At 37.9% G+C, this 113,523-nt stretch overlaps 1 protein-coding gene across 2 annotated transcripts; it reads left to right on the top strand.

Moving 5' to 3' along the window:
- The first annotated feature begins 25,139 nt into the window (after positions 1 to 25,139).
- On the top strand, positions 25,140 to 109,565 carry TEX15 (testis expressed 15, meiosis and synapsis associated). Of its 2 annotated transcripts, XM_063726602.1 has the most exons (12): positions 25,140 to 25,269; positions 39,112 to 39,187; positions 50,613 to 50,757; positions 65,959 to 66,124; positions 73,551 to 73,788; positions 81,218 to 81,364; positions 82,451 to 82,613; positions 91,910 to 96,145; positions 96,302 to 99,216; positions 101,255 to 101,313; positions 103,100 to 104,367; positions 107,792 to 109,565. In XM_063726602.1, the coding sequence occupies exons 3-12, from the start codon at positions 50,622 to 50,624 to the stop codon at positions 107,833 to 107,835; spliced, it is 9,372 nt and encodes a 3,123-aa protein (XP_063582672.1). In that variant the 5' UTR covers positions 25,140 to 25,269; positions 39,112 to 39,187; positions 50,613 to 50,621; the 3' UTR covers positions 107,836 to 109,565. The 2 variants fall into 2 exon arrangements, with proteins under 2 accessions (XP_063582672.1, XP_024107014.2); XM_024251246.3 differs by having other exon boundaries at positions 91,910 to 99,216.
- The last annotated feature ends 3,958 nt before the right edge of the window (positions 109,566 to 113,523 follow it).

The raw sequence follows: 113,523 nt of genomic DNA, 5'->3' as shown, positions 1-113,523 counted from the left end.
GATACTTGTGGCAAGAATCAGAATTCAAGTAACTGAGCAAAGGAAAAGGCAGACACCAATGAAGGGGAGCTTAAGGGACACCCCATCAAAATTGGCCAAGCAAAAGGAAGTAATCTGAGCCAGGCATGATGACTCATGCCTATAATCCCAGCATTTTGGGAGGCCAAGGCTGGAGGATCACTTGAGTTCAAGACCAGCCTGGGCAACAGGGCAAATCCCTGCCTCTACAAAAAACACAAAAATTAGCTGGGCTTACTTAGCAGCATGCATCTATAATCTCAGCTACTCAAGAGGCTGAGGTGGGATGATCACTTAAGCCTGGGAGCTTGAGGCTACAGTGAGCTGTGTTCTCGTCACTGCACTCTGTCTCAACAATGACAACAACAACAAACAGGAAGTAATCTGAGTGAATTACATTTGTAGTAGAAGCCAATTTTCTGAAGTTGGTTTTTACCCACTCCTGGCACATGCTATGTGGGTTAGTTTGATTCATTAAAAGGAGCCAGAATGGGATAAAAAGAAAAACACAGTTGACCTGACTTTCTCTGACTTTTTTTCTAGTTCAGTTTCCCACTCAACATAGGAATTCCTTCAATAGCAACCTTCATAGATCTTCAAACAACTAATTCAATACTGAAGTAATGAAGTATTCATTTTGGGAAACCTCTGATTAGCAGAACCCTATTCTCCATAATGAGCCAAGTCGGCCTCCTATGACTGCCATTTAGTCCTCATTCCAGTCTCTGAAATGGTTGCAGAGAAGTCCATTCTCTCTTCCACTTGCCAAGTGGCAGTCATTGCTTACTCAGCTCCTCTGCTGGCTCAGCCTTGCCCATTTCTGAAACCCATGAAAATGCAGTCTGGCAAGAAATGGGATGCTCTCCCCATTCATGAGTGGACTTTGGAAATGATAAACCAGAAGTGAAGAGAGCCCTGGATGTCTATGTGAGCACTGAGCAGCAGGCTGCCCATGTCCCTTGCCCCCAGCAAACAGACAGCAGACACACTCACACACTGACTGCTCCCTGGATAGCCAGTCTATCTGATTGGTCTACCGAGGTTCTCTGTCTCCATGCAGCTTCCCCACTGGAAATGATGCTTGGTCCTGTTTCCAGCTTGGTAGACTACAATCCAAATTCCCTTCACCAAGTCTATTCCACCCTCTTCCCTTTAAGACTCTTTATATTCCTTGCAATGGCTCTATTTGACAGTCCTCCTTGACTTACAATCCTGGAAACCTACCTGAGCTGAGAGTCATTGCTGCCCAGACATCCTGCCATGATGCCGCGCCCATTGCTCTCAGAATCAAATTTTCCCCTTAAGGTGTACTGCGGACGTAGATTCACCTGGAGTTGCCACATCCCCGTGGACTTGCTGCTGTGTTTGCACACCTTTTCCCCAGGGGGAGTTAATGCACTTGCTGGGTCCTCCACGGCACTGCGCTCTCAGGCCCTGGTTCGTGGATCCCACTAGTTGAAATGTTCCAGCGTGCCATGCAGCTCCAACTGTGAGTTATGACCCAGGAGTGAGAGGAGGTTAGAACTTGAAGGAATCTTAAAGATCATCTTATCCAGTGGTCTTCAACTTATTCTCTGAACCACATACCTCAAGGAAAAATACAAACAATAGTGGGGCATACTGAAACCAGTGAGTTAAAGAAACTATTGACAAACAAATTCTTGAGTTTACAGGACGGTGGAAATTCTTGAGTTTAGAGGATGGCAAAAACAAAACCATTTACTAAAACGCCAAAATTCCCTCTGCTTGTGAGATTTAAGAAACTGGCTGAAATTGGTTGGAACCAATATGGCCAACTAGAGTCTGCACAGAATGAGCTTGCTGATGTCACAGCCCAAATTTCCATCACATGTTTCATGCTAACTCCTCCCAAATTTGCATATGTGATCCATGAAGTAGCATGAAGAGATAACTGTGCATGCCTGAGGACTTTCCTGACTCTACCCTTTCCTTCCACCAATCACCTATGAATCTCCAAATGTACCCCTAAACCTTTTCCTTTCTTTTTTTTTTTTTTTTTTTTTTTGAGAGGGAGTCTCACTCTGTTACCAGGCTGGAATGCAGTGGCACGATCTTGGCTCACTGCAACCTCTGCCTCCTGGGTTAAAGTGATTATCCTGCCCCAGCCTCCTAAGTAGCTGGGATTACAGCCACGCACCACCACACCCAGCTAATTTTTGTATTTCTAGTAGAGACAGGGTTTCACCATGTTGGCCAGGGTGGTCTCAATCTCCTGACCTCGTGATCTACCCACCTTGGCCTCCCAAAGTGCTGGGATTGCAGGTATGAGCCACTGCGCCCGGCCCAAACCTTTTCTAATAAAATTACTACCTTAAAGTTATCACAGGGAGATAGATCCAAGCTACACTCCTGTTTCTTTGTTGCTCACCCTGCAATGAAAAACTTTTGTTTTCTCAAAAAACTGGCGTCATAGTACTGGCTTCTAGCACATCTGGCAGCAAGCGCTTTTGCTCAGTAGCAATATCTTCTTTTTATAGACAAGGAAACAAACCCAGAGGCTAAGTGCCCTGCCAAAAGTCTTACAGCAAGTTTTGATTTAAAACTAATTACATGACACACAGTAGCATTTTGGGTATCATTACTAGTGACATTCATTTGTATCTTTTTTCTATCAACTTATACAAGGAAAACAATGCAAATGTATACAGAAACTAAGGCATTTTGGCAATTTGGTTTTAAACCAGTGTTATAAGCTGGGGGTTTTTTTGTTTGTTTTTTCTTTTGTTTTGTTTTGTTTTTTGAGATGGAGCCTTGCTCTGTCACCTAGGCTGGAGTGTAGTGGCACAATCTTGGCTCACTGCAACCCCTGCCTCCTGGGTTCAAGCGATTTCTCCTGCCTCAGACTCCCTAGTAGCTGGGGTTACAGCACACATCACCACACCTGGCTAATTTTTTGTATTTTTAGTAGAGACAGGGTTTCACCATGTTAGCCAGGCTGGTCTCGAACTCCTGACCTCAGGTGATCCACCTGCTTCGGCCTCCCAAAGTGTTAAGATTACAGGCATGAGACACTGCGCCAGGCCTGAGCTGTATTTTTCTTAAACAGTCTTTTTCAAAGAACAAAATCACATTGTACTACATTTTCCTCATTTTCTTATCTAAAGAGCATAAGATTCTGTTTTAATTAAAGCTAGAGATACAGAATGACCACAAATGATTGAGAGAGAGCAGGACTGAGATTGAAAGATAGAGATGAGACTGGAAAGTTGAGCAGAATTCCTTGAAAGAAGATAGCAGGAGATCTTGGCTGAATGAAAGAAGGGTCTTAAGGAAAATGCAAGAGCACTGATTAGCCTGCTAAGGCTGCCATAACAAAATACCACAGATTGGGCAGCTTCAACAACAGAAATTTGTTTTCTCACAATTCTGGAGTCTGGAAGCCCAGGACCAAGGTGCCTGCAGGGCTGGTTTCCACTGAGGCCTCTTCCCGGCTCCCAGATGACCACCTTCTTCCTGTGTCCTCACATGCCCTTTTCTCTGTGTTTGCGAGGAGAGAGCTCTAGCGTGTAGCGTGCAGTGGCATGATCGTGGCTCATTGCAGCCTCAAATTCCTGGGCTCAAGCGATCCTGCTGCCTCAGCCTCCTGAGTGGCCGGGACTACAGGAGCACGCCACCACGTCCAGCTACTTTTTTTGTTTTTTGTAGAGATAAGGTATCACTGTGTTACTTATGCTGGTCTTGAACTCCTGGACTCAAGCAATCCTCCAGCCTCAGCCTCCCAAAGTGCTGGGATTACAGGTGTGAGCCACTATGCCTGGTATTTTCCTCTTCTTATAAGGACACCAGTCCTATCAGATTAGGGTCCCACTCTTATGATCTTATTTAACCTTCTTTATCTCCTTGAAGGCCTTATCTCCAAATACAGTGGCATTTGGGGTTAGAGTTTCAACACATGAATTAGTGGGGGCGATTCAGTCCATAGAAGGCACTCTTTCTGCTTTTGTCAATGTTATGCACTAGCCTCACTTCTTTTCTTGAAAGTTGTCTTCTGTGCTTATAGGAGAGAGGCAAAAAAGAATTCGTGTTTGCCAGGGCAACAGCTGTGCCACTGTGATACAGCATGCATTGTACGACTACTGGGCTTAGCAGCCTCCAGGGAGCATGCAGTACCTGAATTCACCTCCTATTTCATTTAAAATTTAATATAGAGGCCTTGGCCACTCTTCATCTTCTTGTGACAACTCACTCTGCATTTGACCAAATCAATTATTAACAAACTCCCAACCTTACTCATAATTTTGTTCAGGCCTTGCTGTCACTGGATAAATTGGTTTTATTTTCTTTTTTTGGCATACTGCAATTTTCCTATGTAGGGTTACAGTGACAGACCAATGGATTGTTGATATCTGATACAAAAGAAAAATGATAATATTATGAAGGCCACTTGTAAATGCTGGATTAAATTTCTCCTTTGGACACTAAAGTTTATAGCAATAATTATGTTAGTTAATTTTATCAAGCTCTTTATATAGAATTTTCTTCGTTTTTATTAAAAAGTTTAGTTATGAAGGGTGGCAGAATACGCCACTCCAAAATATGCCACTTTGGGCCAGGCGCGGTGGCTCACGCCTGTAATCCCAGCACTTTGGGAGGCCGAGGCAGGTGGATCGCCTGAGGTTAGGAGTTCAAGGCCAGCCTGGCCAACAGGGTGAAACCCTGTCTCTACTAAAAATACAAAAATTAGCCAGTCATGGTGATGCGAGCCTGTAGACCCAGGTACTCAGGAGGCTGGGGCAGGAGATTCATTCGAACCCAGGAGGCAGAGGTTACAGTGAGCCAAGATCGCGCCACTGTACTCCAGCCTGGGCAACAAAGTGAGACCCTGTCTTAAAAAAAAAAAAAAAAAAAGTCACTTTGGCATAAGAATTATTTTGAGCTGAAGGCACATGAAAAGTAGCAGATATAAAAGGGCCACTCTGAGGTCACTCTTTTTTTTCTGTACAGGATACAAAAAAATTCTTATCACCAGAGGCAGGGAGTCAAGGCTGACAAAAATCTGTATAAACAGATCTTGTTAAAATAACTCTTGTCTTATTTTGCCTTCCCATACATTTTAGTTACTTACTCACAATTGCCACTCTTTGTCCAACCTACGATATAAGCATTTGGGATGTGCCTCTTCTTTGGGTCCTCATTTTCTTGTGGGAACTTCCATGTACATGTAAAATAAAATCTGTATGCTTTTCTTTTGTTAATGTGTCTTGTGACAACTGAATTTTCAGGCCTAACCTGAGACTCTAAGAGGGCAGAAGTAAAGTTTTGCCTCCCTGCAGTTGGAAAGATAATACGTGATGTTGAAAAAAACATTCTGGGTGACATCAGCAACATGGCAGAATAGGAAGCTCCTGACACCATCCACAGACACACCAAATAAACATGTATTCATGGGTTAACTCCTTCTGGGAGAAAGTCGGAGACCAGTTGAGAGACTCCTACCCACCGGGCAACTGAGAAAGTATCTGCATTGTACAGGTAGGAAGAGCTGAGGCACACTTGTGGATGGGCCCCACCACGGGCACTGCACCATCAAATTGGGAAGGGAATACTCAGCTCTTCCCTGTGGAGAGGAGGGTTTGCACCTCACATACAGCATCCTAACTCTGAGGTTCCCCATGGTTTGATTCTTAATTCATCATTTCTGGGAGCAAAGGGGATTAGATGCATGCGAGTTTCTCTAGACTGCAGGGAAAAAGCAGCAGTTTTACATGGTTTCTCAAGAACTTCCAAGGGCTTCCTACCCTGGGAGCAATGCAGAGAAGGGACTTTAAAAAACAACCTTTGTTTCTCCCTGGAAGGGGTTCATAACACACTCTCTCAGTGGCTACTTGGCAGCCTGGCTTCTAACTAACTTGCATCAGGGAGTTAAAGGGACACACAAGTATTAAAGCATCCCTGCCTACCTGAGAAGCAGGTTGGTACTTCCTGAGCTTTCTCGCCCAGCTTACCCAGAAATAACTCCATGTCTATTAATCCCTCTTGGAAGGAGTTGGTCCACACATCGAGCATCCCAACTTTTATAGCTTCCACCCAAAAAACGGCATCCTAAACTTTCCAGTTCTCGGGGGCAGAGGGGACTGGCATATACATGTCTCTAGATCACAGAAAAAAGTGACAGTTTTATACAGGCATGTAAGAACTTCCAGGGGCTTTATCCCCCAGGAGCAGTGCAGAAAAGGGGCTTTAAAATGCAGCTCCTGGCCAGGCATGGTGGCTCACACCTATAATCCCAGCACTTTGGGAGGCTGAGGTGGGCTTATCACCAGAGGTCAGGAGTTCGAGACAAGCCTAGCCAACATGGTAAAACCACATCTCTACTAAAAATTAAAAAATATATATATATTAGCCGGGAGCGATGGCAGTCCCCTGTAACCCCAGCTACTCTAGAGCCTGAGGCAAGAGAATTATTTCAACCTGGGAAATGGAGGTTGAAGTGAGCCGAGATGGCGCTATTGCATTCCAGCCCGGGCGACAGAGTGGGACTCCATCTCAATAAAAAACAACAACAAAACAAACAAAACAAAACAAAAAGCAGTTCTTTGTTTCTCCTAGGAAGGGGTTTATGCCATGCATCAAGTATCCAAACTATTACAGCTACCTCCCAGAGGACTCCATTCTGACTGAGCCTTTTAGCTCTGGGAGCAGAAGGGATTAGGCATATATGGGTCTCCCTAGATCATGAAACAAAGAGGGGGTTTTAAACAGGTGTGCAAACACTTCCAGGGGCTGCACCCGGTTGGAGTAGTGCAGAAGAGAGGTGGAAATATGCAGCTCCCATTTTCTCTTTGGAAGGGGCTTACAGTATACACCTCCAGTGGCTACTTGATGGCCAGGCTTCTAATGAACTTGCATCAGGAAACTAATAGGACAAACAATAGCCCTTATCAGCCACAGCCAGATCTTGGCACTTCCTAAGCCTTCCTTCTGGCCCACCCTAGTGATAATTCAGGCCTATCAATTCTTCCTGGAAGGAGTTTGGCCACACACCGAGTGCCACAACTTCTATAGCTTCTCCTTATTTTAATTAATTAATTAATTGATTTTATTTTTTGAGATGGAGTCTCACTGTGTTGCCCAGGCTGGAGTGCAGTGGTGCAATCTCAGCTCACTCCAACCTCCGCCTCCTGGGTTCAGGTGATTCTCCTGCCTCAGCCTCCCAAGGAACCGAGACTACAGGTGCACACCACCATACCTGGCTAATTTTTGTATTTTTAGTAGGGACAGGGTTTCACCATGTTGCTGAACTCCTGACCTCAGGTGATCCACCTGCCTCGGCCTCCCAAAGTGCTAGGATTATAGGCATGAGCCACCATGCTCAACCTATAGCTTCTCTTTAATGACCTCGATCTGGGAGTCAATGGGCTTTGCATTTCTGAGTGATGCTAGACCACACAGAACATAGAGGTCAATATACAATGGACCCGCTTCCAGCAGCTACGTTCCCAGGATCAGAGGGTACAACCTGAACATGAATACAGGCATTTGACACAAATTCTCTCCCCATCTTAGTGCAGAGAGAGTAAGAGAAAATGCCCACACTCAGTTTCACGATGAAGACAAAAGGGAATGGAACACACATTCAACACCCCAATTTTCCCAGCTACCTCTAGAGAGTCTAGCTCTTACCTTCTTACCTCACCAGTCTTGAGGTACTGACAGAAAGTAACACATCCTAAGTTCCAGGGGGGACCACCAAAAACAGAGATAGCAGTCTGGACAAACACAAAGATTTGACAGACACTGAGACCTGATCTCTACAAAAGAATAAAAAATTAGCCAGGAGTGGTGGTACATGCTTGTAATCCCAGTTATTTGAAAGGCTGAGGTGGGAGGATCTCTTGAGCCCAGGAGGTCAAGGCTGCTGCCATGAGCTAGGATTGTGCCACTACACTCCAACCTGGGCAACAGAGTGAGACCCTGTCACAATAAATAAATAAATAAATAAATAAATAAATAAATAAATAAATTAAAATATCTGTCACCTTAAAATCTCCTGCATGAAGCAAGTCTGACAAGACTGGGAGAGGTAATTGTCTTATCTAATATGCAGTAACCAACACAGAGAGTAAAGGAAAATGAAGAAATAGGGCAATATATTTCAAATAAATGAAGAAGATAAATCTCCAGAAACTGACCAGAGTGAAGACGAGATGTGTGATTTATCTGACAAGGAATTAAAAATAATGGTTGTAAAGATGCTCACCAATGTCAGGAAGGCAACGCAAGAACAAACTTGTGAGAATTTCCTTTGTTTTTTGTCTTGTTTTTTATTTGAGATAGGATCTGGCTCTGTCACCCAGGCTGGAGGGAAATGGTACAATATTGGCTCAATGCAACCTCCACCTCCCAGCCTCCAACTGTCTACCCATCTCAGCCTCCCCAGTAGCTGGTACTACAGGAGCATGCCAACATGCCTAGCTAATTTTTGTATTTTTGGTAGAGATGGGGTTTTGCCATGTTGCCCAGCTTTGTCTTGAACTTCTGGGCTCAAGCAATCCTCCTGCCTCAGCCTCCCAAAGTGCTAGGATTACAGATGTGAGACACTGTGCCCAGCCCAAACTGAGAATTTTAACAAAGAAACAGAAAATATAAAAAAGTACCAAACAAATCATACAGCCAAAGAATACTATAACTGAACTAAAAAATTTCAAGAGGCATTCGACAGCAGACAAGAGCAAGCAAAACAAGAATTGATAAACTTGAAGACAAGTCATTGGAAATTGTATAATCAGAGGACCAAAAAGAAAAAAAGAATTTTAAAAAGTGAGGAAGTGAGGACAGTTTAAGAGACTTATGGGGCACCATCAAGCATAACAACATATGCATTATCAATGTACCAGAAAGAAAAGAGAGAGAGAATGAGACAGAAAACATATCCAAAGAAACAATGATAGAAAACTTCCCACATTTGGGGAGGAAATAGAAACCCAGATCCAGGAAGAACAAAGGACACAAAATAAGATAATTCCAAAAAGACCCACACTGAGACACATCATAATCAAATTATCAAATTAAACACAAGGAGAGTTTTGAAAGCAGCAAGGGAATAGCAAATTGTTACGTACAAGGGAACCGCCATAAGATTATCAGTGGATTTTTCAGCAGAAGCCTTATAGGCCAGAGGGAGTGTGGGGTGATATACTGAAAATCCTGAAAGAAAAAAAAAAAGTCAACCAATAATATTATACCTGGCAACCCTGTATTTCAAAACTGAAGACGTGATAAAGACTTTCTCAGACAACCAAAAACTGAGAGTTTATCACCGCTAGCCCTGACTTACAAGAAATGCTAAAGGGAGTTTTCAAACGAAAGAAAGAGGATGCTAACTAGCAACATGAAAACATTTGAAATTAAAGTAAGTACATTGTCAAATTCATAACATTCTAATACTGTAATGGCACTGGGTAAATCAATTATACCTCTAATATAAAGAATAAAAGGCAAAACTGTTAAAAAAAACAACTAAAGCTGCAAAACTTTGTTAAGGATATCAACTATTACAACTGCAAATTGTAACATCAAAAACACAAAATATGGGTCAGGCTGGGCACAGTGGCTCATGCCTGTAATCTCAGCAATTTGGGAGGCCAAGACAGGAGGATCGTTTGAGCCCAGGAATTCAAGACCATCCTGGGCAACACAGTGAGACTTTGTCTCTACAAAAAAAATCAAAAAATTAGCCAGGTATAGTGGTGCATGCCTGTAGTCCCAGATACTCAGGAGGCTGAGGAGGGAGGATTGCTTGAGCCCAGGAGGTTGAGGCTACAGCAAGCCATGACTGCACCACTGCACTCCAGCCTGGGCAACAGAGCAAGAACCTGACTCAAAGAGAGAGACAGAGAGAGAGAGAGAGACAGAGAGAGAGTCAGGAACAGTGGCTCATGTCTGTAATCCCCACACTTTGCAAAGCTGAAGAAGGAAAGTCACTTGAGGCCAGGAGTTCTAGATCAACCTAGTCAACATAGCAAGACCTTGTCTCTACAAAAAACTTAAATATTAACTGGGTGTGGTGGTGTTCACCTGTAGTCCCAGCTTCTCAGGAGGCCGAGGCAGGAGGCTTGCTTGAGCCCAGGAGTTCAATACTGCAGTGAGCTACAATCATGCAATTGCATTCCAGCCTAGTGACCAAACAAGACTCCATCTCAAAGCACAAAGAAACAAAAACATAAAATGTGGGGCAAAGGGAGAGAAAAGTGTAGAGTTTGTGTATGTGATCCAAGTTAAATTGTTATCAGCTTAACATACTAGCTATAAAGTGTTGTGTGTAAGTTTCAGGGTAACTACAAAACAAAAGCCTATAATTTAAAAAATCCAACAACCCAGGAATATAAAGTAAAAAATTAAATCTTTTTTATAAACTTTTAAGTTCAGGGGTGCATGTGCAGCTTTGTTAAAAAAATTAAATCTTACCTACATTCCCTACCCTTAGCTACCTCACTCTCATGCACTACGGAAAATTACTGTTAAAAGAATGATGTATTTTCTTCTAGATTTCCTACTAAGGGCACACACACGCACACACACACAGAGTTTGTAACTTTTTAAACAAAAATTGGATGGCACTATGTTTATGTGTATGTGTTTTACACCTCAAATCTATCATGAACAAAAGAGGGAGATAAAATGAGAATTCCAGAATGTTGATAATTGTTGAAGCTGGATAATGGATACATTGAGGCCCATTATTCTGTTTATTTATGGATTTAAAAATATTATAAACATCCTTCAGTGTGCGTGAATACAAAAATATCTATCATTTTTGTCATGATTATATAGCATTACATAGTATGAATGTGTTATTTATTTATTTATTTATTTATTTATTTTTGAGACAGAGTCTTGCACTGTTGCCTAGGCTGGAGTGCAATGGCATGACCTCGGCTCACTGCAACCTCCACCTCTCAGGTTCAACAGATTCTCCTGCCTCAGCCTCCTGAGTAGCTGGGATTACAGGCGCCCGCCACCACACCCAGCTAATTTTTTTTTGCATTTTTAGTAGAGACGGGGTTTCACTGTGTTGGCCAGGTTGGTCTCGAACTCCTGATCTCGTGATCCTCCTGCCTTAGCTTCCCAAAGTGCTGAGATTACAGGTGTGAGCCATTGCGCCCAGCCTGTGTTCGAATTTTTAGTCTCTTTCTAATGAGTGTTAACTTTTTCTCTCCCCTCCTTTTTTTGTTTTTATAAGTTATACCATGATTGTTATTCATTTATTCCTTCATTAATTCAAAAATATTTATAGAGGGCTTACAGTCTGTTAGGCTCAGATTTTCATCATATTTTTCTATATATACATAAAAATATTCTAGTCTTTACTCAGCAAAGTAGGAACTATATTACTATTTATATTTTGGTATAATAGATAAATTTATTAGTTCTATTATCAATGTATTTCAATGTATGAATTGAACATTTAATTATTTTTAATAGAAATAATGTACCACTGTATAGCACCATTTACTAAGGGAGGCTTACAATAGGATAATTGGGTTTTCCACGTATTATGTCAGATTATGCCTGGTATCCCTCCTTCCTGCTACCAACCTTCTACCCTAAATCAGAAGACACTGCATCACTAGGGTCAATTCTAATTTAGGAAGAAGATATTCAAGGGATTCTAAGCCAAGAATATTGTATTTGATATCATTATATCTACTATTTTGTACCTCTAATATTTTACCTAAGTTGTAATGACTAGCGTTCTTCTCTCTTCTTCCACATTCCTGATTCTTATCTTGGTCACCTTTCCAGGCTGGCAATCTTTTTTAGGATTGGAGACCTGAATTGTTCTCCATTGTTGGCTCTAGTGGTTGACATACCTACTCGAATCTGTCTTCCATTGCCTCCAGAATTCACCTGTATTTATTCCACAAGCCTCTTAAAGCACAGGTTACTCTGCATTTGGACTATCCTGAGATCAATCCTGTTGGATTTTCCAGCTGTCTTAAAAACTTTGTTCTGCCTACTGGTCTGGCCTTCTTCCCATCCTCCCAGCCATGCTGTTGTATCTGTTATTGCAGTGTAGTGGGATTGATAAGGAATTAGAGAGACTGATGGGGTTGAGAAGGATATTTATTATTTACGTGCACTGGCCCAGTCGGATTAACATCCAAAGGACTGAGCCCTGGACAAAGAGTTAAGTTACCTTTTAAGCATTTTGTGGGGCAGTACAATATTGGCTCAATGTGACCTCCACCTCCCAGGGTCCAACTATCTTCCCACCTCAGCCTCCCCAGTAGCTGGTACTACGGGGGCATGCCACCATGCCTACCTAATTTTTGTATTTTTGGTAGAGATGGGGTTTTGCCATGTTCCCATCCTGGTCTTGAACTTCTAGGGGGAGATCTGTGCAGGGGGAAGCATATTACAGAAGCAAGAAACAAAGACAGTTATTCAATTAATTGAGACATGCATTACATCATTTCTTACTTTTCAAGGAAAAACATATTTTATGACTTGAGTTTATCTGTCTAGTGACCTTGCAGCTGCACAGCTAGAGAAACAGGGTCTGCACAATACCTGGGAAAGGAGGAGAGATAAGGCTCACTAGCCACAGAAAAACAGGCAGTTAATTTTTAAAGGACTCCAGCTTTTTCTTTTTCTCAGGGGGAATTGGGTTTTTTTACATACAACTGAGTTTTTGCTTACACATTCTTTAATTTCTTTTAATTAAAGACTGCTTACACATTCTTTAAATTCTTTTAATTCCTGTTCCAGCAGGGCCTATACTGGATCTACAAAAAGACTCTAAAAGGCTCAAAAGACCATTCTCTACATTTATCAAAAGATTTCATACATGTTTCTAGAAATGGAAAGCAAGTATAAAGGAAAAGTTGTTCTGAAGAAAGAGAAGTCAGTAAATATCAAATTACAGTAGTTCAGGTGAGGTTGGGAAAGACGATCTGTAAACAGAGATAATGACAGGCATGAGTGATCTCATGAGGAAGGTTAATGATGAGTTTTCCAGAATAATTACAATTGCATCATGTTGTTAGTAAATAATAAATTCTACAAAGTAGAAATCCTTGACCAAAATAAAATGTAAAATAGAAGCTATCAACAAAAAGATAGCTTTTTAAAAAAGTCATTGCCTGGAGATATTAAATGACATCTCTAACTCCTGGATAAAAGATAAATTAAAACTGAATTTACAGATTATTTAGAAAAGCAACAACGATAACTCTCCTTATCAAAACTTTTGGGATACAGCTAAAGCCATATTCAGAGAAAAATTCAAAGCTGTAAAAAACAGGAAAAAGTGAAAATTGATCAATTATCTCAAGAAACAAAAAAAAATTCTAACAAAAGTAGAGCCAATGAATGTTCTAAGTATTACACTAAACTCGGAAACCATAAAGGAAAATATTGACAGGTTTGACTACAAAACTTATTTTTAAACTCTAGAGCAAAACATGCCATACATAAAAACAAAATACAAATGACAAACTGGGAAAAAACATGCAACATATGCCAAAAACACAACAATACACTGAATATGTACAAATATATTTTAAATCAATAAAAATGAACACACACTTCAATAGAAAATAAATGGGTATTAAACAGAAAATTTCCAAGAACAGAAGCTAAGAAGCAATCACACAGAAGAAAAGATACTTAACTTCACTAGCAATCAAAGAAATACAAATATAAATCATACTTTTTTAATTTATGAGGCTAAAAAAAATTCAGAGGAGGGATCCCACCGAGAACTGGCATGAGAATGAGAAAACTGGCACTCTCCTCTGCTGTTGATAGAAGTGTAAAATGATGCAAATTTTATTTTGGAAGATTGATTTTGACAATATGCCTTAAAATTTAAAACTTGCATATTAACTCATTCAAGATAGTGGTCTAAGCAAATGTGTTTATCTCATACCTGTCAAAATCTCATTCAAGTGATAGAAAATACATAAAAGGAAGTTCCTTGCCCAATGTAGAAACTATAACTAGAAACCTGCAGCCCAAAATAAAGGCCCGATGCACAGCTGAGCACCACTCCCCACAAGGGTTTCCAGGAGAAACTCCAAGTTCACAGTGAGTTGGAGTTGGAGTTGGAGTTGGAGTCATGAAACAAGATAATTAATTGTACTGTTTGCATACAGAATACCTGGTTGAGGCATTTGCTTCCAAGTTAGGTATGATGAGAATAAATTTCACAATGAATTGAAAGACCAATGGCGACAATGAGGCTTTGCAACACCACAACAGACACAAAGGAAAAAAGGAAATGAAGCAATGTGCTGGGTGAAATATACTATACACTCTGTCTCCATGTTAATGTCTTACTACAGCAAATGAAGGGCCTGAGCTTAGCTGGTCTTTATACACCTGTGCAATGTGCACCCACTCTGAAAGGAATCCTGTCTGTCCACACATTCCTGCCCACTCTCTTCTAGAACCCTGTCTCCCCTCCTCATCATGAGAAAAGCTATCATGGAACAGACCTCCAGAATTGGAGGCGCTCTAGGCCAGCTTGTGTATTGCACAATCTCATCTGTCACTGAAATGTATGCACGAACAAACTAGAGTCCCCAGACATTCAAAACAAAACAAGAGCATAAATAAAACATTTATGATAAACAAGCAAAGGAACCCCCTCTAGAAGAAAGAAATATTTCAGGAAGAGAAGAGACCTAAAAACTTCTAATTATTGCCCTCAGGGAAATTTGAAAACTCAAAGAACCTGCAAGAGATACAAGCTGCTTTAAAAAAAAAAAAAAAAGATAAAAAGATGGGGCATACACATTTGTACCCATTTAATAATAACTGGGTGTAAATAAAATCAGAACACATAGCTGGGCGCGGTGGCTCACGCCTGTAATCCTAGCACTTTGGGAGGCCAAGGCAGGTGGATCATGAGGTCAGGAGATCGAGACCATCCTGGCTAACACGGTGAAACCCCATCTCTACTAAAAATACAAAAGAATTAGCCGGGCATGGTGGCAGGCGCCTGTAGTCCCAGCTACTCGGGAGGCTGAGGCAGGAGAATGGCGTGAACCCGGGAGGCGGAGCTTGCAGTGAGCCGAGATCATGCCACTGCACTCCAGCCTGGGCAACAGAGCAAGATTCTGTCTCAATAAGAATAATAATAATAAAATAAATAAACTAAAATCAGAACACGTTATTCCAAATTTAAAGGAACGGATCTGAACTCTGAGTGAGAGAAAGTGTAGCTGGGGCAAACAGAATTGCTTTTCAGGAAGGGAACAAAAATAACTCCCAAGGAAACATACCTATGGCATTTATTTTTATTTTATTTTATTTTTTGAGACAGGGTCTTGCTCTGTCACCCAGGCTAGAGTGCAGTGACACTGTCACAGTTCATTGCAGCCTCGACCTCTCAGGCTCAAGTGATCTTCCCACCTCAGCCTCCTGAGTAGCTGGGACTACAGGCACATGCCACCACTCCAGGCTAATTTTTGTATCCTATGGCATTTTTAAGAAACTTGTTTTCTGAAGGGTTTCAGTGTGAAATCTACCCCCAGAGTTTTACCTTTCACTTGAAGAATTTGTAGCAGAGTAGAACTAGAGATAATGTTTGCTGAAGAACCAGAGGATACACCAAATTTGTCCATTGCCTTCTTCTTAGATTTACATCTATTTCTCAAATCTCTTGCTTCTTAGGCATAAGGTCAGTAAATTATGGGTTGGACTAGGATTGGAGAATCAATCCCTAAATCAAAATATTTATTCAGTGCCATGTATATGCTTAGACCTCTGTATAACAAAAAAATTATTCAGCTAGCAGCATTAATACAAGCATTAATACATCTCTTTCCAAACAGGCGCAAAAAAACCCTATGAACCCTATGGAAAAAGAAATCTTGTGCTAAAACTTCCGTAAGTCTTTTTTAAAAAGTATTTCAGAAACCTCTTCTTTTACGTGGTTGTTTTCAGTGTGTCTTTTGTATTATTTTCTTATGATTTTGTGGGTAAAAGGATAACATGCCTCTAAGGCTAAGAAATTTAATCCTTTAAACCCATTTTTAGATAAAATTTACACACCATGAAATTCAGCCTTTGAAATTGTATATTTCAGTGGCTTTCAGTATATTCACTATGTTGTGCAACTAACAACACTAATTCCAGCACATTTTTATCATCTCAAAGAGAAACATATACATTAGCAGTCATTAACCATCCTCTCCTCACCACAACCAATAATCTACTTTCTGTCTCCCTAGATTTGCCTATTCTGGACATTTCATACGAATAGAATCATACAACATATGATTTTTTTGTGTCTGGCTCCTATCACTTCGTGTAATGTTTCCCAGGTTCATTCATACCGCAGCAATGTATCAGAACTTCATTCCTTTTTATGCCTGAATAATATCCCATTGTGCAGATACGCCACATTTCGTTTATCCATTTATCGATTGATGGACATTTGGGTTGTTTCCACTTTTTGGCTATTATAAATAATGCTGTTATGAAAATTCATGTACAAGTTTTGTGTGGATATATGATTCCAATTTTCTCAGATGTACAGTGGGTATATATTGTGGGATCTTATGGTAATTTTATGTTTAGCTTTTTGAGGAACTGCCAGACTGTTTCCAAAAACACCTGCACCATGTATTTCTTTCTTTCTTCTTTTTTTTTTTTTTGTAGAAATCAACATATTTATTCACATAATTTTAAACTAAAGTTGAAGCTAATAAATCTTCCGTGGTAATGATTTAAGTGCAAGTGATGCTTGGCTTTCTTTCACATTCATTTCTTTTCTTCTGAGTGAAGGCATATCAGTTATTCTTGAACAAGTCAATACAGCTCTGCAAAAGGGAGACATTGTTCCTGGCATGTTTTATTTCCAGTTCAGACATTTCAATTAGATTCTTTCTAAATGCTGCCACTCTCTTCCGTTTGAAATTTATCAGCTCTTCTTTTGCAGATTTGGAAAGTTGTTCAAATTTCTGGCAGCACTCCTGCTGGTGTGCCTCAGCCAACTTGACATCTTTGTTCTTTAACCGGGCCTTATCCAGAGCTTCGTTTGAGTTCTCATAGTCAATGAGGGCTTTGGCACCTGCACCGTATATTTCTAACCAGCAGTATATGAGAGTTCAAATTTCTCCACACCCTCACCAATACCTGGAGGTTTTTTTGTTTTGTTTTTAAATCTTTATTTTAGGTTCAGGGTTACATGTGCAGGTTTGTTATATAGGTAAACTCATGTCACAGGGGTTTTCTGTACAGATTATTTCATCACCCAGGTACTAAGCCTAGTACCCAATAGTTATTTTTTTCTGATTCTCTCCCTCATCCCACCCTCCACCCTCAAGTAGACCCCAGTGTCTGTTGTTCCCCTCTTTGTATTCATGTGTTCTTGTTATTTAGCTCCCACTTATAAGTAAGAACATGCTGTATTTGGTTTTCTCTTCCTGCATTAGTTTGCTAAGGATAATGGCCTCCAGCTCCATCCATGTTCCTGCAAAGGACATGACTTTCTTTTTTATGGCTGCATAGTATTCCATGGTGTATATGTACCACATTTTCTTTATCCAACCTGCCACTGATGGGCATTTAGGTTGATTCCATGTCTTTGCTATTGTGTACAGTGGTGCAATGAACATATGCATGCATGTGTCTTTATGATATAATAATTTATATTCCTGTCTCACCAATACTTGTTACTTAATATTTTTATTAAGGAATTTACATTTGTGTATAAATTTAAGTTGAAATTTGAAACTGTGATCTTGCAAATGCTCTGCAGGTACAAACTACATTCCTCATAAAGACAGGATTTAGAAATAAGGAACCCAAACCTCTTAAAGGAGATAGTCAAACTGATCATTAAACTGACTTTGGAATTACAGATCTGAGTTTGACCTCTGCAAGCTGTGTGACTTGAGGTAACTGCCTGAACCTCCATTTTGCTTCCCTAATATGATGACAATAATCATTCCTATTTCCAGAATTGGAGCCAGGATTTGGGGTCCTGAATCTCATACAATTTGAGGACCCATATTTAAGGAAAACAATAGAAAAGCATGAATACAAAATTAGGTATACATAATGTCTTAGTCAGCTCAGGCTGCTATCACAATATATCATAAACTGGGTGGCTTGAACAACAGACATTTATTTTCTCATAGTTCTGGAGTTTGGAAGCACAAGATCAGGTTGTCAGCATGGTCAGGTTCTGGTGAGGGCCCTCCTCCTGGCTTACAGACAGCTGCCTTCTCACTGTGTCCTCACATGGCAGAGAAAGACAGCACTTTAGGGTCTCTTCCTCTTCTTATAAGGGCACTAATTACAAAAATTAGCCAGGTATGGTGGTGTGTGCCTGTAGTCCCAGCTACTTGGGAGGCTGAGGTGGGAGAATCAACTGAGCCCAGGAAGTTGAGGCTGCAGCGAGCCATGATCGCACCATTGCACTCCAGCCTGGACGATGGAATGGGACTCTGTCTCAAAACAAAACAAAACAAAACAAAAAAAGAAAACCACAAAAAGTATAACACCCATAAAGGAGTAATCATGCTTTTTTCCCTTTCATACAATATATATCAACATGATTACTTCTTTTTTTAGCTTTATTTATCTCTGATAGGCAGCTTAATATCTGATATGAACCAAAAAGTCACATGGAAATAATTTTTTAAAGATTATATTAATGGAATATATTAAAGGGTAATGGCAACGCCTAGAATATTTAGAATTCTACATAGATTTATCAACCTACAATTGTTATTCAAAAAAGAAGAGATCACCTGGTTGGATCTGTTTTTTCTAGTATTTTCAGATAAGACAGTTTCTGCATTTCTAAAGAGAAGAAAGGATGGGTTGAGATTAGATTAAGCTTTTCAACAGAACAATAAGAATCTTTGGCACGGGCATGGGATTAGGGACCACAGTGCTGTTAAGCAGTGAGCTGCAGGTAATAGATTTTTTCGAGTTCAAAAGGCTGCTTCACTCAGCACTGATGTGGTGCTTGCTCTCTGCAGTACTGGGTACACAGCTGCCCTCTACTGGATGAAATGACAACTTACCCAAGTTCATCGAAACTGGAATTAATTTACTCAAGCATTCATTTAGCTTTCAACAAATATTTATGACTATCTCAGGCACTGTGTTGAGCTTCGGAGATACACAGGTGGGGAAAACACATTGCCTGCCCTCAAATATCTCACAGGGAATTGAAGAAGACTCATAAGAAAATCAGTGATTGCAATGGAGAGTGTTAAATGCTTTAATAAAGAGTGGTAGGCACAGACACTACTGGATTACGAAGAAAATACGATTTATTGTCTACTTTGACTTATTAACTGGTGTGACCCCTATCTGAGACCTCATCTGACAAAAAGATTGAAATATTCAGTAATTTTACCTTGGAGATGAGGTTGACAGATCAAAAACAAGGCATCCAGTTAAATTTGAATTTCAGCGAAATACTGCATGAAATATACTTAAAGTTAAAAACCGCAGTAGTTTTATTTACTTATTTATGGATCTGGTGGTCCTACATGAAGCCTGTCTCCTCAACCCTGAATTGTTTAAGAACCCCAGGTGGGTCTAATAAGTACCAAGGGACCAACTTTGCTTTCCAAAGGCTATGTGAAGTAAAAACAGGAGTGATCAATCTACTACCATACTGTCATTTTCTGTAGCTGGTATACTTGTTACTGCCATTCTCACTCCTGCCACTTCATTTTACCATTGAAACACAGTCCCTGCATTATCTCTGCACTCTTGCTTATGTTTATGGCAGAGCTATTGATCATCCAGCTTCCTGCAGAGGCCATAGAGATTCTTCTAGGGAGAAGAGTCTCTTTCCCCAAGCCTGTGTTTGTAAGGTTACAGCGCCATTGATTACCCATGCTGGAATGGCTGGTTTAGGAAGAGCTTCTGGATGCAGCCTGGGCTGAGTACCGATGCTGGCCACCATTGCCACACTCTCCCTGACTTCACAGTGTGCTCATTCATGGGGTTCCTTCGGGGAGACATACTGCCAGCTTTTCCCAGTGGGGACCATCTCAGTTCATCAGAGAAGTTTTAATTATGTTGACCCTAAAGTAGGTCAGTGCTTCCCTCTCTTTGCTCTCAGAAGCTCATTGGTTTGGCAGTAAATTTGCATATTTTCTCCCCAGTCTCAAGATTTCCACACCAACAGAGTATTGGGAGATGAAGCCATTTTCAAGTTGCAGAAAAGTTACCACTACAACCTTTCCCTAGGAAATAGGGTGCATATGTGCCTTTCAATTACGTAACTATTCAAGTGATTCTTTCTACATCACTTACTATACAGAGATGATGCTGGAAATGATTAAATGGTAGCTTTCTCATCAAAAAATTAATAATTAACCTCTCAATTGAAGATATCTTTTATTTGGATTTAAGTCAAGAGTATTTGCTGAGCAGCACTTTTTATGTGCCCAGCACTGCCTGGAACTACAGCAATTCGCTCAAAAAAATGTTGAAGACGTGATCTTGTGAAGGTTATAACATCACTAGGAGCTTAAAATTTGACAAATAAATTATCTGTGCTCTTAGAGTTTGATAAGAAAGTTGTTTATTCTTTTCACTTAGCATAGTACAGTGGGAAAAAAGTGAGGTTTAGAGTCAAAGCCCTTGGATTTGAGTTCTCATTCTACCATTTATTAGCTGTATGTACTTCAGAAATGATTTATCTGTGCTTCAGATTGTTCAACTGCAATATGAGATTAATGGCATTGTTCAGAATTGTTCTGAGGATTAAATGAGATATTAATTTCTTAATGTTTGGGTCTAACAGTCCAGATGACATCAACAATTGATATGAAAATTATGCTAATTTCTTTAATCAATTGAGGAGCCAATAGGTACTCTTTTCATTTGTATTGATAATTAGAGAGTACTGGTTTTAGTATTATTTGGTTAACAAAAGTATCCATACCTGCCAAAACACTAGAGGAAAGCAAAAGTAAATATAGCCCACATGACAAGAGATATAAAAGAAAAGAAACAGCAAAGATGCATTAAAAATAGCTAAACCAAGATGACTAATGTCAATGTCAGATATACCTATAAAAGCTTTTGCACTCCTGCTAAAAAAGAAATTAAGCCAGGCACGGTGGCTCATGCCCATTATCCCAGCACTTTGGGAGGCTGAGGTGTGAGGATCGCTTGAGCCTAGGACTTCGAGACCAGCCTGGGCAACACAGGGAGACCTCATCTCTATTTAAAAAAAAATTAGCTGAGTGTGGTGGTGCGTGCCTGTATTCCCAGCTACTGTGAGGCTGAGGCAGGAGGATGGCTTCAGCCCAGGAGTTCTAGGCTGCAGTGAGATATGATCACACCACTGCACTCCAGCCTGGGTGACAGAGCAAGACTCTGTCTCAAAAAAAAAAAAAAAGAAAGAAAAGAGATTAAAATGGAATAAATTTAATTGTACACTGTTCATTAGAAATACATGGAAACCAAATGGCACAGAAAAGTTAAAAGCAAAAGATTGGACAAAGAAACAAGAAGCAAATGCAAAGACAGAAGGGGGTAACAATAATAATTCGTTAAAGTAGAATTCAACAGAGGGAAAAGAACATTTAAAATCTGATAAAGGGATTCACTTTATTTTAATACAAATCCAATATGCACAATACATAGTATTCATAAAGCTTTATGTACTAAATAATATAGCTATACATATATGAAAAAGGTGACTACAAATTTGAGGAGAAATGGACATTTGTCTAAGACTTAGAAAGATAAAAAGACAAAAATACGAAGTATGCCAAAAAAAAGTAAGATTTGAATGGTCTGAATAATTCAATCAATAAGATAGATATAATGTGTGTATGTTAAACTTTACATGCTACAGAAGGCAGCAAAAGAAAAAATTAAAAATGCAAATACAAATTATTTTTAAAAAACAATCGTGAAAATACTATTTATGAAAACTCATAGAATGAAGCCAATGTATGACCTCAGAGGTAGAGCTATAGTCTTAAAAATGTTTTGTTTTTTAAGAAATGAAAAAGAAAATAAAACATAAACTGGCCAATCAATTCAAGAAAATAATGCAATGAAACCCCGTCTCTACTAAAAAAAAAAAATACAAAAATTAGTTGGGTGTGGTGGCACATGCTTGTAATCCCAGCTACTTGGGAGGCTGAGGCAGAGAATCGCTTGAACCAGGAGGCAGAGGTTGCAGTGAGCCGAGATTCCACCATTGCACTCCAACCCGGGCAACAGGGCGAAACTCCGTCTCAAAAAGAAAAAAGTAAAGAATGCAAAAGAAGATGAACATAAGCCAATCAATTCAAGACAGTAATATAAGAATAAAGTAAATCTAAGAAAATGATAAGGGATAAAAAGTAATGTTTTAGAAAATAAATTGCAGATTATTATAGTTTTTGTTTCTTTTGGAATTTTAAAAAGAAAAGGATGGAGATAAAGGAAATAGTAAACTGAAGTTGTAGATTTGGTATAGTTTTATAGTGTTGTTCACAAGATACCTCTTTTTTTCAATTTTCTTGTGGCACTCGACCTTGATCCTTTTTTATTTATTTTTGAGAGTAACATCTAGTTTTCCCCTGCTGGTTATAAAGAAACACATGTTCATTGTAGATAATTTGGAAATTACAGAAAAGCATAAAGAAAAAATAAAAATTACCTAAAATCCTATAACACACTGATGACAATTTTCTCTAAAAGATAACCACTATCCTGATTTTCATGAAAATCACTTCCTTGCTTTTCTCTATCCTTTAGACACATAAGCATGCATACTTACATACCAGTTTGGTTTTGTCTATTTTTAAACTATACAATTGGCAACTTACAATGTATATTCTCTTCTGTCTGACTTCTTTCCCTCAATATTGCTTAGGCAATCCATGCATGTTGTTGCATGTAACTGTAGTTTATTCTTTTTCATTGCTGTTAAATATTCCAATGAATGAATATGCCGCAATTTTTATTCAGGATATTCCAGTTGTTCCTAGTATTCTGCTATTATGAACAGTATTGCTATGAAATTTTTATACATGTCCCTTGGGTGTAAACTCCTAGGAGTACAATTGCTGAGTACCCTAATTCTTAAGTTGAAAAAGACAGATAATGGTCATGAAGAAGAAAATGAAAAATATGTAAATTTTGAACTTTCAATTTATTGTCAAAAATAGATTTTTTTAATTTTTTATTTTTAGACGAAGTCTCAGGCTGGAGTGCAGTGGTTTCACTGCAACCTCCGCCTCCCAGATTCAAGTGATTCTCCTGCCTCAGCCTCCCGAGTAGCTGGGATTACAGACACATGCCACCACACTCAGCTAATTTTTGTATTTTTAGTAGAGACGGGGTTTCGCCTTGTTGGCCAGGCTGGTTTCAAACTCCTGACCTCAAGTGATCCACCTGCTTCGGCCTCCCAAAGTGTTGGGATTACAGGGCGTGAGCCACCTTGCCCGACCAAAATAGGTTATTAAGAGGAATAATAAAATTTTATTTCACACACAGTAGAATTGGAACTTCAAATAAGTTTTTAAAATACCATTGGTTTATAGGAGCATAAACAGAAAACAGAAATTCCGACTGTGTTTTGGTGGGGTAGTGTCATTGATATTAGAATTTGATGATAGTTAAAGAACGTCTTCCCACTAAATTGAACTTACAATGAAAGAAACATTTTAGGCGGAGCGCAGTGGCTCACGCCTGTAATCCCAGCACTTTGGCAGGCCAAGGCAAGCGGATCACGAGATCAGGAGACCGAGACTCATCCTGGCCAACATGGTGAAACCCCGTCTCTACTAAAAATACAAAAATTAGCTGGGCATGGCGGCGCGTGGCTGTAATCCTAGCTACTCGGGAGGCTAAGGCAGGAAAATCGCTTGAAGCTGGGAGGCGGAGGTTGCAGTGAGCCGAGATCGTGCCACTGCACTCCAGCCTGGCAACAGAGCCAGATTCCGTGTAAAAAAAAAAAAAAAAAAAAAAAAAAAAGGAAAGAAACATTTTAATTCTCAGATTTACGGTATTCACAGATCCCTGAAGCTCCTCTATCAATCCAGTTGTAAAATACACTTAAAACTTGCCTTATAGAAACTGATTATTGGAAAATGGAATAGTGCATCTTTGTGTGTGTGTGTGTGTGTGTGTGTGTGTGTGTGAGAGAGAGAGAGAGAGAGAGAGAGAGAGAGAGACAGAGACAGACAGACAGACAGACTCTCACTCCGTTGCCCAGGCTGGCGTGCAGTGTCATGAGCTTGGCTCACTGCAACCTCCGCCTCCTGGATTCAAGCAATTCTCTCGCCTCACCCTCCCGAGTAGCTGGGACTACATGCACACGCCACCACACCTGGCTAATTTTTGCATTTTTTAGTAGAGACTGGGATTCGCCATGTTGGCCAGGCTGGTCTGGAACTCCTGACCTCAGGGTGATCTGCCCGTCTCGGCCTTTCAGAGTGCTGGGATTACAGGCATGAGCCACCGTGCCCGGCCAAATACTGCGTCTTTTAAGCTGCCTGTCTCCATCGTTTTCACCCCTAAAGGATTCACCCACTGAAGGATGAAGTGACTCTCAGGCCTGCAATTGTAAAACTAAATCTGAGTGACTGGACTGGAAGACTTCGATTCTGTAATCTATATAGCCTCTGAATCAGGTTTTCATAAGCCGTGCTATGAAGTAGAATTAATTTTCTGAGTGCAAAGATTTTTTTTTTTTTTTTTTTTTTGGCAGAGGAGGTCTCACTATGTTGCCCAGGCTGGTCTCAAACTCCTGAACACACCTTGGCCTCCCAAAGTGCTGAGATCACCGACCACCGCACCCGACCGAGTGAGTCTGGTAAAAATCTTCATGCTTTAGATCCCTGAAACTTGGATGTACTTGTTAGCGCCAAGCTGAAGCCTTAGCTAAGGGATTTGGCCATTAGCCGAGCAACACATAAAGTCCTCCCAGATCTTCTAAATCCTTTTGAATTAAATTAGAAAGCCATGACAAAATGATCGTTTTGTTGAAGGCCTACTCCGTGTACACGGAGTAGGCGCTGAACACACAGTTTGCTTCAGGACATGGAAAGGCTCTCAGGAGTCCGTTCCTGCGCGGGCCCCACCTACGGGCTTCGAGCTTCCACGTGCAGGGCCTCTGGCTCCGCCCCCGGCGCAGTGCGCAAGCGCCACTGCTTTCTGGGCTGCCTGCTCACTGCGCGCACCTCGCTGGGGGGTGCTGCTGTGTTCCTGAGGCTTCCAGGGAAGGCAGTGGGCGAAGTTCTGTACCGTGCTAAGATTGAGTCTGAGGAACTGACTGAGCAAAGAAGACAGCTCAAGGTTTGTGGGGAATGTGGTGGATGAGGAGAGGAGGGTTAGCAGCTAGTTAGGTGTGAGGGAAATTAAAATTAAGGAGTGAAGAATGTTAATTATGGGGAGTCTCAGACGCTACTCTTCTGGCTCGGGGCTTCCCGATTAAATTTTTTTTAAATAATAAATTTTTTTAAAATGTTAATTATCATTAATTCAGGGACTCTGGGGCCAAAGGTGGGCCTCCGAGGGCCAGGGCAGCCGACTCTACAGGTGAAATGTTGAGCTTTCCTCAGATGCGCGGGTTCCCGCGCTTTCGCTCTCCCTCTGCCCCCGCTGAGTCCCACGGAGCTGGCCCTGCGTCCTTGTTTGCAGCTGAGGAGAAATTCGCTGCTCTGAGGCAGCGAGAGGAGAGAGACCCACAACTTCGTGGTGGCCTCGGCCTCGCCCCGGCTCCCTGGAGGCGCAGTTTGTAGTCAGCAGAAGGCAGCGCGGAGCAGCCGCGTTGCGCAGGGCGCATGGGGATCTCCGTGGAGCGTGGGGATCTCCGTGGAGCGTGGGGATCTCCGTGGTGCGTGGGGATCTCCGCGGGGGCGGGGCTTCATGGAGGCCCCGCCCGCCCCGGGACCGCAACTCGGGACTCCTGTGGGACTCGCGACCCTGGAGCGCTAAGGCGGGGAACGCCGCCCGGGTGACTGGCAGTCCGCGCGCCTCGTCCTCCCCTGCAGAGCCCGCGCTCGGACCATGCCCGCCTGCGCCTGCTGTCTCGCTGCAGGAGCCGGTGGACGTGGGGGAGCCTCGGTAGGTGAGGGCGGCGCGGGGGTCGCTGGGCTCCGACGCGGGCGCCTGAGGGGAGCGTCCCCCGACTGCAGGACGACTGGAGCGCCCGGGATGCGGTGCCGCGTGTCCCGGCGCTCTGTCCGTTGTAAGGCTGAGTGGAGGTTTTGCAGGGCTGCTTCGCCCTGGTGGCTCTTGGCTTCCTGGCTCGGCTCAGTGAAGGGAGTGAAACCCCTCGGGTCCCGGCGTGGTGCGCGTGCAGGAAGAGACTCCTGCCTCAGTTTCGTGCGAGCCGCGTCCCAAGCCCAGCCCTGCACAGATCCTTTCAGGCAGTTTCCATCCACTCCGCGCTCGGGGTTGAGTTTCCGCGTTTGGAATGCTCGGTTTGAGGCGCATGGCCACCGCGCTGGCTGTGTCGGGAGACAGTGCCCCGGGATGATGTTCGAGAAAGTGGAGAGGCTGAGGTCGCTGGCAACTCGGAGGCTTTTAAGATACCACGGTTCCCTTCAAGTTTAAAAATGGTGAGCTCCAAGTGCAGTGTGAAGCACCCCAACGCCCTAAGTGCACTGATTGATTGCTTTTTGGGGGTGATGGGTGAATATGGGACTGTTTCAAAGCATGAAGTAGAAGTGGTACCATTATTCGTTTGTTTTTGTTTTTGAATTTCCTTTTTGACGACTATGTGTGTTGGTGGAGAAGGAGTAGAAGTGATACAAGCTTTGGCGAGTGCGGTGGCTCAACGCCTGTAGTCCTAGCATTTTGGGAGGCCGAGGCGGGCGGATCACATGAGCCCAGGAGTTCGAAACCAGCCTGGGCAACATGGGGAAACCCCGTCCCTACAAAATAATAATAATAATAATAATAATACAAAAAAATACAAAAATTAGCCAGCGTGTTGCCACGCGCCTGTAATCTCAACTACTGGGGAGGCTGAGGCAGGAGAATCGCTTGAGTCTGGGAGTTTGAGGCTGCAGTGAACTGAGACTGCACCACTGCACTCCAGCCTGGGCGACAGAGCGAGACTCTGTCTTAAAAAAACAAAAATAAAGTGATACAAGCTTTAATTAAAATGTCGTTGAGTTCACATTGAGAAAATAGTTAAATTTATTGTATATTTTTGAAAGGTTTTAGGGTTCATCCAAAATATATCATCGCTGCTTGAAAGGGAAAGTTCGTTTTAACAGTTGAAGTTAAGGGAACTGGAGGAGTGAAATCAGTATTTAGAGATACTTTTAATGCTTTGTTATTGCTCACATTCTTAAAAGCCTTTAATTAAAAAACAAAACATAAATCTTTCTTTACCTTATTGCAAAGGTATTTTAAAATCTGAACCCTACCTAATCATAAAGATGTCAAAATTCGAGGGAGAGTGCTTAAGCATCAAACCTCATGTATGTTTTCTTTTTTAAATAAATTATTTGGATGAATGCCAAATAATGCCATGTACTCCTAGGACTTTGGGAGGCCAAGGTGGGAGATTGCTTGAAGCCAGGAGTTCAAGACCAGCCTGGGCAACATAGTCCCCGTCTCTACCAAAAAAAAAAAAAAAAAAAAAGCCAGGCGTGGTGATGCAAGCCTTTGGTCCCCAGCTATTTGGGAGGCTGAAATGGGAAGATTGCTTGAGCACGGGTGGTCAAGGCTGCAGGAAACCGTTATCACATCACTGCACTCCTGGGCAACAGAGTCAGACTCTATGAATTCTATAAAAGAATTCATGGAACTACGCAAACATAAGAAATTACCTGTAGGAGTCTTATTGGCCAGTAGGAAGAAAGCATAAGAACTTCCACGGACACTTTTTGAAATTTTAATCCTAGCAGCTAGTGATAATTTCCGCTTTAGTATATGGCTTTAGTATGTTAAAAAAATGTTTTACAGAATCAGTGAAGTACAATTATAGTGCTTTTACTCAGTTTCAGGAGATGCGAAGGTCACTTTTTCTCCCAGCACACCTACTAGTGTACTTGAGCACTTTAAAGTTTTTTTTTTTTTTTAATTGTACTGAAGGATGATATACTGTACTGGATTACAAAATTTCTTTAAGTTAGAGAAAACAATCATGATTTTCACAATACCCAAAAATTTTGGAAAATTGGCAGTTATAATTTTTGGTAAATGTACTGCTTTGGTCTGCTTTTGCTATGTTCCTATTTCTCATTTATTTCAGAATAGCTTGGCTTCATGAAGGATGATAGAGGGGATTTGAAGTGCCTACATGTTATCCTGTTAGGTCTAATGGAATCTCATTAAATCTCCAACCCCTAAATGTGTTGCACAATTGGGATTAGTTTTTCTCTGAATCTATTAAATGTGATATCAAAAGTGAAAAATAACCTCGTCTTCTTTCCGTTTATATTTTGTTACTTATCTTTATCAAAGAGGAACTAATTTTTTTGTTCAATTAAGCATGTTTAAAATTGATGTTCTGTGGTGATTTACTCTTGCTTTGTAATAATACTTCCAAGCTTTATAAAGTTAGTCAAGTAGTAGGGCAAGATGATCAGAAATTAACTTTTCAGAAATAGCTCTATTTCACAAAGGGAGGTAAACTCACATGACAAACTAAGCAAAGTTCAGAAAATTTAAAACTTGTACGTAAATTTGATGATTGCTTTAATGAACAACTTTGCTTATTAGGATAGTCCCCGAAGTCTGGTAGCAATCCTATATCCTTGGAATGTGTAATCCACATAATGCAAAGCCTTTGTAATTACTGCCCTTTGAAAATAATGATAGCTAGCTGCTCCTGAGGGGGGAGTGTGGGGTGGGGGGTCTGTCTTTAATTACAGCAGCTGAGACTTTGGCACAGATGCAGTTACTGCTTTCACCAATGTGACTGAATACATGTGGACAATTAAATCCTTATCCAAACCGAGTTTTGCATAGCTCTGTTCGTGCCTATTAGATCCTAGGTATACAAAACATATTTTGATTTTTAAGGTTTATCTGAGGTTTAATTAAGCTACTGTAACTAAATTTGAAGATTTTGTAGGATAATGATTAATAACTGATTTGAGTATCTAGCTTGTCCTGATATAAATCTAAAACTACACACAATCACTCTTAATATGCCTCAAGGGGGAAACTGCCAATAAAGATAAAACTTCATTTCTTTTGTGTGTTTAAAAGTGTAAGCTTGTGAGCTCTGGTACATTTACAGGTTGCACAGCAAGACTTTAAGGGTGTGTGTGAGAGAGAATATGAATGCAGAAATGGCATTTTTATATTAAAACAGCAGGAACCATTGTAATCCAGTATTCTAGAGGGTTCTTAGGATACATGGACTTGTGTGATTACTTGAAGCCCCTAACTGTATGCAAAAATGTGTGGATTGTGTTAATTTTTGTTGAAGAAAAGATGTATGACTTCATCAGATTCTTTAAAGCATGTGAGACACCCCTCTTATCAAAAACAAAGTTAGCAGTAATATCGAGAGATGAACACACTTCAGTTTTATGAACTGAAGTAGCTAAATAGTGAAAGAGCTAGGATTCAAACATAGGTTTTTAACTGCCAATCCTTTGCTTCTTCTGTTAGTCCGCATTTATTGTACCTTGTAACCTCTTTTCTGGATGGGGCAGTGTTCTCCACTCTGTGGCTTACAGTAAAGCTTTGTTTAGAGAGAGACTTCAAGCTCATAGAAGCATTTAATGTAGGATCTTAGCAAGAACTATGAGCAAAAAAAATGAATTGTATGTAAAGGAGATATATAGGCAAATATTTTCTCGATATACATAGATGAAAACATTACTATAAATTTTGTGCCATTAATATAATAGAGCAAGTCAAAAGGGAGAAAGCATGCCAGCACAGTGGCTCACACCTGTAATGCTAGTAATTTGGGCTGCCGAGGCAGGAGGATCGCTTGAGTCCAGAAGTCGGAGACCACCCTTTGCAATATAGCAATGCCCTGCCTCTACAAAAAATTAAAAAATAGGATCAGGCACAGTGGCTCATGCCTGCAATTCCAGCACCTTAGAAGGCTGAGGTGGGAGGATCACTGGGACTCAGGAATTCAAGACCAGCCTGGGCAACGTAGTGAGACCCCCATCTCTACAAAAAATTTAAGTATTAATGTGATGCGGTGGCACATGCATGTAGTCCCAGCTCCTGGGTAGAGAGGGTAGGTTGCTGAGATGGGAGGATCACTTGAGCCTGAGAGGTCAAGGCTGCAGTGAGCCATCACTGTGCCTTTGTACATCAGCCTGGGCGATGAATTCTTTTATAGAATTCATAGAGTCTGACTCTGTTGCCCAGGAGTGCAGTGATGTGATCACGGTTTCCTGCAGCCTTGACGACCTGGGCTCAAGCAGTCTTCCCATTTTAGCCTCCCAAATAGCTGGGGACCAAAGGCTTGTGCCACCACGCTTGGCTTTTTTTTTTTTTTTGGTGTAATTATATATAATTTATATATAAAGCTTATATATAATTTATATATACATTTTATATATAAATTAGCCAGGCATCCTGGCATGCGCCTATAGTCCTAGGTACTCAAGAGGCTGAGGTGGAAAGATCGCTTGAGCCCAGGAGTTCAAGCCTGCAGAAAACTGTACGCAAATTTTGAATATTATCCAGTCACCAGGAGAAATAAACTGGAGTACTGATCACAGCATTCTAGGCAGAGAAATGAACTTGAATCTTGTGATGCTGTCAGGCACACAATGAGCCATGATTGCACCACTGCACTCCACCCTCCAGCCTTGGCGACACAGCAAGATCTTGTCTTTAAATAAGGAAAAAGCTTTTATTAAATCAACAACAAATTCTTCGGTGGTATAATTACATAGGGTAATGGTGATTAGGAAAGTCTATAAACTCTTTGAGTTTAGAATGGTATTCTTACGAAGATTTATACAACCTTTACATCTGTGTGGTATGTTTTATGTAAAGTCACATTTGGCCAAGGAGTAAGAATCAGCTTAAGTGAACAGCAAAAGAAAAAAAATTGTTTTAAGTTCCTCAAATCCATTTTTCTCTCTAGAAAATGCAATTTTTTGTGTCTTTCAAGCACATGCTAATCAATAAAACCTAGTGTCTTTCTGTGCCTTGGTTTTTTCATATGTAAAATGGAAAATTTTCATAAGTAAAATGGGAAAATCTGCTTATAAATTATTTTGGTTGACTGTCTTCTGCAGTATTGTCTTTTTCATGGGTCTTTCAAGGCTGTTCCCCGCAGTTAAACCTAGTGTTTTAGTTTTTCCTAATGTATTACATTCTTGCTTATCCAAGGTACAAATATAAGCACTTTAATATATGCTTGTTCTCTCTCTTTTTTTTTTTTTCTTTTGAGATGGAGTCTCGATCTGTCACGGAGGCTGGAGTGCAGTGGCGCAATCTCGGCTCACCACAAGCTCCACCTCCTGGCTTCACATCACTCTCCTGCCTCAGCCTCCTGACTAGCTGGGATTACAAGTGCCTGCCACCACACCAGGCTAATTTTTTTGTGTTTTTGGTAGAGACGGGGTTTCACCATGTTAGCCAAGATGGTCTTGATCTCCTGACCTCATGATCCTCCCACCTCAGCCTTCCAAAGTGCTGGGATTACAGGCGTGAGCCACTGCGCCCAGCTGCTTGTTCTCTTTTAAGGCTAAAACAGAAACAAAGACTTCCCAGGTCAATAAATAATATAACTATTTGAAGAAGAATGGAGGAATGTTAGATGATTAACATTAAACTGTGAGGATTAAAATATTACACCTCTTTATTTGATTAAATGTACATTAATAATAATAGCCAACACTTACATAGCACTTTACCATAAATGAGTCACTGTTCTGTGTGTTGTAGTAATCAATATAGCAGAAGAGTGTTGATTAACTGAATTAATCTACTAAATACTGTTATTTGTTTCCCATTTTACATATGAAGAAACTGAGGCACAAAAGTATAGGTAATGGGTCTAACATTGCAGTCAGTAAGGGGCAGATAGAATTTGGGTTTTGGGGGTTTTCTTGTTTGTTTTGTTTTTTGAGACAGGGTGTCACTCTCACCCAGTCTGGAGTGCAGTGGCATGATCACAAGGCTCATTGCAACAGCCACCTTCTGAGCTCAAGCAATCCTCCCACCTCAGCATCCCGAGCAGCTGGGAGTACAGGTGTGCCACCATGCCCAGCCTTTTTTTTTTTTTTTTTTTGTATTTTTTGTAAAGACAGGTTTTCGCCATGTTGCCCAGGCTTGTCTTGAACTCCTGAGCTCAAGTGATCCACTGGCCTCAGCCTCCCAAAATGCTGGGATTATAGGCGTGAGCCACAGACCAGGTGGTCTGGCTTCACCAAACTGCCACCAAAAATATTATCTCTTATCCATGGCATGAATAAGTCAAATAATTTTCTCTTAAAAATAATCTATCTGAATTATGCTAAATTTTTTAGAGGAAAATTATTTGGTACAAATTTGCAGTCTGAAAATTACTCTGTTTTGGTGATATTGTATTTAATATGACAATTCAAAAGTAGGACTAAAATTTTTAGTCTGACAAAGGAATAGCAGCATCCCAAGAGTTCATTCTCTGCCTAGAATGCTATGACCAGTACTACAGTTTATTTCTCCTGGGGACTCAATAATATTCAACTTTTGCCTACAGTTTGTTTGTTTTTTTTTTTTTTTTTTTGAAGTCTTTTTAAGTCTCCAGTTGGTCTATTTGGTATAATCCCCACCAGGTTTGTTGCAGTACTCTGACATTGCACAATCAAACAGTTTCTGAAGAATTTTTGAGCAGCCTGTGTGTTACTAAAGTCAGGTAGAATCTTAAAATGAATGTTAGAAGTAGACAAGTTATTTTAAAATTCATTCTTGATAGGGACATTAGTAAGAAGGCACATGAATTGCTAGTTGTTACCTTTGTTACCCCCACATTTAATATAAGTATCTAAAGAAAATGTTTAAGTGAACTCTTTCATGAGAAAGATGTATGATTAGATACGTTTAGAAATTTATAATTGTGTATTAGTGTTTTTCTGGGCATAACTCCATTACAGTATTAGGTAACTTGTTTTAACTTTATCTAGCAACACATTTTTTTAATTTTAGGTTCAGCAGATCATAAAAGGTGAATAATGGTCAGCAGCTATGTTTTTCATACTAAAATGTGGAAAATAAAGCTGTTGACTTCTTTGAATTAACACAGAAAGATAGTTTAATGTTTTAAAATGGGAGGAATATTTTATATGGCAAGATGACTTCATGCACACCTCATTGACATTAAAAGAGAAGCTGAGGAATACTTGTGGTTTTTAACCGGAAAACAACTCACAGGGGGAGGAAAAGTTGATTCAGTATTGGTCAATCCTAGTTAGAAATTTATGAATTTCTAGTTAAAAATGTATTACCTAATAGCTATTTTCCTACATTAATCAAGATGAATTGTGTGAATATTTAGTTATGACCAATTTCAGGGTTTAAATAAGGTCCTTTTTTTTTTTTTTTTTTGAGACAGAGTCTCACTCTGTCACCAAGGCTGGAGTGAAGTGGCACCATGTTGGCTCACTGCAACCTCCATCTCCCGGGTTCAAGCAATTCTCCTGCCTCAGCTTCCTGAGTAGCTGGGATTACAGGCGCCCACCACCACACCTGGCTAGTTTTTATATTTTTAGTAGAGATGGGGTTTCCCCGTGTTGGCCAGGCTGGTCTCGAACTCCTGACCTCAGTTGATCCACCCACCGGAGCCTCCCAAAGTGGTGGGATTACAGGCGTGAGCCACTGCGTCCAGCCTAAATAAGTTCGTTTTATTATTCTTTCCTTTCGAAGACTTGTATGTTATTAATTCCCTTGAAAATTGTGTCATTATCTTTAAGCATCTGATTATTTCTTTGTATTTCCCTAATGTCTTTTAAAAAGCCTCATAACCATAATAGATTAGTAACTAATCCCTGTGCTTTTATGACAATTCCCAACTTCTTTTGCATATAATTTCCATCTGTTTGAGCAGAGAATGCACTCAGTTTGGGGTTGTACATGATTGATCTATCCTCATCTTTCACAACCTATTAGCACAGTCATCTTCCATATTTCATACCCTTCTAACACCGTATCTGATTTCAGGGACCTTGGCAAGGTAATTATCTCTCTGTTTATATCTGCATAGGGAAGACAAGTGGCTTTAAGCAGGCAAAGTGGTGACTTTTTTGCCATTCTCAGTTGTTTTTCGCTATCAGTAACACAGAGGATGGCATTTGTTATATTTAATGCTTGGGCTGAAAAAAGAATGCTGATTTGTGGAAGGATAGGTAATCCAGGTAATCTTCCTTGTGGAATAAGATGCAAGTTATCCTGTGCTAGCTCACTTTCTGGTAGATTGGATCTATTTCAGTCAAGCTAGTCAGAATGTGTCATTTTTGAGAAAGCCGAAGGAAGGACTAGGACTGAAGGATTGATTCAGTGAAAAGTTGAGCTGTTTCTCACCTTTCTCTGCAGCCAGGATGACCTTGGCCTTTTTGTGGAACTCAATCTATTTGTACTGCAGCTCCTAGACTCCAAAGGGAAAGAAACCAAGGGAGTCCTAACCCCTGGGGGCCCCTTAACTTTGATTTTTCCCCATGATGAAAAGCAGCTGGACTGGAAGTACTCCTCCCCATAGCCTGGGCTCTTGGGACAGTCTTTTAAACATGTAAATTATTTTTAAGTCTGCTCTCATTTGACTATATAATTAGATAGATACAGGATCCTCCTTGGGCCTAGAGGAGAGCCTGCCACAAATTTTTAGAGAAATACATCCATACAGCATAGGTCATTAAAACAAGAGTATAATTTGAGTCATCACAAAATCATGGAAATCTTTGAGTGCCAGTTTTGGCTTCTAGTTTGGGAAACCCTTCACATTGGAGGTTGGTTGATTCAGCATAGACTATGTAATATGCATTATCAAAATAAAATAGTTTAACCACATAGTTTAAAAGCATAATCCCTCTCTTGCCTTTTCACTGAGGGGCAACAGACAAAGTCTGTGCAATAAATATGAACACCTTGAGAAATGTACTGGTAATCTTCAGACAATTCCTTCCTGGAATACTTAAATTCTACTGTGCTTCGTCACCTAGATTGGTGGTTCTCAAACTGTGGTCTCTCTTCACTTTCAATGTCACCTAGGAATTTATGAGAAATAAAAATTCTTGGGCCTTAAACATACAGAATTAGAAACTCTGGAGGTGGGACCCAGTAATCTGTATTTTAATAAGCCCTCTAGGTGATTCTGATACACACTGAAGTTGGAGAATCACCAATCCCTTTGATCATCAAGGATGAACCATAGTTTTTTGCTTTGCTGGTCTGTTACTTCACTATAAATATTTTATTGCCCATGTGGATATTACTGCATGTGTATACCAGGAATTGGCAACCTGTGTTGTTAGTACTACATTGAATGATACCCAAGTTAAAATTGTTAGTGACCTTCCGGTTCTTTTCTACTTCCTTGTCTTCCTTCTTGCAGAGTGCCTGAAACAAGGTAGCCACTGGATAATTTGTTAATTGAATGCCTACCTTCCCCCCTTCCTGCCCTCCCCCTGCAAAAAGCAAAATAACGTTTTCGTTTATCTTTTGGTTTCTTCCTCTGCAGGAGCTTTAAGCCTGAAAGTGAAGTTCCCAGTTGCAAGTATTTCTTTTTCCTAATAGTGACTCTGGCTAAAAGAGATTCCTGATACATGAAGGAAAAAAAAAAAAAAAGAAGGAAAAAGAAAAAATAGTTCTTATATACCTGATTAGATGCCTTCCTCAGAATTATCTTAGACCAGCGAATCTCAAACTTATCTTACATCAGAATCACCTGGAGAACTTGTCAAACCACAGATTTCTGGGCCCAGCCTCTAGATTCATTCAGTAGGTCTGGGATGAAGCCAGAGGATTTGCATTGCCAACAAGTTCCCAGGTTGTGCTGATGCTGCTGATCTAGGGACCACAGTTTGAGAACCACTTCCCCTAGTTCACTAGACCAGAAATACAGGTAATTTCATGATGTGCTTGTTAGGGGTCCCCCAGCTTGTGTAGCCAGTGATCTATAATTAGGAAGTATAGGACATGCCCAGATGACAAACTTTGTTAAGTAGTAGTTTTTTCTAGCTCTGTGCCTTTCCATATTCCAGAAGTTAAGATCTTCTCTTTCAACATAAGACTTTTTTCAGACTTTGAAAACTTACTCAGACTTACTTGTCTAAATAATTGAGGTTGAGTGGAATAGATTTTTACCCAACTCTTACCACACTGATTACTTCATTTCTCTGCTTCTGTTTCTTTTTATTTCAAGCTTAATTTTTCCAATATTATTATATACTCAAACATACGTTGCTTAAGTTGATATTGTTTATCTGTTATCTGTACTCCCATACAATTTCCTGAAGAATGGGAAATGGGCATTTCTTCTGGATTTTTTCTCACAGCTAAACACAGTTGTTACAGACTTGACTCCTTGTCACTTGAATTCTTATTATAAAACACATCCTTAGAATCTCCTGAAACAGAGTTAGAAAACAGATGAAACTGAGGCCTTTTTTCCAAACTCTTTTGTAAGCCTTTTTTTCTTGCTAAACAAGTGGTTTTAAGGAGGAAAAATTGAAATATTAATCAATACAGAATTCTTGTATTTAATAGGAACTTTAGTTAAATATTTTCAACCATACCTATGCAAACACTATATTCCTGTGCAGATTAATATTCTGCAGATTAAATTTATAGGTACTCTACTAGATAGCTTCTGGTAGAGAAAAAAGCTATTGAAGACCATTTTGGTTTTTCTTTTTCTTTTTTTGTTTGTTTGTTTATTTTGAGACAGGCTCTTATTCTGTCAACCAGGCTGGAGTGCAATGGCGCAAACACAACTCATTGCAGCCTTGACTTCCTGGGCTCAAGTTATCCTCGCACCTCAGCCTCCTGAGTAGCTGGGACTACAGGCATGCCTGGCTAATTTTTTAATTTTTTGGTCCCACTATGTTGCCCAAGCTGGTCTCAAACTCCTGACCTCAAGCAAGCCTCCTGCCTTGGCCTCCCAAAGTGCTGGGATTACAGGTGTGAGCCACCATGCCCAGCCCTAGTTTTTCTTTTTCATGGAATATCACCCATGAATTGTAGAAAGGTTTACCAAATCAGTACCTTCTTTGTTAAAACCTGTGATTGGTGTGGTTCTGTAATTTCAGTGTCCTGTAGCCAACTTTTCTTTTTCCTATTGCAGAGATTTTGTATGCCACTCTTTTGCCATTCCAGAAAGTCTGGAACAGCTATGTGCAAGTGTCTTTGTGTTGACATCCTCCCTTGAGAACTTTCATGATCAAATTAAGACAGTTGGTAACATCTTCATGCATATTTCCTTTCTTATACGTGACAGTTGTGTTAACTTACAAGTTTGGTTCAGATTCTTATTAATGTACTAACCTAAAAACTATCTTTCAACTTACTATAATTACAGTAGACAGAAATGTCATCAGTCATCAGTTTTCACATACACATATTACTCATATAATTGTTGCTAAATATTTCATGTTACTACTGATATCCTTATGTGAATGCTGGTGAGAGAGATGGATCATCACTATCACAGTACTCAGAATTTCTGGTTCCCAAATTATTTGACATTTTATTTTTATATGCAAGTCTCTCATTTTAATTACCCTGATATTGCATGGCTATATTTGTCCCTGATTATTTCTTTTTATTCTCTACGTTTACTTCTTTGGGTCTCTTAGACAATGACACTTAATTAAAGCACTTGAGTAAAATATACACAAACCAGTAAGTCAGTAAAGGATAAAATGTTCTTTTATTTATATGATGAGTTCTAAAATATTTTCAAAGACCAATCTACAGTGTCAGCTTTAAATACCTTTTGACCTTTTTTTGGATGCTTAACTTGGAGAAAAGAAAAAAGATCTAGAATTTGGAGTAAATCTCAAATTTTGCTAAATGTTTCACCAATAAAAGTTATCTTTTCTTGAAAATGCATAGCATTTTAAATATATTAGTACCATATAGAGATATACCTTATAATCAGTAGTATTATCTTGAAATCAAGAAATAAGTTAAAAGTTGTCTAGCTTCACAGGAACATGAAAGCTCATTATAATAGGCCATTAGGATTTGGGCTAATTATAGTTTTGTTGTCTCCATGGTGCATACGGTCAGAGTTAGGGTTTAAATGCCTCTAGAAGGAAATATAAGAACGGAGTTGGGGCCAGGTGCGGTGGCTTACGCTTGTAATCCCAGCACTTTGGGAGGCTGAGGCGGACAGATCACTGGATGTCAGGTGTTCAAGACATGGTGAAACGCCATCTCTACTAGAAATACAAGAATTAGCCAGGCATAGTGGCACATGCCTGTAATCCCAGCTACTCGGGAGGCTGAAGCAGGAGAATCGCTTGAACCCAGGAGGCGGAGGTTGCAGTGAGCCGTGAGCCAAAATCATACCACTGCACTCCAACCTGGGCGATAGAGTGAGTGAGACTGTCTCACACACACACACACACACACACACACACACACAAAAAGAACGGAATTTGAATAGTGTAGTGGTTTAGGTCCATACTTAAGCGTCAAGCCTGGACTTGAAAACCAACTTACCAGTTTGGTTACCTCAGATAAGTTTCTTAAACTTTCTGAGTCTGTTGTTCTCATCTGAAAATGAGAGCAATACCATCAGTCTGTGAAGATAAAATGAGATATTATATGTAAGCTACCTATACTGTGCGTAGCATGTATCATAACTGCAGTGATTGACTAAAAATCAATGTTTTGTGCTGTATGTAAAAACACTAGAGTAAGCTCATGTGCTGCGTTACAGGTGGTTTTCCCAACTAGAGCTGCGTGAGATTGGTGAGCTGACATTGGGACTCTGGATAGCAGATGAGAATGTACTGAAGGGAAGAAAAAGAGAAAAGCTTATTGAGAAAAGAGGAGGGAAAGAAAAGGGAGGAATGGAAAGGCTTGAGAGAAGGAACTGAGATATGCAGAAAACAGACAGCTCCCTCCGCCAGAATGAAACAGGAGTGAAAGGGAGACAGAAATCAGGAGGAAAAAAATTAATAGAGAAGACAATGAAGAGATAATTATTGGGCTGGGGGAGCTTCTGATCATAATTCTCTACATGTTTCTGTTTTTATTTTTATTTTGTAGATGTTCCCTTATCAGTTATCATGTATGGACTGAGTACTGATTGTAACTGTGTGATGCTGGATGCCATTGAAGAGTGGTAAGTATTTCAAATAATGGCTTTGTTACTGCTTTATTTATAACTTGTTGATTTATTTTAACTACTTTACAATTGATTTATAAATAATTTGGCAATAAGATAGATGAAGAGTGTCTTTTATCACACATTGGAATACTTTAAAGTATGTAAATAATTATTCTTGATGATAATAGTTATTGGGTACTGTCTTAATCTACTCGGGCCACTACAACGTAATATAAACTGGGTAACTCATAAACAACATAAATTTATTTTTCACAGTTCTGGAAGCAGAGAAGTCCAAGATCAAGGTGCTGGCAGATTCAGTGTCTGGGATGACGGGTGCTTTCTCATAGGTGGTGCATTTTCATTGTGTTATTGCGTGGTGGAAGGAGGTAGCTAGCTCCCTTGAGGGTCTTTAATAAGTATGCTAATCCCATTCATGAGGGATCTGTTCTCAAGACTTAATCATCTCCAAAGGCCTCACCTCTTAATACCATCACTCTGATGTTTAGGTTTCAACATGTGAGTTTCGGGGGCATGAGCATTCAGACCATAGCAGGTATTTATTTTATAAGGAAGTATACTTTGTGCTGGAGATAGAAACATGGGTAAATTGTAGTCCAGTGGAGAATATTGTCCCGTACATAATTGACCTTAATTTAGGGTAAGTATTGACACTTTCAATAACTAATTTGAAGGTCAGGCCAATATGCAAATATTGCTTAGAACATTTGTGGTATTCAAGGTTTGGAATTACTTTTTGAACCAATACATAAGCAGGGCAAGAAAATGAGGCCCAGCTTAGTGGCTCATGCCAGTAATCCCAGCACTTGAGAGGCAGAGGCAGGAGGATTGCTTGAAGTGAGGAGTTTGAGACTAGCCTGGGCAACATAGCAAGACCTTGTCTCTCAAAAAATAAAATAAAAAATTAGTCTGGTGAGGTGGCATGTGCTTGCAATCCTAGCTACTTAGGAGGCTGAGGCAGAAGGATCGCTTGAGCCCAGGAATTCAAGGTTACAATGAACTGTAATTGTACCTCTGCACTCCAGCCTGGGTGTCAGAGTGAGATCTTGACTCTTAAAAGAGAATTAGTTGCTTTTTAGACAGATTCTTAAAATTTTTATATTTTTAGTCAAAAGTGGTTTTGTCACATTTGGTTACCCACATATTAATCATATGGGTTTTAAATGATTTTAGGTTGATTCTAAAGTGAAATTCACTCTCAGCAGATGGGAATTGGACCCACTATTGACATTTAAAAAGCAAAAATACCATAGTCATGGAAGGAAATACTCTAGGCAAATAAATGTTCTAAGTAATTGGAAAGGTAGAGGAGGAATTTGGACTGTTTAATGTAATGAGGCTATCCAACTTTTAAGGCATTGGCTTGCATACAGTGTACAATTTCTTGCATATGCCTATATGTGGAACCGCAGAGAAAATATAGATAAATAGAGCCTGAAAGTGGTAGGAAGAGGGATAGGTGTTAGGAGGAGGCAAAACATTTTACAGTTTACAATACAACTTTAAGCCTTACCAAAACACAAATGAGGAAAGTAAAGCTTAGGAGCAGACATCTAGTGAGTGGCAGAATCAGGACAAGATACCTACGTCTGCCGACTTCTTGTACAGAATACTTTGTTATTTCATAAATCCTTTCAAAAAAATTTTTTTCAACCCGATTTTGTAAAGACAGTTTGGAAGGGAAGTGAAAGGTTGGTTTGTTAAATCACAAGGGTGTGAATTTCCTAGCCAGGTTATCTTTAGCTACTTGTCACTGGTTGGCCCTGAGAATTTAGATACTCTCTCACCACCCCCCATATTTTAAATGGTCACTATGATCAGTTCTAGACTTTTTTGCATTGGGAGGAAAAATTGCTTTCAGTCTTAGAGTCTTCAAAACAAATCTGGAAGAGGCTTTATTTGTTAGCACTTCATAATATATTTATTACTTTTATCCAGATACTAAGATTTTATTCTTCCCAAATAATTTAAATTACTATAGTTTTACTATAAATTTTTAAGGGTTTAGAGATGTGTAGTGCATTCTAATGTATGAGGCTTTCTTTTGATACTGCATATCTTTCTGAGGAAGTGGTCAATATGGGCACTGATTCTGAGAAGCACACAGGTTCTGCTTATCTAAATCTTTTAAACCTAAGTAAAACAAATATCAACAGAATGGGGGCATTCTTTTGGGGAGTTATGTTGACTTTTTTTTTTTAATCGTGTGTTTCTGGTAGTGAGCTGAGGTAACTACTGGAATTATTATGTAGTTGCTATAAGCCTTTGTCTCTGGATCACACTAATACCCTCTAAGGAAGTGGACTGAATAGATGGTTCATCTTCTCCAACAGAATTTGGTAATCTCTTTCTAAAAGACTCTGAGATTTGGCAGTGGCAAAGTAAACAAGATGAGTGAAAATAAATGAAAAATGGCCTAAGTCCTAATAACCATTTTAAATAAAATTAAAAGTGTGATAAAACTACTGCCATGCATTCTTTGCTCTTTTGCTTCTAGTTTTCTATTCATTTAATATAAAGAGGATGGAGATAACCCAGAAACACTTTTTAAAATAATTTCTACCTCATATGTATAAGATTGAGGGGAAGTTTAAAAAAACTTTATGGGTCGTCATTGTCCTGCATTTAGGCATTCCAGATGTTCCACTCTTTTCCTAAGTTCCAAGGTACCAATAGTCAAACTTCACATTAAAGGATTTGAGAAAAAAAGAAAGATAGAACTTCACAAGTCACTGTGATGATATTGAACTTTATTTAAATGTATGTGTTTGGCCAGGCACGGTAGCTCACACCTATAATCTCAGCACTTTGGGAGGCCAAGGTGGGTGGATCACAAGGTCAGGAGATCGAGATCATCCTGGCCAACATGGTGAAACCCCGTCTCTACTAAAATACAAAAAATTAGCCAGGTGTGGTGGCAGACGCCTGTAGTCCCAGCCACTTGGGAGGCTGAGGCAGGGGAATTGCTTGAACCTGAGAGGCAGAGGTTACAGTGAGCTGAGATCGCACCACTGCACTTCAGCCTGGGGACACAGTGAGACTCTGTCTCAAAAAAAAAAAAGTGTTTAAAAAGTGTTGACATGTAAACCCTTGAATAACCTATACATTTACCTAATGGAATGTCACATGATGGCTTCATAGGTGTTTGAGTCTGAGCTCCGTTTAAAAATATATATATATATATCTAATGCTTAACCAGATACTCATGCCTTAATTGGCTGAGAAAGGTCAGCAACGTTCTTTTAAGTCCAATAAGAGGATTGTTAATAGATGGATTTTACTGATAGCCTCTTAGGGGCATCCTCTGACCCTTCAACAAAGCTTGGTTTCAAACTTCTAGTCCATGAAAAGCAATGTATTATTTAACTTTACCCCTTCAGTACCTCTATCACCAATTCAACAGACATTTGTTAATAGTCTTTTTTTTTTTTTTGAGACGGAGTCTCGCTTTGTCACCCAGGCTAGAGTGCAGTGGTGCAATCTCGGCTCACTGTTGACAGTCATTTTGTACAAGGTTGACATCTAAGTCATTATACTACACATTTTTTTTTGGTATAGGTCTTTTCCATCTTACCATACAGATCATGCTCTTTTGATTACACTCTTGCTGACTAAAGATAAGTTCAAACTAACCTATAGGAGATCTTCTAAAAATCCTCTGTCTTGGTGCATTCAGGCTGCTGTAACAAAATACCATAAACTGGGTAACTTACAGACAACAGAAATTTCTTTGTCACAGTTCTGGAGGCTGGGGAATCCAAGATCAAGGTGCTGGCAGATTTGGTAGCTGGTGAGAGACTGCTTCCTGGTCCACAGACAGCTGTCTTTTCGCTGCATCTTCACATGGTGGAAGTTACGAGGGAGGTCTCTACAGTCTGTTTTGTAAGGGTACCTTCATGAAGGCACCACCTTTAATACCTAATCAACTTCTAAAAGCCCCACCTCCCAATACCTTCACATTAGGCTTTTTCTTTTTTTTTTTTTTCCTAAGAGTTTGATAGTTTTAACTCTTATCTTTAATCTTTGACCCATTTGCAGTTAATTTTTGTACATGGTTTAAAGTAAGAATCCAACTTCATTCTTTTGCACATGGATATCCAGTTTTCCTGGCACTATTTGTTGCAGACCGTCCTTTCTCCCACTGAATGGTCTTGGCACCCTTGTGGAACATCATTTCACCATATATGTGAAGGTTTATCTTGGAACTCTTTTTCCTATTTTATTGGTCTTAGATGTCTGTCTTTATGCCTGTTCCAAGCTTTAAGGAATATGAGTTACGGAAATAGTGAATGAATTGATAATATATATCATACAGGAAGCAGGGTATTATAAACAAACGGTAACACACACACACACACACACACACAAAAATAGGAGAATCAGAGTTGAGACTTAAGATGTTGGAATTATCAAATATAGGTTTTTTTTAGAGACAGAATTTTTTTTCTTGCTACATTGCTATGTTGCCCAGGCTGGAATCCAGTCATAGCTCACTACAGCTTTGAACTCATAGGCTCAAGCAATTCTCCCACCACAGCCTGCCACGTAGCAGGGAGTACAGGTGTAACCATCACACCCAGTTTAAATACAATATATTTTTAAAGAAATGAGAAAGGCTTTAAAATGTGAGAAGCAGATTTTTTTAAAGAACCAAATATAACCCTTATTAATGAAAATAGTAATAATTATAGTTAACTCAATGGACTAGAAGCAGATTAGACCTAGCTGAAGAGAGTCAGTGAACCAGATGTTAGATATGAAGAAACATGATATGAATTTTAGATATGAAGAAGGGTTAAGAAACATGAAGAATAAAGATAGAAATTTGAACATAGGTAAATAGAAGTTCTATACTAAGGAAATAGAATGATGTCACAACAATATTTAAAGGTAAAGTTTCTGAGAATTTCACATAATTGTTGAAAGATACCAAACGTTAGATATAACAAGTTCATCAGATACTTAGCCTAGAACATCATGATGAAAATGCAGGACATAAGAGACAAAGAAGATACTAAAAGCTGCCAGAGGAAAAGATTGCCCATAAATGAATGACAATTCAATTGGAGGTGATAACATCTTCAGAGTGCTGCGAGAAAGTAGCAGTCATTCTAGAATTTTGTACCCAGGAAAATTAAGCCTGATGGCAGCATGTCTACTAGAGAATAGAATTTATCATATTAAATTGTAAAAGATTTAAAACATTCCCTTTAAAATCAAGGGCAAGATCAAGATACCTGCCATTATCAGTTATATTCAACATTGTACTAGGTACAAGAAATAAATAGCATAAGAATCAGATGGGAAGAAACAAAACCGTAAGTCATTATACTGTCCATTATTCATAGAGGATATGGTGGTTGATGAAGCTAAATTTTTACAATTAATAAGAGCTTAACAAGGTTACTGGGTAGCCAATATATAGAAATTGGTTTCAGGGAGTCATTTACCTAGTGATTGAGTGCATTCACTCTGGTGCCACACTGCCTAGCTTTGAATTCCAGGTTTTGCCCTTCCTAGCTTTGTGTCCTTGGACATATTATTTAACTTCCCTGCACTTTTGTTTTCTAATTTAAAATAAGGGTATTTCATAGGGATATTGTGAAGATTAAATGGATCAGTATATATCTAAAGCATTTAGAAAAGTGTCTGGTACCTGGTAAGTGTTATATACGTGTTAGCCATTTTTATTATCAGTATCAACATTTTTTTTTTTTTTTTTTGAGGTAGAGTCTTGCTCTGTCGCCCAGGCTGGAGTGCAGTGGCACAATCTCGGCTCACTGCAAGCTCCACCTCCCGGGTTCACGCTATTCTCCTGCCTCAGCCTCCCAAGTAGCTGGGACTACAGGCGCCTGCAACCACGCCCAGCTTATTTTTTGTATTTTTAGTAGAGACGGGGTTTTACCGTGTTAACCAGGATGGTCTCGATCTCCTGACCTCGTGATCCGCCTGCCTCGGCCTCCCAGAGTGCTGGGATTACAGGCGTGAGCCACCGCACCCGGCTACAACATCATTCTAAACATAGTAGTGAATAAAATAAGTTTTAAAGATACCATATATAGTAACATAAAAATTATAAAGTACCTTAGAATAAATACTTTAAAAGAAGTGTAAAAACCCTCAGGGAAAAAAATTATAAAACTACTGAAAGACATTAATGAACTGAATACCATGTTCACAGATAGGAAAACTAATATAACAATAAAGCTTATCTTAAGATCGATCACTGGATTCAGTGAAGTTCCAGTTAAAACCTAAACAAGATTTATTATTAGATAGGCCTAATTTAAAATGTGTATAAAAGTGCAAAGAGGCTGTGGAAGAACAAGATTTGTTTTTTTTTTTTTTTTTTGGTTTTGCTCAAGCATGTATCAAGATTTGTTACAATATGGTGTTGATGCATGAATACAGAAAGACACCAATGAAACAGAGCCCAGAATTCGTACATATGTGGAAAATGGGTTTATGTCAGAGATGGCATTACAGATAAAGAGGAATAAGAAAGGTTGTTTTAAAAAATGCCAACAGTTTGATATTCACATGGAAAACTTGAAACTTTATTTTTTACCATAGACAAAAAATGAATTTGAGGTGAAGTAAAGACTTAAAGGTAAAAGGCAAAACTATGAAAGTTTTAGAAGAAAATATATGGGATATCTTTATGATCTTGGGGAGAAGTATTTCTTAAAGTTTATCAAAAGCAAAAATGAAAGCACAAAATATAAAGAAAAATATTCATAGTTGGGACTAAAATTAAACATACCTATTTTAGAAAATGAAAATACAACTTTTAAAAGTGGGAATTACTTGCAATAAATATAATTAGCAAAAAAGATAGTATCTCATATAAAGATTTCTTGCAAATACATAGAATAAACAAACTGATAGAAAATCGGGTAAAAAACTTGGATGGGTATTTCACAGATGTGGAAACATGACCAATAAATATACTCAGTACATGATCATTCTCAAAAATTGGGGGCTGGATTCAGTGGCTTATGCCTACAGGCACTTTGGGAGGCTGAGGCGGGCAGATCACTTGAGGTCAGGAAGCTGAGACCAGCCTGGCCAACATGGTGAAACCTCCCTCGTGTCTACAAAAATTAGCCAGGCATGGTGGCACATGCCTGTAGTCCCAGCTACTTAGGAGGCTGAGCCAGAAGAATCGCTTGAACCCAGGAGGCAGAGGTTGCAGCGCACTGAGATCACGCCACTTCACTCCAGCCCAGGCAACAGAGCAAGACACTGTCAAAAAAAAGGGAGGTGCAGGGAGAAAATGCAAACTAACCACAATCAGTTATCATTTGCTCCTGTCAGGTTGGCAGAAAGTGAACTATCAACATCAAGTGTTTGTGAGAATATAGAGAAACTGGAACTCTCATATACTCTTGGTGATGATGTGTAATAAAAGATTCAGAAATAGCCAAGCACGGTTGGCGTGATGATGTGTAATAAAAGATTCAGAAATAGCCAAGCACGGTTGGCATGTGCCTGTAATCCTAGCTACTTAGCCATTGGGGAGGCTGAGGCATCAGGATCAAAAATCTGTGTGCAGTTAGCCAGCATCTTCCCATGACGGCGCCCTCACTCACCCCACACAATGCAATGAGGACAAACCAGAATTCTCCAAGGCATTTATTGATCACTTGAGCTCAGGAGTTTGAGACCAGCCTGGGCAACACTAGTGAGACCTAGTCTCAAAGGAAAAAAAAAGATTCAGAAATGAGACTATACAGAAATTAGTTTTTCTGTGTGAGGAATCTTCCTCATGTAGAAACAAAATTAAAAGACAAAAATATTAAAATACATATGACAGACAAAACTAATTTATTTGTATATGGAGTCCTTATAAATCGTTAACTAGAATACGGTCTTCTCTGTGGAAAAAAATGGACAAAAAGATAAGAACAAGTGATTCACAGAAAAAATAGCTCAATGTCACTGATAATGAATTAAATGCAAACTAAAACCACAGTTCTATTTTTATTTACCAAGTTTTCAAAGGTTAAGTTTGATGAAATATTAAAAAATAAAAATATAAAGAATATTTTAAGCAAAAATTAGTAGATAATAAAGGCTAGATACAGACAGATGAGTTACTAAGAGACCAAGAAAATCAGGATTATGAAGTCGTAGAAGTCTGGCAAGCTGTTATTTGAAGAACAGAGTGGTCAAGAGTATTAAACAGAGAGAGGCCAAGTAAGTCATGAACCGCAAATGACTGATGTGGATAATCATTGATGACTTTGAAGATTGCTGTTTAGGTAGAGTAATGGAGGTAGAAATCAAAGCAGATTGAGGAGGGAATGGAAGATGAGCTAGACAATGGCAAATATTTGCATTTCTGAGATGAACTCAGCTGATTTGTGATGTATTATTTTTACTTTTGATTGAATTTCTACTGATTTAATTTCCTCCTAATAATAACAGGATTATTCATTGTTTTTATTTCTTCTTGAATCAATTTTGGTAGCTTTTTTCCTAAGAATTATTTTGTCTAATATTTAAATGTATTGGCTTAAAGTTGTTCATAACATACATTCTCTTAAAACCTATATAGATAGATGTTTAAATTGTTAGCAAACTCTTGTTTTTGGTTCCTTTGTTCTTTAGTTATTATTTTGAATATCTGTTAAAGTATATGGTATATACCTTATGTACCATATGTACTATGAAGTACATGGTATATGCATTGCCGTGTACATTAACTATTCCTGAATGTTTTAGAATTGATTTCTTTCTCTATCTATAATAGCCCAGGACTCCAGAAGACAGCCTCAGCATGAATCCTCAGAATTCAAACTTCCTGATTTTACTTATATATATTTATGTATATAAATAATACATAAACATATATAATCATTGTAGGACTATTTCATATGACATAATTTGTAATATGTAACATATAAATATAAAGGTTATAGGTCTGTGATACATGAGCATAAAGAAATATATATCAAAGGTCTAATATCCCACCCCAAAAAAACCCGAACAAAAAAAATATGAAGTTATCACTTTAACATAGTTGAAGTTTGGGCTGAAGTTAAAGAGACTTATTCCTACTTAAAAGGTAATAACTGAAAAATTGCTGAGCGCAACTTATTTAATGAAGGATATTGAATACCATTGTGTCCTGATTATTCATCTTTCATTAGCAGTAAACTTAGCTTTTTGTGGCAAAGTATTATCCTAAGTAAGCACTGAGGAACAGAAGTGAACTTCATAAATCTTTCCTTTATTAGCAAATTATGCTAGAGAACCCCTATAGCTGAAATCATCAAGCTTTCTTGAATATGTAATTTTTTTTTCTTTGAGCCGGAGTGTCACACTGTCGCCCAGGCTGGAGTGCAATGGTGCGATCTCTGCTCCCTGCAACCTCCGCCTCCCGGGTTCAAGTGCTTCTTCTGCCTCAGCCTCCTGATGAGCTGGGATTACAGGCACACACCACCATACCCGGCGAATTTTTTGTATTTTTAGTAGAGAGGGAGTTTCACTATATTGGTCAAACTGGTCTCGAACTCCTGACCTCGTGATCCACCCACCTCAGCCTCCCAAACTGAATATGTAATTTAACTGTAGTTAAACACAGTATTGAGGATTGTGCTTTGAGGATTGTCCCAGCACTTGGCTGTTCAAGTAAAGTATATTCAACTGATTATTCTTTACCTTTATGTGCTGTTGTTACAGATCATGACTAATCGAAGATATTTTTATTGCATAAGGCATTCTAAACTATTTTCCATTCTCCCCCTTACTAAACTGCGAGGTGAACATGGCAGCCTTGACAAGTATCTCTAGAGCTGGTGCATCTTAGGAGTATTCTTGTTAGAAAGCAGTACCCCACTATTTTCTGTCATTGTGGCTGAATGGAAGAAGGGCTGGCTTTCTTCTCTTTTTCTTCTAGAGGTCTTTTTCATTCCCTGATCCATGTTTGGGTGACTGCAAGATCACCTTTCAAAAAGAACAGGAGGGGATTAAGAGGGACATCCTTGTGAACTTTCTTAGAACCTTATCCTTTGTGATCCTTCTATAAAATTTTGGCATCTTTTAATTTGGATTGTGATCTAATGTTGGAACTAAGCAGTTGATAGGTGTCAGGAGGGCCATCAACCATGTTACGAAATGGTACGAAAAATACCTGCTTATATATATTTCCCTGTGTGTATACTCCATAGCTTTCTTTTGAAATCCAGCTTGAGTCCTACTTAAAGAGGTTAAGAATCAATATTTGGCAGGGGATGGAGGTTGCAGGGGAGTTTGGGGAGAGAGAGAAACGAGAGGGAAAAAGGAGGGGGAGGAATATTTTTGATACTTCTGGTATAGCAATATTTGATGTTGTCTTAAGCATTTATAGAATGATACTATAGAACAGTAGTCAATAAGCGATTGGCTGTTGTTGGCCATCAGCTGTAGGAATAGTCAGCAATAGTTGGTTTACAACTTTTTGAAGTTTCTTCGAAAGCCAGAGATCTTGATTTAAAGAGAGTATCGTTTTAGTCACAGAAATGTATAGGAAAAAAATGCTTTTTAAAAATGGAGTATTTGGGCTGGGCATGGTGGCTCATGCCTGTAATCCCAGCACTTTGGGAGTCTGAGGCAGGAGGATCACTTGAGCCCAGGAGTTCAAAACCAGCCTGGGCAACACAGACAGACCCTGTCTCAAAAGAAAGAAAGAAAAAAAAATGGAGTGTTTGGTAAGAATTTTACCAAATGTGCATAAAAATTGTTATGGCTGTAAGTTTTTGAGCTTTTCAGGAGCAGGGAGACTTTTGGTTACCTAATGACAGTTACATGAATTACGAGGAAAAAATGCGTTAGAAACAAAAATTCATATATATATATATATATATATATATGAAATATATGTGTGAAATATATATGTGAAATGTATATATAAGTGATATATATATGTATGTGAAGTATATATATTGAGATAGAGTCTTGCTGTATCGCCCAGGCTGGAGTGCAGTGGAGTGATCTCAGCTCACTGCAACTTCCACCTCCCGGGTTCAAGCTGTTATCGTGCCTCAGCCTCCCAAGTGGCTGGAATTACAGGTATGTGCCATCACACCCAGCTAATCTTTTTGTATTTTTAGTAGAGATGGAGTTTCACCATGTTGGCCAGGCTGGTCTCAAACTCCTAGCCTCAAGTGATCTGCCCACCTCAGCCTCTCAAAGTGCTGGGATTACAGGCGTGAGTCACTGTGCCCAGCTGATATTTTTCAAATTATATAAAAACCAAAGTTGTAAACTCCTTTTCTTTTTTGGGTAACTGTCAAATTGAGATGGAAACTTTATGACAGTTGACTAAGAACATTTTACTATTTACTTTTGTTGAAGAACTTTTAAATGATCGTACTGCCATTGCCTTTTATGTATTTATTGACCTTTTTGCTTAATAACCTTGGGTTGATTTTAGGCCAACAAAATGGAAATGAAAGAAACTGCTAAACAGAATACACTGTGTCAAATGAGCTCAACTAGCAAACCCATGTTGAATACTCGTGAAGTCAATCCTTTGAAGAAATTCACCATTCCTAAGATCAGGAGGACAGCTGAGAAAGGTAATATTTCTGTAGTTGGGAATATTTTAGTAACTATTACTGTATTTCTCTCATTCTTAGTTTATGTTCATCTTTTATTTTGACTCTATATAAAATTAGGTTAATTCAGGTCTCTAATTCCTTAAACATACATGTACTTATGTTTCCACACAAAATAGAATAGACGCATGTTCTGCATCCTTCCCTCTAAGTACACCTAAAAACCCTGGACATTTTTATAAAATAAATATGAGAAGACTTTTGAAACTGGAGAGAAGACAGACCAACTAGGGAATTTGAGACTCAGAGAATGACATAGCAGTAAGTTCCCTCGATTTTCTTTTTGTTTCCTCCCTATCTCAGACTAGATGCCCCCAACACAGAAATGCCAGCTGACACAGACCTCCCCCAAAAGCCCCAAGAAAAACCTCTTCTTTCTTGCCAGTGGACTAAGAAAAGAAAAGGGCAGCCGAGAAAGTTGGAAACCTGTTTGACATTAAATATACCCCTCCCGTTTCCCACTGGGGTGATGGCAAAGGAGGTTGAGTGGGGATCCTGGACTCTGACCCCCTACCCAGCAGGAACAAGGTACCCCTTTCCTTCCCCATGGCGCCAGTGGTTATCCAAGTAGGATCACACAGCAATAATTCATTCCCTTCCCTGCCATCATCCTGCTCCTGCAATGTCAGTTGATACCTACCCCTGCTTTGTGGTGATGAGTTGTCCTTTCCACTAGGGTTAGAGTCAGTGAACAAAGTGGAGAGCCTGGACCTCCACCACATCCAGCAGTAACAAGGCCTCCTTCTACAGTGTTGGTGGAGGATGAGCGGGGACCATGGCCTTCCAGCCCTTTGCAGTGGTAACAGGATACTCCCCAGGGTATAAATGGAGGCCCTGTGGAAAGCCAGAACTTCACCTCTGCATAGTAGTAAAGAGTCAGTGCTCCCCTTTCCCTGCCAGCCATTGTTCCTGCCGGCACAGTTTTAGTAAAGTCTTGCTGAAGTGAGAGATTAAATATAATCTAGAGTCTCATAAAAATGCCCCAGTTGACCAGGATATAATAAAAATCGCTCATCTTAACACACCAAGAAAATCTCAACTTGAATGAGAAAAGATACTCAATAGATGCCAACATCAAGATTGACACAGGTGTTGGAACTATAATTACCTGAGAGACTTTTAAAGCAGCTACCATGAAGATACTCGGACAAGCAGTTACAGACACTTTTGAAACAAATGAAAAGCTAGAAAATTTCATCAAATAAATGAAATATGTAATAACCGAATAGAAGACTTAGAACTGAAAATTTAATTAAAATAAAAACTCAGGCAAAAACTAATAGAACTACAAGGAGAAATAGAGAAGTCCACTATTATAGTTGGAAATACCCCATTATCAGAAATGGGCATATCCAACAGACAGAAAATCACTAAGGACATAGTTGAACTCAGCAACACCATCAATCAACTTGGTATAATAGACACCTGTAGACTATTCCATTCAACAGTAGCACGTTAGACATTCTTCTCAAGCATACATAAGACTCACCAAGATAGACCATACCTTGGCCATAATACACATGTTAAGAGACTTGAAATAGTAGAAATCATACAGTCACTTCTCAGACCATGTATTAATCCGTTTTCATGCTGCTGATGAAGACATACTCGAGACTGGGCAATTTACAAAAGAAAGAGGTTTATAATGGACTTACAGTTCCACGTGGCTGGGGAAGCCTCACAATCATGGCAGAAGGCAAGGAGAAACAAGTCACATCTTACATGGATGGCAGCAGGCAAAGAGAGCTTGTGCAGAGAAACTCCTGTGTTTAAAACCATCAGATCTCATGAGACCCATTCACTATCACAAGAATAGCACGGGAAAGACCTGCTCCCATAAGTCAGTCATCTCCCACCGGATCCCTCCCACAACACATGAGAATTATGGGAGCTACAGGATGAGATTTGGTTGGGGACACAGAGCCAAACCATATCAGACCACAGTGGAATTTATTAAGATGATCAAGTAGGAGGCCCACACTAGATATAAGTAACCCAAAGATAGCTGGAAAATACCGAAATTCTTTGAGATTAAACAGCACACTTCTAAATAATAAAAGCATCAAAGAAGAAATCTCAGGAGAAATGTTAAAATACCTTGAACTAAATGAAAAGGAAAACAAAATTTGTAGGATAAAGCAAAAGCAGTACTTAGGAAGAAATTTATGGCATTGAATGCATGTATTAGAAAACAAGAAATATCTAAAATCAGTAATTTAAGTTTATACCTTAGGAAACTAGAAAAGAGAGGACAAATTAAATCCAAAATAAGCAGAAGAAAAGAAATAATAAAAATTAGAGCAGAAATGAATGAAATGAAAAAAAGGAAATTAATAGATAAAAATCAACAAAATGAAAATCTGGATCTTTGAAAAGATCAGTAAAGTTGATAAGCCTCTAGCCAGGATAACCACGAAAAAAAAAGGGAGCACAAATTACTGATACCAGAAATCAAAAGAGAGGACATCACTACAGATCCTATGGGCATTAAAAGGATAAAGGATACTATGAACAACTCTGGGCCTGTAAATTTGGTGACCTAGATGAAATGTACCAATTCCTTGAAAGACATTATCTGCAAAAAAGTCACACAAGAAGAAATATGTGATCTGAATAGGCCTAAATCTATCTATTAAACAAATTGAATCAATAACTAATAACCTTCCAATACAGCACCAGGACCAGATAGGTTCACTGGTGAGTGCTAGTAGCATTTAAGGAAGAAGTTATACCAATTCTCTACAATCTCTTTCAGAAGATACAAGTAGAAGGAATACTTTCTGACTCATGCTTTTAGAGGAGCATTATTTTAATACCAAAACAAGTTAAAGAACTTAGAAGAAAACTACAGGGCCAAGAAAAGCTCAACATCACTGATCATTAGAGAAATGCAAATCAAAACCACAGTGAGATACCATCTCACGCCAGTCATAATGGAAGTTATTGAAAAGTCAAGAAACAATAGATGCTGGTGAGGCTGTGGATAAATAGGAATGTTTTTACACCATTGGGCACTGTGGCTCATGCCTTGAGGCTAGAAGTTTGAGACCAGCCTGTGCAACATAGCAAGGCCCTGTCTCTAGAAAAAAATTTAAAAATCAGCCTGTGTGGTACACGCCTGTAGTCCTAGCTGCTTGGGAAGCTGAGGTGGGAGGAACGCTTGATCCCAAGAATCAAGCAAGAATGTAAATGTAGGAGGGGAGGAGCCAAGATAACTGAATAGGAACAGCTCCGGTCTGCAGCTCCCAGTATGAGCGACGCAGAAGACGGGTGATTTCTGCATTTCCATCTGAGGTACCGGGTTCATCTCACTAGGGAGTGCCAGACAGTGGGCGCAGGTCAGTGGGTGCGTGCACCGTGTGTGAGCCGAAGAAGGGCGAGGCATTGCCTCACTCGGGAAGTGCAAGGGGTCAGGGAGTTCCCTTTCCTAGTCAAAGAAAGGGGTGACAGACAGCACCTGGAAAATCAGGTAACTCCCACCCGAATACTGTGCTTTTCCGACAGGCTTAAAAAATGGCGCACCAGGAGATTATATCCCGCACCTGGCTCAGAGGGTCCTACGCCCACGGAGTCTCGCTGATTGCTAGCACAGCAGTCTGAGATCAAACTGCAAGGCGGCAGCGAGGCTGGGGGAAGGACGCCCACCATTGCCCAGGATTGCTTAGGTAAACAAAGCAGCCAGGAAGCTCAAACTGGGTGGAGCGCACCACAGCTCAAGGAGGCCTGCCTGCCTCTGCAGGCTCCACCTCTGGGGGCAGGGCACGGACAAACAAAAAGACAGCAGTAACCTCTGCAGACTTAAATGTCCCTGTCTGACAGCTTTGAAGAGAGCAGTGGTTCTCCCAGTACGCAGCTGGAGATCTGAGAACGGGCAGACTGCCTCCTCAAGTGGGTCCCTGATGCCTGACCCCTGAGCAGCCTAATTGGGAGGCACCCCCCAGCAGGGGCAGACTTGACACATCACGCGGCCGGGTACTCCAACAGACCTGCAGCTGAGGGTCCTGTCTGTTAGAAGGAAAACTAACAAACAGAAAGGACATCCACACCAAAAACCCATCTGTACGTCACCATCATCAAAGACCAAAAGTAGATAAAACCACAAAGATAGGTAAAAAAGAGAGCAGAAAAACTGGAAACTCTAAAAAGCAGAGCGCCTCTCCTCCTCCAAAGGAACGTAGTTCCTCACCAGCAACGGAATCCAGGAGCTGGTTTTTTGAAAGGATCAACAAAATCGATAGACCACTAGCAAGACTAATAAAGAAAAAAAGAGAGAAGAATCAAATAGACGCAATAAAAAATGATAAAGGGGATGTCACCACCGATCCCACAGAAATACAAACTACCATCAGAGAATACTACAAACACCTCTACGCAAATAAACTAGAAAATCTAGAAGAAATGGATAAATTCCTCGACACATAACCAGGGAGAAGTTGAATCTCTGACTAAACCAGGGAGAAGTCGAATCTCTGAATAGACCAATAACAGGCTCTGAAATTGTGGCAATAATCAATAGCTTACCAACCAAAAAAAGTCCAGGACCAGATGGATTCACAGCTGAATTCTACCAGAGGTACAAGGAGGAGCTGGTACCATTCCTTCTGAAACTATTCCTGTCAATAGAAAAAGAGAGAATCCTCCCTAACTCATTTTATGAGGCCAGCATCATCCTGATACCAAAGCCAGGCAGAGACACAACCAAAAAACAGAATTTTAGACCAATATCCTTGATGAACATTGATGCAAAAATCCTCAATAAAATACTGGCAAACCGAATCCAGCAGCACATCAAAAAGCTTATCCACCATGATCAAGTGGGCTTCATCCCTGGGATGCAAGGCTGGTTCAATATACACAAATCAATAAATGTAATCCAGCATATAAACAGAACCAAAGACAAAAACCACATGATTATCCCAATAGATGCAGAAAAGGCCTTTGACAAAATTCAACAACCCTTCATGCTAAAAACTCTCAATAAATTAGGTATTGATGGGACGTATCTCAAAATAATAAGAGCTATCTATGACAAACCCACAGCCAATATCATAGCGAATGGGCAAAAACTGGAAGCATTCGCTTTGAAAACTGGCACAAGACAGGGATGCCCTCTCACCATTCGTATTCAACATAATGTTGGAAGTTCTGGCCAGGGCAATTAGGCAGGAGAAGGAAATAAAGGGTATTCAGTTAGGAAAATAGGAACTCAAATTGTCCCTGTTTGCAGACGACATGATTGTGTATCTAGAAAACCCCATTGTCTCAGCCCAAAATCTCCTTAAGCTGATAAGCAACTTCAGCAAAGTCTCAGGATACAAAATCAATGTACAAAAATCACAAGCATTCTTATCCACCAATAACAGACAAACAGAGAGCCAAATCCTGAGTGAACTGCCATTCACAATTGCTTCAAAGAGAATAAAATACCTAGGAACCCAACTTACAAGGGATGTGAAGGACCTCTTCAAGGAGAACTACAAACCCCACTGCTCAATGAAATAAAAGAGGATACAAACAAATGGAAGAATATTCCATGCTTATGGGTAGGAAGAATCAATATTGTGAAAATGGCCATAGTGCCCAAAGTAATTTATAGACTCAATGCCATCCCCATCAAGCTACCAATGACTTTCTTCACAGAATTGGAAAAAACTACTTTAAATTTCATATGGAACCAAAAAAGAGCTTACATTGCCAAGTCAATCCTCAGCCAAAAGAACAAAGCCAGAGGCATCACGCTACCTGACTTCAAACTATACTACAAGGCTCAGTAACCAAAACAGCATGGTACTGGTACCAAAACAGAGATATAGATCAATGGAACAGAACAGAGCCCTCAGAAATAATGCTGCATATCTACAATCATCTGATCTTTGATAAACCTGAGAAAAACAAGCAATGGGGAAAGGATTCCCTATTTAATAAATGGTGCTGGGAAAACTGGCTAGCCATATGTAGAAAGCTGAAACTGGATCCCTTCCTTACACTTATACAAAAATCAATTCAAGATGGATTAAAGACTTAAACGTTAGACCTAAAACCATAAAAACCCTAGAAGAAAACCTAGGCAATACCACTCAGGACATAGGCATGGGCAGGGACTTCATGTCTAAAACACCAAAAGCAATGGCAACAAAAGCCAAAATTGACAAATGGGATCTAATTAAACTAAAGAGCTTCTGCACAGCAAAAGAAACTACCATCAGAGTGAACAGGCAATCTACAAAATGGGAGAAAATTTTCGCAACCTACTCATCTGACAAAGGGCTAATATCCGGAATCTACAAGGAACTCAAATTTACAAGAAAAAGACGAACAACCCCATCAAAAAGCGGGCGAAGGATATGAACAGACACTTCTCAAAAGAAGACATTTATGCAGCCAAAAAACACATGAAGAAATGCTCATCATCACTGGCCATCAGAGAAATGCAAATCAAAACCACAATGAGATACCATCTTACACCAATTAGAATGGCAATCATTAAAAACTCAGGAAACAACAGGTGCTGGAGAGGATGTGGAGAAATAGGAACACTTTTACACTGTTGGTGGGACTGTAAACTAGTTCAACCATTGTGGAAGTCAGTGTGGCGATTCCTCAGGGATCTAGAACTAGAAATACCATTTGACCAAGCCATCCCATTACTGGGTATATACCCAAAGGATTATAAATCATGCTGCTATAAAGACACATGCACATGTATGTTTATTGCGGCACTATTCACAATATCAAAGACTTGGAACCAACCCAAATGTCCAACAACGATAGACTGGATTAAGAAAATGTGGCACATATACACCATGGTATACTATGCAGCCATAAAAAATGAAGAGTTCATGTCCTTTGTAGGGACGTGGATGAAACTGGAAACCATCATTCTCAGCAAACTATCACAAGGACAAAAAACCAGACACCGCATGTTCTCACTCATAGGTGGGAATTGAACAATGAGAACGCATGGACACAGGAAGGGGAACATCACACTCCGGAGACTGTTGTGGGGTGGGGGGAGGTGGGAGGGATAGCATTAGGAGATATGCCTAATGCTAAATGACGAGTTAATGGGTGCAGCACACCAACATGGCACATGTATACATATGTAACAAACCTGCACATTGTGCACATGTACCCTAAAACTTAAAGTATAATAATAATAATATTTAAAAAAACCCAACTACTGTTGGCAAACTCATTTCAAATGTAGTGATAAGTTGGTGGAATGTAGACATATGAAAAAAGATAGGCCATACAAATAATAAAGTAAGAGTGACTATATTAATGGTGGATAAGTAGACTTCAGAGAAAAGAAAATTTCCAAGAACAAAGAGGGATGTTACTTAATGATGAAAAGGTCAGTCCACCAAGTAGATGCAGCAGTCTAAAATATGTATATATCAGACATCAGACCTTCAGAATGTATGAAGCGAAACTGATAAAACTGAAAGGAGAAATGGACAAATTTAGAATTATAGTTGGAGACTTTGTACTCTCAGTTGCTAAAACTAAGCAGAAAGTCCGGAAGAATATTGAAGAATCTAACACTGTCAATCAACAGGATCTAATTGACGTTTATAGATTATTGTACTTAACAGTAGCAGAATAGACCTTTCAAGCACCTGTGGAACATGCATCAAAATAGACAACATCTTGGGCAATGAGATACATATCAACATATTTAAAGGAATTGAGGCCAGGTGCGGTGGCTCATGTCTGTAATCCCAGCGCTTTGGAAGGCTGAGGTGGGCAGATCACGAGGTCAGGAGATTGAGACCATCCTGGCTAAGACGGTGAAACCCTGTCTCTACTAAAAATATGAAAAATTAGCCGGGCATGGTGGTGGGCGCCTGTAGTCCCAGCTACTTGGGAGGCTGAGGCAGGAGAATGGTGTGAGCCCAGGAGGCAGAGCTTGCAGTGAGCCGAGATTGCGCCACTGCACTCCAGCCTGGGCAACAGAGCGAGACTCTGTCTCATAAATAAATAAATTGAAATCATACAGAATATGTTCTCTGACAACATGCAAACAGAAAAGTAAATCTCCAAAGACACTTGGAAAGTGAGTAGGAGGCACGGGGCTTGCTTGAGGCTAGGAATTTGAGACCAGCCTGGGAAACATAGTGAGACCTTATCTCTGCAAAAAGTAAGGTAAATAACACATTTTGAAATAGTCATGGGATTTTAAAGGAAATAAATATATAACTAAAATGAAAATGCAACATACCAAAATTTGAGGGACATGGTTAAAGCACTGCTAACAAGGAAGTTCATAGCACTAAATGTTTACGTTAGAAAAGAGGGAGTGTTTCAGATCAATAATCTTAATCTTCCAACCTTTAAGAAACCAGAAAAAGAAAGCCTGGGTGCGGTGGCTTACGCCTGTAATCCTAGCACTTTGGGAGGCCGAGGCAGGTGGATTGCCTGAGTTCAGGAGTTCGAGACCAGCCTGGGGAACACAGTGAAACCCCCATCTCTACTAAAATACAAAAAATTAGCCAGGTGTGGCGGCATGCGCCTGTAATCCCAGCTACTCGGGAGGCTGAGACTGGAGAATCGCTTGAACCCAGGAGGTGGAGGTTGCAGTGAGCCAAGATCATGCCATTGCACTCCAGCCTGGGTGACAGAGCAAGACTCTGTCTCAAAAAAAAAAAAAAAAAAAAAAAAACCTGTCAAGATGAAAGGATAATTAATGAAACTACAACAAAAAGATGGTTGTTTGGAAAGATCAACTAAATTGACAAACCTTTATCAAGTCTGACAAAAGAAAAAGAAGCCATAAATTACCACTATCAAGAATGAAATGAGTTATCACTACTGGCCCACAGGTTGTATCAAAAGTACAAACGTTAAACACATGTAGTTCTAAATAGATCATTTAAATAGCCTTACAACAATTAAATGTAATTCATGGTTAGAAAGGAAATTTTAAGGCCCAGATGGTTTCACTGGAGAATTCTAAAGATTTAAAGAACAGAAACTCTATACAATCTCTTCCAGAAAATAGAAATTGAGAGAATAATAATATGAGATTAATATTACCATAGTTCTAAGACAAGACCAATATAATATGGAAAACACCCCACAGACCAGTGTCCGTGATAATTGATGCATATATCCTAAACAAAATATTAGCAAATGGAGTTCAATATTTAAAATGAATTATTGCACACAACTGAGAGGTGAATGTTCTCTTCCACCACTCTTATTCAACATAATACCGGAAGTTATACCCAGCACAAAAAGCCAAGGAGAGGAATTAGCAGGTATTCAGAGTGGAAAAGAAGAAATAAAGTTATCCCTATTTGAAGAGAACATGATGGTCTGCATGGAAAATCCTAAGGAATCTTAAAAAAAAAAGAAAGGAAAACTTGGAACTAGTAAGTTCAGCAAGGTCACTGGATACAATGAAAACAGAAAAAAACAATTGTTCATTTGACTCATAAACAACCCAGGGATTAGGGGCACTGATCCCGCCCCCACCCCCTCCCCAAAACACACAGCTGAAAAATCTGCATATAACTCACTCCCCCAGCACTTAACTTTTAATACAAATAGCCTACTGTTGACCTGAAGTCTTACTGATAACATGAACAGTTGATTAACACATAATTTTATATATGTATTATATGCTACTATACTTTTACAGTAAGTAAGGTAGAGAAAATGTTACTAAGAAAATCATAAGGAAGAGAAAATATGTTTACTATTCCTTAAATGGAAGTGGATCACTGTAAAGGTCTTCATCTTCATCATCTTCACATTGAATAGGCTAAGGAAGAGGAGGGTTGGTCATGCAGCCTTAAGGAGTAGCAGAGGTGGAAGAAAATCCAAGTATAAGTTTTCCCACTGTTCAAACCCATATTGTTCATGAGTCAACTATGCTTTTAAATACTAGCAAAGAACACATGGAAATAAACAATTTTTAAAATACCATTTAAAATAACTTTGGGCAGCCGGGCATGGTGGCTCGCACCTGTAATCCCAGCACTTTGGGAGGCTGAGGCAGGTGAATCACCTGAGACAGGAGTTGGAGACCAGCCTGGCCAACATGGCGAAACCCCATCTCTACTAAAAACAGAAAAAAATTAGCTAGGCATGGTGGTGGGTGCCTATAATCCCAGCTACTTGGGAGGCTGAGGCATGAGAATCCCTTGAACCCAGGAGGGGGAGGTTGCGATGAGCTGAGCTCACGCCACTGCATTCCAGCCTGGGTGACAGAGCAAGATTCCATCTCAAAGTAAAATAAAAGATAATAACTTTAAAATGAAATACTTAGGTACAAATATAACAAAATGTGTAAAGTTTCTATGCTATAAACTATAAAATACTGATTTTTTTTAAAAAAAAAGGAAATCTAAATAAATGGTGAGATGTAGTGTGTTCATAGATTAAAAGACTCAACATAATGACATCAGTTCACCACAAATTTATATGAGGGTTTATTGCAGTTCCTATCAAAATCCCAGCAAGATGTTCATAGACAAGCTTATTCTGACACTTACCTGGGAAGGCAAAGAAACTAGAATAGCTAAAACAATTTTGAAATAGAAGAAAGTATATGGAAATACTCTATCCACTGTTAAGCCTTAGCATATAGCTGTGGTAAGAAAGACAGTGTGACCACAGGAATAGACACACAGATCTGTGGAACAGAATAAAGATTCCAAAAATAGATCCATGCAAATATGCTCAATTGATTTTCTTTCCATTGATTTTTAACAAAGGTGCATTAAGTGGAGGAAAAATAGTCTTCATGAAATGTTGCTAGAGCAATTGGACATCCAGAGACCAAAAAAATGAAGTTCACCCTAACCTCATGCAAAAAATAATTCCGAATGAACCTTGGGCTTAAATGTAAAACGTGAAGCTATAAAACATCTAGAAGAAAACATGAGAGGACATCTTCAGGATCTCAGCTTGGATAAGGAGTTCTTAGACATGATACAAAAAACAATCTATAAAAGAAAGAAGAAATTCACTTTCATGAAAATCAGAAACTTTTGCTCTGCGAAAGACTGTTAGGAAGGTGAAAAGATAAGCTAGGAATGGGGAAAAAAGCTTTTGCAGATCGTTTATCTGAGCAAGGACTTACACCTAGAACATATAAAGCACTTTCAAAGTTCAATAGGTGGAAAAAAAAAAAAAAGGCAATCCAGTTAGAAAACAAGAAAAAGACATGAATAGACTTTTCACCAGAGAGAATACACTGATGGCAAATGGGCTTATCAAAAGATGTTCAACATCATAGCCATTAAGGAAATGCATATGAAAACCACAATGAGATGTAACTATACACTTCTTAGAATAGCTGAAAAAGAAAACAATAACAGTACCAAATGCCGGTGAGGATGGGAGACACCAACTCACTCGTGTATTGCCATTAGGGAATGTAAGATAGCACAGCCACTCCAGAAAACAATTTGGCATCATCTTTAAAAACTAAATATGCAGCCATGCCCAGTGGCATGTGCTCGTAGTTCCAGCTACTCAGGAAGCCAGAGCAGGAGGATTGCTTGAGCCCAGGAGTTCAAGGCCATCCTGAGCAACATAGCAAGATGCAATCTTTAAAAAAATAAGTAAGCATGCAGGCCAGGCACAATGGCTCATGCCTGTATTCCCAGCACTTTGGGAGGCCGAGGCAGGTGGATCACCTGAGGTCGGGAGTTCAAGACCAGCCTGACCAACGTGGAGAAACTGCATCTTGACTAAAAAAATACAGAAATTAGCCCAGCGTGGTGGCGCATGCCTGTAATGCTAGCTACTCGTGAGGCTGAGGCAGGAGAATCACTTGAACCCGGAAGGCGGAGGTTTTGGTGAGCCGAGATCGCGCCATTGTGCTCCAGCCTGGGCAACAAGAGTAAAACTCTGTCTCAAAAATCAATAAATAAGCATGCAACTGCCATATGATCCAGCCATCCTTCCCTTGGGCATTTTTCCCTGGCAAACAAAAAATGATGTTCACGCAAAAACCTATACGTGAATGTACACAGCAGCTTAATTTGTAATAACCAGAAACTGACAACCACCCAAATTTCTAATGAGTAAATGGTTAAACAAACTATGGCACATTCATACCATGGTATACTACTTAGCAATAAGAAGAAACAGTCTACTCATACAACAACTTGGTTGAATCTCAGAGGCAGTATGCTAAGCAAAAAAAAAAAAGCAGTCTTTACAGGTCTCATACTACAAAATTTCGCTTACAAACATTCTAGAAATGGCAAAAGTATGCATATGGAGAAGAGAGTAATAATTTTCAGGATTTGGGGACAGGGTAGGAGAATGGGGGTGTGGGAGAGTTTCCGTATGAAAAAATACATAAAGGAGTGGCAGAAGTGATGTCTCTGGTGATAGAGCAGTTCTGTATCTTAGGGTGATTGTTACACAAATCTACATGTGATAAAATTGCATAGAACTACACACACAAGTGGATGTAAAACTGGTTGGTAAAGTCTTAATAAGGTCTGTGGCTGGTACCAACGTCATTTTCCTAGTTTTGATATTGGATTATAGTTACATGCTTCCACTGGAGGAAACTGGGTTAAGCGTACACAATGTACCCTTAACTGTGTACTGTTTTTGCAACTTCCTGTGAATCTAGATTCATTTCAAAATAAAAAGTTATACATCCACAAAATCATCATATGTTATAAAACTATCAAAATTTCTACATCATATGTTATGAAACTATCAAAATTTGTAATAATTATTACAAATACTAAAATGAAAATCATTTTGGGGGTCAATAATAGAATTAAAAATGGGAATGAGGAATGAGTTGTTACAGAAATCAGCTGGTTATAGTATTTTATATTGTTTCTGTCATTATGTTAACTTCTGTTGATAAGCTAAATTTAAGGGGTGAATTGTTAATTAGGTTCATTTATATGGAAATTGCCTTAAACCTTCTATATAGTCAATCTTCGTTATTTGAGGATTCCATGTTTGTGAATTTCCTACCTGCTAAATTCACAATCAACAGTCAGCAGTGCTTTTTTGTCCGAACTTGTTACTCAGCAATGCTTTCACAGACATGCACGTAGGGGTCTAGAATTTGAGTCACCCAATGCATGCATTCTCATTTAAGGTCAAATGAGGCCATGCTCTGCCTTGTTGTTTCAGCTCTCATACTGCAATAAGTGTTCTTTTCCTAGTGATGGTGCTATTGTTGTATTAGTCCTATTTTTTTTAATAAAAGAGAGATTTAATTGACTCACAGTTCCCCATGGCTGAGGAGGCCTTAGGAAACTTACAATCATGGCAGAAGGGGAAGCAAACATGTCCTTCACATGGAGTCAGGAGAAAGAAGAGCTGAGCAAAGAGGGAAAGGCCGCTTATAAAACCAACAGATCTCCTCTAAGAACTCACTATTTCAAGAATAGCATGGGGGTAACTGCCCCCATGATTCAATTACCTCCCACTGGGTCCCTCCCATGACACATCAGATGATGGGAACTACAAGATGAGATCTGGGTAGGGACACAGCCAAACCATATCAATTGTTAGCATTTTTGTTGGTGATTTCACTACTTTAAATGGTCTCCAAGTGTAATGCTGAAGTGTGGTCTAGTGTTCCTAAGGTCAAGAAGGTTATGATATGCCTTACAGAAAAAACATTTTAGGTAAGCTTCACTCAGGCCTGAGTTCAATGTTAATGTATTTCCAGGGAGAGGAGGAAGAAACTTGCCAATCTGTACATCAGGCCTCACCAAAAAGTGCTAAGGTAACATCTGTAGTGCCTGATGAAACTCTGGGAAAGATAGAAAAGCAGCTAAATTTATAGATTCATGAGATTTCGTTATGGCTGATAAAAAAAACATGGTGGGCAGCATTATTGTGAAGCTAAAAGCCAGAGGAACCTAGGTCACATTACCCAGAGTCAGGAAAGTGTTAAACCCTTCTTGGCTAGTGCTATTTGCCTCAAACATTTCAAAAGGTGATAGATGCAATATGAAAAATATTGAACTTGCAGGCAGATGCGTTCTGCAGATCAGGATGTTAAGGAAGAATTTTTTTAAATAACCAGCTAAATGTCACATAGGAAAACGGAAGAACAAGTTTTCAAAACTGATGAGATTGGTTTGTTTTATAAAGATGTTGGCAGAAGAATCTACATAATGCGGATGGCATTTTGGTGGTCAAAAATTTGACGAGGATCAGCACAGTGGCTCTTGTCTGTAATCCCAGCACTTTGGGAGGCCAAGGTTGGAGAGGATCGCTTGAGCCCAGGAATTTGAGACCAGCTTGGACAACATAGCAACCCTATCTCTACAAAAAATAAAAGAAAAACTAGCTGGGCATGTTGGGCCTGTGCCTGTAGTCCCAGCTACACAGGAAGCCAAGGCAGGAGGATCGCTGGAGCCCAGGAGTTAGAGGTTATAGTGAGAAATGATCATACCACTACACTCCAGCCTGGGCTACAGAGCGAGATCGTGTCTGTAAGGAAAAAAAAGAAAAAATTGACCAGATGCCCACAGTAACTTAACCCTTTCCTTTCCCCCAAGAACAGTAGTTTGTGACACAGTGTTTGTGACTCGATGTTGATGGGAACTTTGTACAATATAACTACCACAAATAACAAGAGTCAATTGTATTTGTTCCTTGCTTTCCTCTGAGTTCACTTCCATAGGATTTTATCCTTTTATGTATCTATTTACTACAACAATGCTGGAGATGCTCACTGTCCTAAAAAAGTCTGTTTCCTCTTTCACATGCCACTGTATCAGGCAACATCTTACACACATGTTCTTGTACTTTTGCAAATCAAAATAACCCAATCGTTTTCTAATGTGTAGATTGCCTCATCTTTACTTGGCAAATACTCATGCACGAACAGTAGCTGCCAGGTTTGTGTAATGATGTGCATTGTACAATCAGAGTTGCAACATCTTAAGTTGAAAATTCTGGGACTGTCATATCTGTATGTGTCAACTTTTAAGAACTCTTAATAGGTATGTGGAGAAAATCATAGTTCATATTTTCATTTATATCAAGTATGGGAGGTCTATATTACTGTTGTAGAACCTTAAATATAAGTGGTTGCCTTATGTTGTTAATGAAAATTCCAGTACTTATTTTGTGTCTTAGAGATACAGTTGTCATTGTACAGATGTCCAATAATGTAATTTTAAATACAACTGCTTTCTCTTTTTCTACCTTTAGTTTACTTGTCACCTTGTTACACCAATAGTAGAGAGTATAGTTTTATACATGATACTCTTAACCAGTGCAGGCTTGACGTAAGCTGTGATCTGCAGTCGTTATGGCAGTTTGGGGATACAAAACTGGTTCACAATGAGGAACTGGAAAAAAATTTTACTGCCAAGAGGTAAGTTACTATGATCTAAACGTGTTTGAGATTTTGTTGTGTTTCTTACTATGGAGTTTTATGCTAATTCATTTCTACCGTTTGAGATTTAGTAAGTTATTACTAAGAAAACACAGATTATTTTTTGTTACATTCTCATAGTCTTTTGTAACATTGAAAGCCAAGTGTGAGATTTGATTAGTTTTATGTATTAATGTAGTGAGATTTCAGACACCTCCTTCCAATTTTTTAACCTTGATAAATTTTTCAGAAACATGCATCAGCACCTTTATTAAGCAGCCAATTTGTAGATCCCTCACACCTCCTAGATAATGTAAAACTGCAGTCGAAGTAATCAAAAAGTAACTTCTTTTTACTCTTAAAAACCCAGCCCTTAAGAGACTGGGTTGATGTTTTTATTTAGGAGGATTGTAGCCAGCTGTTTCCAGCTATTCCACTAGAACTATTCTTTCTATATTGATGCCATTTCTGACACATAATTTTTTAAAGTACTTCTCCAGCTTTTTTGGAAGGCATATTATTGTCATTTTGATAAGAATAAGAGCGTATGCAAAGTTTTCATTGTAAGCATTTTTAATTATAGGTATAGATTTTGTGTAAGCACAATTTAGCATTCTTATATTTTCTTCTAACTTATCTCCTTTGCCATTTCTCACTGTTTAACTTAAAACCTAACTAGAGCTTGATAGACCCACATGCGAAACTCATTTTGGAATGTTTTGGCTTGTTTATTTTAGAATTGATTCCTCTTGATTCAAACATGCTGCCACACTTGGTGTCTGTTTGGAGATTTGGGATTAATGGGAAAGACAGAATTTGTTGTGGTATATTGCCTTTCCTCTAAAAAACACAGTTTTGTAGGTAAAAAGGACTGGGTATATCCAGTGACTTCCAAGTTGAAAAACACTTTGATCAAAAATGAATTCCTGACACCGTTCTTTGGTTTTGCTTATTTTGGACATTAAAATTTTTGTCCTTTGAAACAAGTTATTTCTCCCTGTTAGTGTTACGGAAAAGTTAGAACAAGTACCCAGTGATAAGGCATGTTAAAACATTGTAAATGACCAACATGTATAGGATTTATTGTTTTCTTAGCTATTTGCCCAATTAGACAAAAACTCGTTTGTTTCCCATAGTTATTTATACTCATTTTATGGTGCTTACTACAATATATTGATTTGTGTCTCATTCTCCTAGTATATTTTGAGTTTTATCTTGTTTTTGTGTTCAAAGTGCAAAACTGAGTCTGGCAACACAAGCCAGTTTGAATGAGTTTCTGTACTTGAAGTCAATGATAACCCAACTGGAACTGAATTTGGTACTGGGAAAGGGGTACTTGTAGCTAAGAGATTCTAAAATATGGATTTACTTCAAAGGAAGAGGGCAGTGAGGAACCCCCGTCCCTCCAGTATTCCAAAATGGGAAGTTGGTAATAATCTGTACCTTGGGGCACAGATCCTGTGTTTCATGAGGCTGTAGTTTTTGAGAAAATTTCTACCAAAAACTCAGCATATTAGAGTGCCTTGACGATTTCCCGTTTAGACCCAAGAAACATTATTTTCTCAATCATAGAAAATTCAGATTCAATAAAAAAGAATCACTCTGTTTGTGGCCTAGTTTCACAGTTCAGCTTTGCAAGATTAGCTTGAAATAGGTAATTAATCCTTTCCAAAGTTAGGGTGAATATGGGTTTAAAAGGAATGAAATTTAACAGGGGATAAAGATGTGGTAAAGCGCAAATCTGTTGCCTTAAATCTTTCCCAAATAACTCCTTTTAAATATTTTCTGCCTAGTAAGTGAAACTACTCAAGTTTATACAGTAAAGATACATGTTGCTTAATGACAGGAATATGTTGTGAGAAATGCATCATTGGGCAATTTCGTCATTGTGTAAACATCATAGAGTGGACTTACACAAACCTAGATGGTGTAGCCTACTTATACACCTCAGCTATATGGTATACCTGTCACTCCTGTAGACATTATAAACACTGTACACTTAGGCTACACTAAATGTATTTTTTAATTTTCTCAATAATAAACCTTATTTTACTGTAATATTTTTACTTTATACACTTCAAAGTCTAACTTTTTGACCCTTTTGTAATAACATTTAGCTTAAAACACAAATACGTTGTGCAACTGAACAAAATATTTTTATCCTTATTCTATGCACTTTTTTCTGTTTTTTGATTTTTTTAACTTTTAGAACTCTTTATTAAAAAACTTAAGACACAAACACACACATGATCCTAAACCTACACAGGGTCAGGATGATCAATATCATTGACTTCCACCTCCACATCTGTTCCACTGGAAGGTCTTCAGGTGCAGTAACATGCATGGAGCTGTCATCTTCTATGATAACAATGCCTTCTTCAGGAGTACTTCCGGAAGGACTAGCCTGAGGCTGTCTTACAATTAATTTATTTTAATAAGGAGAGATAATATACTCTAAAATAATAATAAAAAGTATAGTATACTAAATATATAAACCAACAACATAGTCATTTATTATTAACAAGTATTGTGTACTGTACATAATCATACATGCTATACTTTTATGACTGGCAGTGCACCACCATCACCACAGACATGAAAGTAATGCATTACGCTATGACATCGTGAGACCTAAGATATCACTAGGCAATAGGAATTTTTCAGCTCCATTATAATCTTAAGGGACCACCATTGTATTTTTGGTTTGTCCTTAACAAAAATGTCTACTATGGCACATGACTTTATTTTAAATGCAGTCTGGTAGAAATTGATAGTTTCAAGTTGAAATTCACTAAATGAAGTTCATTATAGATTGAGGGCCTTGGATGATGGGAAGGTCCCAGAGGCTTGTTGCCAAGAGACAGACATTCTTACTCTCACCCATTGTCTGAACAAGATCTCCTGCTATGGTTACTAGCTTTTGGAATTTTGAGAGCAAGGAATCCCAGCTACTTCTTTACAGAAGGATATACTTGTGCTAAGGACAAGTTAATATTGACAATTGTTAGCATTCTTTACTTTTTAGAATTTAATTGTATTTTTTCCTCCACCATTGTATTTTGGGTTTAGATAATTTAAACCTAGCCGTAAGTCACCTAAATGAATGTTGGTTATTTAGATCTATATCCAGATCTGTTGGAAATGAAGGCATTTCATCCATGTGATCATCATGGATCTGGAGTTGGATGTAGTAATTCAGTGAGACTTTGGGTTGTTCCCTCCTTGTGAGGTGGATTGAAAGTGCTTTGTGTGAATGAGCATTTTTGAAAGTATATGTGTTAGAAGAAGGGTATGTATGAAAAAGTGTAGCCAAATGAGTAGACTGCAGTTTTCCTAACAATTCTAGATCATCTTTTATAATTAGCCTAACCATTTTTGGTCCAATTCCCCTTGCTTTATGAGTTTATTGATGTACAAGCCTAGTCGTTATTTTTAAATAAACATAGCATAAGACTTGCTTGGAAATCCTGGAGAAGTGAAGCCTGTTTCTCTTCTGGTGGCTGTGAACAAGGAAGCCTCGTTGCTACCAGCTATCTTCTTGCTACCGTGATGGGAGCTGGATGTGGATAAAGATAAAGCTGTGCACAGCAGAGGGAGACTTGTGGGGAAAAACAAGTTTCTCATATCATTGAGGGGCCAAGTTCAGAATCTGCGTGTGGTAAGCAGCATAATGCTCCCCCAAAGATGTCCACATCCTACTCCCCAGAACCTGTGAATATATCACCTTACATGGCAGAAAGGACTTTGCAGGTGTGATTGAGGTTACAGACCTGGAGATGAGTGATTATCTAAGGTGATCTTAGTGGGCCCAGTTTAATCACAGGAGCTTTTGAGGGAGGGAGAAGAATGGATCAGAGAGCAGAGATGAAAGAAAAAAGAGATATGAGGGGGACTCAGCTTGCCTTTTCTGGCTTTGAAGATGAAAAAAGGAGATTATGAGCCAAGGATTGTGGGTAACTTCTAGAAGCTGGGAAATGTCCTTGCTGGTAATTCAATTCTGCCAGCTTGGAAAGAGATCCTCCCCTAGAACCTCAGAAAGGAACACAATCCAGACAGATGACACCTTGATTTTAGCCCAGTGAGAGTCATGTCTGACTTATCTACGTAACTAAAATAATAAATTTATGCTTTTTAATCCATTAAGTTTGTGAGAATTTGTTATAAGAGCAAAGGAAACAAAGTCTTGTATCTGGAGTTGGGTTGCATTAGCATTCTTAAATATTGTGGAATCCCAATTTCTTTTAGCTGTCAGCGTTTTGGTTCTTGCACTTTGGGCCAGCTGGATACTGAGTTCTTATCACTAGCAATATGATGGGTCTGAAAATTAAGTTCTCTTTAAAGATCTCCAAATAAATAATTTTATTTTCTTTATTATGAAAAAATACTTACTTGAATACTTTTAATCTCTACTTTAGGCAACCGCCACCCCATAGCTAAATACCTTATATGAACTTGTGTTTCCACTTAAACTTAGAGATAAAATACTTCCCAGAGTTTTGTTTATTGAACAAAAAATTACCTACTATATGTAGGTTGTCTTGGAACCTATTCTAAATGATGTAATTAACTATGACATAGGCATTCCATCCAAAGCACTTATACTTTGTTGTAGTTAGCTTAAATGAGACAGCATGATAGCACAGAGTAAATTAAGAGTTCCTGGTCTACAGAAAGATACACAAGATTCCAATTCTGTTTCATCCACTCAGCTTCTCTATTATATGAGTTTTCTCATCTGTCTTTTACATTTATTTACTTAATATTTAATAAAGTATTAGTTAAAAAGTAATGACCAAAATTAAAAACCCACAAGCAAGAGTATAACTACAAATTCTAAGACTTGAGTATTGTGTTGATTTTGAGCTTTCCACCCCAGAGCTTAAAGTACATGCAGGGTTCAGAGGTGACAGACTTTGACATCTATCCCTCATTAGTATTGCCGCAGAAAAACATGGGGAAACATTTCTAGAAAATTATTCTTTTATGTATTTTTAAAATTTAAGATAATATAAATATTATTTTAGCACAGATTCTGATGCTTATTAATGTCTTGGCAAAAGAGTAATTTGTATATGCTGGTTCTTCAGATTCTTACCCAGTTATGTTATCAAGCAGGTGAAGCTCCCTGCCTGATACACTAGAAGTCAATACTATGATACCAGGTTTTTGAGAAAAGAAAAGCTTTTATTGCAAGTAGACTCACAAGGAGACAGGAGGTCAAGCTCAAATCTGTCTCCCCAAGCTAGCTTTAAAGCAGTAGTTTTATTAGAAATGGTCTGGGGGTGGATCCTAGTATCTTCAGGTGATTGGTAGAAGGAAAGAGAGGTGTAGAAAGTCCTTGGGCATTCACAGTTGTCTCTTTATGCTTCCTCATGGGTCCCATGTGCAAATTTGGGAGGAGTTAGTATAAAACACATGGTGGAAATTCAGGCTGTGATGTCAGCAAGCTGATTGTGTATAAACTTCATTTGGCCAAAATGGTTCCAAATGGTTTCAGCTGGTCTTGTTACAAGCGGAGGGAGTTTGAGTATTTCAGTCAGTTTTCTTATATGCCATCCTGCAAGCTTAAGAATTTTTGCTAGTCAATGGTTTCTTTAATTCTTGGGGGCACAGTTTCAATTACATGTTACTGTGTACAGAAAAGAGTCTTTAGGCTCGTTTTACCTATTGTTTCTGAAATGGAAGTCTTGAGACTCAGAGTTTCTGTCATTTAAAATCGTGATTTAGATCCTGTTGTCTGAATAAATTTGGAAAGCCAACCTTTATGCAATTTTTAGAGCCAGAAATAGATCAAAAACTGTATTATAGGCTATTTTTTTACTAACCTATTTAGGCGCATTTTTTTTTTCAAATATAATTCTGAAGACATACTGAAAAATAAAAAGTATTAGTAGTATAATTACCAATACAAAACTCCAGGGAATATTTTCTACTTCAATTTACAGAGGATTTTGTGGCCCTGGATTAGATTTTTATTGTTATGTTTGTTTCATTCCACTGAAACCCTTATGATGATATAATGGTAGTCAGGAAGATGACCAGGTTAAAAAAAAAAAAAAGAATTTAGCCCAAAATATCCCTGGTGCCACTGTGGAAAAACCCTGCTGTAGGGTTTACATTATACATCTTTAATTTATTCTGTGTACCTTCAAATGTTACTTTTATGTGTAGTGTAAGAATCTTAAGACAGTGATCTTAGTGGTTCACGGAATCTACTGATGTCAAGTTGAAATCAAGAGCAGGAAATGCCAATTTGTGGAGCCAAAAGTTAAGGCTGACATTTCCAGGAAATAGAAGTGATCATTATCTAATCAGTCAGTCTTGCTTTTGTGGTCCTGCCTACTGTTAATGATGAGTCATTCTTGAAAATAAGTATTAATATACTTATGTGCATGGTATGCTTTAAACACATTCTATAAGTGGTGTTCCAGGAAATAAATCTCGGAAGCATGTGGTTCTCAAGAACAATTTTCCTTTTGTGGTATATACATTCCTTTGCTAGGTTCTGTAGATTCTCCATTGCAGATAATCATTTGGCCCAGTGTCTGAACCACTCTGTTGTACCACCTGGTGTGGCAATTTCTGCTGCCAGTACTCCTGAGCAAGCCATATAGAATATCTAATCTGCCAATTTTAGGGAAGGGATGTATATTTTATATGTTTAAATGGGTTTTGTAATGGAAGTAGTAGAATTGGGGGTTATCTATACTTCAGATTATAATCTTTTCTGAGGTTGATTCCTAATTTTCTTTACCTAAGATAAGATCCTGTAATCAAATATTAGCTTGTTTCTCCCAGCTGTTACCTAAATCCCTGAAGAATGGATAATGTCCCTAATAATTGACTATATTTGTGCATGTGTGTGTGTTTTTGTGTCTATAGATGTGTAGAGATACATAGATATAGACAAGATATTTTGTTTAGAAAATGCATGTTTTTCTCTCCATAACACAATTAACAAAAATGTGAGCTCTGGAACCTGACAGACAAGAATTGGCATGTATAATTCCAACTCTGTCATTTTCCTACTTTGACAAGATTTAACTTTCTGAACCTCATTTTCCTCCTTTTAAAAATGTCGATAGCAACAAAATAAACTATAAAAACCTCTTGGGAAGTTGAGAATGAAATGAGAAGATGAATGTAATGCTTAAGATTTTGTACTGGTTACATTAGCAGCATTTAAGAAATGTTAGCCCCTGTTATTTTAGACCAGGGATGATGATAATGTTCATAAATCTTGGCTAAGTAATCCTGAATTTGTTCCTAAGATGATATTCAACCTAATTTATCATCACAGTGTAGTAATACCTCTGAATATCAGTACTTCTCTTGCTTTCTAACTGTGGTCAGTGGAAATATGTATCTTCTTGAAAATTTTGTTGATATTTATCTTTAACTGTATACATTGTTTGTTTTACTTTAGGTCAGAGATGCGTGAAAGTGGAAGACATTGCAGGGAACTTGAAGAACATTTCTGCTTTTTAGCACTTCCCCAGAGTGATGTAGCCCAGATATATCAGAATGGAATAAGTACCAGAGCATCTACATTGAAGATACTAGGAAATCCTCTTCTTGGAAGTTATATGTTTAGACATGTTGATATTGCCTTGAATTATTCTCATAGTCGAAGCATTACTGTAGAAAGTATTTTAATTTTTAAGGTAGGTATCATAAAACAAATATTAAGTATGTGGACAGTTTGCTTTAAATTGACCTGAACCTATTATCCTTTCGATATAAATTGTTAGTGTTTTTAAACTGCAGTCTATTAAATAAGTAATAATTATATGTATTATTTTTGTCATCATTATTCAAAATTTTCTCCTTTCCTCTTTACCTGGGTGTGCAACACAAAGCAAAAAAAAAAAAAAAAAAAAAGCAGCTTCATCTTTGTCTTCCCAATATATATATTTCTCTATTCTAATTGACCCACCTCTCTTTTACTCTTTTGTTTCTATCATAATAAGTACTATAGTGTTTTACATACCCTCCTCTAAAGCATTATATTATAATAATTTTGGTTTAAGCTAGTTATTTTTAAACTCCTGCAGTTTATTTTAGTTAGTAGTATTGTATCAATGTTAAATTCTTTATTTTGGTGATTTTACTATGGTTATGTAAGATGCTAACATTAAGAAAAGCTGGGCACAGGGTATATGGGACCTTTGAACTATTTTATGCGTGCCTGTGTGTGTGTGTGTGTGTCAAAGCCTTGTTTATAGAAGAAAATAGCCACCATGTAAATGTCCAGCAATAGTGTATTATTAATGTATCATATATTATGTCTCTGGAATAAGAAGTATCCATTGCAGTTAGATTTATGGAGAATTTTTAAAGATATGGGAAAATGCTTATGCAATCATGTTTAACTTTTTAAATTTTTTAAAAATGAGATATCAAGATGATATAAAATGGTGCTTAGTTATTATGAGTGATGATCTTTGGATCATGACAATATAGTTTTCTGTACTTTGTAGTTTTCCAAATAGCATTTTCCAAATATCCAGTGGTAAGTGTTCCTTTCCTTCCCTTCCCCTTCCCCTTCTCTTTCCCCTTCCCCTTCTCCTTTCTCCTTTCCCCTTTCCCCCTTTTTCTCCTTTCTCCCTTTTTCTCCTTTTTTCTCCCTTTCTCCCTTCCATTTTCCTTTCCTTTTTTTGCGACAGTCTCACTCTGTCACCCAGGCTGGAGTTCAGTGGTGCAAGCTCAGAGTGCAGCATTTGTAACTGTTGTAAATGAGATTGCTTTCCTGATTTCCTTTTCAGATCAATAACTATTATCATATAGAAATACTACTGATGAGTGTTTGTTGATTTTGTATCCTGCAACTTTACTGAATTTATCAGTTCTAAGAGGGTTTTTTTAATGACACTAGGTTTTCCTAAATATAAGATCATGTCATCTACAAACAAGGATAATTTGACTTCTTCCTTTCCCATTTTGATGCACTTTATTTCTTTCACTTGCCTGATTGCTCTGGCTAGTACTTCTAGAACTATATTGAATAGAAATAGTAAAAGTGAGCATCCTTGTCTTCAAGATCCTTGTAAAACAGCTTTCAATTTTTCCCCATTCAGTATGATATTAGCTATGGGTTTGTCATATATGAGTTTTATTGTTTTGAGATATATTCCTTCTATACCCAATTTGTTGAGACTTTTTGTGAAGGAATGTTCGGTTTTATTGCTTTTTCAGCATCTAATGAAATGATAATATGGTTTTTGTCCTTGATTTTCTTGATGTGATTTATCACATTGATTTGCATAAGTTGAACCATCCTTGCATCCCTGGTATGAATCCCACTTGGTCATGATGAATGGTATTTTTAATATGCTATTGAATTCAGTTTGCTAATATTTTGTTGAGGATTTTTACATCTCTGTTCATCAGGGGTATTGGCCCATAGCTTCTTTTGTTGTCTTTGGTTTTGGCATCAAGGTAGTACTGGCCTTGTGGAATGAGTTTGGAAGTATCTCCTCCCCTTCAGTTTTTTTGAATAGTTTGATTAGAATTGGTATTATTTTTTAATGTTGGTTAGAATTTAGTGGTGAAGCTATCAGGACCTGGGCTTTTCTTTGTCTGAAGACTTTATTGCTGTTTTGATCTTGTCACTCATTATTTATCTGTTCAAGTTTTCTGTTTCTTCATGGTTCAGTCTCAATAGGTTGGATGTCCAGGAATGTATCTATTTCTTTTGGGTTTTCCAATTTATTGCTGTATAGTTATCATACTAGTCTCTAACAATCCTTTGTATTTCTGTGGTTTCAGTTATAATGTTTCCTTTTAGTTTCTCATTTTATTTATTTGGGTCTTCTGTCTTATTTTCTTAGTCTAAGTAACTGTATATTTTGTTTACCTTTTTTTAAAAAATAATTTTTTGTTTTGATAATCTTTTTGGTTTTAGTTTTAATTTTATTTCTTCTCTGATCTTTTTTATGTCTTTCTTCCTACTCATTCTGGGTTTGGTTTGCTCTCACTTTTCTAGTTATTTGAGGTGCTAATAGAATTTTGTCCGTTTACAATGTTGTTATTGATAGGTAAGAACTTACTACTGCCATTTTGTTACTCGTTTTCTAGTTGTTTTGTAACTCTTTCTTCCTGTCTTCCTTTGTGGTTGATTTTCTCTGGTAGTATGTTTTAATTCATTGCTTTTTATTTTTAGTATTTCTGCTTTTTGGTTACCCTAAGGCTTACAAAACACATTTTGTAGTTATAACAAGTTATTTAAAACTGATACAGTTTAACTTTAATTGCAAAGAAAAAAACCTATACACACCAATTTCCTTTTCTTCCCACATTTTGAATTTTTGATAATCACAATTTGTATTATGTATATTGCTTGTCTCTTAAAAATTGTGGTTATTTAAGTTATTTCATTTTGTCTTCTTAAAAAAGATGGTTTATACACCATGGTTACAGTATCATGTTAGCATCCTTTTGGTTTTGAACAACTCCCTTTAATATCTCTTGTAGGACAGGTCTGGTAACAATAAATTCTTTCAGCCTTTTTTTTTTTTTTTTTTTTCTGGTCTGGGAAATTACCCCTCCTATTTCTTCTTCATTTCTGAAGGATAGTTTGCTGGCTTACAGTAAAAACTTTTTCTTTTCTTTTTTTTTTTTTTCTTTTTTTTCCCTGAGGACATAGCTTCAAACTCCCAGGCTCTAGCGATCCTCTTACCTGTTTTTTAGATTTATATATATATGTCTTTCATCAGATTTGGGAAGTTTTCAGCCTTCATTTCTTCAAATGTTCTCTCTGCCCTTTTTCTCTCTCTCCTTTTCAGACTCCCACAGCATATATGTTCTTATGCTTGATGGTGCCCCACAGGTGCCTTAGGCTCTGTTCACTCTTTTTTTTAGTCTTTTTTCTCTCTGTTCCTCAGCCTCAATAATTTTCATTTTCCAATCTTTAAGATCACTTATTCTCTCCTTTGCCTGCTCATATCTGCTTTTGAACCCTTCTAGAGCTTTTCGTTTTAGTTACTGTACTTTTCAGCTAGTGGATTTCTTTTTGGTTTTTAAGTTTTCTCTTTATTGATATTTCCATTTTGTTTATACATTGTTTTTTACTATCTCCACATACTTAGCTCTTTTAGCATCTTTAAGACAGATGTTTTAAAGTCTTTGTCTAGTAGATCAGCCATCAGGTCTTTTTCAGGGACAATTTCTGTTTTGTTTTGTTTTGTTTTTCCTTTGAATGGGCTGTAATTTTCTGCTTCTTTACATGCCTGGTGATATTTTTTGTTGAAGACTGGACATTTCATCTAATAATGTGGTAACTCTGGAAATCATCTCCTCCCAGGGTTTGGTTGTGGTTTTGTGTTTCTGTTTTTTGATTGTTGTAGGCTGTCTCTGTGCCAAGGATCAACCTGCAGTATAAACTTCTCAGCCTTTTCTGAGCCTGCACCTTTCCCTCTGTGTGCTGATTTTCTGATTTCTCCTGTATCTGTAGTTGCTTTTGAGTGTAGTATTTTTTTTATGTCTGGCTCCAAAATAGGGGAAAAGAAAAAAATGAAGAAGGGAAAAAAGGCACTGGCTCTTTAATCCCCTGGGTGTCATTTCAGCCAGGCAAGGAGGGGCTTGCAACAATGGTATTGATGCAGCAATGCCTGCCACTTCTGGTTGCCCCTCTGTTATTAATAGAAGCAGCACTCAGTGATGAGAATACATATACCATATGTTTATTATTGCCCACTCTGACCCACAAAAATTGTGGCCAGGAACACATGTACAAGCTGCTCCAGGAACACTGTACAGCTGCCTGTCATGGGGCACCAAGGGTGACTGCCACTGTGCTAAGAACTGAAATTGACTGAAATTAACCATAATACAGGTTGAGCATCCCTAATCCAAAAATTTGAAATCTGAAATACTCCAAAATTTGAGATTTTCTGAGTGCCAACATTACACTCAAAGGAAATACTAATTGGAGCATTTAGGGTTTCAGATTTCCTTATTAGGGATGATCAACTGGTAAGTATAATACAAATATTCTGAAATTCGAAAAAATTCAAAATCTGAAACATTCTGGTTTTAAGCATTTTGGATAAGGGATACTCAACCTGTATGCTATTCAAGCGTTCCCCTGAAAGTTACAAGCCTTCAGTAGGTTCTAGAGTTCCAAAATAGTTACACCAGACAGATTTTGCCAGTGCAGTTATTGTCTAAGTAGGGAGACAGATTTCTGGTACCTCCTACTCCCCCACCTTCCCAATTGACCTCTGAACTATTTTTACAACTTTTCTGAAATTCTAAAAGCTATTCAAAATCTTAAAAATAAGTCTCATAGCAGAATCGCAGGCATCCACAGATAAATTGGTTAAGATTTATTCTGGTCGTTTTTCTCGGAGAAATAAGCATAAAGAGAAATCTAAGGGGGGAAGAAAAGAAAAAAAAAGATTTACTGTGGTTAAGCTTTGCCAGGACTATTAAAATCACAGTAGGTATCCTGATTTGCATGAAAACAGCTTGGGATTGTGTGTATATCTACAGAAAATCAATGGTTCATGTGGCATAACTCCTTACAATTTTTTTGACCTCAAATATCAAATTAAGCATAATTTACTTTTATATTAAAAAGTAATAGATAAGGATTTTAGAAAATTTGGAATGTAGTAAAAAGTCCAAAAAGCCCAGCAGTAACCACAGGGTTTTTTGTGTATGTGTATTAGTCATCTATTCATGTGTATAGACATGCAGGTATAATTGTAATTAAAGTATGTTGTTGCTTTGTATATTACTTGCTTTTTTCACTGATTATAAAATAAACATTTTCTAAGCCCTTAAATATTATTTTGTAATATCCTTTTGAGCAGCTGCATAGTATTACACTGTAGACCTGCCATATTTGCCCAACAAATTCTGTGATGTTAGGATATAAGTTATTTGGTTTTTAGTTTGTTTTGTTTTTACACTCCTAAATACTACATAGATTGTCCTTTTAGGTACATTTTACACACACGAATGATTCTTTGCTAAGAATTAATTGGTTTATTCCTAGGTGTCAAATTAGAAATCAAAAGTATGTACATTTTTATATCTTTTGATTGTGTAATGCTCAACTGTCCTGAGAAAGGTTGCACTAATTGACATTTCCATCCACAGTGTGTAAGAATGCCTGTTATCTCACAACCTCAGTAAACCTATATATTACACTGAACTTTTAAAAAAACTTCTGCAGTCTAATGTGTGGTTTAATTTTTTCTTCATTATGATTATTCCTGAGTTTAAAGTTTCTGTTGAATATATTTACTGACAGTATTTAGTGAATTACTTATTTATATTCCTTGACAGTTTGGGGGATTTTTTTCCCCTTTTCTGCATTGACTGGTGAGCATTATCTGTTGACTGAAGCATATTTTAAGAGCTAGGCTTCTCTCTGTATAATGTTTTATCATTTCACGTCTTTAATTTTTTAGTAAACTTTTTAGCTTAGAATAATGTTAGATTTATAGAAAAGTCACAAAGATAGTAAAGAGAGCGCTTATATATAACGCACCCAGCTTCTTCTGATGTTAACATTTTACATAAATATAGCATGATTGTCAAAACTAAGAAACTAACATTGTCAACCATTAACTAAATTACAGACTTTATTTGGCTTTTGCTAATTTTTCTACTTATGTTTGTTTGTGTTCCAGGATCCAATTCAGGATACCACTTTATTCTTAGTATTGTTTTGATTGTTGAATGAACGTATTAATCTATTTAAAATAATGGTAATAAAATACTGTCATTTATGTTCATGTTTTAGTTTTTAAATCATTTGTTGTTTATGGGCAGAAATTTTAGAATATTATGTTGTCAAGTTTATATGTTTTTGTTTCATTTTATTGGCACATATTCTTAGAAAACAGTTGTCACTTTGAGATTAAATAAATATTGGCCTATGTTTCTTTCTACAGTATTTTCATTGTGTTTTTAATACTTAAATATTTAACATGTTAAGAAAAGAATTTAATTTTTTCTATTGTCCCACATCATTAATTGAATAATCACTTCTTTATTTCAAACGGTATCTTTAATATAATATACTGTATTTTTAGTATTTTTAATACATGTTGGAGCTTACTCCGGGCTTTTTCTTTCATTCTGTTTTTTGTTCATTTTGGTCTTTTCTCTGCTTTTTCTTGTGGTAGTACCATCCTTTTTAAAAATGTTTTTATATCTGGAATTGCAAGTCACTTGTCCTGTTCCATCATTGTCAATTGCTAACCCAGACTTTAAAAAAAAATTCTGAGCTATTCTTGTTTGTCTTCCAAGTACATTTTAAAATTAAACCCCATTTTTAAAAGTAAATTCTTGGCTGGGCGCGGTGGCTCACGCCTGTAATCCCAACGCTTTTCGGAAGCCGAGGTGGGCAGATCACCTGAGGTCAGGAGTTCGAGCCCAGCCTGGCCAACATGGCAAAATCCCATCTCTACTAAAAATACAAAAATTAGCTGGGCATGTAATCTCAGCCATTCAGGAGACTGAGGCAGGAGAATCGTGGAACCCAAGAGGCAGAGGCTGCAGTGAACCAAGATCACGCCACTACACTCCAGCCTGGGTGACAGAGTGAGACTATCTCAAAAAAAAAAAAAAAAAGTAGATTCTCTGAAATTTTAATTGGAATTACTCTAATCTAAGAGTTTAATTTGGGGGAGAATTGACATAATTGCCATGCTGAGTCATCCCATTCATCTAGAAAATGGATTATCTTTCCATTCATATTTCTACTTCTTAAAAAAAAAAAATCAGGGCCTGGCACGGTGGCTTATGCCTATAATCCCAGTGCTTTGGGAGGCCAAGGCAGGAGAATTGCTTGACCCGGGAGTTCAAGACCAGCCTAGGCAACATGGTGAAACCTGATCCCTACAAAAATTAGCTGGGCATAGTGGTGCGTACCTGTGGTCCCAGCTACTCAGCAGGGCTGAGGTGGGAGGATCGCTTAAGCCTGAGAGGTCTAGGCTGCAACTCCAGCCTGGACTGAACAGAGTGAGACCCTGTCTCAGAAAAACAAAACAATGTTAGCCTTTTATGTTTGAAATGTGACAGTTTAGAAATGTTTTGGTATATTTTTACGTACTTTTTTTTTTGGCTTTTTTTTTTTAGGTTCTCTTTGGAAAAGTGAAGAAAATCCAACCTTCTGTGGATAAAAATAAAGTTTCTTTGGATCCTTCTCCTAACTTTGATTGCCATATGTCAAGAAATGCACCTTCATTGAAAGATACCATTGAACTGCAAGCCTACAGTTCAGCAGTATGTTAATGGTTCATTTGATTTCTTGAAAAGTACCTGTTTCACATTGTACGTTTTAAGACTTAAATTCCCAAAATGTTAAATGAAAATCTCTTAATTCGTTCAATATAATATCTTAAGCAAACAGCGAAAGCTATTTTAATATTTGTTGTATGGAATATTAGTGAAGAAGTTTGAAAATTTACATTTAACTCTGTTCAAAGTACAGTGGCTTCTTTTATTTAGATATTATATAGATTAATTACTAACTTTCAAAATATACCAACTTCTCTTTTAAACAAGGCTGCACAGCAGGGTGACCATGCTTAATAATAATGCATTATTTCAGAATTGCTGAGAGTAAATTTCCAATGTCTCACCATAAAAAGTGATGGGTGAGGTGATGGACATGTTAATTACCTTGATTTAATTACTCCTCATTGTATAAATATATCAAAACACCACATTGTGCCCCACAAATATATATAGTTAAGATTTATCAATCATAAATAATATTAATTTTAAAAAACAAGACTATTTTGAAATAAGATTTTGATCTTCTATACTTTGCAAAAGTAGGAAAAAGAAAAGGCTTATGTATTAGTCATTGGATGAAACAGTAATCTGTCATATTTCACTTATTCTGTGGACCTTTAATTTTATACAGAATATTAAATTATATGTGGATTATATATAATCATAGTATGATTAAATGAAGATAAATCTTCTCAATGAAAGTATATCCATGCACTCACATGTAAAACACATTACCTATTGTTATTTTCCTAATTTTTTCTACCAAATAAAATACAGTAGTTGAGACTGTATGCAAAACATTTAGCTTTTAATGAAAAAATATTTTTTATTTAAAAACAAATTGTGCCTTTCTCTGCAGACATTAGTAGCCTATCAAAAAAAAATTGTGGGGGAGAAAAAGGAATTCTGTACATCTTCAAAAACATTAGGGTTAAACAAGGCAGCTGGAGAAGTTTATATGGAAGTAGATAAATAATATGCAATTATATTGATTTTTTTTAAATATGAGCTTATTCAAGTCTGATTGCCAAAATTAATCAGCATGAACCTGTTTTCTTCTTCATCTTTCAGGTGTACTTCTATGAATACAGTGTCCTTTCAAAGCCTGTAGATAAACCTAGGCAATGTCTTCCATATGCTGTAGTAACAGTAAAATTTCTTGGTTCAAAAGTAGATAATGGACGCCTTATGACATCTTTGAGATTCCTCTCAACAGGATTTCCTAAGAGAGCTGGTAAGATACACATATGATTGTATTGATTAGCATTTGTGCTGGTCTTAAAATTTCTCAGTATTATTTACTGGCTGGGCACAATGGTTCACACCTGTAATCCCAGCACTTTGGGAGGCGGAAGTGGGCGGATTACTTGAGGCCAGCCTGACCAACATGGCAAAACCCCGTCTCTAGTAAAAATACAAAAATTAGCCAGGTGTGGTGTTGTGTGCCTGTAATCCCAGCTACACAGGTGGCTGAAGAAGGAGAATCACTTGAACCCAGGAGGTGGAGGTTGCAGTGAGCCAGGATCACACCACTGTGCCCAGCCTAGGTGACAGAGGGAGACCTTGTCGCAAAAAAAAAAAAAAAAAGTAGTGAATCTCCAAGTAAAATAGTTGTGTTTTACCTGTTCTACATTTTATAGATCTAGAATCATACTGCAGGTATTTTGCTCAGTATTAGGTTTGTGTGATTCTTCCCTATTGATATGTGTAACTGTAGTTTGTTCATTTTCATGGATGAATGGATAGAGTATTCCATTGTGTAGACACACTGTACACTATCCTACTGAGGATATTTGGACACTTTCCAGTCTTCTTCTTATTCCAAACATTGCTATTTTAAATATTCATAAAAGTGTCTCATTGCATATGTGCAAGAATTTTTCCATAGAATATGTATTTACAACAGGAATGTTCAACTTAAAGACAACATCAAATGGTTTTCCAAAGTGGTTTGCATTAGATTACATAATCACTCTATATTCTTGCCAACACATACTATGCTTTTTGTTTGAGTTTTGTTTCTGCCAGTCTAATGAGTGTGATATGTTATTTCATTGTGGTTTTAACTTGTTTTTCCCTAATTAATGAAGTTGAGGATTTTTGTATCCTCACCAAACTTAGTGCTGTCAGACTTTTTCAGTGTTTTTGCTGCACTAGTAGGTACAGCATTTAATTGCTTTTGTATTTTGCTTTTCCTCAAATGCTAAGTAAGTTAGGTTCTTTTTTGATAGGTGTATTGGCCATTAGTTTTCCACTTTTCTGAAATTCCTGGTCACATCTTTCATCTACTTTTTCTAATTAAGCTAATTTTTATTTCATTATTGATTTGTAGGAATTCTTTTACATATTGGATATTGGCTCTTGGGTCATTTGTGTTGCGAGTGTCTTCTCTGAGTTTGTGTGTTCGTATTCTCATTTTTGTCAAATGTTTTTTGATGAACAGGGGTTCTTAATGTCAGATATGTCTTTTTAAGTACTACTACATGTGTCTTTCATAAGAATACTTTTCCTAGGACATGAAGATATTTTTCTGTGTTTTTTTAAAACTTTATGGGTATGTTTTCCCATTTTTGTTTTATCTACCTGGAAATGACTTTGGTGTGTGATAGGATTCTTTTAAAGTCCCAATTTATTTTAGTTTACATATGCCAACCCAGTTGTCTCAGTACAGTTTATTGGAGAATCCATTTTCCCCACTGATGTATACTGCAGTACCACCTCTGTAATATATCAGTTGGCTGCAGGTGCTGCAGAGATCTCTTACTGGACTCTCTATTCATCTCTTTGCCTATCCTTTTGCCATGAGCATCTTGCCTTAATTATTGTAACTTCATTAAAAATACTAATACCTGACTTTGTATGAGAGAGAAAAAATACTAATACCTGTATAACTGATCCTTCATCTTTTTAAAAATAATTTTTTGTTTTTGGTCCTTTGCTGTTCATAGAAATTTTAGAATCAGCTTATCAAGATCTGCCAACAAATCTATCAGAATTTTGATTGAGATTGATGGAATCTATGTATTAATTTGTGGAAAATTGTCTTCTTTATTGAGTTTTCTAATCTATTAACATTGTATTTCTCCCATGTCAGTTATCTCTAATGTATTTCAATTTTATAATTTTCTCTATAACATCTTACATGTGTTTTATTTTTAAACATTTGGTATTTTATGCTATTTTAAATGATAGCTATTTTGTTTTATTTTCTATTGTTGTATGTCCATTCAGTTGATTTAAAACTGTAAGATTCAGTAGCTTTTAGCATATTCACAAATATGTGCAATCATCACCACAGTTTTAAAATTTAAGGTAGTTTGTTTCGTTTTGTTTTTTGAGACAGGGTCTCACCTTGTCACCCAGGCTGGAATGCTGTGGCACAACTTGGCTCACTGCAGCCTCCGCCTCCCAAGCTCAAGCAATCCTCCCGTCTCCACCTTCAGTTGCTGGGACTACAGGTGCGCACCACCACACCTGGCTAATTTTGTATTTTTTTTGTAGAGACAGGGTTTCACCATGTTGCCCAGGCTGGTCTCGAACTCCTAAGCTAAAGTGATCCACCTGCCTCAGCCTCCAAAAGTGCTGGGATTACAGTCGTGAGCCACCGAACCCTGCCGAAGCTCACATTTTAAAGAAACTTTGTGCCGGGCACCATGGCTCATGCCTGTAATCCCAGCACTTTGGGAGGCCAAGGCAGGTGGATTACCTGAGGTCAGGAGTTCGAGACCAGCCTGGCTAACATGGTGAAACCCTGTCTCTACTAAAAATACAAAACTTAGCTGGGCGTGGTGCCAGGCGCCTATAATCCCAGCTACTCGGGAGGCTGAGGCAGGAGAATCGCTTGAACCTGGGGGGTCGGAGGATGCAGTGAGCCGAGATGGCACCACTTCACTCCAGCCTGGGCGAAAGAGCAAAACTCCGTCTCGAAAAAAAAAGAGAAACTTTGTGCCCTTTAAAAGCTTATTATATCCCTGACCCCCAGCCCTAAGCAACTACTAATGTACTTATTTGCCTAATCTGGGCATTTCATTTAAGTAAAGTCATAATTTTTGTACTTTTTTATGCCTGATTTCTTTCACTTAACAATATTTTCCCGGTTTGTCCATGTTGTAGCATGTATCAGCACTTTATTTCTTTTTATGCAGTACCATTTCATTGTATAGATACACCATATTGTATTTATCATTTGGTCAACATTTGGGTTGTTTCCATCTTTTGACAATTACAAATTCTGCTATGAATGTTCGCATACAAGTTTTTACATGGATATGTGTTTTCATTGCTCTTGAGTACAGTATATCCAAGAGTGGAATTGCTGGGTTATATGAAGACTCTGTAGTAACTGATCGAGGAACTGCCAGACTATTTTCCAAAGTGGCTGCACCATTTAAATTCACATCAGCAGTGTCTGAGAGTTAGAATTTCTTCATATCCTTGTCATGACTTATTTGACTTTTTGATTATAGCCATCCTAGTGGGTGTGAAGTATAGTTTTCAGAATATGAGTTTTGCACTTCTTTTGTTAAGCTTATTTCAAAGTATTTTATTCTTTGGTGCTATCATAAATGGAATTCTTTATTTTATTAGTGTATTGTTCATTCCAAATGTATAGAAATATAATTGACTTTTGTGTAATGATAGTGTATCCTGCAGCCTTGCTGAACTCGTTATTCTAATAGTTTTTTAGTGGTCTTTGGGATTTTCTATATATAAGATCATGTCATCTGTGAATAGAGAAAATTTTACTTTTTCCTTTCCAGTCTTTTTTTGCGTAATTGCCCTGGCTAAGTACCTCCAGTAAGAGAAGTGGCAAGAGCAGACATCTTTGTCTGTATTCCTGAATTTAGGGGGAAGGCCTCCAGTCTTTTACCAGGAAGTATGATGTCAGTTGTAGGGGTTTTACAGACGCTCTTTATCATGTTGAGGAAATTTGCTTCTGTTTCTGCTTCATTGAGAGTTTTTAGACTATTGGATTTTCTCAATTGTTTTTTCTTCGTTGAGATGGTTGTGACTTTTTTTGTTGTTGTTTTTATTGATATAATGTATTACATTAATTGATTTTAGATGTTAACATTGCATTCCTTGGATCCCATTTGGTCATGGTGTATAATTCATTTTATATGTTCCTGGAATCAGTTTGCTGCAATTTTATTGGGGATTTTTGTGTCCATATTTATAAGAGATACTGGTATGATGTCTTTGTCTGGTTTTGGTGGTAGGTTAATATTGTTCCATAGGATGAGTTGGGAAGTATTCTATTCTCTCCTCTTTTATTTTTTGGAATAATATATGAAGAATTGGTATTATTTCTTCTTTAAACATTTGGTAGACTTCACTAAGGAAGCCATCTGGGGATGGGTTTTTCCTTGTGGGTAGTATTCAATTACTAATTCAGTTTCTTCACTTGTCGTAGGTCTGTTCTTATTTTCTGTTTCTTCTTGCGTCACGTTCAGTACTTTCTGTTTTTATTGGAAGTTGTTCATTTAAGTTATGTAATTTATTGGCATACATTTGCTAATAGTATTCCTTTAATAGTCTTTTTATTTCTGTTGGTAGTGATGGCCCCTCTTTCATTTCTGAATCTACTAGTTTGAGTCTTCTTTTTTTTTTTTTGGTCAGTCAGGTTAAAAAGGTTTATCAATTTATCAATTTTGTTTTTGTTTTGTTTTGTTTTGTTTTTCAAAGAACCAATTTTGGTTTCATTCTTTTTGCTATTATTCTGTTCTCTATTTCATTAATTTCCTCTCTTTATTTTCTTCTGTTTGCTTTAGATTTAGTTTGCTATTTCACGTGTGTGTGTCTTAAGGCGGAAGGTTAGGTTTTGATTTCAAATATTTCTTCTTTGTTAATATAGGTCTTTATAGCTATAAATTTCTAGAAACAACTACTTTAGCTGTGTCCCATGACATATGTTATGTTGTAATTTTCATTTATCTCAAATTTATTTTCTAAATTCCTTTTGATTCATTCTTTAATTCATTGGTTTTTTCAGACCATGTTTTTTATGTATTTGCAAATTTCCAAAATTTTTTTGTTACTGATACCTATTTCATTCCATTGTAGTTGGAAAACAGTTTGTATTATCTTTTTCCTTTAAGTTTATTGAGGTGTGTTGTATAACCTAGCATATAGTCTTTCCTGGAGAATGATCCATGTGCAACTGAAAAGAATATAACAGTAGTCCTCCAGTATCTGTCAGGGAGGATTGGTTCCAGGATGTCCCATGGGTACCAAAATTTGTGGATGCTCAAATTCCTTATACAGACTGGCTCAATATTTGCATATAACCTACACACATCCTCCCATATACTTTAAGTTATCTCTATATTACTTATAATACAAATACCACGTTTGTGCTATGTAAATAGTTGTTATACTGTGTTTTTTATTTGTATTATTGTTTATTGTTATATTGTTATTTTGTTGTGTTTTTATTTTAATTTTTCACCCATGATTGGTTGAATCCATGGATTTGGAACCCACCAATACATAGGGCCAATTGTACTATATTCTGCTGTTGCCAGGCAGGGTGTTCCATAGGCTGTTAGGTCTACTTGTTTTATAGTTTGTTCAAGTGTTCTGTTTCCTTGACGATTTTCTACCTAGTTGTTCTGTCCATATTTCCCTTCAACCAGAAGGCTTACATTAGAGACAACAGATAGGGACCTTTCCCCACTTCTACTGCAGCCCATCTGCAAATGTATTATAGCTTATTACTTTAATCAAAGGATGAGGCCTTTCAGGGTGATTAACTTTAGAGAAAACCTATATTATGCCCACAGTCATAGCCACATGTGTTGGCTATCAGCATACTTATCTCACTCTAGAGTACACCAGACTACACTATCTAATACGGTAGCCACTAGTCACATGTGGCTCTTTAAATTTAAATTAATTAAAATTAAATTATAAATTCAGTTTATCAGTCACACCAGGCACATTTCAATGCTCAGTAACCACATGTGGCTAGTAGCTACCATAGATAACATTTCTATCATCACTGAATATATGGTACTAATAACTATTTGGTAGTGTACTTTATTGATTGTAATCTGGTTTTGTTAGTTTCCGTATTGCATTGAAGATGTTGGATTTGTTGGGGGTTTTTTCTTACTACTTTTTTATTTTAATTTTTTTTATTTCCATAGGTTTTTAGGGAAACAGGTGGTATTTGGTTACATGAGTAAGTTTTTTAGTGGTGATTTGTGAGATTTTGGTGCACCCAAGATGTTGGATTTGTTCTGCAATTTTTAATTGTCATTTGATGAGAATGCCATTAAAAAGGGAATAAAGTAAAAATGCCGTTATCAAGTTTAAAGAGATAGCATAATATAGAGATTAAGATTCTACTGTTTATAAACTGTGTGATTCTGGGCAAATTGTTCTTAATTTCACTTCCTCATCAATAAAATGGAAATATTGTTAAGATTAAATTAATGTGGCCTGGCACGGTGGCTCACACTTGTAATCCTAGCACTTTGGGAGGCCGAGGCGGGCGGATCACGAGGTCAGGAGATCGAGACCACGGTGAAACCCTGTCTCTACTAAAAATAGAAAAAATTAGCCGGGCATGGTGGCAGGAACCTGTAGTCCCAGCTACTCGGAGAGGCTGAGGCAGGAGGATGGCGTGAACCCGGGAGGCGGAGCTTGTAGTGAGCCGAGATCGCACCACTGCACTCCAGCCTGGGTGACAGAGACTCTGTCTCAAAAAAAAAAAAAAAAAAAAAAAAAAAGATTAAATTAATGTACGTCAGGCACTTAAAACAGGACCTGGCATCCATGTTAAGTATTTTATAAGTTTTTGTTAACATTATGTGTATGTTAAAATGCATTTGTCACACATTTGTAAAAGTGAAATTATTAAACTTAAGCAGTTAGGGTTTTTTTGTTTGTTTGTTTTGAGATGGGGTCTTGCTCTGTCACCCAGGCTGGAGTGTGGTGGTGCCATCTCGGCCCACTGCAACTTCCGCCTCCTGGGTTTAAGCAATCCTCCCGTCTCCCAAGTAACTGGGACTACAGGCAACGTGCCACCATGCCTAATTTTTGTATTTTTAGTAGAGACAGGGTTTCACCATGTTGGCCAGGCTGGTCTCGAACTCCTGACCTCAGGAGATTCACCTGATCTAAACTTAAGTAATTAGGTTTCTTTTCCCACATTGGTATATACTAATCCATCTTCTTTTTTTTTTTTTTCTTTTTCCTTGAGACAGAGTCTTGCTCTGTTGCCCAGGCTGGAGTGTAGTGGCGTGATCTCAGCTCACTGCAACCTCCGCCTCACGGGTTCAAGCGATTCTCCTGCCTCAGCCTCCTGAGTACCTGGGACTGCAGGCACACACCACCACGTCCGGCTAGTTTTTTGTATTTTTAGTAGAGACAGTGTTTCACCATGTTGGCCAGGCTGGTCTCAAACTCCTGACCTCAAGTGATCTGCCTGCCTCTGCCTCCCAAAGTGCTGGGATTACAGGCGTGAGCCACCTTGCCCGGCCATATTAATCTATCTTAATCTTTGTAATAGCTGCATAACATTCTGTCTTCTAGGACATTTGTTATAACGTATGCTCATAGTAATTTTATCATTTTTGATATGTCATTCATTTAGCCAGTCTCATATTGATGTATAGTTAGGTTTCTAGCTTTTAACTCTCTTGGGTTATTTTACTGAAAATCCTTGTCCATAGAATTTTGGGTATTTATACAAGTTTATCAGAGTAGTAAATGAGTAAGAATGGGTTTGCTTTGAATGATTACATATAACATATCGATGAATACTGTCAGCTTGTTTTCCAGGAAATTTGTACCAATTTATACTTCCATGAACCATATTAAAAAGTGCTTACATTTGTATAGTATTAATCATTCTTTCAAATTTTTGCCAGTTTAAGAAGTTTTTTTTAATGGATCTTATTGTTTATTTAGTGGAGTTGGGGCATCTTTTTGTGTTTGTTGACAATTTTACCTATTTTTTCCTTTGAGTATTGTTATCATGCATTTTGACCTATTAAAATAATTTATATGTAATTGACATCATGTTTTACTTTTATGTTTTCCGATTTTCAGTCGTGCTTTAAAAGTACTTTACTATGCCAAGATTATAAAAACATCCATTCATATTTTTTTCTAGTACTTTTATAGAGTTTTTTAAATAGCAAATTTTATTTTGGTATAGGTGTAGGAATCTACATTTCCATTTTCTTCTCCATTATACTCCCCACTCTAAAGAACTACATCTCTTCATATGTGGTCATATTTCCATGATAGCTTACTGTAAGTAATAAGATCACAAATGGTAGTAGAATTTAGAAATCTTCAACATAGCTCTCTTACTGTGAAAAAGAACCTTATGGTACTCGTCAGTGACATGATAACTTCATATGTTTTATAGATGTCACAAGCAATTTCTCATCATTAATTCCTGTCTTAGTAAAGGTATTTTTAGGGTGTTACTTAGCTATGAATGTTTGGTGAACATTTATGAGAAATTATTATTTACTTGTTAAATAAGCATTTTGTAAATTCATTATTACATGAGGTTTCTTAGGAAATTTTAGAAATAATTTGTATAAATTATTTTAAAAGTTTGCTTTTATTTTCCAGGTTTTTATTTGCATATATTATTTGCAGGAACATTCATTTCACTGCAAAAGAGGAATAGTAGCTTGCTTTGGCTCCTGGGAAAGATTTTATGGAACTTTTTGGGTTTTCCTTTCCCTGTTTTTCCACCTCACACACCCCTTTCCTTTCCTTTTTTTCCTCCCATGGTAGAGGGAGAAGCAAGGTAATGGTAGATAGAGGGAGATTATTTTGCCTTCTTATATGTAGATGCTATTATTAAACATCTGAATATAGAAAATTAATACAAGAGAGCTGTTATCTATTGGGAAAATGTTTTTATTCCTATTTAGTTTTATTCTTCCCCACCTCTGCCCCCGGCCCCCGAGATGGAGTCTTGCTCTGTTGCCCAGGCTGGAGTGCAGTGGCGCAATCTCAGCTCACTGCAACCTCCGCCTCCCAGGTTCAAGCAATTCTCCTGCCTCAGCCTCCTGAGTAGCTGGAATTACAGGTGCCCACCACCACACCTGGCTAATTTTTTTTTTTTTTTTTTTTTTTTGTATTTTAGCAGGGTTTCACCCTGTTGGCCAGGCTGGTCTCGAACTCCTGACCTCATGATCTGTCCACCTTGGCCTCTCAAAGTAATGGAATTATAAGCGTGAGCCACTGTGCCCAGCCCCTATTTAGTTTTTTTCTATTATTTGTCATTTTTTTCTATTATTTGTCAGAACTAAACTTTCATGGCAAATACTCTTTTTAAAGGTTTCTAGACTAGGAGAATTTCATGCTACATCATTTATATTTTATTTATTTGTTAATCATCCCCTTCTCTCTTTGCTTTTTCTGTTGAAAACACATTTTAATCATCATTAGGTTATTAGCTGAACTTTCAATTAAAATTACTGGACACAATGTACCTGTATTAATAGTTGTCTATAGAAACACTTTTTTTCAAATTTGTCTTCCTTATTATTTCCACAGAAAGGACATGCTCTCTGAGTAACTGTACAGTGGCCAAAAGAATTGGAAAAGGAAAAGATGCTACTGTCATCTTTGTACATTTCAAGAAACCTGTAGCTCCATTTGTTCAAGAAAACTGTTTATGCAATGCACTAAATTCAGAGATAAATCCTTCCATCTCAAATATTTCTAACTCCTATGGAAATGTACAAAATGGAAACATTTCTATACCTGAAACGTACAGTGGACAGACAGAGCACAATTTAGCAGAAATTAGAGACACTTCTCAAGTACTTGCACATGATTCAGACATTTCACTTATGCCCAGTGATGCCAAAGAAAGTGTTAATGGTGACCTTTTGTTAAATTGGACAAGTCTTAAAAATATTTTAAGTGGTCTTAATGCTTCTTTTCCTCTTCACAACAATACTGGCTCAAGCACAGTTACTACTTCAAAATTCATCAAAGACCCAAGACTGATGAGGAGAGAAGAAAGTATGGAAGAACAGAGTAATACTGCAGGCTTAACTGAGATTTTGCAATTTGAGAAGAGTTTAGATAATGTTAATTCAGAAATAAAATCGACACCATCTAATTCTGCCTCCTCCTCAGAAGTTGTCCCTGGTGATCATACTGTTCTTACTAATGGTTTGGATACCCCTTGCTTTAAAACTTCTGTTAATGATTCACAATCTTGGGCTCACAACATGGGCTCTGAGGACTATGACTGTATACCTCCCAATAAAGTTACCATGGCAGGGCAATGTAAGGACCAAGGCAATTTTTCCTTCCCAATTTCTGTGTCAAATGTAGTGTCAGAGGTTGAGAACCAAAACCACAGTGAGGAGAAGGCTCAGAGAGCCCAACAGGAGTCCGGTAATGCTTATACAAAAGAGTACAGTAGTCACATTTTTCAGGAATCACAGTCTTCTGATTTAAAAACCATTTATCAGACTGGTTGCCAAACGTCTACAATTTTTCCACTCAAAAAGAAAGTAAGCATTGATGAATACCTTCAAAATATTGGAAAGATGAAAAACTTCGCTGACCTGGAAGACAGTTCCAAACATGAAGAAAAGCAAACTTCATGGAAAGAAATTGATAATGATTTCACTAATGAAACAAAAATCAGTCCAATAGATAATTACATTGTTTTGCACCAAGAATGCAAAGAGAGTGAGAGTCATAATTCTTTTGGGAAAAGCTGTGATAAAATATTAATTACTCAAGAGTTAGAAATAACAAAATCTTCTAAATCTACCATAAAGGATAAGGATGAACTAGATCATCTAGCATTGGAATGGCAAATTACTCCAAGTTTAGAGAGCCTGTCACAAAAGCATCCTCAGCACTCTGTGGAGTATGAGGATAACATTCATACAAGTTTAGCCATTGCTCAAAAGCTAATGGAACTGAAACTGGGGAAAATAAATCAAAATTATGCTAGCATTATAACTGAAGCTTTCCCGAAACCAAAAGACATACCCCAGGCCAAAGAAATGTTCATTGATACAGTTACTTCATCTTATAACATAGAAACAGCTCATGACAGTTCAAATTGCAGCATAACTAGAGAACATATATGTGTCCATAGGAAAAATGAAGATGAACCAGTGTCATTACAGAACATTCAGAGAGACTATGAAGAAACTGCTTATGTTGAAGATAGGGTTCAGGGTCACAGTCTGTTGTGTAACTCACAGTTAAACAATGATATATGCCTGAATGTTAATTTCAAAGAACAAAGAGATAAAGAAAACCAAAATGAGGCTAAAGAGAATAGTGCTTCATGTGTAGAAAACAACATAGAGAACATACATGGAGACGAAAAGCAGGATTCTCATACAAACGAAAATTTCAGCAATATAGATGAAAAGGAGGACAAAAATTACAACAATATAGAAATTTTGAGTTCTGAAGAATTTTCTACTACGTTTAACTTGATTTGCAGAGAAAAATATGTGTCAGCAACAACTGCATTATTAGAGAGTGAAGAAGATACCATTAGTGCCGTGAAACAAAAAGATACTGAAAATAGTGGAAGAAGTGTAGAGCATTTGGCTTCCACATTTCCCAAAACTGCAGGTTCTTCAGTGTGTGTAGCCTCAAATGCTGCAATACAGATAGCTAGTGCTACTATGCCTGCATTAAGCCTAAATAATGACGATCACCAGATATACCAGTTTAAAGAAACTAGTTCTTCTGAAAGTCCAGATTTTGGTTTGTTAGTAAAACATAGGGTTTCTGATTGTGAAATTGATACGGATAAAAATAAATCACAAGAATCATTTCATCAATCAATAAATGAGAACTTAGTTCTTCAAAGCATTGAATTGGAAAGTGAAATTGAAATAGAATTAGAAGATTGTGATGATGCTTTTATATTTCAACAAGATACACATAGCCATGAAAACATGCTTTGTGAAGAATATGTGACCTCATATAAGGCTCTGAAGTCTCGTATCAGTTGGGAAGGTCTGTTAGCACTTGGTAACGGGGAGATGGAAGTTTTGGAAAGCACCACAGGAAAGGAGAATAGTGATCAGCATTATTCTAAGGAAAGTAACTATTTTTATTCCTCTACACAAAACAATGAAACAGAGCTTACCAGCCCAATTTTACTTCCAGATCTACAAATTAGAATTACTAATATATTTAGGCCAGGATTCAGCCCGACAGCTGACTCCCTTGCATTGAAAGATAATTTTTGCACACATGTAACTGAAGCCACAAAACCGGAAATAAATGAGGAAGATGGAGAAATTCTAGGATTTGACATTTATTCCCAGCCTTTTGGTGAAAATGCAGATTATCCATGTGAAGATAAAGTTGATAATATAAGGCAAGAATCAAGACCAGTGAGTAACTCTGAAATCTCCCTTTCTTTTGACTTGAGTCATAATACAGATGTGAATCATACATCTGAAAATCAGAACAGTGAATCTTTGTTTACTGAACCTTCTAATGTCACAACAATAGATGATAGAAGCAGATGTTTCTTTACAAAATCAAAAACTGACTATAATGATAGCAAAAATAAAAAGGAGATAGAATCAAGAATTAGCAAAAGGAAGCTACATACATCTTCCAGGGATCAGAACATATCACATAAAGATTTAAGACGACATAAAATTTATGGGAGAAAGAGTAGGCTAACCAGTCAAGATTCATCTGAGTGTTTTTCTTCATTATCCCAAGGACGAATTAAAACATTTTCACAGTCAGAAAAGCACATTAAGAGTGTCCTAAATATCCTAAGTGATGAAGCATCTTTATGTAAAAGCAAATGTCTTTCCAGAAAACTAGACAAAGCAGTTGTTCACTTAAAAAAAGCTCATAGAAGAGTTCACACATCTTTGCAGCTTATAACTAAAGTAGGAGAAAAAAGAAAGGGCCCATTACCAAAATCATATGCAATAATATGCAATAATTTCTGGGAAAGTTGTGACCTTCAAGATCATAGTTCTGTGTCTCAAAGAAAATATTATTCTACTAAGCATTTTTTGTCAAAAAGAAAATACGACAAACAGAGAAAGAAAAGAGCTCCAAAAGCTGATATTTCTAAATCATTAACCCATGTGTCAAAGTACAAGTCTTATAAAACAAGTGGAGAGAAAAAATGCCTTTCTAGGAAAAGTATGGCTAGCAGTGTCTCAAAAAGTCACCCCACTAGTCACATGGGAGAATTTCATAATCAAGAACATCCTGAATCACAGTTGCCTGTATCCTCCACATCCCAAAGTACAAGTCAGTCAGTTTATTATAGTAGCAGTGTAAGCAATCCAAGTATATCAGAAGAACATCAGCCCTTTTCTGGAAAAACTGGATGTCTGTTTTCCCCAGACCACTCAGATGAGAAACTAATAGAAAAAGAAAATCAAATTGATACAAAGTTTTTATCTAGCACTAGTAAATATGAAAAGCTTCAAAAACATTCAGCAAATCATAATGTTAAAGATGCAACTAAAGAAAACAGTTGTGAGGCTAATGAAGTAATAAATGAAAGTAATTCTGTATCTTTAAGTTGCATAAAAGAAAACAACATAAATTATAGTACAGGCAACGATTATGATGCAACTTGCATGGGTCACACAAAGGCGAAAACTGACGTGCTTATTTCAGTCTTAGATTCAAATGTGAAGCACTTTTTAAATGATCTCTACCAACAAGGTAACCTTATTTTATCTGATTGTAAAAGAAACCTGGAAGTAAAGTGGACAGATCCTATTGAGAGACCCAAACAAAGCATTATTACAGGTAACTTCCTTATGGGCCCATTAAACCTAACTTTGATAGCAAGTAAAAAGTACCGTATTCCTCAGTTATCGGCCGCTGCAGTGACAGATAGTGAGGGAGAATCTTCAAAATCTTACTTGGATAAGCAGCGAATTCTTACTGTAGATTCTTTTGCAGCATCCACTACTGTACCACACTGTGAGCTGAGCTGTAGAGGAAAAGAGCTTCTAAAGACAGAACAGTGCTCTTCAGGTAATTGCCTCTGTACAGATGGGAATGAAACAAATATCACTGAGAGTTATGCGTTGGATGTAGCATCAGTAACTGAAGAAAATAAAAGTTATGGAGAAAATATAGTGGAATTATCTTCCAGTGATACTTCTCTGCTTTTAAAAGATGATGTAAAAGGCTTCTCTTCAGAAACATGTATTGTGAAGAAAGACACTGAGGACAGAATAACGTGGAAAGTTAAACAAGCGGAAAAAGCAAAAGATTCTGTTTACAAAAGAAGCATGACTGAAGGATCAACTGTTAATACTGAGTACAAAAATCAAAAGAATCAGATCTCAGAAGAATCCTGCTTAAATGAGAAAATTATTAAAACTAAACTGATTGATTCCCATCTAAGCACTAAAAATACTACCACTGAGTCAGTCCCTTTGAAGAACACAGTTTCTAATCCGCTTAACAAAAGAGAGAAGAAGGGGGAAATTAAAGTTAGTAATGACTCGCAGTCTGACTTGACATTACATTCAGAAATAGCCTGTATTTCCAAACCAGGAATTCTAGGAATTAATCATACGCCTGTTTTACCTGCCCACTCTGAAACCTGTAAAGTCACTACTCTTCTGAAGAAACCTGCATCATACGTGAGTGAATTTAAAGAAAAACATTGCCCAGCTAATCATATGGCCCTTATAGCTAATCTATCTCAAATTTTGCAGAGGGCAGATGAAGCATCATCTTTGCAGATTCTACAGGAAGAAACTAAGTTTTGTCTAAATATTCTCCCTTTATTTGTGGAAGCTTTTGAAAGAAAGCAAGAATGTTCAGTTAAACAAATCCTGATTTCAAGAGAACTGCTGGTAGACCAAAACCTGTGGAATAATTGCAAACACACATTAAAACCATGTGCTGTTGACACTTTGGTAGAACTTCAAATGATGATGGAAACAATTCAATTCATTGAAAACAAAAAAAGGCACTTAGAAGGTGAACCAACATTCCGAAGCTTGCTTTGGTATGATGAAACACTGTATGCTGAGCTTCTTGGAAAACCACGTGGATTTCAACAGCAGTCTAATTTCTATCCTGGTTTCCAAGGAAGATTAAAATATAATGCATTCTGTGAGTTACAGACTTACCATGATCAATTAGTTGAATTGCTTGAAGAAACAAAAAGGGAAAAGAATTCATACTATGTATTCTTAAAATACAAACGACAGGTTAATGAATGTGAAGCCATAATGGAGCATTGTTCCGATTGCTTTGACTTTTCTCTTTCTGTTCCGTTTACTTGTGGAGTTAACTTTGGAGATAGTTTAGAAGACCTGGAAATCTTAAGAAAAAGTACTTTAAAGTTGATCAATGTATGTGGGGACTCTCCTAAAGTTCATTCATATCCAGGAAAACAGGACCATCTGTGGATTATCATAGAAATGATCTCCTCAAAGGTTAATTTTATTAAGAAAAACGAGGCAGTACGTGTTAAAATATCTCTTTATGGTCTGGAACATATCTTTTTTGATGCTGCAAAAAATCTTGTTTGGAAAGAGAGAACACAATCCTTCAGCAAAAAATACTCACAAAAGAAGGACGAAGAAAGGCTACTCAGAGTGAATAAATGTGCTTTTTCTAAGTTGCAGAAGATATATGATACTTTGTCTAAAGATTTAAACAATGAACCAATTTCCCCTATTGGGCTTGAGGAGGATACTGTAATTGCTTCCAGAAAGTCAGATCATCCAATAAACAAAGCAACAATTAGCATAGAAAATTCTAAGTTTAACAGTAATTTGCTTGCACACCCAGATATTTGTTGTATTAGTGAGATATTGGATCAAGCTGAATTTGCAGACCTTAAACAATTACAGGATCTCACCTTGAGATGTACAGATCACTTAGAAATTTTAAAAAAATACTTTCAGATGCTACAAGATAATAGCATGGATAATATTTTTATCACAGAAGAAAATGTTTTAGACATGGTGATAAACCACAGCCATGAGGCTATCATTTTAAAGCCTGAAGCTACTGAAATGTACATTGAAATCGTCATGGTGTCAGAAACAATTCACTTTCTTAAAAACTCAATAGCAAAGAAACTAGACAAACAGAGGTTTCGAGGTATGCTTTGGTTTGATTTGTCACTTCTTCCTGAGCTGGTTCAGTGCCAAGAAAAAATGGCTTCTTTTTCATTTCTTAAAGATAACTCAACAGATGTTTGCCTTTGGAAAGTGATAGAGACGGCTATTTCCGAACTTAAGAAAGATCTGGATATTATCTGCAAATATAATGAAGCTGTTAATTGCTCATATGCTATTCATTTGCTCTCAAGAGAACTTCAAGAACTTTCAGAAATAAAAAAGCTTCTGAAGAACTCTAAGTATTTTATTTCCACATATATTGACTTTGTGCCATATATAGCATCCATAAATTATGGAAGCACTGTGACGGAGTTAGAATACAACTACAATCAATTTTCTACACTGCTGAAGAATGTAATGTCTGCCCCTAGGAAAGATTTAGGAAAAATGGCCCATATTAGGAAAGTCATGAAAACAATTGAACATATGAAGATTATATGTGCTAAAAATGCTGAACTAACCATTTCCTTTTTCCTATGCCAAATGCTGTATAACGGAAGGAAGATTTTACAGCTGAAGAGAAAAGAAAAAATGAATATTCATGTTGTAAAACCTGGGGAAAATAACAATAAATTTAGTATTTCTGTGATGTTGCCCCCAATATCAGAGTGCATAAACAAAAACATTTCAAATTCCTCTAAAAAACGACCGAGCACTGTAGACAAATGTGAAGACTCTCAGGAACAACAGAAAGATACTCCTATTTCCAGTTGTAAAAAGCTAAAGGTATGAATGTTTTAAAACAAAACTTTTGTAAGTATTCTTTTTGAAAACAAGTCTACTCATAAGCAAACAAGTAGTTTGCAGAATTCTAAAAGTTAAGAATGGTAAATTGGCAAAATGAATTTACTATAATATTGATTTAAACAATTCATATCGTCTATAAAATGATACGTAAATTATATGTATAGGTGATACCTTGCAAATGTCTACTTTTTAAACATAAAATTAAATGTTTTAACTTAGAAAACATTTTTTGGAAGGACGTGAATTTTAAAAGCTTCTTAAGAAAGAGTTCAATATTATGAACACTGAGTGAGTGACCAATATTTATTGAGTAGCTTTTCTGTATAACAAGCCTATGCCCAGTGTAGTGAATATTAAAAAGTGGCTAACGAAGCCTGTCTTCTTGACCATTATCATCCGAATGGAGAAATAGGACAGATATTTTTCAAGAGATAATTATCAAGGAGTTAAAAGTCCTATATTAAATACATTTTAACAAATTGTCTAAAACATTTAATATGTACTTGGCACTGATTTATTTTATACACAACCCCTTATGATGTATTTCCTATTATCTTACTTAAAGATAAGGAAACTGGGACACAGAGGAAATGACTATCCCGGGGTCACAGAGTTTAGTAAATGGGAGCACCCAGATCTAAACCAGGCAGTCTGGCCTCCAGAGCCCTTTTGACAGTTGTCTCAGCTCTGCTTGCTCTAAGAGGTTTCTCTTAACAGCTGTTCAAGACTTCTTAGTTCAGAAGTTTAGAAAAGAAACCTATTTGCAGCTGGGTGCGATAGCTCATGCCTGTATTCCCAGCACTTTGGGAGGCCAAGGTGGGTGGACTCCTTGAGTCCAGGAGTTCAAGACCAGCCTGGGCAACATGGTGAGACCTCATCTCTACTAAAAATAACAAAAAATTAGCCAGACATGGTGGCATACACTTGTAGTCCCAACTACTTGGAGGTTGAAGTAAGAGGATTGCCTGAGCACAGGGGCAGAGGTTGCAGTGAGCCAGGATTACGCCACTGTACTCCCAGCTGGGAGGACAGAGTAAGACTCTGTTTCAAAAAAAATTTATATATATATAATTTTTAAATTAAGTCTGGAACAATTTAACTTAGTGGGTAAGAATAATCTATGGATGGAGAAGGTTATTTCAGATTATGGAATATCTTAAATTAGACCTAAGGAGTTTGACCTTCATTCTGTACACATTGAAGTGTACTGTCATATGACATTCATTTTTCCAATGATTTAACGGATAGATTCTGAGTATATAAGTCATATATGTCTTCTATAGAAGTATATATAGTAGTAAGTTGTACTGTATATAATACTACTTACAGTAATAAGTCAGCCATGGCTTAGAAAAAGGTGTTAGAAAGGAAAATTCATATTGACAGACATGACTTAAAGAATCGATGGGGCTTAGCAACTGGTTTACAAGAAAGAACATAAAAGAGGGAGGGAACAGTCATAAATGGACTTCAAGATTAGTTTTAAGGGCCAGGTGCGGTGGCTCATGCCTGTAATCCCAGCACTTTGGGAGGCTGAGGCAGGTGGATCACCTGAGGTCAGGAGTTCGAGACCAGCCTGACCAACATAGTGAATCCCCATCTCTACTAAAAATACAAATATCAGCTGGGTGTGGTGGTGGGCACCTTTAGTCCCAGCTACTCTGGAGGCTGAGGCAGGAGAATCGCTTGCACCTGGTAGGCGGAGGTTGCAGTGAGCCAATATCGCATCACTGCACTTCAGCCTGGGTGACAGAATGAGACTCCATCTCAAAAAAAAAAAGATGTGAGGATAAGAAGAATGTTGCAAATTTATTTTTTTTAAAGTTACTCCAAACATATATGAAATGTGGGAAGTCTAGGAGAGTCACTGCTTTCTGCAGGGAGGTGATAATTAATGAGTTTAACTTTAGATGATGGCAGAACAAGCAATTACAAATATCTAATATTGAAATAATAATTATTTTTATTATAGTTTGTTATCACTAATGAAGAGTTTCTTTGTATCTTTTAAACACAGGTAGACATGAAAGATGTCACAGAAATCAACAGAGAAAAGGCAGCATTCAAGCATCCAAGGTAGGAGTTCCCATCAGCCCTATGTGGAAAAAAAATTGAACAAAATTGGGCAGATACTAAACAACTAGAATAACACAATTATTTATATAATGTCATTGGATCATACATGCAACTTAGGGGATGAGACTAAGCTAAGGAAAAATAAATTTGTTTGAAATTATACAGTTTCTTAAATTCAGCCTAAGGAGTTTGAACTTCATTCTGTAAGTATTAAAGGCTAAAGTCATGTGAAATGTGCTTTTTCAGTGATTTAAAGGTTAAGAATATTCTGAGTATAGTTAGAAGTAAGTCAGCCAAGGCTTAGAAAAGGGTGATTGTTTCACAGAATAAGAAAGAAAAATTTATATCTTTACAAGATACGATACAATGCATAAAGAATTGATGGGGCTTAGTAAGTGGTTTACCAAAAAAAGACTTTTAAAATCAAAAAGGGACTTTTAAAAATAGGACAAGTGGTAAGATTACTTTTTTTTAACTTGTGCATTTTGAAGAACAGCAAATTTCAAAACTGGCATTTTAATGAGAACCTACATAGTCATCAATTCCCATATGATACTTTGAGTTCTCAGAAAGTATAATTTTGATTTTATCGCATTTCTGGTGATGTTTCAGTGGGGCTGAATTCAGTGAAATATTTGGCTTTTAGTTTGTTGAGTGGGATATGTGAATTCCAGGCCAAAGATGAATTTCTCTTGACTACAGAGAAATAGTACTACTTTTCCCTTCTCAACATAATATTTCCTCATACAATTTAAGAATTTCATAAAGCACCAAAAAATATAATTACGGGCTGGGTGTGGTGGCTCATGCCTGTAATCCCTACACTTTGGGAGGCCAAGGCGGGCGGATCACCTGAGGTCAGGAGATTGAGACCAGCCTGACCGACGTGGTGAAACCTTATCTCTACTAAAAATATAGAAACTAGCCGGGCATAGTGGCAGGCGCCTGTAATCCCAGCTACTTGGGAGGCTGAAGCAGGAAAATCACTTGAACTTGGGAGGCGGAGGTTGCAGTGAGCCGAGATGGTGCCGCTGCACTCCAGCCTGAGCAACAGAGTGAGACTCTGTATCCAAAAAAAAATTATATATATATATATGTTTTTATATATACACACTTACACATACATATGTGTGTATGTGTGTGTATATATATATATAATTACCTCAGGGACCTATATTAACTGTCTGGCTCTAGACAATTCCCATTTGGATGCTTCTCTCAGCTGCTTGAGACTGTCTGAATTTATCTAATAATTTCGAGGCTATTAAATTGGGCAAGAAATTTTGGAGATCTGCTTTTCCTCTTCTCAAAGATGAACAGACAAAAACGTATTCGTCTGTTATAACAGAGAGGGAAGAAATCTTTGGTGGGAAGGCAGGAGTTACAGCTGGTAGTTTACCAGTTATTTATAGCTATTTACAAGTAATGAAGATCATCAGCAGGCAGGAGGCATATGAATTAAAAAACTCTACTGAACAATTGACTAGTGATAGTTTTCTACTTTTAAAAGCCTCCATTAGAAAATGTCTAATGCACAAAATAGTTTATTACAATATTGGAAATATATTTAAAATGTAGAGCATATCATCTTCAGTAGGAAAAGTATCTAAATCCAAACCACGGCAGTCAAACTAGGAAAATGTTACTTGTATAGTGCCAATAGAATGGGAAAATGTAAAGCTTAAGAACTCCTCTCCTGGATAAAAATTTCAAATATATATTTCCATTAAAATTTTATGACCCTATATATTTAAAGTCATTTTTATGTATGTATTGCACCTAATAGGACTACAGGATCTCATCCCCAAAGCGAAAACAAAATAGTACCAAGTTCATCTGACAATCTGAAAAGAAATCATTTAACGCCAGAAAAGGTTGAAATGCAAAGATCACTACCTGGCTCACTTTTACCCTTAGAGAACCCAAAAGACACTTGCACGTCAAAGTCGGAAAGCAAAATAGACTTAACTGTTTCACCTGATGTGCCAGACCACTTCACTGAACAACAGGAAAATTTAAATAGCATGAAGAAAAGCAATGTGAACTTTAGTGCTGCTGAAACAAAAAGTGATAAGAAAGATTGTGCTGCTTTTGCAATTTGTGACCAAAAAAGTGTACATGGCACATTTTCACCAGACCATGAGACACTTTTGCAGAAATTTCTTAAAAATTCCCCAGATCCCACCCAAAAATCCTGCCTTTCTGATATAAATCCAGAAACTGATGTTTCTCTTGTGCCTGACGCGTCGGTGCTCTCAAAGCCAATTTTCTGTTTTGTGAAAGATGTCCATACTGATCTAGAAATGAATGACACAGTCTTTGAACTTCAAGATAATGATATACTAAATTCATCTATTAAAAATTCCTCATGCGTGACTTCTCCAGAACCCATCTGTATCCAGAAAAAAATTCCTACTCTGCAGATAAACAAACTACAGCCTGCAGAAACTGAGTCAGAGGACAAATACATGAAGGATACATTGAATCCCAATACTGTGCATACTTTTGGAGCATCTGGGCATATAACCCTTAATGTGAATCAAGGAGCAGAGTACTCTCTTTCTGAACAACAGAATGACGAAAAATCAAAAGTCCTAACGCAGAATGCTGCCACATATGGGAATGAACTTCCACAGTCTGCATGTACCCCAATGTATAATTCTTCTGAGCATTTATTTGGAACTTCATATCCATACTCTGCTTGGTGTGTTTATCATTACAGCAGCAGCAATGGCAATGCCATTACCCAGACATACCAAGGGATAACATCATATGAAGTACAGCCATCTCCTTCTGGGCTGTTGACTACAGTTGCAAGTACTGCCCAGGGCACACATTCCAATCTTCTGTACTCTCAATATTTTACTTACTTTGCTGGGGAGCCACAAGCAAATGGCTTTGTGCCAGTGAATGGGTATTTTCAATCTCAAATACCTGCTTCTAATTTTCAGCAGCCAATTTTTTCACAGTATGCTTCTCATCAGCCATTACCACAAGCTACATACCCTTACCTTCCTAATCGAGATGTGCCTCCAGAAGTTCCTTGGGTTTATGGTGAGTTTCACATTTTAATGCCTGCTTTATTGAGTTGTTACTTTTAACTGTGTCCATTTATGTAAGTGGAATTCACAGTAAGTGATGAGTTAGAAGGAGAGGAATTGCCCATGGATTGGGCAGAGAGGATGGAAATCTAGTTGTCAAAAATTCAAGAAAAAAAACTGTCACTATCACTAATATGTCCTTGATGTGTTCTTCAATAAAACCCAACAGCAGGGAATGGTTAAGTAACTTATAGTTAATTGATACAGTGGGGCCGGGCGCGGTGGCTCATGCCTGTAATCCCAGCACTTTGGGAGGCCGAGGCGGGGCGGATCACGAGGTCAGGAGTTCGAGACCACCCTGGCCAACATAGTGAAACCCTGTCTCTACTAAAAATACAAAAATTAGCCGGGCATGGTGACACATGCCTGTAGTCCCAGCTACCCGGGAGGCTGAGGAAAGAGAATCGCTTGAACCCAGGTGGCGCAGGTTGTGGTGAGCGGAGATCCGCCACTGTGCTCCAGCCTGGGTGATAGAACGAGACTTGACCTCAAAAAAAAAAAAAAAAAAAAAAAAAATCGATACAGTGAAATGTGATGCAACCATTAAAGGGTTTTTAATGACCTGACTTTTTTTTAAACTATATCATGTAAACTTACCTACATAAATATGGAAATAGAAATACTGAAATAAAATATACCAACATTTTAATTTGTCTATCTTCAGGTAAAAACTTTGGGGTGTGTAGAGAATTTTTTCTTGCATTTTCTAGATTATCTACTGTGAAACATACATTATTTTGATAATTAGAGGAAAAACAGAGTAAACTAAAGTGGGAAAATAAATTTCAATTAGATAAAACAACCCTTCTCTTTCTCTCAGTTATCTAATATGGTATCTTGGTGTAAGTGAATAGAGTTAATTAAAATGTATTGGTAGAAGAACTTGATAGTTTGCTCTGTAACATGAAATTTTTTCTTTCTAAAATGCTTAATTCTACTTGTAAAATAGTATGATTAGAATATAGGTGTTTTAATGAAATTGAAATGTGCATTTATCAGAGTTAAAGCAAAATATAAAAACAATTATCCTGCAGAAAAAGTTACCCTAACAACCAAATATTCTACCATTGGAGATAAAATGTACTTTAAATAAAAATAACCATCTTTTAATATCTTACACAGAGAAATGCAAGATAATTCTTTTTTAAGGCAGGGTCTCATTCTGTCACCTAGACTGGAGTCCAGTGGCACGTTCATAGCTTATTGAAACCTCAAACTCCTGGGCTCAAGCTGTCCTCCCATTTCAGCATCCCAAGTAGCTGGAACTACAGGCATGCATCACCATGTCCAGCTAATTATTTTTAATTTTTAATTTTTAGTAGAGGCTGAGCACCTGTAATCCCAGCACTTTGGGAGGTGGAGGTGGGCAGCTCACTTGAGGCGAAACATGGCGAAACCCTGGTATCTACTGAAAATACAAAAATTAGCTGGGAGTGGTAGCACACACCTGTAATCCCAGCTACTCAGGAAGCTGAGGCATGAGAATCACTTGAACCCGGGAGGCAGAGGTTGCAGTGAGCCGAGATCGCGCCACTGCACTCCATTCCAGCCTGTGTGACAGGAAGACCCAGTCTCAAAAAATATATATATATTAGTAGAGATGAGGTCTTACTGTGTTGCCTAGGGTGGTCTCGGACTCCTGGCCTCAAGTGATCCTCCTGCCCCTGCCTTCCAAAGTGTGGGATTACAGGTGTGAGGCATCAGGCCCAGAGAATTTCTTTTAAAAAGTTTCTAAGCCCTGGATATTCTTACAAATTGATATTTAGAAAAAATTGAGAGGCCATAGGCCATAGGTCTGAATTGGGCAAGAAGCAGCCTGTTGACATAGTTCCATTTCTAACTGAGAAATCTGATCACATCAGCACCTCTGCATTGGAGTTATATCACTGATTCACTATAACCTACCGGATAAAATTCAAATACTTTAGCCTGGAATGCAGAGCCCTTCACAGTCCTCTATGTCCAACATCATCTGCCACCACTTCCACCTCTGCATTCAAGCCACGTTGAACAACTTAATGTTCTCCCATAGGACCATAGAACAATCTCTGTCGTACTTCTGTAGTACTTTTTGTGTGCTTTTCTTACATAAGATATGTGAGTATTAGGTGGTATTGTAATAATCTCTGTATCTTTCCCTTTCTTCTCTGCCTCAGTAAATGACTTTACACAGGGCTAGAAATTTTTCACCTAAGACAGAACATAAGGAAAACGATAAAAGAGGGGAAAAAAGGCTGGACACAGTAGCTCATGCCTGTAATCCCAGCACTCTGGGAGGCCAAGGCAGGCAGATCACTTGAGGTCAGGAGTTTGAGACCAGCCTGGACAACATGGCGCAACCCTGTCTCTACTAAAAATACAAAATTAGCCAGGTGTGGTGGCACATGCCTTTAATCCCAGCTACGTGGGAGGCCGAGGCAGCAGAATGGCTTGTATCTGGGAGGCGGAGGTTGCAGTGAGCCGAGATCACACCACTGCACTCCATACTGGGCGACAGGGTGAAACTCCATCTCAAAAAAAAAAATAAAAGAGGGGAAAAAGAAAGCAGGAACAAAGTCTATGACTCTGCTTTTTCCTTTTTTATTAATTTGATATCATTGCTGATGCTATAATGATAAACACCAAGCATAGTAGATGGGACAAACCTATGAATTAAAGTGGACACTTTAATTTCTTAGATAGGAAATCTTGATTGTTTCAGAAGGGTTCTCATAGTTTGGGCTTTCTTTTGTTCTTAATAGTTAAGCTATTTGTGATATTAAAAAAGATAGCTCTGGAATCAAGTCCAGCTATGACTCTCAAATAATCTGTATTGTTACCTCCTTGGTTATATTAGTCCAATTAAAATAAAAGAAAAAGAAATAATCATTTACTTATATCTAAAAGTCACTCTAAAAAAAAGTAAGGAGGCAATTGCAATGTTATAAGCACGTCTTTGAGTTATCACGAGTGTAAATAATCCACAGAAATCACCTCTCACACTTACAGGAACTGCATTCTTAAAAATGTGAAAATCTCTTGGACCCATTTGTCACTATATTGTTTGTGGTGCTTGTATTCAACACCAGAAAATGGAACTAAAAGACAGTGCTTGAGTGAGCCCTGTGTCCCAGTCACATTATGTCCTTTATTACATTTAATTTCACAGGATACCTTAGAGAGATGCAGAGGTGCTGTTCTTTTACAGATGAGGAAACCACTCCTCAGAGAGCCTTAAATTAACTTTCATAGGATCCGATGACCCTATGGCTACTTAAGGGCAAATAAGCACTTTGGTCTCTTTAGCTGTAATTTAAACTCAGGTTCTTTCCACTATAGTATCATATACCGTTAGTCTAAATTGTTTATTTAAATCTTTGTGGTGTTTTTCCTTCCAGCTCCATGGCACCAAGAATCCTTTCATCCAGGACACCGAAAATAGTCTTCTGTCTATTGAAATAAGACATAACAAGTTTTTGCAAATATTTTTTACTTATATATTTTTTAACATTTAGTGATTTTTAATGTGTGTAAATGTGGTAGGAAATATAAATCATATGGTCCTTTGTAAAATATACAAATAATCTAACACATATCACATAGGACATCAATTTCTAACATCTGATATACCAGAATTATTTCCATGCAATTATAAGGGGAGGGTAATATGATCAAGGTTAAGCAATAGTGGTAAAATCTTTAAAACTAGATTCTTGCTTCTGATATGTTTCAATACATTGTTGATGGCATTGTGCCATTTGAGCTGAAAGCAGGATTTTTTTTCATTAGTCATCAAACCAAGAATTTTATAATTCTTGACACTTTATTATATAATTTACAATTCTATGCCAGATATGGCAAATTTCTTCAATTTCAATATTTTATAGTTTCTACTTGTAAAATATTTTTAAAAAGAAAAATTGGTTTGCATACTCTCAGTGTTTCCTTGAGTAGAGATTTTTTAAATTTTTATGTTGGAAGCAATTGTAGTTGATTATATTGGCAATGAAGCACTTTCAGTGCCTTTTTCTACAAGAGCCATTTCCAGAAGGTTATTTTGTTTTTGGATTTCACAATTTGAATAGTTATTTTAATGATTTTCTAACAAATAATAGAGAATAATGTTTATGCTTATGCAGTTAGTCTTTATTACAGTAATTTAAACAATGTAGCACAAATATAGTTTTTCATGCTCTTGTCATTGACTTTTCTTTTTAACCTTCTGCAAAAGTAAAAACTCTCTTAGTAATAATCATCGTAGGGCAACAGGATAGTATGTAACTGCAGTCTTGAGCGGTCTCTTTTCATGTATTACCTTTCTTGCTCAACAGCTATTCCCGTTTTGTGTAAGATCCTAGTCAGACAAAGCCCTCACAACTGGATAGACCTTTCTCAAGGGTTAGCCCTAAAATGTGACAAGAGAATTGGTTTGGCTGAATCGCAACAAATAACTAGCAAAGCTTCAGTGTTTTTGCAAACTTTTTATGTAAGCAAACTTTTTGTATTATCTGGCACAGGCCTTTGAAAAGACTATAATTCTACGTTGTTTAATGTAGAGTAACTAATTTTTCAATTTAGAAAGACAGTGAGAATCCCCAGGATAAGCCTCTTTATACTCACTTAAACCAACTGGGATGGAATTCAGAATACCTAAGCTGCTTCTTTAACATACAGATCTTTAAAAAGGGAAGGTCAAGCAAAGAACTGTAACCGAAAGAAATACGAGATTTGAAAAGATGATAGAGTTAAAACAATATTTTAAAAACATTTATATTTCGTCCATGCAGTTTTATTTGAAAATAGTCTGTCAAAATCAGAACTCCTAAACAACTTTGAAAGCAGTAATATTAACTGGTATTCAAAACTGAATAACAGCCAAAAATGAGTAACAGCCATTTGATTTATGTTTCCCTCAGTCATTTGGTTTATGTTTGGTTATGCCAAGATGTTACAGCATTTGTTGTTAATACTACTACTAATATGTAAACCAAAAGTTAAATATTCTGGTTAAGGACTCTTTAAGCAACTTTCAGATTCTGTTGACATTGTCTTTGTGATATTTTTATTTCATGGGTTTTAATTTCTCTTAAAGACTTACCTAAATATTCAGTTACATTTTTTAAAAATCTGTACTTGACAGAATATTAAAAGATGGAATATTTTTCCTTCAAATGTGTGTTTTGATTCTAAATATTAGAACAAATTAAAATTGAGCAAATTTTATAAGCAAAAAAAAAAACCTGTTTGTAAATGTTGTTAAAGAAGAATTATTTGGATAAACTGGATTCCTTCTAATTTCAGGGGTTTTTTCTTTTGTGTTTCTTAAATAATAAGCATAAATATGGGCCAGGCGTGGTGGCTCACACCTGTAATCCCAGCACTTTGGGAGGCTGAAGCAGGCGGATCACCTGAGGTCAGGAGTTCGAGACCAATCTGAGCAACATGACAAAACTCCATCTCTACTAAAACTACAAAAATCAGCCGGGAGTGGGGGCGGGCGCCTGTAATCCCAGCTACTCGGGAGGCTGAGGCAGGAGAATGGCTTGAACCTAGGAGGTGGAAATTGCAGTGAGCCGAGATCACACCACTGCACTCCAGCCTGGGCAACAAGAGCGAAACTCCGTCTCAATAAAAAAAAAAAAAGAATATAGAGGCAAATAAAATGGGAGACAAATAGAAGATATAAAAAGTACACAAATGGAACTCTTATCTGAAATGAAAAATACACTGTATGGGATAAAGAGAAGATTAGACAATGAGGAAGACAAATCAGTAAACTCAAGAACATAACCATAGAAACTATTCAAAATGAAGCACAGAGACAAAAAAGAATGGGGAAAGAAAAACAAAACACTAGAGAATCAGTGCCCTGTGAAACAATACGAACCAGTTTAAGGTCAACAGGGGAGTGAGGCAGGAACAGAAAAAAAGGTTTTGAAGAAATAATAGATGAAAGTTTCCAAACAATCAAAACTATAAACCCACAGTTCCAAGAAGCTCAATGAACCCAAAGAGAAAGCCTCAATAACACACTCACCTGAATGTCTAAACTTTTTTTTTCTTGAGACAGAGTTTCGCTCTTGTTGCCCAGGCTGGAGTGCAATGGCGTGATCTTGGCTCACCGCAACCTCCACCTGCCGGGTTCAAGAGATTCTCCTGCCTCAGCCTCCCAAGTAGCTGGGATTACTGGTGCCTGCCACTATGCCCAGCTAATTTTTTGTATGTTTAGTAGAGATGGGATTTCACAACGTTGGCCAGGCTGGTCTCAAACTCCTGACTTCAGGTGATCCACCCGCCTCGGCCTCCCAAAGTGCTGGGATTATAGGCGTGAGCCACTGCGCCTGGCTAGTTACCATTTATTCTTATGGCCCCTGCTACTTTGCTCAAATTTACTTAAATATTTACTGAGCACTTACTCTCTATAGATGTTTTGATATTACAAATCTAATATACATATGGATCTTGTGGTCAAGAGATTTATAGTCTAATAGGAAAGAGGAGAAATGCATGCAAATAACTAACATGAGATAGAAAGTATGGGGTAGAAAAAAGGGACTGATCCAAAGGTATGAAATTTTAAAGTGTGCAGAGATGAGTTCCTCCTGGTATAAGAGCAAGAGAAAGGGCTTCATGGAAAAAAAAAAAAAAATAGTCCTGACACTTGTCCTTGAAGATTGGGAAAGATATCCCTGCATAGTGGCTTACATCTGTAATCCCATCACTTCGGGAGGCTGAGGTGGGAGGATTACTTGAGCCAAGGAGTTCAAGATCAGCCTGGGCAAGATAGACCCCAGCTCTACAATAAATTAAAAACCCGGCATGGTGATGCATATCTGTAGTCCCAGCTACTCTGGAGGCTAAGGGGGGAGGATCGTTTGAGCCTGGGAATTTGGGAGTATAGTGAGCTCTGATCATGCTGCTGCTCCCCAGCCTGGGTGACAGATTGAGACCCTGTCTTCTTGGTTTTTTTGTTTGTTTGTTTTTTGTTTCTGTTTTTGTTTTTGAGATGGAGTCTCGCTCTGTTGCCAGGCTGGAGTGCAGTGGCGCAACCTCGGCTCACTGCAACTTCCATGTCCTGGGTTCAAGCGATTCTCATGCCTCAGCCTCCCGAGTAGCTGGGACTACAGGCGCCCGCCACCATGCCCAGCTAATTTTTGTATTTTTAGTAGAGACGGGGTTTCACCATGTTGACCAGGATGCTCTCAATCTCCTGACCTCGTGATCCACCCACCTCGGCCTCCCAAAGTGCTGGGATTACGGGCGTGAGCCATCACGCCTGGCCTCGAGACCCTGTTTAAAAAAAAAAAAATTGGATAGGTTTATATATATATAGAAGAGGAAGAGAAAGAGAAGTGTTTCGTATGGAAGTAAATCATGAATTAAGGGATGGCGCCAAGAAAGTGGGGGGGCAAGTGAGAGAATAGTAACTGATTAAATAAAATAGATTAAAGCATTTCCCAAAAGTTATTATGATGGGGCAATAAAGTGGCTATCAGGATTGAAGTGACTAAAGCTTCTTCTCTGGGGGTTATTTTTAAAAGTTTCCCAGACTTCAGGGGAGAAACAGGAGCCTTCACTGTAACTGAGAAATCAGCACCTGAGCTGTGTGTCAGTCTTTAGAAAACCATGGCCTCAGCTTTTTGAAGGCCTGTAGTGGCTCCTGGAACTGATAAACGACTTCAGTAAAGTTTCAGGACACAAAATCAGTGTACAAAAATCAGTGCCATTTCTATACACCCATAACATTCCAGCTGAGAACCAAATCAAGAACACAATCCCATTTACAATAGCCACCAAAAAAGTAAAATACCTAGGAATACAGATAACCAAGGAGGTGAAAGATCTCTATAAGGAGAACTACAAAACACTAGTGAAAGAAAATCACAGATGACACAAATGGAAAAATATTCCATGCTCATGGATTGGAAGAATCAATATCATTAAAATAGCCATACTGCCCAAATCAATCTATAGATTTAACACTACTCCTATCAAATCACCAATGTCATTTTTCACAGAATTAGAAAAAACTATCTAAAATTCATATGAATGAAAAAAGAACCTAAATAGCCAAAGCAATCCTAAGCAAAAAGAATAAAGCTGGATGCATTACACTACACAACTTCAAACTATACTATAAGGCTACAGTAACCAAAACAGCATGGTACTGATACAAAAACAGACACATAGACCAATGGAACAGAATAGAGAACCCATAAATAAAACTGCATACCTACAGCCATCTGATTTTTCAACAAACTGAACAAAAATAAGCAATAGGGAGAGGACTCCCTACTCAGTAAATCTTGCTTGGATAACTGGCTAGCCATATGCAGAAAAATTAAACTGGACCCCCAGCTTTCACTATATACAAAAATTAACTCAAGATAGATTAAAAATTTAAATGTAAAATTTCAAACTATAAGAATACTGGAAGAAAACATAGGAAACACCACTGTGGACATTGGCCTCAGGAAAAAAGTTATGATTAAGTCCTCAAAAGCAATTGCAATAAAAATAAAAACTGATAAGTGGAACCTAATTAAAGGCATCTGCATAGCAAAAAACAAAAAAAAAACTGTCAACAGAGTAAATAGACAACTTACAGAATGAGAAACTATGCATCTGACAAAGGTCTGACATCCAGAATTTGTAAGGAACTTAGTCAGCAAGCAAAAAACAACCCCATTAAAAAGTGGGTAAAAGTCCAGGCATGGTGGCTCATGCTTGTTTATTATTATTGTTGTTATTTTTTTGAGTCAGAGTCTCACTCCATCACCCAGGCTGGAGTGCAGTGGTGTGATCTCAGCTCACTACAACCTCTGCCCCCCAGACTCAAGCGATTCTCCTGCCTCAGCTTCCCAAGTAGTGGGGATTACAGGCACCCACCACCACACCCAGCTAATTTTTGCATTTTTAGTAGAGACAGGATTTTACCATGTTGGCCAGGCTGGTCTCAAACTCCTGACCTTAGGTGCTCCACCTGCCTTGGCCTCCCAAAGTGCTGGGATTACAGGCGTGAACCACTGCACCCAGCCCATGGCTCATGCTTGTAATCCCAGCACTTTGGGAGGCTGAGGAGGGAGGATTGCTTGAGGCCAGGAGTTTGAGACCAGCCAGGACAATGTAG

Source organism: Pongo abelii, chromosome 7, assembly GCF_028885655.2.
Source record: "Pongo abelii isolate AG06213 chromosome 7, NHGRI_mPonAbe1-v2.0_pri, whole genome shotgun sequence".
Lineage (NCBI taxonomy): Eukaryota > Metazoa > Chordata > Mammalia > Primates > Hominidae > Pongo > Pongo abelii.
The sequence above is the reverse complement of the archived record's forward strand: the minus strand, read 5'-3'. Positions and strand labels throughout refer to the sequence as shown.

Bases quoted from the DNA above. Each gene is read 5' to 3' on its own strand.
- TEX15 (XM_024251246.3), top strand. From the start codon at position 50,622: ATGGAAATGAAAGAAACTGCTAAACAGAATACACTGTGTCAAATGAGC. The intron at 81,365-82,450 runs GTATGTTAATGG...TTCATCTTTCAG, and splicing joins TGCAAGCCTACAGTTCAGCA to GTGTACTTCTATGAATACAG. The intron at 99,217-101,254 runs GTATGAATGTTT...TTTTAAACACAG, and splicing joins CCAGTTGTAAAAAGCTAAAG to GTAGACATGAAAGATGTCAC.